The sequence below is a fragment of the Phodopus roborovskii genome, unplaced genomic scaffold (assembly GCF_943737965.1).
Source record: "Phodopus roborovskii unplaced genomic scaffold, PHOROB, whole genome shotgun sequence".
Taxonomy (NCBI): domain Eukaryota; kingdom Metazoa; phylum Chordata; class Mammalia; order Rodentia; family Cricetidae; genus Phodopus; species Phodopus roborovskii.
Window position 1 is genome coordinate 56,118,417 of NW_026126480.1, and position 142,680 is coordinate 56,261,096.

Sequence of the window (142,680 nt, forward strand, 5' to 3'; positions counted from 1 at the left end):
TCCCAGCACTTGAGAGGCAGAGACTGAGGCAGGGAGATCTCAGTGAGTTTGAGGCCAGCATGGGCTACAGAGTGAGTGACAGGATAGCCAGGGCTATCCAGAGAAACCCTGTCTCGAAAAACCAAAACAAACCAAACAAGCAAACAGAACTTCTTAGGTAGCCACAGCCTGGATCCTTTCTATGGAGACTGGTTTGCATTTTCACAAGATGGTCAGTGAGTTAGTGAGTTCTCAATGTGGAGACTGGGGGAACAGAGTCACTTTCCAGAGCTCAAGGGTCAGATCACTGTAATTTTGGCTTTGGTGAATTTGTCCCTGGCGGCAGCATAGCCCCTGGCTAATCTGTAGCAGTCACTGATGTCAGCCAGCAGCAGAAGCTTCTTGGGCACCAGAGCTGAGACAATGCCAGTGCTTCTAAGGGTAGCGATGAGGGACACCAGCAGAGCCACGATGGCCTGTCACCTTGCATGGGTTCCCCCAGTAACCTTTCTTCACAGAGACAATGGAAAGTTTAGGTAAGATGATCTCTCAGATGGCAATGACTACTTTCTTTCAGTTAACACCCTGACTAACATGACTGATATAGTCTCAAATGGTGACAAAAAGCTTCAACCTGGAGCTGCAGAGATGGATTAGTGGTTAAGAGCTCATATTGTTCTTCCCGAGGACCCAAGTTCAATTCCAAGCACAACTACCTGTAACTGTAGTTCCAGGGAATCTGACACCTGTAGCCTCCAAGGGCTCCAGCACTCACTCACTCACACACACACACACACACACACACACACACACTTAAAAATACAATCTTCTGGGTAATGGTGGCACATGCCCTTAATCCCAGCACTTTGGAGACAGAGGCAGGTGGGTCCCTTTGAGCTCCAGGCCAGCCTGGTCTACAAAGTGAATTCCAGTACAGCCAGGGATACACAGAGAAACCCTGTGTTTGTGTGTGGGTGGATGGGGGTTCAAGTTCAGCCTGGGCAGCCTAGTGAGACCCTGTGTCAATATAAAAAAGTAGGGATACAGAGATGGCTCATCGATTAAGAGCAATGACAGCTCAAAGCTGGGAGTTTGGTGGTGCACACCTTTAATCCCAGCACTAAGGAGGCAGAAGCAGGCAGATCTCTGTGAGTTAGAGGCCAGCCTGGTCTACAGAGCTAGTTCTAGGACAGGCTCCAAAGCAATTCAGAGAAGCCCTGTCAGCATTTCCAAAGGACTGGGATTGGATTCCCAGCACCCACATAAGTCCCATAGAATCTTAAGCCTGCTTCTGACCTTTGTGGTCATTGTATGTATTAGGTGCAAACTCTCAAACTCACAAAATAAATAAATGAATAAGTAAAAATAGGGCTGGGAATGAAATCCAGTGATAGATAGATCTAACCCATCTATCCTGTGCAAGGCCTTGGCTTCCATCCTCAGGGAGTTAATTCCCTGCTGTTCTCAACCCTAAATTCCTTAGGCCCTGCCCCTGGTACTAGAATGCTAAAGGAGGCAATAAGGAGCAGCTGGATTACAGGACCACAGTCTCTGTTGCCTGGGGAAGATGCTACACTGTCAGGAGTCATGTGGGAGTCAATGTTTTTTGTCAATGTGTCCTCCACTGTGACACTGTGGAGGAAACAAGTTAACCAAGGAGGACTTGTTTTGGATCATGGTGTTACAGTCTCCTTATGGTTGGCTGGTTCCATGGCTTGTAGACTTTCGTGAGAGCATCATGGTGGCAGCAGAGGTGGTGGGGAATGAACATGCTCATCTCTTGGTGTCTAGGAAGAAGGAAAGGGAGAAGGGAAAAGAAGGAGGGCAATGAATGAAAGCCAGGGACAGGGACAAAGTATTCCTGTCATAGGCCCATGCCAGTGACCTCCTTCCTTAATATCCTGCTCAGCTGAGAACTCATCAGTGGGGTCACCCATCCATGTCCCAGCAGCCTCTTTGTGCCAGCAGCTGGAACAAAGCCTTCAGCACAGCAATTTTTTGGGGGGGTGTGATACTTTATATGGTAACTATAATAACCATGTGGTATTTGTCTGGTCTATACTTCCTTTTCACGGAATGGAAATTAAGGCTAGAAAGAGGGGCAGAAAGGAGAAGTTTGGGTTTGAGACTCTTTAACTTTTTAAAATTAAGTAATCATTTATTCATTTATTCGATGTATTTGAGACTACTATATAGCTCAGACTGGCCTGGAACTCATAAAGATCCACATGCCTTTGCCAAATGCTAGGGTTAAAGGTGTGCGCCACCACTCTTAGCTTCCTGCACCTTTTGCTAAAGTTGGGTTTATTGTTGTTGCGTGCTTCTCCCCTTCCCATGGTGTGTATATACATGTGGAGATAATGGAGTAATTGGGTCTCCTTTCCCTGGGATCCCAAAGGTCGGATCCAGACTGTAAGGCATATGGCAAGACACCTGTTTAGGAGACATGGGTCTCCTGTATCTTGGGCGGGCTTCAAAGTTACTATGTAACAAAGGATGACCTTGAACTCCCGGATGCCCCGCCTCCCCCTCCTGAGTCAGCACACACCAGGGGCTTTAACCCCAGAAGTTCATTGTCTCATTCTCGGATTGTGAAGTCAGGGCCTGTCAGGTCTGTGAAAAGCGGCACTGCACTGCCCCGCCCCTCTCCTTGGGTTCTAGAAGGCTGTAATCATGGCGCATAGTGTGCTGAGTCCCACTGCCACCTCCCTTAGAAGTGCCTGTTTGTTTATTTGTGTGTTAGGGTTAGGAGGGCATGAGCCAGTCTAAGTGGGAGGTTTGGGCCCTGGGAATTGAATTCAGGTTGTTAGTTTTGTGACAAGTGCCTTTCCTGGATGAGTCATGTTACTATGACCTTACCAATGATCCTGATTTCATTGGTTTTGCCTCTAAAAAGGCGGGGTCTGGTAGCTGTGCTGGTTAATCTTTGTCAACTTAATGTGTGCTAACATCACCTAGGAAGAAAGAATGTCAATTGGGGAATTGCCTATATTAGATTGTCCTGCAGACATTAATTTTCTTGATTAATGATTGATGTGGGGGAGCCCAGCCTAATATGATAGGACCACCCCAGTGCTGGTGGTCCTGGATTGTATAAGAAAGCAGGTTGAGGGACTGAAGAGCTGATGGCTTGTGGTTAAAAGCACTGACTGCTTTTCCAGAGGACCACGGTTCAATTCCCAGCACCCACATGTTGGATCACAACTGTCTGTAACTCCAAGATCTGACACTGTCACACAGACATGCATGCAGGCAAAACACCAATGCACATAAAATAAGGATAAGTGAATTATTTAAAAGAAAAAGAAAGCAGGGTGAGAGGTTGAGTAAGCCATGAAGGGCAGATCAATAGCCAGCCTGCATCTGTGGCCTCTGCTTTAGTTCCTGTCCTGACTCTCCAAAGTGAAGAATCATGACCTGAGAGTGGCGAAATGGAATAAGGCCTTTCCTCCCCAACTTGCTTTTGGTCATATTTTTATCACAACAGAGACCTAACTAGGACAGTAACATATGTCTATAATTCCAACTCTTACAAGGTTAAAGGCTAGAGAACTAGGAATGCAAGGCTACCTTCCTTGTCTTAAAAGAACAGCTTGTTAATATTCCCCACTCCTCTCAGCCTTCCAAGGCTATGCAATAGCTCTGGCTGACCTGGAACTCATGCTCCAGGATGGCCTCCAACTAGGAAATCCACTGCCTCTGCCTCCCGATTGCTGAGATAAAAGACGTTCTTTACCACACCCAGCTGGAGCAACACTTTTTGTTTATTTGTTTCTGGTTTTCAAGACAGGGTTTCTCTATGTAATAGCTCTGGTTGTCCTGGAACTCACTTTGTAGATGGGTCTGGCCTCAAACTCAGAGATCTGCCTGCTTCTGCCTCCCGAGTGCTGGCATTAAGGCGTACACCACCGTGACCAGCTTTAATTCTTAATTCTCCTGCCTCCAAATCCTGGAATTACAGCAGTGTGCCACCATGCATAGTTTTACGAGGTGCTATAGATCAAGCTTGGGACTTTATGAATATCAGACAGACAATCCACAGAGCTAAAATAACTAGCCCCAACACCAGAATTCTGGAGGGAACCCGTTTAAATCATAGGAGGAAGTGTAGTTACTGGGGGTCAATAACACTGTCCATGTCCATACCTGACACAGCACCTTCACCACCCATCTGTTGGCTGGAGTATGGTCAGGAAAAAGTTGGAGACCGACCATCCTCTCCAGTGGCAGGCCTGAGCTTAGGACTCAAAGCCACGCCCAGAGGTGAATAAAGATTTCCCTGAGAGATCCAGTAGTGAACCTGCAGCAACCTGTAACCCAGCACAGAGGCAAGCTGAGGGATGGTGGGATATCTAAGGATGTGGTCCAGTCACTCACTTACCAAATGCTTCTTGTCCACCACCTCCCCAGGCCTACCTCCTCTCCGCCATGGTCTTAGCCGGAGGACATTGGCTGGCACAGCGCCTGGAGACTGCTGATGGGGACTGTGCTCTGCAGCTTGCTTCAGCAAGAAAGGCTGCCAGGAGGGATTAGTAATGTCTGCCACCGGCATGAAATGGGATGGCAGGGAGGCAGATGGAAGGAAGGAGGCCAGACACAGAACAAACGAGGCACAGAAAGACAGGGACTTTGAAGGGGACATCCCAGGGGCTTCATGAGCTGAATTGTGTTTTCTCCAAGATTCCTGTATTAATGTCCTAAATCCCAGCACCTCAGAAAGTGACCACATTAGAGACAGGCTGTTTTGTTTGATGTGTGTTTTTGTTTTTATCTATTTATTGTGCTTTTTCGAGATAGGGTTTCTATGTAACAGTTCTGGCTGTCTTAGAACTCGATTTGTAGACCAGGCTGGCCTTGAACTCACTGAGATCTGCCATTCTCTGCCTCCCAAGTGCTGGGATTAAAGGTGTGCACCACTATCCCTAGTTTGTGTATGTTTCAAAAGCATGCCCTGTTTTAAATGTTTTTTATTATGTTATTAGTGTATGTGTTGTAAAACTTAGTGGTCAGAGGACAACCCTTGGGAGTTGCTTCTCTCCTTTTAATGATGTGGGTCCTGGGAATGGGATTCAGGTTTGTCAGTTTTAGCAGTAAGTGGCTTTGCCCACTGAGTCATCTCAATCCTCTTTATGTTTTTGTTTCTAAAACTGAGTCTAAAGCTGGGTGGTAGTGATGTACATCTTTAATCCCTGTATTTGGGAGGCAGAGACAGGCAGATCTCTATGAGTTTGAGGCCAGCCTTGTCTACAATAGAAGTTTCAGGATAGGCAGGGCTACACAGAGAAACCTTGTCTTGAAAAACTAATCCCCTTACCCGCAAAAAACCCAAACAACAAACCACAACAGAGTTTCAGATACTCATGGTGGTGTATGCCTTTAATCCCAGCACTCAGGAGGCAAAGGCAGGCAAATCTCTGAGTTCAAGGTCAGTCTGGTCTATAGAGGAGTTCCAGGACATCCAGTGATACATAGAGAAACTGGATCTTGAAAAAAACAAACAAAAAAACAAGAAGAATTCAAAGCTAGTCTTTGCTATATAGTGAGTTCAAGCTGTCCTGGGCTACCTGAGACCCTGTTTCAAAAACAAACAAAAACAGAGAAGGAATGAGAGTCAAATCAAGACAGACAGACAGAATGATGACCAGGGCTCTGGCTGTGCTTGGTATCAGCTCCCAACCCCTCTCCTCTGCTAATGTCAAGCCAATGATCTGTAGGTGACCTGAGACCTGGGCTTCTCACCTGTGACAAGGTTTCTGGGAGAGTGGCAGAAAGAGATAACTCAGGAAGGGCCCACGGCACACAGGGGTTGGTATTTGTAAGCATTCAATTCACTTGCTTATTCATCCACTAATTCATTCAATAATAGTTATTGAGCACCCGCTGTGTACTTCTGCTAATTAGGGTCTGGGAATGGAGTGTGAAAAACTAACTAATAGGCACTTCAAGTTCATTCTTATTTCTATGATTATTGCAACTCTTTGGTTTCAAGCAGCTCCTGGTATCTTGATGGAATAAGGTCAAGCTTGGCCCTGAGGTGACCAAGGACCAAGCTGTGTAGTCTGAGGAATAACACGGGTCCAGGCAGTTGGAAGCTGAGGAGGGATTTCCTGGAGAGGCAAAGCCCTCAGCACACCTGTGTTGAGAATCTTCTTTGTGTCTGCATCACCATTGTCTGATTTTGGAAGCTAAGCAGGGTTGGGCCTGGTTAGTAGACTTGGGTGGGAGAATCTACCTTGTGGAACTTGCTGCGGAAACCTCTGAGGAGCTGGAGGTACTCAGTTAGATAAGACAGGGGTCTATCTGTCTGAGCTCAAGGTAAATAGGTCTGTGTTGACTGTTGAAATGGAGAGGGTGCAGATATACTAGACCAGGTGACACCTGAGATATATTTGAAGTGTTTGGTAGTCAGTTGCATTTCAGGTACCAGAGCTCTCTCTCTCTCTCTCTCTCTCTCTCTCTCTCTCTCTCTCTCTCTCTCACACACACACACACACACACACACACAGCCTGTAGTGAGCATTAGAGGCTCCATGCTGGGAATGACAGGACTGCTGTGCTCAAACCTATGTGTTGGCCAATGAGACAAAGGTTCACAGGTTCATTGGTTTGTTGGGTTGGCCCAAGGGCTCAATGTCACTAAGAAACCAATGTATTTCCATCTAATCAGGGTGCTCTTAAATATATTTATTGCCTTTATTCTCCCCTCCCTCTTCCTCTTTCCTTTTTTATGTACACATATATGTGTTCATGTGTGCGAATATATGGGTCTAAAGGTCAACAGTGTGTCTAATCCTCAATTGCTCTCCAATTAATTTTTAAAATTTTTATTTATCTTTATTGTATGTATCTGTTTTGTCTGCTTGTATGTCTACCCATCACATGCTTGCAGTGCCCTTAGAAGCTAGAAGAGGGCATAGAATACCTTAGAGATGCCACATGGATGTGGAAATCAAACCCAGGTCTTCTGGAAGAGCAGCCTGTGTTCTTAACTTCTGGGCCATCGCAAGCCCCTCCAATTTATTTTGAGACCTGGAGTTGGACAGCAAGCCCCAGAGATCCTCCTGTCTCTCCTTCCCCAGTGCCAGGATTACAGAAGCCTGCCACCTTACCTGGATTCTTCTTTTTGTTTTTTCTTTTAATGTAGGTGCTGGAGATTGAAGTAGGGCTGTTATGCTTATATAGCCTGCAGTGCTTCACCAAATAAGCCATCTCTCCAGACCCATCCCCTCCCTTTAAAAATGTTGTTTTTTATTCTGTAGTCCAGGCTGGCCTTAAATCCTGGACCCTGCTGTCTCAGCCTCCAAAATGCTGAGGTCACAGTTGTATGCAAGCATGCTGTCAGTTGTTTGTTGGTTGTAATGTAATGGGGATGGGACCCACTTGTGCACACTGGCAAACACTACGGATTCTCATCCCTCCTTCTACTTGTCTATTCAAACAGGGTCTCAATATGTATCCCAGCCTGGCCTTGAACTTTGTAACCCAGGCAGGCCTTGGGCTTTGCCTCAGCCTCCTGAGTAGCTGAGAGGACAGCCTGTACCAACAAGTAGTTGACTTTTCCTAAAACAAACAAACACAACTATGATAGAGGTGGGAAGGTAAGGGTGGTGCACACCTTTATTTTTATTTATTATTTTTATTTATTTATTTATTTATTTATTTTTGGTTTTTTGAGACAGGGTTTCTCTGTGACTTTGGAGGCTGTCCTGGAACTAGCTCTTTTAGAACAGACTAGTCTCAAACTCACAGAGATCCACCTGCCTCTGCCTCCTGAGTGCTAGTATTAAAGGCTAGTGCCACCACTGCCTGGCTGGTGCACACCTTTAATCCCAGTACTTTAGTGGCAGAGGCAGGTGGCTCTCTACAAGTTCAAGGCCAGTCTGGTTTACAGAGTGAGGTTCAGGACAGCCAGGACTTCACAGAGAAACCCTGTCTGGAAACCCCACCCCCCAAAAATTCATTTGCATGCAGTTTATTTGCGTGTGTGTGTGTGTGTGTGTGTGTGTGTGTGTGTGTGTGTATGTGTGTGTTGGCATGGATGTATCACAGCATGCATATGTAGTCAAACAATAACTTGCAGAAACTGATTATTTTTCTCTATCTTGTAGGCTCTAGGGATCAAACTCAGGCATGACAGCAAGTGCATTTATCCATTGTGCCATCTTGTCCGCCTGTTAGTTGGATCTTCTTGAGGATCAAAGATAGCCACCAAAGGTGGGGATATTGTTTAGTTGGGACAGTACTTACATAGCATGTACAAAACCCTGGCCAGCATGGAATAAATAGGCACAATGGTACATGACTGTAATCCCAGCACTTCAGAGGTGAAGAAAGGCAGCAGGACCAGGAATCCAAGATCATCTTTTTCTATACATGGTGTTTGAGGTCAGTCTGGAATATACTGTCCAAGTTTTCTTTCTATTGTTGTGATAAAGACACCATGGCCAAAAGCAACTTGTGGAGGAAAGGGTTTGTTTATTTCACCTGATAGGTCATAAACCATCAGTGAAGGAAATCAGGCAGGAATTGATCCAGAAACCATGGATGAATATTGCTTACTAGATTGCTCCTCTGTGGAATTCACTCTGTAGACCAGGCTGGCCTTAAACGCACAAAGATTGGCCTGCCTCTGCCTCCCGAGTGCTGGGATTAAAGGCTTGCACCACCACCACCCAGCTGCTCAGCCTGCTTTTTACGACACACCAGACACCCAGGGTGGCACCATCCACAGTGGTTGAGCTCTATATTGACCTATAGGCATGTCGGTGGATAGGCCCCCACCAACATGCCTATAGGTCAATATATTGGCAGCATCTTCTCTGTTGAGGTTCCCTCTTCCTAGATGAAAACAGCTTGTGCTAAATTGACAAACAAACAAATAAAAACCCACAGGAAGCCTGGTGTTTGTGGCGCATGCCTTTAGTCCAGGTAAGGGGGAATCTCTGTGAGTTGGAGACCAGCCTGGTCTACAGAGCTAGTTCCCGGACAGGCTCCAAAGCAATATAAAGAAACCTTGTCTTGAAAAACAAAAACAAACAAAAACCCCACATAATATACTTTTTGGGGTGTGTGTGTAGGTTTGTGCCATATTGAGAACGTGGAGATTGGAGGACAACTTGCTACACTCAGGTGTTTTTGTTTCCTTTTGTTGCTTTTTTTTTGTTTTGTTTTGTTTTTCATTCAACTGTGAAATAATAGGTTGCAAGAGTCTAGAAAGATGGCTTAGTGGTTTGGAGAACTGGTGGTTCTTCTAGATGACCTGAGTTTGATTCCCAGTATACACATGTGGGTCACAACTGTTTGTAACTCCAGTCCCAGGGGAGCTAATGCCCTCTTCTGACCTCTGAGAGTACTGCATCAGGTGGTGCATAGACAAACAGGCAGACAAAGACCCTACACATTAAAAAGAAACTAAAGGGGATGTGGGGCAGATTAGAAGAGGGATGTGAGAAGGCAGGAGGTGGGTGAGAGGCTGGAAAGTGGGGGAGGGGCATCACAGCAGTTTTGGAGAGTGAAAACCTGAATGCTAAGGGGAGGAAGGGACAGCAGCTGCGCAGGCAGCTGGTGGCAAAGACTTCATGGTCATCTTTTCCTTCTTGAGGGAGTCTGGTGAAGAGGTCTGGGCTAGGGATAATGCCCAGCTGCTTACAATCTAGATGGTAGCATTGAAGCATGGAGTGTTGAGGGACTCAGATCCCCAAGGACTAACCACTAAGTCTCTGGAGACTGGTGTTCAGTGCTCCCCAGAAAGAATGACCCCCGTGCCCAATGTCTTTGGCATTTAGAGATAACCACACTGTGGTGACCTTGGCAGAAAGCTGTGGGGTAGCACTGCTTAGATTGGGGAGTGAGTGGGAGGTGAGGACATGGATAGAAGGGTGTGAACACCCTTTCAAGAAGCCCAACCTGGGGGGGGGAGGGGGAAGCAGTAGCTTTAGCTGGAAAGAGAAGCCATAGTAAAAAAAAAAAAAAAAAAAAAAAAAAAAAAGGCTGGAGAGAGAGGTAAGGGGGATTTGGCTGGGGTCCAGAGGCAAGGGTGAGGCAGATTTCAGGGTTGAGGGGAAAAGACTCATGAAGAGGTAGATGAGAACTGAGCACTGTAAGGCTAGGCAGAGGGTACTTGGGAGTGAGGAGGCAGTAGAATACATCCTTTGGCAGTCAATGGGAGGGCACATGGATGGGTGGGCCAGGCTGGTATTTGCAGGGTTGGTGAAGTAACTGGGGCTCTGGGTATGGTAAACAGACCTGTTTGGCTGAACAAGGTACAGGCTAGAAAGCTCTCTGGTATCATGGTGGGCAAGATTTTCAGGAAGACAATAGGGAATCATGGAAGGTTATTGAATGGGAGTGGGCCACAATGGAAAAATTATTGAAGACATTGTATACGGCTATGTGTTCACTGTGGATGGACAAGATCAGACTAAGGCAGGGCTCTGGGTTGTGGGTAAGTCTAAAGGGAAGCCACAGATTGTCTGATGTCACCGAGAAGCTTCTTGGACAGAGGTCAGACCCAGGAGTCCCTCTGTGGGTCCAGTAGATCAGTGGTGATGGCCTTCATCTGTTTCAGAGTGTGGGCCACTTCAAGCAGCAGTAAGGGAAAGCCTGCTGGGTAGGCTGGCCCCACAAGGAAACCGGTATTGAGGGATGTGCTTACTGCATTACACCTGAGATGTTATTGGATAGTCTTAATAATTGATGAGGTGAAAATTATTCCCTCTTAGGAGTGGAGGAGCAGAGGGTCAGAGAGGCCAAGTCACTAACATACAGCCACACAGTGAGCAAGAAACAGAGCTTGGGAGTCACCCTGGATTGGCACTCCCTGGTTTGTGGTGGTCTAGTGTGTTCCACCCTGAGAGGTTCTGGGTAGCTCTGAGGTGGGGCTTACTGCAGATGGATCTAAGGTTCAGTGACTTCCATGACCCAGGGTAGATGGATGGGCACCAAAAGTCAGGAACCTGTCCAGGAGCTAGGATCCCCTAGGTGCCAGGCTCAACCTCCTTGGGAGGACAGTCATTCTCTGGCCAAGGTGGGTCTCTTCTGTTCTGGACTGTTACCGCCAGAGGGCGCAGCTGTTGCCCAGGTGAGGGTGAGGGGCCATTCACCCAAGCAGCCTCCAGAAGCTGGAAGCTGCCTCTTATGCAGTCTGGGGAGGCCCCTGTCGCTTTCCTGTCTGTCAGCCAAGGCCTTTTGAACCCTTCCTAGCTTCCCAGACGCTTGGCTCTGGGTGTTAAATTTCCCTGGCCCTGAGGGTCAGGAAGCCTGGGGTCCAACTCTCAGACTTCATAGCTACTTCTGCTTGGTCCAGAGCCTCCTTCAGCCTCTGAGCTGAGGTGGTGCCAAACACTGGATGGGCACCATTCAGCATTTTTTTTTCTCACAGAGGGGGTGGGGTGGGTGTTACTAGAGGGAGTGGTGATCACCAAATCACCAATAGGGCTCTGAGATGCAGAGGAGTCACCCTGGGTCCCCAGCAGGCCAGAAGGCCCCTAGGGGCTCTGAAGGAGGAATTCTGTCTAAAGAGTACTGAAGCGGGTAGGGAGAACTCCCCATGCTCCTTCCTGGGGCACCTCCCATGCCCACCTCCTCCAAACAGGGGAGCATTTCCCCTTCCAGGTTGCTTAACCAGGTCTCTGCCTGGGTCCTGCCACTCTCCTTCCTCCACTCCAGGCCTACCAGGCTGCTTCCCTCCCTAAGTTTAGCCCCTTGGCTGTGGCCACTGAGCGCCTGGCGAGGGTCCCAGGCACCACACCACAGCAGCCAGCCTCCAGCCTCTTCTCCGGACAGTCCCAGTCTGTCTAGCAGGGCTGGCAGATTAGGGATTGGCTGGAGCTGCCCCCGCCTTTGAGAGGAGGGGAGGCCCGGTGGCTCACCCAAGGTCACCCTTTTCCTTCCCAGCATCCCTGTTCAGCCCTTGTCCCTCTGCCTCACCTTGAAGAGGAGGAGGCAAGATGCCCAGCAGGTCTAGCACACAGGAGCCCAGCTAAGGGGAAAGGCTGTGGGCTCCAGATGTCTGTTGTTTCCTTCAGCAAATGCTGAGTGCCTGCTGTATGCTAGGCTCTAAGAACACAGCAGTGAACACAATGATACAAGCTATCAAGCACGTTTATGTCTGTGAACTGAGGAGTAAATTAATGAGTTGTTCTGGGAGGCTGGGCTAGAGCAGGCTTTCCTGGGGATCTGAGAGCCCAGGAGCCTTTCAGGGCCTAGGCAAGGGAGGCAAGCTTCAGGCAGAAGCCTGTTTGGGACCTAGCAGAGCCCCAGTTCCTTCATCTGGAAGAGCACAGGGGACAAATGTGCCTGATTGTGGGCTTGGGCTTTCTGTGAGGCAGCCTGTGCCCTGGCTTGCATCCCCTAGAAGAAGGTAGGGCGCTGTTGTGTTCACCTTCCCTCCCTGTGGGCCAAGAGTGGAAGCTCATCCGTCAAAATGGCGGGAGAGCATTCCCGGGAGACCTGAGCTCTCGACAAGCTTGCAGGTGGCCTCAGGGAGGTGAGGGACCCAGTTCTTGCAGCCCGCCTGCTGCATGAGAGGAGGGGCTGGTCCCTGGCTGCCTCACTTCCTTATCACACCCCATATTCCTGCCCACGTGGCATTCTGCACCCCACATCTGAGGGAAGAATATTCCTGACCTTAGGACGTGGGGACTAGAGAAAGGTGGGTGGGACCTGGGGTACTGTGGCGACTGGGTCCTGTGGCATAGCCACACCCCACAGTCCTAGGGCTGCAGGGAGGGGGAGCTGTCTCTTTAAGAGCCTCCAGGCTGCCGGGAGCAGATGGCCAGACCGGCCAGGGCCCCTTGTCCTTTGTGTGCCTTAGCACAAAAGAGGGGGCCAGCTGGGGAGGGGGCGGCTGCAGCAGGTGGGAGGGGTGGGGCCTTGCCGCTCCCCTGTGCCCTTGAAGCCTGGGGATGAAATTGATCACTAGGAACCAGCCACCTCTCTGAACCCTGTGGTCCCCACAGTTGTCCCCAAACTCTTCTGATGCCCCTCTTGTGTTGTGTCTCAACTCCTTGGCATTAGATTCACTACATCAGATAGCCTCACAAATAAATAATAAAACCTCCTTGCCCTGCCCCCACCCCAGGGGAGGATCTTCCTTTGGTGTGCGTTTGGGGAGGGGGGGAGGCGATCAGGGCTGGCTCCAGGGATAAGTGAGAACAGAATTGGGTCCTAGCTGTGGGAGGAGTGGCTGTAGGACAGAAAGGAAGCCAGTGGCTTGGGACCCTTGCTAGGCCTTGTGCCAGGGCACTTGGGGCAGCCCTGGAGGAAGGAGACAAGAACTAAGCTTGATGCTTGAGGCCTGCGGTGGGGTGGGATCTTGGCCTAGGATCCTAGGTTCTAGTGTGGAAGGAGGCAAGTAAAACATGAGGGAGCCAATGGAAGCCTTGACTAATGGCTGCCTGAAGCAAGAAAGACGCCATCATAGGAGAGTGTGGTGTGCACAATGGCTACCAGCTAGGCAAAGGCATAGAAATAGGAACACCTCCCTAAAGGGCAGATAGAGGTGTTGGAGACAGGTCTAGCTCCCTGTCACTCATTTCTAGGGGTCACCAGAAGTCACTTTGCCTGTTGGAATAGATCCCCTTCAGGTCAGATCGCCTCTGGCTCATTCTTTCTTTGTCTCAGATCTCTCCATCCTGGGGCTTGGTGCCCAGCTCATGATTTAAAGGGAGGAAAAAGGCCCCATCACTCTGGACCGAGGTGTGGCGGGCAACGTGGCCGCTGACTGGGTGGCCCTATGTGGCCCGATAGTTAGTGCCGAAGTCGGGTGGGGTCGTGTCTGCCTCGGCCGGCTCAGCAAGGAACCCCAAAGAACAGGACGCCCCAGCCAGGTCATGGCCTGACCGCAGGACCCCGGCCGGTCCGCCACAGCCAGTGGGTGGGGGCGGGGTTCCCCGGTTGGGGCCAGGGCTGCTTCTAAATTTAGGAATCTGATTACAGAGTGGCCAAGGAAGGGAAGGAGAGTGCAGGCTAAGCTCGATCTGGGCATAGCGGAGTGTGCCTGGATAGAGGCGTGTCCAGGAGTCCGAGGCTCCCCGTGGGAGGGGCGGCGGGCGGGGGCTTCGGCCTGTGTGCGCTGCAGCACGTGCCCCAGGCGGCGGGGATGGGCACGGGCGCAGCTCGGAGGCTTCGAGCTGCTGCCGGTGAGTGCGCTGGCTCTTTGTGTGCCTGGCAGGGTGGCTGGGTCTGGCTTTGAAAGTCTCTGCCCACCCCCTCCCCCAACTCCGTCTGTGCCTCCCAACCGGCTTCCCTGTCTGTCACTCTGCCCGTGCCTGTCCGGGGGGAGGGGGATGTTGCTTCCAGCTGGGGTGACAGTGAATCAAGCGGGGACTCGTCCCCGTGAGCCCAGACTTTGCCCTATTGCTTCCATACCCATTCCTCTTCGGTACCACTGTTTTGGGGGCGCAGACTACAGCAGTTAAGAGACACTAGGGTGACCCCTGGGAACCTACAGATCCAGCAGAAGTCAGGTTCTGGCCCAGTAGCTCTTGGAGAAATTCATCTCGTGCCTGTCCGGCCTCCCATCCGCTTTGGCCCCCAAGGGCGCATGAAAGGGGGGGTTCCCCTGTGGAAGGGGGGCAGGGAGTTCCTTGGCAGGAAGAGAAATGGAAGGAAAAGCTGGGCTCCACCCGGGCGGGCGGACAGGCGGCCTCTGGGCCCCTGGGGCAGACCACAGTAATCGGAGCCCACTAGTGTGTGGAGCCGGTGTGCTTGTGGGTGGGGCTGACCCCGGGGCTTCTCCTGGGGGGCACTGAGGTCTACCTACGGAGGCCAAGTCAGAGAGCTCAGAGACACTAGGGGCTGTCCCGGGGGGGGGTACGCACGCCCCATCATGGTCCTGACCCCACCTCCTGGAGGTCTAGCCCCGGCCCTAGGCCCCGCCCCCAGGGCCCTCCCTCCCACCCCAGGGCCAGATGTTCAGCTGGCGGAGGCATCGACTGGGGGAGGGGTGCTGAGGCCGCAGCCGGCACTACTTCCCTGCCAGCAGCTTCATTGTGTGCGCGAGGAGCGAGCGGCGGCGGAGAGCGGGCGAGCGAGCGGCGGTAGCGCGAGCGCGGCGGGGCGAGCGAGCGCGCCGGGGAGGGTGCGAGGCGGCGCCCGCGGCTGCGCTCCGCCCGCCTCCCGGCAACTCTGCTCCAGCGCCGCACGCCGTGCGCGCCGTCCCGCCGCCGGGGCCCCCGCGGGCTGGCGTGGCTGCCGTGGGGTCCGGCTGGGCAGGATTCCCCCACTGGGGACTGGGCATCCTCAGCACAGCCGAGGGGTGCGGAGCCCGCAGCGGCATCCACTGTGCGGCAGCCTTCGCCGGCCGAACGGCGTGGGTAGGCGCGCGGCGCGGCTCCGGGGCTCCCCGAGGGCAGCGCGCCCCGACTCCTCCCTGGGGAGCCCCAACCCCGAGGGGCGCACGGAGCGAGTGTGCCCCCAGCCGCGCCGTCCCCCACATACCCTCACTTCTTCACAAACTTTTCAGCCGTCCTCGTCGTGGGGGTCTCAGTGAGCGCTAGGGCAGCAAGCCCTCCGGGGCCCCGACCTCTCGGACCCTAGCCACGCTGACCTCCCGCCTCTCGTAGCCTCAGTGGCGACCTCTCCAGGCCGGGCCGGGCGCGGCACTCGAGGCAAGCGCGGCAAGCTCCGACGCTCTCCAAGGGCTCCTGCGCCCCCCGGGGCAGCCGGGCGGGGTAATGCCCTCGGTGATGGAGAAGCCCAATGCGGGCTCCGGGATCCTGTCCCGAAGTCGGGCCAAGACGGCACCCAACGGCGGACAGCCGCACTCGGAGGATGACAGCAGCGAGGAGGAGCACTCGCACGGTGAGCCCGGTGGCCTAGGGTTAAAGGCGCGCTAGCCTGGGGAGGGGACGCGAAAGGTGGGGAAGGGGAGAGTTGCAAACCACAGATGGTTTCTGGCGCTCCTGATTTGCAGCCTTTGCTTTCTCATGCTTGGGGCTGCCGGCACGGGGAATCAACAGCCTGGGCCGCTGGCCACCTACCTCCCCTTTGCCCTCAGTCGCTGAGGGAGCTTAGGGTGCTTCACTTGGATGTAGTGGGTCCGTCATACCTTGTCACCTTGCAGGGGACTGAGGCCTGATTGGGCCAGGGGCTGGAAAGACACCTCCATGTGGAGCTGTGAAGCTCATGTGGCGCGGAGGAGCCCCGGGTTCCCTGCAAGGATGTGGTCCAGGTCTAGGGGCAGCTCTCCAAGCCTCCACCCCCCAACCAGAACAAAGCACTTTGCTCTGGCCTGGGCTTTAAAACTGTCCTCTTAACCCCCTCCCCCCAATGGCCATGACTAGGCAGGGTCTCTCTTCCAGTCCCCTCTGTCTCAGGGAAAAGTGAGTCTCCTGGGTGGTGGGGGCCTTGAGTGGTCAGGAAGGAGAACTCCAGATCAGCTACCTCCCCCGCCATATCCTTCCCCCCACTTCCCTGGAGTCTTGACTGCCTCCCCTGGCTCCACAGACAGCATGATCCGTGTTGGAACCAATTACCAAGCAGTAATTCCGGAGTGCAAGCCTGGTGAGTGGCAGGACAGACATAGAGGGAGGGGTGGAGGCTGATGGCTTGGCCTGCAGCCCCACCTGGGAACTCTTACTCTTGGCTGGCTCATGCTTGAGGGACAGGCAGTGGGCGGGGTGGGTGGCCCCGTGGCACTGTTACTTTTCCTGCTCTGCCTTCCTGTCTGGGTCTCTGCTCCTCCTTCCCTCCTGGGCCTCACCTCTCAGATTATCTGACTGTGTTGCTTAGTGGTCTCCTGTCCTGAGTGCCACAGGGCTAATTCTCCTCTTTTGCCTTTCAGAGAGCCCAGCGCGCTATAGTAACAAGGAGTTGAAGGGGATGTTGGTGTGGTCACCCAACCACTGTGTATCGGATGCCAAACGTGAGTGGGGTGGGCCCTGGTCAGGCTCAGTCTTGGGAGCAGGGCTCCAGCTCTTCCTTAGGAGTGGGCTGCTAGTCCCACCTACCCTACATGAAGTAGGAGCATTGCCACAGCCTAGGAGCTTGAGACCAGCCTGGGCAGTATAAAGAAGGGGGCTGTAGCCTGACAAGTGGTCCTTGCTTTGGAGGGGCTTACCCTCTGTGACCCCACTCCTTCCCCCTGCAGTTGACAAGTACATTGCCATGGCCAAGGAGAAGCATGGCTACAACATTGAGCAGGTGGGCTGGAGGTCCCTGAGGGATGGGAGTGGGACAGGGCAGAACAGTATGGGCGCAGAACCTGAGCTGCTTGTGTGTCCTGGCCCAGGCACTCGGCATGCTTCTGTGGCATAAACATGATGTGGAGAAATCTCTGGCTGATCTAGCCAACTTCACTCCTTTCCCCGATGAGTGGACAGTAGAGGACAAGGTGCTGTTTGAGCAGGCCTTTGGTTTCCATGGCAAGTGTTTCCAGAGGATCCAGCAGATGGTAGGACTGTGTCCATGGCCCATTCAGAGCTCTCAGCCCTTTAGTCCCAGAAAGTATGCTTGGGGCCAGAGTCTCAGGTGGACTCCTGTTTCTGGCCTTGCCTCCCCAGCTACCTGACAAGCTGATTCCCAGCCTGGTGAAGTATTACTACTCTTGGAAGAAGACCCGAAGTCGAACTAGTGTGATGGACAGACAGGCCAGGCGGCTGGGTGGCCGAAAGGACAAAGAAGACAGGTGGGGTTGTTGTTGTTGGTGGGGGGCTGGCAGTATTTTGGGTTGGGCCTCCCCTCATTTTCTTCCTGGATCTGTGTCAGCAGTGATGAGCTTGAAGAGGGACGAGGAGCTGTGAGTGAGGGAGAGCCAGACCCTGGAGACCCCAAGCGAGAGGTGAGGTCCCCAGCTGTTCTGTCCTGTCTCCCCCCCAACTTGTCCTCAGAAATACACAGTGTTCTTTATGTCCCTTCAGCCTCTGCCATCTCGACCTCTGAATGCCCGGCCTGGTCCTGGGAAGAAGGAGATTCAGGTGTCTCAGTACCGCCATCACCCACTACGAACTCGGAGACGCCCACCCAAGGGCATGTACCTGAGCCCTGAAGGCCTCACTGCAGTATCAGGGAGCCCAGACCTTGCTAGCCTCACGCTCCGAGGTCTCGACTCACAGCTCATCTCTCTTAAGCGCCAGGTAGGGGCCCAGGGAAAGGGCCATGCAGAGGGGACTGTCAGGTCCTGAGACCTGTGAGGTGTTAAGAGAAATGATGCAGTGCCAAGCTTAGCTCTGTCACACTATCAAGGACTCAGGATAGCTTGACATTCTTTTGTTTTTTGTGTGTGTTCAGGTGTGCACATGTATGATAGGTGCATGGATACGTATGCTTTGGTGTTCATGTGGTTCTCTATTTCTACCTTTACATGAGTTCTGGGGAACAAACTCAAATTGTAGGGCTTCGTGGCAAGTACTTTTACCTGCTTGTCTGGCCACCTGGCCTTTTTCTGGGGGAGTAGGGAACAGGGTCTCATGTATACCAGGCTAGTCTCAAACTTGCTCTGTATTAGAGGGTAACCTTGGATTTCTGACTCCTGCCTGCACCCCCTACCCCCAGTGCTAGGATTACAGGCGTGTACTATCTTGCTGTTTGTGAAGTGCTGGGGAGCATGCATACTGGGCAAGCACTATCTATCAACTGAGCTACTCTCTAGCTCGGCAGCTGTCCTTGGCTGCATAGTGAATTTGAGGCTGTCTGGGGACACGTGAGACCACCTTGTCTTATTTTTTTGTCATTATTTTGTATGTGGGGCAGGGGCTCACACATGCCATAGTGCGGAGGTCAGACAGCTTGTGGAGTTGGTTCTCTCTACTCATAGGTCCTGGGAATCAAACTTAGGTCAGGATTGGTGGCAAGTTCCTTTTAGGGTATGTAGAGTATTTTGTGTATGATGCATATGTGGGCATGGGTGCCATGTGCTCACAGTGGCCCTCTCCTACCCTTACACGAGTTCTGAGGATCAAACTCGGGTTATCAGGCTTTGTGGCACAAGCACTTTCACACTTTCACAAGCACTGTTTCACCCCTTGTCCTCGTGGCAAGCAGCAGTAAACCCAACACTTGGGAGGCAGAGGCAGGAGAATTGGGAGTTCAAGGCCAGTCTTGACTCTATAGCAACTTTGAGGATAGCATGGGCTGTGGTTCTCTCAACAAACAAACAAACAAACAAACAAACATGAAAGTCCCAACATGGGCAAATCATCTTGAGGGAGGAATGGGCTGGATGGTGGTAGTAGCACATTGCTCTACTGAGGAAGGGCCTGGGAGAGGAGGTGGTGTTGGCCTCCTGGGATGCAGAGGTCCATGCTCTTTCTCCTTCTTGGCTTCTGTAGGTTCAGAGCATGAAGCAGACCAATAGCAGCCTCCGCCAAGCACTAGAGGGTGGCATTGACCCTCTTCGCCCCCCTGAGGTAAGGCTGTTATATTTGAGTGCAAAAGGGGGTTTTCCTTAGAGGCAGGACCGAAATGGTGTTTTGAGACAAGGTTTCTCTGGCTTTGGAGACTGTCCTGGAACTAGCTCTTGTAGACCAGGCTGGCCTCGAACTCACAGAGATCGACTGCCTGTTATCTCCTGAGTGCTGGGATTAAAGGTGGGTGCCACCACTGCCCTGCTTCTAGGAAGACATTTTTACAGAACACTTTTTCACATTTATTAACTTGGGTTGGGGTGGAGTTAGGTGGGGTGGCAGATGACATGTGCCATGGTGTAAATGTGGAAGTTGGAGGATAATTTGTAGGAGTTGGTTTTCTCTTTCCATGTTGTGGATCTTGGGGATAAACTCAGGTCATCAGGCTTGAAGGCAGAAGCCTTTTACTGCTGAGACATCTAACCAGCTCCAAATACCTATTTTTATTTATCTTTGTTTTTTAAAGATTATTTCTTTTCATGTGCATAAATTTTTGTCTACGACTTTGTTAGTGCAACACATGTATACATGCTGTCTATGCAACCCACAAGAGGGCACCAGATACCCTAGAGCTGGAGTTTCAAATGGCTGTGAGCCTTGAGTGGGTGCTTGTGTGGGAGCTGGGAACTGAGCACAGGCTCTCTGCTCAAGCAGCCAGTGTTCCTAACCACTAAACCATCTCTGTTCCCTCCTTCCCTTTACATATTTTTAATATAAGTTATTTATATTTCTTGCTTTTCAGGCCAATACTAAGTTCAACTCCCGCTGGACCACAGATGAGCAACTTCTGGCTGTACAAGGTGGGTCAGGCCGTGGCAAGAACTGAGAACCCTAGAGACTTCTTACCTTTCCGGGAGTTGAAGTGGAGGGGAAATAAATAGTTCTGGGGGGGCATTTACAGTCTGCTGCCCTTTTTGACCCTTACAGCTATTCGTAGATATGGCAAAGACTTTGGCGCTATTGCAGAGGTGATTGGGAACAAGACTCTGACCCAGGTGAAGACCTTCTTTGTGAGTTACCGCCGACGCTTCAACCTAGAGGAGGTGTTGCAGGAATGGGAGGCTGAGCAGGACGGGGCCCCTGCAGCTCCAGTCCCCATGGAAGAGGCCAAGCGAGGGGCTCCTGTGCCAGCCCCAGCCCTAGAAGATGATGATGAGGTGAGATGGGGGCAGGGGGGGTGGGGGTGGGGGGCATCTTCAGAGGAGAGGTGAGTTAGGGCTGCCAAGCACATGCAGGAGCAGCCTCCTCACCCTTTTCTCTCCCCTCAGGTCCAGATTACATCTGTCTCCACATCAGTACCCCGATCAGTACCCCCTGCACCACCCCCGCCTCCACCCCCCACCTCGCTTTCCCAGCCACCTCCACTGCTGAGGCCCCCTCTGCCCACAGCTCCCACACTGCTCCGCCAGCCACCTCCCCTGCAACAGGGCCGCTTCCTGCAGCCTCGGCTGGCCCCCAACCAGCCCCCACCACCTCTCATCCGCCCTGCCCTGGCTGCCTCTCGCCACAGTGCCCGCCCTGGTCCACAGCCTCCACCTACCCTGGTTGGAGCCCCCTTGGAGCCCCCTGCACCCTCAATTTGAGCCCTGGATCCTTCACTGCCCAGAGGCTCCTGATCTTTAGCATCACTAAGGACAGACGGGACTAGGGCCTTTGCCAGGTCTTTCAAAGACCCAGAGCTGCCATTTGGCACAGCTTGGACCTGTGGGTTCTGCATGTGTTCTTGGCAGCTGAGCTTGTCAACCCCCAGCCAGGGGCTAGAGCTCTCAAGGCCTGTAGGGACTGATTCCTGGCTGTGACTGGAATGGCTGCCTCCTTGCCTGCCTGCCTGCCTGCCTGCCTGTCTGCCTGCCAAGGGCTTGGCCTCTGGGCCTACCTTTGGGTGGGGGTAGTGACTTTAGTGTGGGGGGTTGGGGGAAGAGGACAGTTGGGGTGTTAGCTGGCCTCATAACCCTTTCCCTCCTTTTAGCAATAAGTCAGGTGCAGTGGAGAGGGGATTGGGGTGGGAAGGCCAGAGACCTGGCAGGAAGAATGGCCAGCAACTATTAGGGGGCCCACTTTGTCCACCCCCAAGAAACTTGGAGAAAGGAGGGTTGGGGACTTACACAGACATGGGTTTATTTTTCAATGTTTTTTGTTTTTTGTTTTTTTTTTTAAAAAAAGAAATAAATGCAACCTCTTAATGTATGAGTCTCCATGTCTTTGCCAGGGTGGAAGGGAACTGGCCATCCAGTGCTGGCCTCTCCCTGGACCTAGACAGCAACCAATTCTCTCCTGCGAGGCAGGCAGGCTAGGCCACATTTTGCCCAGGGGGTACTGGGTCCCTGCCCAGCAGGGAGAAGGAACAGGAGGCAGCAGCTCAGATTCCAAACATTCTCTTTATTACGTGTTTGATCCAGAGGAGAAACTAAGTGCAGGGTAGGGGAAGAGGGGGCTAGGCAGGGAGGGGCCACCTTGCCTGGGTGCCCCAGCCCCCACCCCATTCGCTGGGAGCCAAGCCATGCCCTCCTGGCCCCCTTGGAGCACCCGGGCTGTTCCATAGGGCAAGGGGAGGGGTGGTGGGGAGGAGCCCTTGGTCTGAGCCATAGCCAGTGGAGCATGGGGCTGGAGGGTTGAGGTTGGCAAGGTCCCTTCCTGGAACCCAAAAACTCAACCTGTAGGTGAGTCTGGCCTGGTCTGGGAGCCAGGGCGATGAATGGGTGAGGGTGGGGGGTGGTGGTGACACAAGACACTGGGGCTAAGGGTGGAGTCATTGTAAATCAAAAAGAAAAAAAAATAAAAAAAAAAAAACCCATCACAAAAAAAAAAAATGTACAACTCAGGTGAGGGTAGGGCAGCCTCTGTAAGACTCCCCCAATTTCTCAAGAACTGAAACAGCAGAGAAATAAATTAAGGGATGCAGTGGCCGCCACCAGCCAAGCGCCTAGAGCCACCCATTCATACACTGGCCTTAGAGGTTATTAGCAAGCGGGAGTCACTCTGTCCCACCCTATGGAGGACAGAGGCTCCTGGACCTGCCGCCCGATCCAGCCTTCCGCCAGGCAGCCATGGAGGCCCTGGACAGTCTCCTGAGAGGGGGGGCGGCAGCGCCAGGAAGAAAAGGCAAGGCTGAGAGATGACGACGGTGCCCAGACTAATGCCAAGGAAGGGGAAGGGGGGATGGGGGGGTGAGGGGCTGTGCTTTCAGACAAAGACGCCCAGAACGGAGAAGCCTGTGTCCCTGTTCCCAAGGGGGTTGAGAGCCCAGGCCCCTCTCCCTCCCCTCTCCCAGTACTGGGGTAGCTCCACTTTCCGCTGGGAAGGTGGGAGAAGATGGCACAGACTTCTGAGGAGGGGAACAAACATTCCCCACAGCAGCTCATTGAAGGAAATGCCCAGCTCTAGGGAAGGAGAGCAGAGGATACGGTATGGAGGGAGCCAGGGTCCCACCGCTCACCCTCACCAAAGCTGTGCCGTACCCCCACCGGGCCCCGGTAAAGGCCTGTAGCCCAAAGGCCTGGGTGGGGCAAGGGAAGGCCACCTCTGGTGGGTCGCTTGGAGGGGAAAGGAGTTGGGAGAGAGGAGAAGCCCAAAGTGGGCCTGGCGGAGGGCCTGCCAGGGAACTCCACCACTCTTGCCTGAGAGTGTTCCAGCCCTGAGCCACCCTCCCAGGAACCCCACAGATCCAGTCTTGACTGTCCCAATGGGGCAGGGAGGAAAGGTGGCCGCTGGGAGAAATTTTTTTTTCTTTTTTTCTTTTTGGTAATAAAAATTTTCTTGGTTTAGGCGAAATACTCTGTGCAACCGCAGTACCGAGGGGGAGCCCTGCCCCCCCCATCCCTTCCCTTGCCTCCTGTAGGGGAAGAGAGGAAGGAGGGACTTCTGGGCAGGGGTGAATGTGAGGGAGGAAGAACCATTTCCCATCCCCCACAAACATGGAAGAAAAAAACCGAGAAGGGCCTGGAAGGGGACAAGTGCCAGCAGGGGAGACACACCAGTTCGTCCTGCAGTTTCTCCCAGGGGGATGCAGGGTTGGCCCAGGAAGCCAAGTCCACAGGTGGGTCTCTGCTGCCCCCCTCCTGACAGCCTGTTAAAGCTTCAGCTCGTTGGCTATTTTGGAGGCAATGTTTTTGAAGGCCATGGAGGTGCCTGATATCCGCTTAAACCGAACGCCGTTGAGAGATAACCGAGGCAGTTTGCACACCTCCATCTCCCACTGCACAAAGTTCTCGTGGCCTGGGGTGCCGTGCATGCACAGCAGCATGTACCGCTCGTGCAGCTCGCTTTGGCAGCTGTTGGCGTCCAGCACCTTTCGGATCTCCCGCATCATCTCATTGGGCTCCATAGAGCTCGTGGTCTTCATGCTCCAGGTGAAGCGCAGGGAACGAGGCTTGGCCTCCCGAAACTCTTCCTTTTCCTTGTCATTGCCTCCACCGCCTACCACGTGGGGTCTGTGGAGAGGGTAGAGGGAGGGGTAAGATGGGGGCTGACACATCCCACCCGTGAGAGAGCCACCCTGGCAGGCAGACCCTGAGGCCACAGAGAAGCAGAGAGGAATACAGCGGCAGTTGGAAGAGGGAGCAGCTAGTCCCTTCCCTGGATGGCACACGGGAGGCCTCTGGCTCATCCCTCAGGATGGCGGGTGACAAGAGGCCAGTTGGGGCAGAGTAACAGTTCCATGCTGTTAACTGGTTCTGTTCTTGGGGATCAGGCAGGAAACAAGAGAACTGAGCAGCACCAAGCAGACTGTCCTCCTTGAGGGTGATGAGGCCGAGCAGCAAGGCCAGCAGTGTGGGAACCTGGAGTGCCCCTGCCCTGCCAGGGCTCTGGCTCCATAAAGCACCAGGACCTGAGGCAGGCCCAGAACCACTGCAGGTGGGCGTGGGAAAGGGAAATTCTCTGAGGAAAGGGAGCTCCCAAGAGGGAGGCAGGGCAGAATTGCCAGAGAAAGAGCCAGTGGCAGGAGGAAGAGAGGAGCAGGCGGCCGTGGCAAGCCCGGTGGCCTGGGCAGGGCCAGGAGTGCTGGCTCCAGCCCTCTCACCTGAGCGTCTCCACTCGGTCTTTGTTTTCAGGTTCATTCAGGTTCCTCAAAAAACAGAGCGAGGCAGAGTTTAGTCTGGGGCCTCTTGCTCCTTCCACCCTGCAGACCCAGGTGAGGTTGGGTCTAGGGACATGCCACCAGTGGGTGGGCAGGACCCAAACCCAAAAGCTACTTGCCAGTCGTCTACAGGCCAACTTGGCTTGGCAGTACCTCACTCTAGCAGCTAGATTGCCCCTTTCTGACAGGGAGCCCCAGCAGGGGGCTGTCCCTCCCCACACTCCCAGAGCTCAGCTCTGGGGGAGGAGGGTGCTGCTGTATAGGCTCTCGTACCCAGCACACAGCCCAGCACCAGGAGCTCCCCTTCCAGCCCACAGCCAGGCTCAAGTCACTACTGGAATGCGGGCTGGGAACAAATTTTTGTGCCAACAACCAGGGTGGCAGAATGAAGATGGAGGTAAAGGCCATTCTGTCTGTCTTGGAAGAGAGACTGTGAAAGCCTCTTACAGGGCGCACTGTGTCAAGACCTCTGGAGTTGTTAGGTAAACACCTGGGGTAGGTGCCTGTGGCCCAGTGGGCAAGGTCACTGTGATGCTGGACTGGCTGCTCATACAAGGCAACGGCTAGGCAGGGCCCTAGGGAGGTGAGAAAGAGGTCTGGCCCCGCTGAGCGGCTTCTCCAGCTCCTGCCAGGAAGATGAGTGCCTGGAGCTGGGATTCTGGGGGCTGTAGGGAAGAGGAGGGACAAGAAGGAGGAGAGAGCAGCAGCAGCACATGTAAAAGGAGCAAGAAGACACAAGACACAGATGCCAAGGAGCAGGCTGTGAGCAGGGCCCGCGTGTGCAAAGGACGGGCTCCAGCTGCTCTCTCCAGGCCCCTATGGGGCAGGCCCTGCCAGCCATGCAGTGAGCTGGGGTAGGGTGGGTGCGTAGGGATGTCTCAAGATCCCATCTGGCCCATCTATCCCTCATGTGGGAGCCAAGGCACCTGCCAAGCAAACCCAGAGCTCCCAATCTGGCCCTCCGTCTGCAGCTCAGTAGCTGGCGTACCTAGGCCTGCAGAGGACATGGCCAGGCTCAACAAGCCAGGCTCTGTCCCAGGAAGGGAGATGCAGGAGCAGGGTGTGGACCCCTGCCTGAGAATATCCAGCTCCTGGCTCTTTGGCAGGCTCAGGCGACATCTGGAGGAAACAGCCCAGAGGAGAGGAGCGTAAGCGCCCAGATGCTGTGCCAGGGTGGGCTAGGTCAGTTCTGTAGCACCCACCAGAAGGGGGCGCTGTATTGCATCTATGAGGCAAAGTCTTCTGGGGCCTGGAGGAGTCAGGCTAGCCAAGGGACCCTAATGTCCCTATAGTACCTCCAAAGTCCTTTCATGGCATAGTACAGGGGAAATAGGTCACAGCCCTGAGGTCCAGCAAGCCCAGGACACCCCCAAATGAGACATCATTCCAGATGCACCTCAAACCCGTGGAGGTTACTTGTAGCACATGCAAACAACAGGGGAAAGGGCCAGAAAGGGAGCCCAACGTGACCCAAACCTGGTTGGGTATGAGGAGACAATCTTAAAGGGAGAAACCTGAGGTCTCTTCTCTTCTGAGGCCATGCACCTGCAGACCCAAGGAGGCCCCTCACTTTGAAAGCCATTTGCTCTGAATGAACCAAAATGTCCTCTCAGGAGAACATGCATTCCAAGTCCTGCCAGTGTGAAGGGGCAGGGAGGTCAGCTTGGGGCTGAGACCCCACCAGAGAAGTCTTCATCCCTTTAAGATAGCAGACAGGAGGCCCACATATACAGGGTCAGCAGAAAGACAGGAAGCATCAGCCAACAGGGGAGTTAGTGACAGAGGCACGACAAAGACACAGAAAGACAGACACACACACACACACACACAGAGGGCTCAACGCCTACCTTCTGGCAAACCTGAAAGACAGATTTCTAAAAAAAACAAACAAAAAAGACAAAATAAAAAAAGAAATAAAAAAACCCAATCAAACAAACAAACAAACAAAAAACAAAAAACCAACAAGACAGTATGTGGGTGAGCAGGTGGGGAGTGGGCTTTTCAGGTTCGGAAGAGCCGCTCAGCGAGACTGGAGTCCTGGACTTCAGGTCTGTTCGCCCCTGCAGCCTCACCCGTGTCGGCGGCTTGGATGGGTGAAGGGCAAACAGCAGGGATGGGCAGGCTGGCTCTCAAAAAGCCCCACCTGGTTCTAACAGTTTAGACTCCAGGGTTGAACAGGGACAGGGTATCTCAGAGGAACCCATGGCTGAGCCATCTCAGGCCACTCATCTCTGTGATGGGGGCTCAGCCTCATGAAGAGATTTCCCCACTGGGTCTAGGCCAGGAAGGCACTGGAACCCGGGCACTGCAGGAAAGGCCCCTGTAGCCCTCAACAGCTATTTAATTTATGGGCTTTGCCCTGAGAAGGCCTGGGGCAGAAAAACAGTGAGAGCCAGCCACAGTCTATCTAGGGGTGGGTAACAGGGGAAGGAGGTCAAAGGGGGCAAGAACAGACTAGAAAAATCTTTCAACCCAGCCTGGCTCACGCCTCATGACTTTGCAGCTGCGTCACCAAATATAAGTTTCCATGGGAACCCAGGAGAGAAGAGGGGGCTTTTATTTTAGCATCTGAGTTCACACTCCCCTAGAGAGGAGGCGGCATCGCCCATCTGCTTGGGGCCATCAAATGAGGGGTGCCTGAGAAGTGCTGGGGAAAGGCCTAAGAGGATGAGTCTAGATGCCTAAGATGTTGAGAACAACCCTATGTCTTAGCCCTGCTGAGGCACCAACCCCAGCTCTGTTGTCTCCACCCCAACCCCCATGTAAGTGGGAAGGCCTGGCTCCAGCCCCTCTCACCTGCGAACAAACTTGGAGGTGAACTTGCTGAAGATGCTTCCAGAGGCCCCCCGCCTGCCCTGGCTATGGCCAGAGGGAGAGGCTGGGGTTACCCCATAGGGTAGATTCTGCTGGTCCCGCACCTGTCGGAGCTGGCCAGCATGGAAGGTGCTCCGACTGGACACACCCCGGGGGAAATTGGTTCTGTCTGCGGCTCCACCACTGGTGCTGATGTTGTGGGCGGAGGGGGAGGCGACAGGGACACGTTGGGGGGCTGTGCTATGGGAAAAGAGGTAGGGGCAAAGGCACATGTCAGGTACAGGGAGCCACCAGTACTGAGCACATGCAGGCCCTGTGATGGGGATTGGGAATGCTAGGGTGGAAGCAGCCATCACAGAGGACACAGAAGGAAGGGACTGACCATTGAGGACAATGGTGAGATGGTCTTGGGGGGGGGGAGGGACAAGGAGGGTGCATGTATGTAAGCAGTATAGGCTGGAGAGAGAGGCCCTGGACCTGAAGGGGACAAGGAGAGCCCTCAAGAGCTGACTGTCCCTAAGGAACGCTAATAAGGTTCAGAGTAGAACAAAACGTCTTCCCTCTGGAGCTTCAGGGCAGCTTCCTGCACTCCTATTCTGAGGGGGCTAGAGGAAAAAGGGCATTATTATCATTTGTGTCCTCTATTTTCTGTAGGGAACAGAGCTATTTTTTATAGTTAAGACGACAAAAATAAATCAGGTCCCCTAGGTGGGAAGATGCTGTAGGGCAGGGCAGGGCAGGGCAGGCCAGGGGACAAGTGCATTAGCTACCCCAGCACACTTGCCTGGGCCGAGGCACCTCACAGTTACTCTCCGTGGGGGGCAACCCAGAGGCCTTGTTGGGGTGTACGGAGGCAGACATGGATTTCTGGTGCTGGCGGGCCCGGGCCGCAGAGACTGCGGCAGAAGCAGAAGCCGTGGAGGCCCGGGACCCTGGCATGGTTAGGCTAGGAGACAAAAGCAGCGGAGAGGCCCGGATTAAGGGTGAGATAAGAGTCTGGGTTAGGAAGCAAGGGCAGGGCCAGGGTCAGAGCTGTAGCCTCAGCGGATGCAGGTCAGACCCAGGGAGCGGCTCCAGGACAGTGAGAGCTAAGGACAAGCCATTGGAAGTGGAGGGCAAGGTCAGTAAGCAGCCAGGGAGGCCAGAGCCTGGGAAGAGAAAACCAAAAATGAGGGGAAGCTGACAGGAAGCCACACTAGTCTCCCAGGAAATGTGAGAACAAGGATTTTCCCTCTATACAAAGGATAGGATGTTGCTGAGGAGAAATTCTCATTAAACTCAAAAGAGGTGGGACCAGTTAATGTTAACACACCAAACAGGGTGGCAGGCAAGGTGGGGAACTCTGCTTCTGAGGCCACAATAAAGCCCTCACTGGGGAGTCCCCCATGGGTACTCTGGGCTCTGTCCTCAGGCGGGGGGCCCAAACACACGAAGCTGTACAGTACCTAGACAGATGGACAATTCTAGACTTGGTGTGGTCAAGAAGCAGGATGACTGATGAGCTGCTTACTGGTACCCTGTGCTTGGCAAATGTCAAGAGCAGAGGACAGGAGGAAGGATGGCATGGTGCAGGGAGGGTGGATGGCTAGACTGGACAGGGCCAGGACAGGACTCCAGGGACATTGCTCTGGAGAGGCAGAAGATGATGCCACTGACAGGTATCACTGCCCACTGTGAGGAGTGGCCCCCAAGAGCAAGGCAGGCAAGTCCAGATACTCACCTGTCTTTACCATTCTGGATAGAGGACTGGCCAAGGCCGGCCCTGTCCAAAAGTGGGGAGTTCCTGCTTCGGTTTGTGCTGGTGGAGAGGACGCTGTTCTGTGAGGAAGGGAGGGCAAGAGCTGTCTCACAGGAGCCATGATGTTCTCCAGGGCCATGGAGGCCCTGTCCCAAGCTGCTCTGTAGTCTACTTTCTATAGTAAGCTCAGGTAGAGCCACGGGCCAGCCCTCACCAAGGAACACCAGGACTGAGGGGTGGTAGCTCATGGCTTACTGTGGAGGGGGTAGGAGTGGTCTTCTTCCTCTCTACGCCAGGCAGAGGGCTGGCAGGCACTTTGGCGGTGCTGCTGGCTTTCCGCCCTGTCTCTTCCTCAGGCCGCTTATTTTCTGCATTGTTACTCTGGGTCTTCTTAGAGTAGGAATTTGAGGTGGGAATGGCAGGGACGGCTATGGGGCAAAAGGTGAAATGTGTAAGAGTAGGAGTCTGCCTGAAGACTCGCTGCGTGCTTGGTACTTCCTTACCATCATAGTCCCATTTCCCGGAAGTGGAGGCAAGTTATTAACCAGCCCATAGCCATGCTATTATGAAGGAGCTGAACCAGGACTGAAATGTAGCTGAACCTATGAGGGTTCAGGAGAAAGCTGTCCCTGACATTCAATTCCCAAGAGCACATACCCTGGTCACTGGAGCGCCGCTGCTTAGGGTTGGCAGAGACACTGCGCTGAACCTTGTGGGATGGAGATGGGGCACTACTGTTGGTCAGATCAGCTGAAGGCCGGGGCTTCAAAGTGATGGTGTCACCTTCCAGCTGCAAGAATAGAAAGCATGGCTTCAAAGGAGAGTGAAAATCCCAAGCAGATTCTTCCAGATGCACATGTTTGCATGTTCCACCCTGCCCTAACACAGAGACTTCATCCCACATGACTAATATAGACAGATGCCCTTAATCACATATGCTCTGACATACACTCCTCAGAAAGTCACCATTTCCTCAGGGAGGGCTACTCATGCCTGCATACCTAGAGATAAACACACGCACAAGAACATACACACTCAGACTAAGAGACCCATCCCTTCCTACAGAGAAACTGGGGCTCATGCCAAGTGCCATGGTGATCTCTAAAACAGGTTAATGTGATAACCAAGTGAGAGCCCCACCACCACCAAGGTGGGAGATTATGAGTACAGGTGGGCACTTAGAACCCAAACTGGCAAAAGAACAATCACAACACTTCCGAAACCACAGCCAAGACAGACTTGTGGCACAAAGAAACATATCCAGCCATGGCTAAAGACTGGGTGCTACCACAGCACAGTTGGCAGGTCAGGGCATAAGAACCGAAAGCACGCACCTCAGAGCTCTTGTAGCCTAGAAGCAGATAGGTGGCCATCACTTCGTTGTACCTCTGGCCCACCAGCGAGTCCTGGATCTCTTCTCGTGTGTAACCCATTGACACCATCAACTCTGGTGGTTGGGGGAGGGAAGGACAGTTAAGGCTGATCTCCATCTGTGGGCAGGCTCCAGCTCCCAGCCAGCACAGCCTCACCTGTCCGCCGGGGATCCTTGTAGTCAGGGAGTGGCTCCACATAAGGCTTTAGCTCATCGTCTTCATGCCCCACATTCATCCACCGATCTTTCATAATTTGCTAGGAAGAAAGAGAAGGGCAAAGCACAGAGATGGAGGAAACTCAGCATGGGGTTCTCCGTGGGAACCCCAGGATTTCTGGCCAGCTGGGTTCTAGGCTGCTCACCTCTAAAGTGCCTCTCTTACTAGGATTAAGTATGAGAAATTTCTTAAGCAGGTTTTCACAGTCCGTGGACATGTAGAATGGAATACGGTATTTTCCCCTCAGTACCCGCTCCCGTAGCTCCTGCGGTTGGAAAACTGAAGTTACCCTCAGGCCGAGGAAACAAGTCTTACATCCAGGATCCAGACAATGGAAAACAGAGTGCAGAAAGCCCAGGTCACGGCAACTCACAAGTGAGGCAATCAAGCCCTGCACACCAGCTACCTCTCAGTGCACCTTAGAGAGGTGGACATACAGTGTCTCTTTGAAGACAGGATCTACACTCTAATTCTGATGTGTCAAGACTCTCTCTTTTTTTTTTTAATAAAGAAAAATAACACTTATTTTGTGGATGGGGTGTGTGCACTACAATGTGAGTGGAGGTCAAAGGACAACTTGCACGAGGTCAGGTTCTCTACCTCTACTACGTGCGTCCTGGGGTTCAAGCTTTATCCACCAACCCACCCTGCTAGCCCCTTTTGTTTGTTTAGAGATTTCTCATTCTCTAGCCTAGGCTGGCATGACATTCTGAGTCTTTTTGTCCTGGCCTCTCCACTGCAGAAATTACAGGCATGAACTATGTATTGACCACTTAACTGCCTTTCTCTGAAGCTCTAACTTGAGAAAAATGCGGACAAGTAGAAAGTTTTTGAGTGGGCAGAGAGAAGACCAGAGGCCAAGAAGAGACGAAAAAGAAAAACAATTATCTAAGGCTGCACTTCACTCCACCTTGAGGTTCTGTCCATCAAAAGGCAGGGACCCGCTGACCAGTGTATAGAGGATGACTCCCAGGCTCCACACATCCACCTCAGGACCGTCATATTTTTTGCCTTGGAAGAGTTCTGGAGCAGCATAAGGAGGGCTGCCACAGAAAGTATCCAGCTTGTTCCCAAAGGTAAATTCGTTGCTAAAGCCGAAGTCTGCAATCTTGATGTTCATATCAGCATCCAAGAGGAGGTTTTCTGCCTGAGAGGTAAGACGGTAAGCATCAGAGCCCCATATAGAGAACCTTAAGGTACAGAGGCAGGCAGGATCGGGGCAATGGGAGAGCCACTAAAAGTCATCTCTAGTTTCACAACTTTCTCCATCTGCCAGACAGGCTGGACAGGAGTTGTGATATCAGTCACATATACACTTTTCCCTAGGTCAGCCACCAGGATGCCTCAAGGACCAGGAAAGCCTGGAGTATTCCTGCCATACCTGACAGGTATGGGCAAGGGCAAAGACTCTATGCTTGCTAGTGCTATGGTGGGAGCCTAAGTCTGGGTACAAGGCCATTCCTAAAAACTTCCAGATCATCTTTAAAAAGAAAAAAAAAAAAAAATCAATGGCCGGAGCTCTGGAATACTCAGAGCTTAACTGGAGGAGAACAAGCAGGCCTTCAGGAAGGCACAGGAGATACCAACACACCTCACCTTTAGGTCTCTATGAACAATAAACTTCTGGTGACAGTACTGCACAGCAGACACTATCTGAAAGGAAGGAAGAAGGGTTAGCTTGGGTGTCTGAGAGTAAGCCACAGGGATTGGCAGAGCTGTCACTGATGACCTGTTTTGAAGTTACCAAGCAGACCAGCAAAGCTCAAAGTAGCCCCTTCTAAGGCCACCTACTCAGGCAGCTCCTCTTCCGTGCCAAATCCCACAGGGGAGGGCTGGGCATAGAGCTAAAGGTGGAGATACACCCACCTGGCGGAATTTGGCTCGAGCTTCTTTTTCCTTCATCCTGCCATGGGCCACCAGGTAATCAAATACCTCCCCTGCAAGAGATGAGATGGTGGAGTACAGTGAGAGGGGAGGAAGTGGAGGGTGTGGGAAGAACAGGGAGGGGAGAGAGATGGGGGTGGGAGGTAATGCAAGAGGCAACATCAGACCTACCTCCACTGGCATACTCCATGACAAGGTAGAGCGTCTTCTCAGTCTCAATCACTTCAAATAACTTAACTGCAAGAGAAAGGCTGTGCTGGGACCTGCTGTGTCCAGACATGCCCAGGAGGCAGCTGAACTGTGAGCTGAGCCTTCAGAAGCTGAGTGTGACAACCCTCCAGGACAGAATCATCCACAAGGCAATGTGATAGGGAAAGGATGTGTGTGTAGATGCGGGCATGTGGAGCCTTGCTGAGGGGGAGGAAGAAAGAGATGACAACACTTCTCACCTATGTTGGGATGACTCAAAACCTTCATTATTCTTACTTCTCGGAATAGCTGGAAGAGAAAGCACAGGGCTCATTTCATGCCTGCCTGATGAACTTACTTCAGGCCCCCACAAGAACCCTAGTGGGGTTTCTCTCTTTTCTTAATCCCCCCCCCCCCCAGGAACCAAATGCAATCCCACAAAGAGAGGAGAGACGAGCAGACAGGGGAGCTAGAGCAGGGGTAGTTCACTAGCTTACTGCTCAGACCATGCCCTCTTACACACCCAGCTAAATCTAGAGGTCCTCCAAGCAGTAGTTAAGTGCCTCTGCAGGAGAAGGGACACACACAGAGTCCTTGAGTATTCAGCACTAAGCGTCTCGGCCAGCTCACAGTCAAAACCTGTCAGGTGGCCCTGGTGACCAGAGAGGAGCTTCAAAGGGCACCATACCATCTTGTGACATCTACGGGTCAGAGGGCCAGCACTGGGGGAGAGGCCTTTTCTCCTGAGCCTCGGAGGTAACAAGAGAAGAAACCACTCCTATATATAGCTGATGCCAATTTTAATCAAATCCACCTCCACACACTCACGCTGTCTTTGTGAAACAAAATCAGGGGCTCTAAACCATACATTTCCATACAGGAAGATGACAGAAATGAACTTTTTCCCCTGCGGGGGCCAGAGAACTAGAAGAAGGGTTTTGCAACTTCCCAAGCCTCACTACTTATACAAGAACTGAGTTTTCTTGTTGTTGGTGTGTGTGTGTGTTTTTTTTTTTTTTTTTTTTTTTTTTTTTTTTTGAGTAGTGGTGGTTTACCTAGATCCCTAATCCAGAATGTAGTTTATAGAATATAGTAAAAATGGCATTCCCCCTTTAATGAGCCCCAGAGCTTTCATGGACTGGGATAAAAGGGATCTGATCCAACTTCCCCCCTCTTCATAAGCTCTTCCTCCACCCAATAGCTATGCTGGTGAAAAAGCAAGAGTCCTGGTCGCCATCTCAGAGGTGACCACTGGGGGCAGATCTGTGATGGTAGCCAGAGCCAGTACCACCAGTTCATTCTCAAGCATATCCATTTGGTCTGGAGGGGCACTCTTCTGGGACAGCGGGAAGTTTTCTGGGCTGCCTAGAACCCTGAAGGGCCAATGTCTTCAAACCTCAAACCTTGGGGTGGGGGGCACTGCTAAGAAGAAATGTAAACAGAACAAATGGCCAGAATGAGACTGGCCTTGCTAAGAAAGCATATAAAAAAGCTTCTTAAGTGGCTATATTTCTGCATCTTGGGGGGGGGGGGCAGGAGTAACAGGAGTTCAAGGCTATCCTCAGCTAGATGATGAGTTCAAGTCCAGCCTGGGTATATAAGATCCAGTTTCAAAAAAAAAAAAAAAAAACAAACAAAAAAACCTTTCTATTTATCTGATACTGGAACCTTCTAATTAATCACAAAGAAGCAGGGAGAAAGAGTGCGGAATGAACTGTCTTGGTTCTTAATGGTAATGAACTGAGTGCTAGCTAAGTCACAATGCTGCAGGGCTGGAGACAATGTAGCAGGGACAGGCCTCTTTCTCTTTCTCCATAAGCTCTGAGCAGGAGGTCCTGATGATGACAGCATTTCTTCTGTTTTGTAATAAAAACCTTTTAGGGCTAACAAAATTTGTGAACACCTTGATTCTAACTGTTAGCGTGCCAGGGAAGTCACTCTAGCTACTCTAATTCTGGGAGCAAATCCCTCTGTAGCAATCCGTGGCTCCTCATTCTCTGTCTCCCATCATTGTGGCTTTATTACAAGGTCATGTCCTAAATCAGCCACTGTAATGTGTTCATAAACCAAACCAAACCAAAGATCCCAAAAAGCTCCCTTGGCCATAACATATGAAGTACCAGATCTTGGAAAAAGTGAGCAGGGGTCAGCTACAGTGGGAAGGCCAGGGAAATTAGACTAACTTGGGTCGGGCCTGATTTATTTTGCTAGTCTGGAGTCCCCTTCTTCTAAATACCTTAGCTCAGGAAAAAGAGGGGGACAGTGTGCTTCCAACTCTGTCAGTCACTTGCAAGCTACTCCCACAAAGTCACACATTATTTTCTCACACACAAACCACACTTTAGTTTCTTTGGTACAGGGCTTATGTCCCTACTTGGGGGTTCTGCTAAAACCTAAGGAAGACCCCAGTTAACAAGGGAAGAAGAGTTCAACTTCATCTAGCACAAGCTGATACTCCCAAAATGAGTATCCAGTAAGAGATTCTAGGGATCAGGTTAACTAGGGGTGCCTTTAATCTGTGCACCTTGTCACAGACTTAGAACTTGAGTCTTCCATATTTCTTCTCTGAATTGGAGCTGACAAAGAATCCAGGGGCAGCTTCTGCTTCCTCATTCCTGACTTCTAGGAGCCCTCCACTGCCGTCTTGGTGTAACTTCTAGCAATGCTATAGACGTGTTTTTACAGAGAGCTGGGCACAGGCCAGGAGATAACATGATCAAGGAGCAGACTTCAGAAGAGCCTGAGCCTGTGGACAGGAGGCCTACTGGGTGGAGTTGCTACAGGAAACCCAACCAGAGCCAGTAGGGGAGGGGCAGAAGTTTGTTTGTTTGTTTGTTCATTCTGAGACAGAGTTTCTGTGGGTAGCCCTGGCTGTCCTTGAATTTAGAGATACACCTGCCTCTGCTTCCTGAGTGCTGGGACTAAGGACATGTGCCTGGCTCAAAAGGAGAAAGTTTTGAAGAAGTGAGTGGTCTTCTGGGGTCAGTAGATTACTCATCAAAGGGAGACTTAGAAAGGGATGGGAGGCACTGGGCACTTACTTTCTGAAGGCTGGAGGAGTTCAGCTGAGTCTTGTCAATGATCTTCACAGCTACCTGAACATGAGACAAAAGCTTAAGATCACTTCCTTGACCAGGCTAACCAGGATGTGATACTACTTTCTCCATTGATTTCCTACTCCTTCTCATGCTTGGCTGATAGCATACCTATCAGATCTCACTTCTGCAGATAAACAAAGGCTGGCTGTGGGAAGTCTCAGTACTGCCTGTTGGGAGTGTAAACAGGATGGGAGGGAGCTGCTGCCATGACCCCAGTCCCGGTGCTCACCTCTTTCCCCGGTGCTCACCTCTTTCCCCGGTGCTCACCTCTTTCCCCGTCAGGATGTGCCGGGCCAGCTTCACCTTGGCAAAGTTACCCTTGCCAATGGTCTTAAGGAGCCGGTAGTTGCCAATATGGGGCTGCTCATCAGCAGAGGTGGCTGAGTTGCGGCCCCGCAGCATGTTGGACTTACTGCTGGGCTTGGAATCAAGGTGTCCCAAGGTGGGCTGCAGGGTGGAAACAGACATGCCTTTACAGGATACCCCTCTAATTCTGTCTACTGCTACCCTCAGCTCTGAACAAACTCCCAAGCGGCTGGTGTGCAGGGGCAGACTCCACATGACTGATAGGCATGCAAAGAATTACAAAACAGGAGGAAGAGGGCAGAGGAAAGCATTACAACTAGTCTTCATTGCAAAGGTGCACAACATGAGGTTCAGGGCTAAGATCCAGTACACATCAGAGTTCAGGACCAGAGCTGTGCCCCATCAGCACCACCAATCCCCATTAACTCCCATTACTAATCTAGTGGAGCCCCTGTCCCCATCACAGTTGGGAGACCTCGGCCCTGTTCACACTGTGAGAATGCTGCCTCTCAGCTGCAGGAGCACATGATCTGACCATTTCAGTCTTCCTCATCACCCAGTTCTTAGCATCAATCTCTACTTACTATTCATTCTTTACATTTGTTTATTGCTGTGCCCAGTGAGATTGGAAGCCCACGAAGACTAGCCTATAATATCATTTATTAAGTGACACATCATATTGCAACACCTGACAGACTGAACTGTGGTCAATGCTCAGTAAATCACTGTTCAACGGATAAATTGAATGACTGGGTCTGTGTAGTGCAGCAGTCTGCCCTGCTCTGCTCTGCTCTGCCGTACTCAATGGTTCAAACAAGATAGGAAGCAGCAGCAGTCACACTATACAGGTGTATGGGATGAACACAAAGTGCAAAGTTCTAATGAAAACAGGTATGAAGATCTATACATTTTCTGGAAGACCAGGAGTCCCAGTAATTCCTAAGTATATGCCCAAGAGGAAAGAGGACACATGTCCACAGAAATCCCTATGCATTAATGGTCACAGAAGCATAATCCTTAATGCTAAAGGGGAAACAACTCTGTCAAATGTGGCCTAACAACGCAATGAGTTGACCATAATAAGAAAGGAAACACTGATACATGTTGCTCTATCAAAGAATCCTGAAGAGTCAGAGAAGTTGGCCATGAAGAACCATCTTATCTGACTTCATCTTTATGACTGTCTAGAACACACAACTTTACAGAGGCAGATGCAGATTCGTGGTAATCTAGGGAGTGATGGGACGTTTGAGGGTGACAAGGGTGTGTAATTTCTTTTGGGGGCAATGAAAATGATTTGAAATCAAACACCACAAAACAGAATTTAATAAAAGCCATTCATCTATACTTCGAATGGGTAGATGGTATGGTGTGTGACTTATACTCCAACCTAACTGTCAAAGGGAGTTTGGCTTCACCCCTCCTTGGGCCCTGATTCACCTCTCCTAGGACATCTTAGCACACTGGGAAGCTGGTACCGCAGCATGAGCCAGATCCAAGCAGAGCTGCCTTGGAGTCTTCAAGGAGGGGCAGCAGGGTGACTAGAGACGGTCTCCTCTCAGAGCCCCTCCTGATTCTAAGGGAAGACTTCAATAGCTAGAGGAAAAGCATGACTTACTTCAACCTAGGGAGCTGTCTCGGAGTCCCTTGGCAAGAAGCATGGGCCTTACAGAATGTCCTCTTTTTTAACATGTCAATTCAGGGTCTTTGTGTAGCAGCTGTGTGCTTGTTTTTTCTCAGCTGCTAACTCAGACCCCAGAAGTACTTGCACATGGACAACTGTGAAGGCCCCTTGACCCTGGAGGGGTGTCATCCCTGTTACAATTCTTCACCATTTCTCCTGTTCCACTTTTGCTACTTAGTAGCTCTCCACAACAGAGGCTGGACAAGTAGATTTTTCTGCTTCATGTCTTCTCAAAGGAACTCTGTTGCTCACACTGGGGAAGAAGGCAGTTCTATTCCCAGCTATGTCTGCTGGGCCAGTCTCTTGATTGATATCCTGAGTCTCTCCACAGGTCTCAAAGGCCCAGCTTCTAGTCTCCTCTCCTTAGCCCCATCCTCCCTGACAACCTGCCCTCAGGGTTCTCCCAACACTCAGGGCACCAACAACTGGGAAATCTTCGTCTACTTCACTAATAAGTGGGAAAATTACTTGGCAATTTTCTTTTTTGTGGTACTAGGGATTGAGCCTAGATCTCACACATGCTAGGCAACTGTTCTACCCATCTACCCCCAGACCCTTTCCTTGACAACCTAAAAGACAATTATGTGTATGTACATGCTTCTGAGTATATGTATTTGTACCATATGTGGGGATAAGCCTACTGATATCAGAAGAGGGCACTGGATCTTTTGGAACTAGAGTTACAGGTAGTTGAAAACCACTATGTGGGTACTGGGAATTGAACCTGGGTCCACTGTAATAGCAGCATGTGTTCTTAACCACTGAGCCATTTCTCTAACTCCCTTGATAGGGTAGAAGTCCAAAGACCTGTTAATTCTCATTCTAAACAGATGTGGGGAGCTGGGCCCTTTGCAGTTTTAAAGCCCAAGCTAGGAAGCTCCAGACAGCCTGCTGCCTCTACTCTGCTGGCCTCTCGGTGTTTCTGGTCTGGATCTGGTCTATGTGAGACAGGCAGCATTTCCCCTGGGTTCAGCTGTGTGCTAGCTAGACTTCAAGCAGCAACACATAAGCCTGATGTATGCCTGCTTCCTTATGGGTTAGGATTAGCAGTGTAGATACTAGACACAAACTGCTGGAGTTCAGATCCTAACTGCCAGTTCAGGTTAACCTTGCTATTAACATCTTCTGAAAAGCGAGAAGAAAAGCACCCCAACATGACCTGTGCTAGCATTCATACTGAGGGACTGTTTGGAGTACAGAATAAGGTTCAAGTCCTAGCTCCTCACCTACTAATTTTAGTTTCCTTATCTGCAAAGTGGCAATAAAACATTTCCTACTTTTCATGGGCAGATGAAAGAACATATGTTAACTGTTTCAGTCAAAGTTAAATAAAGAACAACCATCAGACAGCCTAGGCTACATGGCAAGTTCAAGGTCAGCTTAGGCTATGTAATGAGACCATAGTTTTTCTGTTTTTGAGCAACTATTATGTCTCCAAATGCTACTGTCAAGTCCTCCTGTAATTAATGTTTTACACCTAAGCTGAGACTGCTAAGCCAATCATGATCTCACAGATGTATGGGAGTGACAGGGGTCTAAGCAAAACATAGTGCTAACCTCCAGATCTAGTGAAACCCAATCTGAGGTGTTTGTTGGCTATCACAGGAGATAGCTTAGGAGAAAAGAAGAGGTGCTGGGCACCGAGGTGGGATAGCTGTGAATGGCTGGTCCCCAGTACAGTGAGAAAGGGTTCCTTGTATAGGACCCACAGAAGTAAGCCAGCTCTGGTGTCTGCTCCTAGGTTCCCTGTTTTACTCACCAAACTCCTCTTTTGATCTGAACCATCCAACTCTTAGGACTTAAATAGTTCTTTGACCCCACTATGTCTTTATGCCACAAGATATGTGTGTGTGTGTGTGTGTGTGTGTGTGTGTGTGTGTATATATATATATATATATATATATATATATATATATATATATATTTTTTTTTTTTTTTTTTTGAGACAGGGTAGCTTTGGAGCCTGTCCTGGAACTAGCTCGGCAGACCAGGCTGGTCTTGAACTCACAGAGATCTACCTGCCTCTGCCTCCCAAGTGCTGGGATTAAAGGTGTGCGCCACAACCGCACAGCCACAAGGTATTTTCTACAGCATAGAAACGGACAGGTTGAGGAGAACCCATTGGGGAGAGCTCAGAAAGAGGTTAGAAAGTAAAACTTTCAGCCCAGTGATGGCAATGCATGCCTTTAATCCCAGACTGGTCCATAGAGAAGATAGCAAGACTACACAGAGAAACCTTGTCTCAAACAAAACAAACAACAGCCAACAACAACAAATGGAAAAAAAAAAATGAAAGAAAGAAAAAAAGCAAAACTTTCCACAGACAATGCTACTCAAGTCACTGGCCCAGGGGAGGTAACTCCTGCCTTCTCCTGCTGCTGCTCTGAGGTAAGATAGCAGGGTGGACAGTATGGTCTGAACCCTCCTGTGGGTCAGACCAGGCCCATTCTTCCTGGTCCGAATAGGTGATGGATGAGACCTAGCTGTCCTTCTGGATCACAAAGCGAGATCTGGCTAAACCCTTCTCTCCTCCCGACACCCAGCCTCCCTGGGTCACAGCATGTCCAACAGTAGAGCTCTGACCCATACCTTACCCTAGGCAGGCCCCTAGCCGTTCTCAGTGAAAGAAGCCCAGAGGCTCTCAAGTGGCCTCAGGGTTTCTAATCAGCCAGGATCCAGAAGTAGAGTCAAAAGAGCCCTGGGATTAGTGATGGACAGATGGCAGTCTTCTATCCACTGGACCAGTAGAGACCTTCCAGAGTGGGAGCTCAGAAACTGCTTGGCATGCTGCCAGGCTTACCCAACGACAGCCAGCCTCCACCCCAGAGGCTGCGTACTGGCTCGGGCAAGGCTCCTGCTCTATTATTGGAGGCTGCCACCAACTATTCTCTTGAAAAGCCGTGCTCTGGGGCTCAGCACCACAGGGGTGGCCCTCATGTATACTGTGGCTCCTGTAGACTGGGAAGGGACCAGACTGGAGCAGTGCCAGGTAGGAACTTTCTGGCCAAATGCAGACTAAAAGCTCAAGTGAGGTAGAATTAAGAAAGATATCCTTGGAACTCACCCCAGGTTCCAGCTGGGCTCCTGCTGTGATAACCCTTCTTCCACAGCCTGTTTCCTTGGCCTCTGGCTGCTCAGGTAAAAGACCTCTTGGTATTTGCCCATTTTCCTTTCCTCCTCCCTAACCAATCCCTCTTTGACATCTGGATGTCCTTCCTGAGATTCTGACTATCTGGTGCCAGTGCCCAACTCCACTGAGCAACTCTGCAAGATTTTGTTTGAAGTAGAAAGGAGAAAAAGAGAGATGATAATCCCAGGGGCAAAATGGGGAAAACATACCCAGCCGGAGAAAGGGACAAGGGATACCAGCAACTTCCATTCAGCAGAACCTGTCAGGCAGCGAGGGCAAAGTACAGAGGCCGGGAAGAGCCAGGCCCAGGGCGGGGGCTGCGGCTCAGCCAGCCACCCTTACTCAGCCGGCACAGGACAGACGACACCTTCCACCACCTCCTCAGTGAGAAACGAAGCAGCCAGGCCAAGTGTTCCTGCCTGGGAACCTAGACTGTGTCGCAACCGAAACCACCACTGGCGGAGAGTGAGGAGAGAGAGAGACGGAGAGAGAGACAGAGAGAGGGGTGGGTGGGTGGGATTTGGCAAAGAGCTTTGGGGACAGGGTCTACAGCTTGGCCAGCTTGGGTGGTCACAAAGTGTCCAGTCCAGGATGGTACATCAGAAGTTAGGTGGGAGGAGAGGAGAGGGGCAGGAAGAGGGAAGAGAGAGGCGGGTTTAAAACAACTTCCTTCTCCCTTCCCCCGCCCTCCGTCCCGGAAGTGGGCTGCCCCACCCTCCCCAAGGTGCTGTGCTGGTAACAGCTGGAGAGACTGAAGAGCAGACTTCAGACTGGGCTGTCCTACAAAGCAAGCCCTTATCTCACCTGTTGCAGCAGGTGAGACCTGGGTAGGGGCAGATCAGCAAGGCCTCTAATATGGCGCACTATGTGAGTCACATGTGCTAACTCAAGAGCACTAGCCTACTGGAGATCTACAAACCTTCCCAGTACCAAGGCTGGGTGGGTGCAAGCAGACACCAGTAAGCTTGCAGTGACAATCAGACTTGTTACTTCCTAAAACCCAGAGTTACAACTTAGAAGTGCACGCTGCACTTCCTGGGGTCTAGTGAACATGTGAAACAAACCCCTTGAGGGTACATATACTCAAAGAGCCCTTCATATGAAGGAGAATGAAAGTCTTTCCCCTAACTTCTGCCCAAAGGCTGGGAACAATCTAAAGGTCCCTTTCCTTCTGCGGATCTGTCTTTAGGGATCCCCATTCACCTCAAGCGACAAATAACAAAGGCTGGACCTGTGGTGAGTGTGGGGCAGCCTCTCACCCTGCCGCTGACAGAGAGCCTATGTCTCTCTCTAGCACTCTCGGCTAGGGTAGACCATTGAGCGTGCCCCCACCCCCACCCTGCCCCAACAGTTCTGTAAAGACCTCATGCTGGTTATTCATCAACCTTTCTGGGAACAACCAAGGCTTCCTTCTGTATCCTCCCAGCACCACTGGGAGACCACGCTACTCAGGAGAGCAGAAATGCCTGCCATACATTGGGCCTCCCCGGGTTCCCCAACCTCTCACTGCAGAGCTTGGGCAGAATCCAAGGGCAACTATCCCTCTTAGCATGACAGCATCTACTGTGCAAGTTAGTCCCTTTTCCTAGTCTTACCTCAACCTTTCTTAATGGGAGATTTGCTCTCATTTCCTTCCCCAAAAAAAGGGAAGCCTGAGCCCCTCCTTCACAGGTAGCAGTGGGGAGGGGGCACAGGGACAATGGAAAGGACAGGCGTCATTGAAGTCACTGAGTGCTTGGGGGGTTTTGTCATGTGGTATCCCCCCTCCTCTCACCCTCTTCAGGAGACTCTGGTTTCAGGAAACAGTTACCATGAATCCTCGACTTAGCTTGTCCTTGTCTAGGACTACTTGCCTTTCCATTCACTGGCAGACTCATAAGCTAGAATGATACCAAACAGCTTCGTTGTTTCAGTCCCCAGGTTTTGCAATGTGACAGAATTATGTCCTCAATCAGTGTGGAAGTGAAGTACCAAGCACTGGCCTTATACCAGGGCAGTTAGGGAGACATTGGATAAGAGGTAGATGAAGGTATGGGGCTGTAACAAGCCCTCCAGCCTTTCAGCCCTCCCTTGTGGCATTCAGGAGCCTTCCTGACATCCTCTGATCCCAAGCAACTGTCACTCTCAACTGTCAATAGTCCATATACCAGGAGCATTCTGGGTAGGAGAGAACATAAAAACTGTGCTTGGCACTTTGGCACTTACCAGGCCCCCTGAGATAGCTCAACTTGAGAAACACCTTCATTCCCCTAACATTCTGTTGCAACAAAGCTTCAAAGACCTGTGTACTTTCTCCAACCAGGGTAGATGCCTCCTAGATTACGAATACCAGCAGATCATGCAACTGAAGCTACCAGTGTGGCTTACTATCCAACAGTTTCTGTGCTACAACCCTCATTCCACACCAACAGTCAGAGCCTGCCTGGGAAGAACAGGCAGCAGTGAGTGAGCTGAGAGCCGCTCACACCTTTCACATCTGGAGGTGATAACCAATAATCTTCAGAGCTATAGAGATGCTCTCAGAGCACTAAGGGTCTATGTGTATGCAGAGCACCTACAAGTTTCTGGTCTCGCCTTATCCTTGAATCTGCTCTTTGTTGATTTGTCTCTCTTAGGCTAGTGATGCTCAGCAAGCCATTGTCAAACCAGGGCCACTTGCAAAGTGAGCTTGGGCCTCTGTGTTCTTGAATCAAAGTGCACTATGGAGAACATACCTGGTCTCTGCCTACTGTATAAAAGGGGAAGCATGAGACCAGGCAGGGCTTAGGTGCAAGTCACATCTCTGCTACTTACTGACTATGCGAGAGCAGGACTATGTGACTCCTCTAAATTGGAACCCAAGGAAGCACTTCACAGGCTCAGAGAACATCCATGCTTACCACACTACCTGGTGTTCAGTAATGTCTTATTAAATATTTTTGGTTATCTTTTTACTTCTGTTTCCCACTCATAGGCCCTGAGGAGACCTATAACCTCTAAGAACTGGACTGGAATTCCTTCTAGAACAAGAAAAAGCCAAGTCCCTGTGACAGTGACACTATCAGGCAGAACACTCTTTCCTTACATGAAGGTACTTTCCAATAGGCATTTTAAAAAAAGGGTACTCATGAGGCTACCCACTTTATAGCTCAAAGGAAGATGGCGGTGGTCCTGCCAGGGCTTTCCCCTTCCTCTCTAGTACCTTAACTCCTTCCTTCCAGAAACAGTCAAAGAAAGCCAACATACCAGTACCACATGGTGCCAAGGACTGGGGGAAGCTCACATTGCCAGCCTTGCACTTCATTTGGCTCCTCCAGTACCAGTGGGTTACTGTAACCATGGAGACAAGTGAGTTCCTCCATATCACAGGAGAGCCAGGCTGCCAGCAGCCCAGGCTTTGGAGGATGGGGGTGGCGGTGAGGCAGAAGGCAGCCAGCAACATCAAAGCTTGATTCACTTTGCAGGGAACTGTGGAAGAAGATGGGCACTACCAGTATAGTACTGGACCTCTTAGACTCACCTCCTCTTCTCTAAGTAGTTTGTTTCTGGTATATTCTCTGGACTCTGGGGTTCCATTCTCAGTCCTACTGTTGTGTACTTGGAAGCTGCCACTGTGTTAGACCTACAGTGGGTTCTGATTCTACTACTTTGGCTATCACACAGAAAATGGGACAGAACTACACAGACACAAACACACTACAGACAAGTGCTTTATCTAATACACAGTGCCATCTTTGAAGCAAGCCAGGAATGGAACTCTGCTCTTCTGTTCAGCTCAAATTTGGATATCTTCATAACTAGGAGCCATTCCTTTCTCTGGACTTTGAAGCAATGACTTGCATTATTCATTTCTTCTTGTGTCCCCAACGTCCTAACTCCTTCAAACTCTGTAAAGTCAGATAGTGTCTTGCTCACCTTCACATCCTCTTAGTGTCTAATCGGGCTCATACCTAATATTAAAGTACTTGTAGCATAAAGATTTATTTACTTTTTATGTACACTGGGGTTGTGCCTGCATGAATGTCTGTGTGAGGATGCCAGATCCCTGGAACTGGAGTTACAGATAGTTTGTGAGCTGCTGTATGTAGGATTCCCTGGAATATCAACCAGTGCTCTTACTGCTGAACCATTTCTCCAGCCCCCTGAAGGTATAATTTTTTTGATCCTTACAAGTTGCCCCTACCCCCACCCATAGAGAATAAGATAAGGGAAGAGGGAGAAGTTAAACCAAAACTTCTAACCAGAAGAGCCATTTCCTCCCTTTCAAACATTTACTGCCCTTGAAGTTGCCTGTCAAAAAGAGGGACTTTGGTTTGTCTTATTCATGGCCCAGCATGTGTAGCACAGTATTCAATAAAGCTCTAAGTAATTGTGCAGAATGAGGAAGAAAATGAGTTGGGGGCTGGAGAAATAGTTTGGTAGTTAGGGGCACTTGCTTGTAGAGGACCTAGGCATGGCTCTCAGCAACCACATTTACACTTCAGTTTTGGGCATTCCATGCCCTCTTCTGACCTTCTTGGGCACCTTCACACGTATGTGACACATACAGAACGCAGGACACTGATATAGATAAATAATATATAACTCTTAAAAAAAGAAAAGAAAAAAAGCTAGCCAGCTGTGGGAGAGGTGTCTTTAGTCCTAACTGTTAGTTAGGCAGCTTAACAACTGGTAGATCTTTGGGATTTGAGGGCAACCAACCAGGGCTACACAATAAAACCCTGTTTCAAAAAGGAGGAGGAGGGGAGAAAGAAAAAGCAAAGAAAGAAAATGTGTTGGGAGGAGGCAGGGAATGTAGCTCTGTGGCTGGAATACTTGCCCAGAATACATAAAGCCCTGGGTTCCACCCAAAGCACAATATAAAACCAGGCATAGTGTCATACACCTGTAATCCTAGCACTTTGGAGGCAGAAGCATCATAAATTCAAGGTCATCTCCACTACAAAGGAAGTTTAAGACCAGCCAGGACTCGATGAGACCAGTCTCAAAGAAAAAGAAAGAAAGAAAATATATTGGGGAGCTGAGTGTAATCCTAGCATCCAGAGGCTGAGGTAGAACTTGGACGACAGTGAATTCTGGGCTAGCCTGGGTCCAGCAAGACCTAGTCCTAAGAACATAAAATGAGGGTGGTGTACTGACTGGCTCAGAGGGTCAGACACTTATTATCTAAGCCCTGACTATCTGGCTCCATCCTCCAGAACCCATGTAGAAGCCAAGCATGGTGGTGTACATCTATATTTCCAATTCCTACAGAGAGATGTGAGGCAGAGACAGGAAAATTGTCAGGGAAGTTTATGGGCTAGCTAGCCTGATGTCTGCTATACAGAAGAAACAATAAGTGCTTGCCTACCATACACAGCCTCTAGGTTCAATACCAGCAGTGTAAAAATTGGGTATAATGGTAGGCACCTACAATCCTCATAAAGTGGAAGCAGACAGATTCTGAATTCAAGGTAATCCCTGGCAACAGAGCAAGTTCAAGATCAACCTTGACTCAAAAAGGGGCAGAGTTGGGGTGTCTTCAGATGTCCCATGCTTTCAACTTATAACAACCAAGTGGGCTCTTGCCCACCAATAGATGGAAAGTAGTCAATCACTAATGGAAACTGGAGATCACACAGAAAGCCATATCAGCAAGGCAGAGTATCCCATCTGCTCCTTGGCTCCCTGCTTCCTGAAAGGGGAAATCCTCGACTCTCATGACAACCAAGGCCTCCCACTTAAGACAGCTCTTCTCTTTGCTTCTCTACCTTGGATCCCTCCTGTTTTGCTAGGAAAACAGCATGTGTTGCAGAGAGAATGCAATTCAATTTGAACCATTTCAAAAGCTACTGAACAGAGAAGTGACAACTACTTGTATAAGGATTCCAGGGGACATTAGTATATGCTACACTGAGAGTGCTGCTGTAGTATTTCCTGCTTGAATCAGTGCTCTGCTCTTGTCGGTTACGAGGTCCTGTCAACCTTAGGGTGCTCACAAAAGGTACTGTCCCACTACACAAAGCAGCATTTCCACCCTGCCCCTCCCCAAAATGCCTCCTGCTACAGTGAGGCACGCAGGAACTAAACACAGCAACAGCGGGGAGCTCAGTGACTCACTCACCCAGCACAACCAACTCCTCCCAGAATCTCCCGACTTCTCCCTGGGGCTTTGCCAAAGCAAAGCAACAAAGAAGCTTGAGATTAAAAAAAAATAAAAAATAAAACCAAAAAACCACCTCAGCATTTATGCAACAGTTGTTTTTTTTTTTTTTCCTTGATGCAGAATTAACCCTTGACTCCTGCCCTGCCTGACAAGGCATCCTATGGTGGTTTCATGCCTAGGAGTACAGCCAGCCCCAGGCTAAGAAGCAGGCTTCCATGTCTTATCCAGTTCCAGCAGCTGCTGGAAAATACTTAACAAGAATCCTGTCTCTTTGCACTTCACCTTTTCCTGCAAGAATAAAAACGACTACCTCCTACCCCTGCAAGTTCAAAGAGGGAGCTGAAGGAGGAAGAAACAGGAAAAATACCAGGGCTGTTCACCACCTCAGAAGTCACTGTGGCCAGAGGTCAACCTGAAAAGGAGAAAGGTTTCAGCAACCACCCAAGGCTGTCACTGCTAATCTGGGCCTCACAACTGCCCCCATCAGACCAGACTCCACTGTGTGGCTACTCTTTTGAAGTGACTGTTAAACATTCAACTGGCTACTCTTTCCAGAAATCAGGCTCCCTTGCCCTGATGGGCAGAGGTGCTGCATGTCCATTTTCTTCTGCAACTAGAATGGAAGGGGCTGAGGCCATAGAAGGGGGTCTGTCAGACCACAGAGTAAATTTGGTGCACTGGAGATCCTGGGCACACCTGTGAAGAAAGGGGCAGTTTCTTTTCATCTTTGTTGTTTGGGATCTGGAACAACTTTATGTGTATATCAGCTGCTGGGACTCTGACTAAGGAGAATGCTCAGGTAAGCACAATCAGATGCAATGTGTTCCTCCAGAAATCCCCTACTTGCTACAAGTTCCCTTCTAAGGAGCTGGGGTGGGGCTCAGGGGGAGCTCACTGGTGTTCTGCAGGCTCCACCATAAGCCTGATGCTAGGTCCCTGTCCAGCATTGCTTTAAAAAAAAAATCCCTTCTGAGAAAACTTACTAATGGTAGCAATGCTCTCAGGCTAGCCCACGAACCTCCCTATTGCATTGGTCCAGCTTGGGAATATATCTCTGCTCTCTGGGCACCATACACATGGAGCACTCTAATCTCCCAAACCTTGGTGACACTGAGACACAGAGGGCTTGAACAAGAATGCCTCAAAAACTCTTGGCATGGCTGGAGCCTGCAGTGGAACATGGGAAAGGGTCTGAGGAGACAGGAACCCAGATGAAAATTAGCTCTTTGAACACCTACTGCCTTACAGGAGAGAAGAGCTATTGCAAGAGGAACGTGGAAGGAAATTTCTAGCTAGAGTGAGAGAAGTGAGCCTATATGACAGTGTCCTGATGCACATGGGGCCAATACTCTTTGGCATTGCCTTCCCTATAGCACAACCAAAGCATCAGGGCTGAAGGAAGAAGACATTGCTGTATCCTGTTACTAAGCAGATGCAGTTGGAGCAGGAATCTTAGATAGGCTGGTTGTCAGCAGTTTGGTGAAGACTGCAAAGTCCAAGCTTCCCAGCTGGACCCAGGCTCTCAGCTTGCTATTCTAGGCCTGTGGACAGAGGTGGCAGAGGGGTAGGCAAATGTTCAATTACTGACAGTAATGGCTGCTTTGCTTCTGGAGAGGCCCTAGCTATGTGTAGTTTTAGTCTATAGAAGCAAGGTATGCAAAGCAAATCACAGCCATCCTTTATTATATGTATCTTTTTTTTTGTTGTTGTTTGATTGTTTTGTTTTTCAAGACAAGTTTTCTCTGGTTAGCTCTGGCTGTCCCAGAACTCTGAGAGATCTGTCTGCCTCTACCTTCCAAGTGCTGGGATTAAAGGTGTGTACCACAACTCCTGGCTCTTAAGAGTACTCTTATTTACAATCTATATTTTCAGAGCCCTAAGAAGAGATCCTAGGAAACTATCCTAGCTTCCAAGAGATGTGAATGATGCAGAGACAAGCCAGTTCAGCTCTGTTTGAGGGTGACAGACAGCAAGTAGGTCTGGGCTTCCCAGCCTCTGACAGGAATCTGTAGGACCTTCTGCATGTGTGCACATGCCCGCCCATGTATGAGTGTGCACGTACGCGCGCGCGCACACACACACACACACACACACACACACACACACACACACACACACACACACACGGAAGCCGTCAAGAACTACGACTGCAATTAACAGGTGTGCTGGAGAGACAGGGGACACTTTGGGGTCTGGTTAGATGGACTGTTACATAGACCGATTGAAGGAGGCAGACAGTCAAGTCTGTAGCTACCCACCTCTGAATTTACTGAGAGGGCAGGGAAGAAAAGAGTGACAAAAGAGGAATATAAACATCAGCCCCTAACATATTGTATCTATCCTATCCCTCTACCCAGTCCATGCTACCCACTAAAGACCAAAGACAAGAGCCTGACAGGAATAAAGAAGCTTCTGAACATAAGTCTTAAAAACAGGGAAATCAGAAATTATCAAATATCTAATTCCACCCCAAACTCTCTGAATAATCTTGGCCTGAATTAAATAGTCAAGACATACCAGCTATCATTCATAGTTCCATGCTTTCTCACTATTCTGTAAGTTACAGAAGACAGCCTGAATTTCTTTACCCAGTAACTGTTATAGATGCTATGCACCTTCAGGAGGAGATGGCTTGTCTCAAACAGGCCCAGGAGAGCTCTATAGTCAAAGGCCAAGTTCTGGTCATCTCACACAACTCAGACAGGGGTTTGGGTTTCTTGCAGAGCCAGAGAAGGCTCCAGCAGCTGAACTGTTTTATTCTTTCCATAAAAGGCCACGCTAGGCTCCCCTGATTTAAAAAAAAAAAAAAAAAAAAAAACACTTTAAACAAAAACATCCCACCCCACAAAAACTCAGAGTACATCATAGCTCCTGAGGCACTAAGTACTACCATCTTGCCAGGACTTTCTAGATAAATGGGTCTGGAAGCTTTTGCAAGTTAGCAGTCAGAGCAAGAGATTCGACTCATGTTTCAGACACATGTGCACAATCATGTAGCATGTGCACACAAGCACTGCTTCGTGGGTACACTCAGATACTTACTACAGCTCAAGCTGCCTCTCAGCCTTGAGGAGAACTGTTATGTGTGTATGTGTAACAGTGAGTGCTCAGCTCAACTGCACTTTCAATTACTGACGGTCCCAAGAGGTACTCTGTGGCAACCAGGCTCCCATCACCACCTGTTCACTAACAGGGTAACTATTTGGGAATATAAGATTCAGAGATATTATAGGGTTGTTAACAGTAAACTAGCTGGCATCTATCTCAGGGACAGTTTCCTGAAAAGTTGTGGACCCTTAGAGACAAGATCTGAGAACAGGGGAAGTAAAAGAAATATTAAAAATAGGGATGCTGGGATAATAAAAGCAGGGAAGAAACATCTCAGAGCTGAAGCCCTGCTCTATGGACCTGGACTTCACTAAGGAATCACAGGCTCCCATGTACATTCCTTGGCAGACCCAAGCTTCCTCTTGCATCTTCCCTCTTTTTACCCAGTCAGCTCCACAAGGTCAAATAACCGTGGCACCTAATGCCCATGCTGGTTATCCCATGAAGAGATAACCAAGGTCATGTGAGCTGGATCGACACGTTCTGCTGCACTTGTTTATAAGCAAGAGGATTAAAACAACCTGTCAGGGGAGGAGAGCAGAGGGGCAAACCTTGGTCACTGGGCAAGCATTGGGAACACAGGATAGAGGCCTCCTGCCAAGAAATCTTTTGCTCAAATACAAAGACGAAATCTCTTACCAACACCAAACCAGCTACCTATGCCAAATACCACATACACTTCAGTGACCTTGAGGCGCTGCTTCATTTTCCCTGAGCTCTTTATATGAAACGTTAGTTTGGGTTTATCTGGGGTGAGGTGGAAGGCTAAGCAGATGATCGACATAAAGCTTCTGAAGTGTCCCAAATTGATCAGGCCATGTAGTGCACACCTGTAATCTTAAAGCACTCAGGAGGCAGAGGCAAGTGGATCTAAGTTCCAGGCTAGCCTTGTCTACATAGTGAGTTCCAGGTAAGCCAGGAGCTACATAGTGAGACCCTGTCTCCAAAAACAAAAAACAACACAACAAAACCAAAAACAGTCCCAAACGGAATAAATACCAAGGCAAAGCCTTTCTAACTCTCTAAGAAGAATGTGTGCATCCAGAGGGAGGGTTGCTTTAACTTTAACTCTTCCTCGGGTGCTGGGGCTTAAATTCAGCCAAGGGCTTTACATTGGGCTGTATGTACAGCCAGCCCAAAGAGAAGATATGTCAGGTGTGCACTTAAAGGGAGCCCCATTTTCAGAGACCCAAACTCTCAGCTAGAAGCAAAACACCAAAACAAATTTTCCAGTGAGCATATCTTTCCCCAACCAATGTCAGAACTGCTCAAACAAAACAAAAAATTGCCTTGAGATCCAGCTCCAGGACACATAGGATTGAAACAGCAGAGTGAGGATCATCCAACATGGCCTGGAGGTCAACCTGACAATGATGATCACTAGCCAGACTCAGGAAGAGAAGGCGCTGGGCATTCGGCCTTTGCTCCAGGCAGCCTGGCTGCAGAAACTGACCTCTGGCTCTGTAACCACACTCCTCCCCAGCTCCAGTCCCATTGACCCTAAGTAACCACTCCTCCCACTCAGAAAGCTGGGGCTCTGCTTTAGGTACTCACAGCTGCCAGCAGGAAGTTGTTGCTAGTGGTGCTTCCTGGCTGACCACAGAGGTCAGCAAAAGACTAAGGTGTCGCCACCTCTGGCCAGTCAAAGGGAGAACAGATACCGCCACTGGCAGCTCATGCCCCTCTACAACATTCCTTTTCCAGGACGGGAGCAGCACTTTCCCAACCCCACCCACAGTCCTGAGAAGCAGGAACAGTGCCTCCTCTACCCACTGTGGCTAAAGAAATGGAATAGGGTGGCTGAGGGGATAAAGGTGATTGCTGACAGGCCTGACAACCTAAGTTTGATACCTAGGACCTACATGGGTGGAAGGAAAGAACCTACCACAGCAGGCTGTCCTCTGACCTTCATGCACACTTCAAGGCATACAAACATCCCCCACTTGTACCAAATACATAAATCTTAATAACAAATTTTATTAAGTTACTATTTTAAAAAAAGAAAGCCTAAATGAGTGTAACTAAGCTAGGAATAACAACAGCTAGCTTAACTGGGTATGGTGGTGTATGCCTTTAACTCTCACCACTTGGGAGGCAGGGTTCAAGGCCTGCCTGGTCTACATAGTTAAGACCCTATCTGAAAAAACAAAACAAAACAAAAAAAGCACCCAGCTTAGGGATTTAGAGGCCTGGTTAAGGGGCACTGTCCTGCAAAGGGTTCCAGGACAAATGACCCAGCTCCTAGCTTCCCAAGATCAGGGCATGTGGGAGTATTCATTTCTCAGGATGTTAGAGAATGGCCAGGCAGACTTGCCTGATACCTGGGGAGGGTCACCACTGCCTCTAAGGAGCCCTGGTCTCCACTCTCCACTCACAGAAGAAGCAGTCTGCTGGCCCAAGAAGGCACAGAGCTCATATGCTCACTGTCCACTAATCTCTTTCAGATTCATGGTTGTCATGCACTCAGCTGGTCACTCTAGTTTACCCGGCAGCATGGGAGTGGGGAGGAGGAGCAGGAGCAAGAGCAGGAGCAGGGGATTATGATTCTCTATTTCAAGCTCCGCCCCAGAGGCTAGGGAAGGAAGCAGCTGTGTTCCCACTGCAGGATCTCCAACCTCTAGCCACTACAGAGCCAATCAGCTGCCTAAGAACTCTGGGCAACAAGCACATCAAACAAGTTGGAAAGGGGAGGGGAACCAACCTGGGTAGAAGTGGCTGGGCTCCTGCCAAGAACTCTGAATGGTTTTTCTATCCACACTAGAACAGTGCAGGTGTATGCTCCCTGGGAAAAGGCAGGCTTGCATGGCACACAGCATACCCTGGAGGGAGACAGTTGAAAGCTGCCTCGTGCAGCCTCCAAGGCAGAGTTGCATTCTAACCTTAGGTCTAACTTTGCTCCTAGGTGTGGAGCATGGTCATCTTGGTCATCTCAAAACAACTCATCTTGGTTATCTCAGGTCACGTCTGAACACTTGTGACACTGACTGGATGATAAGAGGAGAGGGGAAACTGTTAGCTGTTATGTGGACTCCTGCTTGTAGCCAATGAGTAGAGCAGAAGCTATATACAAGGGCTTCTGTAGAGAGGAGGGTGCCTCCCTCCACAGCACAGAACCCAAGACTGCCACAGAGACAAGCTATTTGGTGACAAATAGGAATGTCTGTGGGGGGTAGGAGCAAGACAGATAGCCATTAGATACTTCCTCTTTTTCACCAACCCTCCTAGGTCTTTTAATGGCAGCCAAGGTATGTGAGTCCCTCCCTACAGAAAAGGAAAGCAATCCTGGTCTCTGGCTTAACCCTGGCCCAGTGTCACCAGATAATTCTGCTGCAAAAGCCAAGTCTCCCATGGATAAATGCCTCAGACAGGCTGCCATCTACACACATTGCACACATACAAATATGCCCTCCTTCCTGGACAACATGGCTTGTGGTAGGAGAGGGAGCACCAAGCAGGCATTCTGCCCAGCACCAAGAATAGGAAATCACACCTCAAACACACATTTCATAGAATTCTATCTCGGGCTGATGAGATGGCTCAGAAGATACAGGTATTTGCTGCTATGTTCAATGACCTGTGATAGATCCCCAGGACTTAAATGGGGGAAGGAGATAATCAACTCCTCTAGGTTTCCCTCTGACCAACATTGCATTCACATACACTAAATAAAAAGATAACTGTATAAAAAACATTCTGTCTCTGGCTTACCCCTCCCTACCCATAATTGGTTCATACTTATATGTTTATGTCTATACACATGTACACGTAAAGCTCATTTTCAACTAGACTCACAGGTTTCCAAACTGTTTCTTTCACTGCATGAAGGGCTAGCTGGTATCCTTTCCCTGACAGTAGCTGGGCCCCAGCCACCTGTCTTCAGGTTTGCAAAGAAAGACCTCCAGCTTTTTGCTATAGCTTCCCTCAGCCTGGGTCACTTCCCCTCCATTCAGATCCCATCCTTCTGTTGAGCTAAAGCCAGACATCACTCCCACCAGGAAGCATTGCAGGGTTCTACCTTGCTTCACTGAGTCTCCACTGTGTCCTCCCAGGCATTCTCAACTCAGCCTCAGCAGAATGCTGCTGCTCACTGGCTCGTCTCCTTTGCAACTCTTAGTGCTTACTTTGCTTACTAATATACAAAACTAAGAGCAGGACTCAGTTACTTGGTGTTCTTGGTGTCCTGGCACAATGGTGGCCACTAACAGGCCCTCCAGAAATGCCTTTCTAAGTCAAACTGGAATGTCATGAAGTCAGATCTTCCTGATTCCTCTTTATCCAACAGCCCTTAACCCAACTCTGATCCATGTAACTCTTTGACCTAAGTCAAGGCTTGAATGCGGCTGCCTACTGTTCTCAATCTACTGCCTAGGAACTTCTGGCACCAGTATGGAAACGGTCCCCAGAGAGACCCAGCGTCTTTGCTGTGTAGAGCTGGGGTCTGCTGCCCTTTTACCTGTCCCTTCCCAGAAGTCTGTAGGCCTTCTAAGGAGAGCTGCCATTAAGGTGGGGGGCTATGGGGACAAGTACCAAGGGCCCCAAGGGAGATCTATTCTAGACCCAAATCTGCCCAAACAAGTTATGTAACTTTGAACAAATCACCCTCCTTGGGGACCTGTTTCCACACTTGTAAAGGCTCTAAGAATCTGTCCTGAGTGAATGGAGTTCTTCATCTGTGCTCAAGCTTTCTAGGCCCATCCCTCGGACCAAAGCAGGAAGTGAGTAGGGGCTGTCTGTCATGAAGCCCACTTCCTGATCTTGGTTAACATCAAGTGAACCTGCCAAGGAGCCTGGCTCTCTAAGGAACCTTGTCTAGCATACTGTGGACACTAGGCCCACACACTGAAAAACTTTTGGCTAGACTTCAAAAAAAAGAAAGAAAGAAAGAAAAAAGAAACATTCAATTCTAGACTCAAGGTGTTAAGACAGGTAATTCTTTTTTCCCCAAAGATTTCATCTGTTCCAGCTCCATATACAAGTTCCCAGTCAGGAAAGTGGACACAAGGCCCAGGGCAAGGCACTGTGGCACAGTCTCTTTCCCTCAGGCCTGCAGTTCAGCCTTCAGTAAGCAGGGAGCCTTTGTGCATGTTCAGGACCTGGCAGACAAGCAGTACACACACAGCAAGTTAAGCAGAGCCTGCCCCCACCCGCATGAAGCAGTACACACAGCAAGTTAAGCAGAGCCTGCCCCCACCCGCATGATTCCCACAGTGGCTGACTCCTGGGTGGGGAGCTGCCTGCCTGCCTGCCTGCCTGCAGTGAGCAGGTAATCCTTGAGGAGAAACTGATCTGGCAAAGCCCTACAAGCAGCAGTTTCAGTCTCCCTGCCCAGGGTGGGGGAGGGGAGCCAGGCCCAGCAGACCTGTCTAACAGGTCCTTAGTTCTACCACCCAGCCAGAGCTTCCTGGATTCAAACCAGGAGATGCAAAAGTCAGTGAGAAAGGAGAAAAGGTCCCATGTTCTCACTCTCATCTATCTAGGATGGTCCTGGACAACTCTGACCTCTTCACAACTATTGGTCCATCTAGAAAAGCAACTCAGGGCTGGGGACATAGCTTAGCAGCTAAGAGAACTTGCTGCTATTTTAAAGGACCTAGGTTCAATTCCCAGCACCCACAACTGCCTCAAACTCCAGTGCCACAGAATCCAGTGCCCTCTTCTGACCTCCCACACACAAGGCACAAAGTGGTGCACATATATGCAGGCAAAACACTAATTCATAAGAAACAAATGTTTTTCTTTTCTTCCTTCCTTCCTTTCTTCCTTCCTTTTTTTTTTTTCAAGTCAGGGTAGCCCTTAGCTGGAAGTGGCACTGTAGACTGGCTGGCCTTAAACTCACAGAAATCTACCCGTCTTTGCCTCCTGAGTGTTGTGATTAAAGGCTTGTGCCACCACACCCCAGGTAAAACAAAATACTTTTTAAAAAAAATTAGAAAGGAATCTATTACCACCACACCCTGAAGGTTCTCATTTCCTCAGATCTCAGAACCTAAACAAGCAGACCCAGGCCTGGTTAGTACTTAGATGGAAGAAAAGCAACTATCTCTAATATGCTTAAAGAAAAATCTGGGTCCTTGCCATCACCAGTGGGTACCGAGTTGGTGTGAAATCAGAGCTTTTCTGACCTAGAGCACACGATGTTGCCTCTGGACAGAACTACCAACACCTCTTTAACCTGCTTTCCTAGCACAGAGGAAAGGATGAAGCCAGTTAACCAGTCACTCAAGCATCAACAGAGAACTGAGCGCAAATGCCAAGAAAGAAGGCTAGGCTTTCTGGCTCTTGTCCCTACTTTAGGAAGCCAGACAGGGATTCTCTCCTGTGGCTTCCTGAGTTCTTATCCAGCAACAGTGTAATTCTTCCCCCTCATCCTTTCACTTTCAAAAAGCAGTTCTTTTTGGGCCAGTGAGATTGCCAAAACCCATGACTCCTGGAAGTTGTGCCCTTACATTCATAGTCCCTCACCTAGTACGAATGTGCTTCCAACACACACACACCAAAATAATTGTAATTACAAAGCGTTCTTACTAATTATTACATTTAATTAACATACTGATTAAAACTTGTGACTTAAATGAGGCAGTAGTGGCACGTGCCTTCAATCACAGAAACGTAGGATGGCATTCAAGGCCAGCCTGGTGTACAGAGTAAGTTCTAGGACAACCAGAGAAATTCTGTCTCAAAAAAAAAAAAAAAAAAAAAAAAAAATTTTAATTCAGGGGCTAGAGATGGCTTAGCAGTTAAGAGCACTGACTGCTCTTCCAGAGGACCACGTTTCAATTCCCAGCACCCACATGTCAGCTCACAAGTGCCTGTAACTCTAGTTCCAGGAGACCTGACACCCATGGCAAAACACCAAAGCACACAAACAAAACAAAACAAACACTGGTAACTTAAAAAACCGAAGACCCCAACAGAAACAGGTGTCTGGTTTGTAAAGCAAGACAGGTACATTTCTCTAAGGGTACTACAATGAAAAATATTCATATTGCAATTTTTATTTTTTTTTGCAGTGATGAGACTCAAATCCAGAGCCTCCACCAAGGCTTACCCTCAGACTATTATTTCTCATCTCACAGCTAATTCATTAAGAGGTGATTGTGTGAAACACACACACACACACACACACACACACACACACACACACACACACACAAACACCAGCCTTCTAAGTATCAGCACTCTAACATGAGAGATGCACAGATTACAACCCAAATACAGACACTGAAGTTAGCTCATTCACCCAATTTATTAGTGGTCTGTAGCCTTTAGTTATTTTTCAGATAACTGTGGGCAAAGATAATCACAGACTCCACTTTGAATGACAACCATCAGTGCTGCCAGGATTTGCTTTAACCCTGGGGCTTGATGAATTTGGATACATAGGCACTGAGTGGGCTCTGCTAAGAGTCACTCTGTACTAGGAAAAAGGAAAATGACCCAGAAATACTGACAACAATCATGTAGCCTTCCTCGTCTTTCATCATTATCTGAACTTCAAAGTCAGGCCCGATAATAAGATTACGAAAAAAAACTTTTAAAAGCCAAAAAATTTGCTTTAGGGCTGGTGACATGCCTGGCAGGTAAAGGTGCTTGGCGCCAAGCCTGAGGACTTTAGTTCAATTCTTGTAACCCACAGAGAACTGACTCCTGTGAGTCACAAACACAGCCACACACCCTCAATAAATAAATAAAAATAAATAAGTGCATGTAAATAAAAATGCTCAGGATTCAGTCAGGGCAATAAAAACAAAAACAGGAACTGAGTGAGTTGTCTTGGTAAAGACTGGGAACTCCAGGTTGTGTACCAGAATCCCCACTGCAGACCGCACTGGCTGTGACTAAGCATGTTTATTATAGATTTTGCTTTTGTCTCCCAGTGGTCAGTTATCAAGTCTAATTTCCTTCCTTAACTCCTGTTCAACTGGCTTAGGTCACACTGCACAGGTTTCCCTCAGTTGCAGAGCGCTTTAGGAAGGAAGCAGGGAGAAATGAGACAAACAGAAAATTTAATGCCATCAAAGCATGAGTGTTAGCTGCTCAGTGTGGTGGTGTACAACTTTAATCCCATTACTCAGAAGTTGAGGCAGGCTGATCTCCAAGTTTGAGGACAGCCTGGTATACACAGAGTTCCAGGACCGCCAAGGCTATACAATGAGACTCTGTTTAAAAAGATCCCCATCCCAAAAAAATAAGCCACAAATAATGCAACATGCCTTTAATCTCAGCACTTGGGAGGTTGTCTTAGGGTTACTATTGCTGTGATAAAACACCACACACAATGAAAGCAAATTGTAGGGAAAGGGTTTATTTCATCTTATACTTCCAGGTGACACTCCCTCACTGAGAGAAGTCAGGGCAGGAACTGAAGCAGAGGCCATCAAAGGATGCAGCTTACTGGCTTGTTCCCCAGGGCTTGCTCAGCCTGCTTTCTCACAGACCCCAGGACCACCTTGCCTGGGGATGGCATCACCAGCAGTGGACTGGGCCCTCTCCTATCAATCACTAATAAAGAAAGTGCCTCAGAAGCTTGCCTACATGTCAATCTTATGGAGGCATTTTCTCAATTGTGGCTCCCCCTTCTCAGAGAATTCTAGCTTGTGTCAAGTTGACAAAAACAAACAAAAGACCAAGGAGGACAACAGTAGAAGCAGCAAACACTGAGAGTTCAAAGTCAGTCTGGATTACACCTCAAGTTCAAGGCTAGCCTAGGATACACAAGGTTCTGTCACAAAATAAAACAGAAAGATGAAAAGTCAGGGCTACAGCTCATCGAAGGAGCACGCAGCTTGGTATGCACTTGTGTTTGATCCCAACTCCAACAAAGGGGAGAAAGAGAAGGAGAGATGGAGGGGAAAAGTCAAATACATTGGCAAATGCCTGTGATCTCAGCATTCAGGAGGCTAAGGAAAGAGTGTCACATGCTTAGGGCCTGCCTAAGTTACATAATGAGACCCTGTCAGGAAAACAGGCTGAAGAGATGGTTCAGCAGGTAAAGGCACTTAACTTGAAAGCCCGAACACCTGCACTTGATCCCCAGATCCCACGATGGAAGGGGAGAATCAGCTCATATTTGGACTCACAGGAACACACAAATAATCATAGTACATTCTTTAATAGTCCATGTGTGTGTACATGGAAGCCAAAGGTCACTCTCAGGCATAAATCTTCAGACACTGTTTCTCAGACCATCACTTTGTTACTGTTTATTGAGACAGGGTCTCATACGATTTTGGGGATCACAAATTAAGTTGGGCTGGCTGGTCAGAAGGCCCCAGGGATCTTCCTGTCTCTGTGTCCCCAACATTGGGATTACAAGGACACCAAACCCTATTCAGTAGATTTTTTGTGACTTAAAATCAGGTCCTCTGATAAAACCATCTTCCCAGCCAGGTGGTGGTGGTACATGCCTTTAGTCCCAGCACTAGGGAGACAGTGGCAGGCTGATCTACAGAGTGAGTTCCAGGTCAGCCAGGACTACTGCACAGAGGAACTTTGTCTCAAACACAAACAAACAAAAAACCCATCTTCCTGGTCCAGACCCTTTTCTCTGATGTTAGAACCAGGATAAGCCAAGGGCATACACCTATTGCTGAGACTAGTACTTGGGAGTCAAAAGCAGGAGGACCACTTGAGCCAGCCTAAGTGGAAACAAACAAAATTTTGTAAAAGCTGGTAAGAGGATTGTCTAAATCACTTCAAAATGAGGTCCTTTCCAGGAATTAGAAGCAGGGATGTGGCAGGAGTAGAAGGGGTGAATGGGAATAGCCTGCCTAAAGCTTGTCCTTCAGCAGATGATCTGCTTCTCTGAAATGGCTTAAGGAGACCACGAAGAGGCAAGACTCCAAATGCAGAGGGATAAGTCAACAGCTAAGTGCTACTGCGAGACCCTCACACCATGATCCGATGAAAGGCCAACATCATCAGGGTATGACACTCTGTCACTAAGGGACTGGCTTTAACAGTCTGGATTTGGCAACTTGCCCTATCAGCTGCTTCACAAGCAGTGTCTGTAGTTTCAGAAGGCAGAGTGTTTGCTTCTGAAACACTGTCTTAAAAATGTATTTCGGAATAAGCATCACCCATTCCAAGACAGAAGGAGGGAATGAAAACCAAACCAAATAAAGGAATCTAATGCTGCCAAACAGAAAGGGGCACACTGGAGGGAGAGCAGGGTATGAAGAGACATTACTTACAACATGCACCAAAAGGGAAGCCAAAGCTACTCAAGACTTCTTACTACCAAGCTAGAAAACAATGGGGCTGGGCATGAAGCATGGACTTGCCTTCAACAGGGCCCTCAGTCTGAGCCATATCATCACATTAAAGGCACACGCCAACACTGCCTAGCACTTATTCTTTTCTTCGATTTGGCTGAGACTGAGGGCCCAGCAGCACAAGCCTTTAATTCCAGCACTCCAGAGGTAAAGGCAGGTGAATCTTTGAGTTCAAGGCCAGTCTGGTCTACAGAGTGAGTTTCAGGACAGCCTGATCTATATAGAGAAACCCTACCTTGGAAACAAACAAACAGTCATAGCTATGGTGGCCCAAATCTTTAATCCCAGCACTGGGGAGGCAGAGGTAGGCAGATTTCTTTGAGTTCAAGGCCCACCTGGTCTACATAGCAAGTTCCAGAGCAGCCAGAGATAAATAGTGAGACGGTCTCAAAAACCAAACAAAATAAAACCACACCCCCCCACTCCCCCACACCCATCCCCCCACACACACACATGAGAAAGAGAGAGCTGAGAACAACCATTGGATGGTTCCATATATATGCAAAGGACTGTCACCTAATCAATTAGCAGCCACACCTCTCTGTCATCATGCTATCAGTAATTAAGGCCCCGTGCTTATTTTCTCTGGGAATACAAGCACAGAAGGGCAGAACCCCTATGGACCTAACCCATTATGACAGCCTTTTCATTAGACAGGAAAATACTGCATTGTTCTCCAAGGAAGGGTGGCAGCATCACTGAGGAGCACCTGAAGACACCTGTGCATGAGCGGCAGCGACTTCTCTAAGACAGACTCTGCAGGAGATGGGTAGAGAGAGGGGAATCTACTCAAAACAAAGTCAGCTGAATCAGAAAGTCAGGCTCCTCAAAACAGCTCAATGTGAATTTGGGCTTTTTCATTCAAACAAAAACAAGTGGGTTCTAAAGAATTTATTTTGGATCATTATCTTTCTAGGCTAACAGGACCAAATTGGCTGGTTAAGCTATACTTCATCAAGGGTAATAGTTTGCCTCTTTACCCCATCTTCAAAGGAAAGGTGCCCCTGCCAAGGTTAGATTTACAGGTAGATAAACTGTACACTCCTGTATACAGCAAGTACTTTCAATCACAAGCTGTAGTTGCCTAGGAGGGCCACATGTACTCTGACAGAAACCAGCTTTCAGTAGACAAACAGACAGAAAATGCAAACAGGGCAATGCTGGCACAAGCCTTTAATCCTAACAATCGGGAGTCAGAGGTAGGTGGATCTCTGTGAGTTCGAGGCCAGCCTGGTCTATACAGTGAGTTCCAGGACAGCTAGGGCTATACAGAAAGACAGTCTTGAAAAACAAAACAAAACAAGACAAAAAACTAAAACAAAACCCAAAAACAAACAAAAACAACAAGAAGGCACCAGGCTAAAGTTTTTCTAGCAGGATGGCCAGAATTTGGTTCCCAGGACTGCACTACCAAATCCTAAATGTACAGCAGCCTGGCACTACCAGCCCTGATGCTCAAAGGTCTTGGCAGTGAAGGCCAAGACCAAGTAGCACACAGAGGGCTGTAAAGAGAGAAGTTGAGTCTGCATCGTATGAATAAAATTACACACAGCTAAACTCTATACACAAAAGTTTCTTTTTCTTTTTTAGGGTAGGGAGGCTGTGCTTCAATAAATAAGAGAGAGAGAGAGAGAGAGAGAGAGAGAGAGAGAGAGAGAGAGAGAGAGAGAAAGAGAGCGCCACCAAGACAGCTCAGTGGGCAAAGAGGACCTGGGTTTGATTGGAGACTCACTTGGCAGCTTCAACCACCTGTTACTCTAGTTCCAGAGTGTCTGACGCCACTGTCTGGGCTCTGTGGGCATCAGGTACACAAACACACATTTAGGCACAACACTGACAAACATGGGGTGGGGGTGGGTGAGCCATTTAAAAATAAAAATTAAAAAAATAAATATAATTTTAAAATATGCAGTGATGATGACACATGCCTTTAATGCCAGCACTCAGAAGGCAGAGGCAGGTGAATCTCTGTGAGTTTGAGGCCAGCCTGGTCTACAAAGCAGATGTCAGAACAGCCAGGAATGTTACACAGAGAATCCCTACTTTGAAAAACCAGAAAAACAAAACAAACAAAAACACCCCAGGAGGGCTAGAATCCCATTATTTAATTGTGCTACAGAGCCAGGCATTCAAATTTAGAAATCACAATTATCCTTGCTGTGGGGTGGGGTCCTTGAGATGGGGAGAGACAGCAGCAGGGGAGGAGGCAGGGTAGAATGAAGATTATGAAGTGCCCATTTCTCCAATGCATCCAAGAACTGCCCATCTGTGCTGTTTCACTCCTGCTACATTTCCTGACAGGCAAAAGACAGAGAGAAACAGCTGTGAGACTTCAACACACAGCTGGCTCATAAAGGTGCTAATCCTAAGGGAAGTACAGGTTAGTAGCCCTCATCTGAAATGAAGAAGACACAGCGCTTGGTACGTTTTTTAGATTTTGGAATTGCACAAACAAGAGTTAGCTTGGGGTGGGACTGAAGTCTACACATGACATTTCCTGTTTCTTTTTCTTTTCTTTTCTTTTCTTTTAAGGCAGGGTTTCTCTGTGTAATAGCTCTGGCTGTCCTGGAACTCACTTTGTAGAACAGGTTGTCCTGGAACTCACCGAGATCCACTTGCCTCTGCCTATCGAGTGCTGGAATTACATGTGTGCACCATCACTCAGCTCATTTCATGTTTCTTAAAACAAACAAACAAAACATTTATTTAGGCAGGATCTCATGTAGCCCAGGCTAGCCATAAGTTACTATAAAGACTGGGATGACTTTGACTTTTGAGCCTTCTGCATCTACTTTCTGAGTGCTGAAATTACAGGTGTGTGCCATGACACTGATTTGTGCTTAGGATAACACATATTCAGAATTGAACCCAGGGATCTGTATAAGCTAAGCAAACACTCTTTTTAAACTGCCTCTTTTGAGGCAGTGTCTTGTTATGTAACCCCCAGCCTGCCCCTAACTCATAATGCTTCAGTCTCAACCATCATAGCTGAGGTCCTAGGCAAGTACCACCATGCTTGACTCACTTATCTTCTATATAAACCTGGAGTTAAATTTTATTTTGTTTTGTCTTAGGGAAGAGAGTTTCCTGAGACAGGGTCTTGCCATGTAGCTCTGGCTGGCCTGGATCTCACTATGTAGACCAGGTAGCCTCAAATTCTTAAAAGATCTATCTGCCTCTGGTTCCCAGGTACTGAAAATAAAGGCATGCACTATCACCATCACACTTGTTTGGTTTTTGAGACGGTTTCTTTGTCCTGGCACTCACTCTGGAAACCAGGCCTCCAAGACAGGGTTTCACATAGTCCAGTTTGGCCTTCAATCACAAAGTAGTTGAAGATGACCCTGAACTTCTGATCCTCCTGTCTCCACCTCCCAAGTGCTGGAATAGCAGAGGTGCCTAGCTTAAAGATCATTTTATAAAAAAAATTTTGATATGCCTGGGTTTTGGGTTTTTGTTTTTTCTTCCCAAGACAGGCTTTTTCTGTAGCTTTGGAGCCTGTCCTGGAACTCACTCTGTGGGCCAGACTGGCCTCAAATTTACAGAGGTCCACCTGCCTCTGCCTCCCGAATGCTGGGATTAAAGGTGTGTCACCACTGCCTGGCTGATGTGCCTGAGGTTTAAGTGCAACTTTTCATATGGGCTCAAGTTTCCCATTTGTGGAGTCATCTTAGTGATAAAAGAGGCAAGAGTCCTCAGTGTTCTTGCAAAGGACACAAGTTCAGATCCAGAACCCATGCCAGGCAGCTCACAACTCTTTAACTCCAACTCCACGTGATCTGATGGCATCTTCTGGCCTCCGTAGACATTAGCACATACATGGCTGGCAGGCGCACACGCGGGCGCGCGCGCACACATACACACACACATAAATAAAAAGTAAAATTTTTTTTTAAAAGTTTCAAATTTGCATCTTTCCTAGTTTTTGAGGCAAGGTTCTCTGATTAGTCAAGGCTGGTTCCAAACTCATGATCCTCCTTCCTCTGCCTCCCAGATACTGGTATTGCAGACATATATTTATTGTGCCTTTCACTTTGAATTATAAAATTAAAAGATGGTAAGGCTGTATTTTCTTCTGTATGGACAAAACTGAAATCAGGAATGAAAAGCTCTTCACATCCTACAACGGCTAGTTCAGGAAACAGTATTCACTCTAGACCACTAGTTTATGGTGTTAGACCATAAACCTCATTTGAGGAGTGGAGAAAATAACAAGATCTACTACCCCACAGAGCAAGTGGGTTAATGGATGTAAAACATCTAAATAAGTAATAAGGACAAAGAGTGGGAATGAGCATGTCTTCTTCAAGTGCTCATTCATTCCTTTCAAACCAAGTTGAAACAGAGAATTCTACAATTGGAGGGCCACACAGAAGGCGCCTAATAATTTGACTCAATAATTTGGGTCACCACTGCCTTTGCTAATAAACAAATCTTTGAAAGTCTCTATCATCTTCTGAAACTGAAGCGAAAGCCATGGAATGGGAATGTAGCCCAATGGTAGAATACTCAGAACCTGCAAAGCCCTGGTTCAGTTCAACACACACACACACACACACACACACACACTGGGGTGGGGTGGTGAGAGAGTGTGCCGCGGTGGCAGTGGCGACACACAAACTATATGTAATTTTGAAAAGGAAAAACAAAACAACCACAAAGATTTGAGGTTATGGGACCTGCTGAATGATGGGACTGGAACTTCAGTCCTGCAAATCTGAATCTAGGCAATTTGCCTATCTTATTTGTAGATACAAATCAATACTAAACCCTTGATTAAAATTTTGTTTTTCAAAATAATTTCAGGGCTAGTGAGATGGCTCAGCAGTCAAGGGCCAAGCCTGACGACCTACTTTGATCTCAGGTCCCTTTCATACGGTGGCAGGGAAGAACTGCCTCCTGCAAACTGTCCTCTGATGTCCACATGTATACACCATAAATAAATATAATCATTCCCCAACAAGATATGACTCAATGCAAATGGTATTAGTTTAAAAAGATTTGCCTTGCTGGCTAGTAGTGGCTCAGGCCTTTAATTCCATCATTCAGGAGACAGGCAGGTGGATCAGATCTCTGCAAATTCTTGGCCAATCTGGTTTACATAGCAAGTTCCAGGATAACCAGGGCTATGGAGAGAGACCCAGTCTCAAAAAAAGAAACAAGCAAGCAAAATACCCAAACAAACAAAATAAGAACAACAAAAAGAAACAGTTGTTAGTTAAACTGCAGTTAATCCCAGCATTTGGGAGCTGGGTCTCAAAGAGAGTTTCAGACTAGCTAGAGCTACAAAGAAACAAACAAAGGTTAGCTGGGGGTATAGCTCAGGTGGATTCAATCCCCAGTACTACCAAGAAAAGAAGGGAGGAAGTGAGGGAGGCTGAAGAGAGTAAAGAATGAAAGAAAAAGGCACCACATATGCAGACTCTGCAGCCAGGAATGGAACAAACCCTTGGTATGGGGCCTAGGCCTGGCACTGCCAAACTCCAGATATCTTGGGCAACATGGCTCTTCAAGGATAAAAGGGCGCAATGCAAGCTTTGCAGTTTTCAAACTGGGAACTGACCAATAGCCAACATACAAACTTTAAAAAAAAAACCAAAAAACCCGGTATAATGAAATTCAAGTAAGCCAAATGATCTTTTTAATGGAATTTTTAAAAGGCCAATGTTATGCACTCAAAGGAGAAAATGAGCCAACTTTGAAAAAAAGTCCCCTAGGTCACTGAGAACTGATTTCCTCGGCTAGAATGACTGCAAACCCAGGCAGCAAGTGCCTTCCTGAGGGCAGGGCAGAACTCAGGAATCACAAAACAAAGGCTCACAATGAGGTCACATCAAATCACCAACCAATCAAGGACAGGGCTGATTAAGCTAGTATTGGGTTATTTACCTACAAAATGGTTCTCATACTTCTGTCTGGAACTCTTTGCACTCCCTCTACCCCTAACTCTTTCCCATGACATCAAACAGCTTTTGATCATGTTATGCAGTCTTCCTAGTAATAGCATTAAAATTAAAGATGGCCTTGGATACAGCTCAACAAAAGAGCACTACTTGCTTCTCATGCATAAGGCCCCAGGTTCGATGACCAGCACAAGAAAACAAAAGTAAAACAGAGAAAACGTTAAGCTGTGATTCATTTAAAGTAAGTTCACTAACATTAATACAATCATTTCTTATGAAGTTACCACATTTTCCTTTTTTCTTTTACTTTTTGTTGTTTTGTCTGTCTGTTTGTTTGTTTTTGAGACAGGGTCTCTCTCTATGGCCCTGGCTGACCTAGAACTCACTATGTAGGCCAGGCTAGCCTCCAACTCAATAGATTTGCCAGCTTCTACTTTCCAAAGTGCTGTGATTAAAGGTGGGCACACTACACTTAGCCAGTAACAGAATTTTCTATATACCAAATCCCTGGTGAACTAACTGACCTTTCTTATTTTCTAAGATTTATTTATTTTACATGTATGTATATAGAGCACATGCATGTCTGGTGCCAGAGGCAGCCAAAAAGGGGAGATGGATCATCGGGAACTGGAGTTATGGATGGCTGTAAGCACCACTTAGGTGCTGAGAATGAAACCCAGGTCCTCTGCAAGAGCAACAAATGTTCTAGGCCATCTCCCCAGCACCACAAACTGAATCTAAAGTAAAGCTCTGACATGCAAGAACCTTGAAATTATTACATTTTGAAATCAGGGAGACACAGGACAAATGGATGATCCCACTTACGTAAGGAAGTTAGAATTAACAGGGATAAAAGAGAAACAGGGGTTGCCAGGGTTGAAAGAGCTAGAATGGGAAGTTACTATTAGTTCAATAGAGCAGACTCAATTTCAGATGATAAAAAAGTTCTAGAAATTACTTATATAATACTGTTAATCTACTAAAATGACACAAGACTGGAAAAAAAAAAAAAATCAAGCCAGGTGATGGTGGGCACACTGCTTTAATCCCAACACTCAGGAGTCAGAGGCAGGAAGATCTTCAAGTTCAAGGCCAACCTGGTCTACAAATTGAGTTCCAGGTCAAAAAAAAAAAAAAAAAAAAAAAAAAAAATCAAAATAGGAGCTAGAGAGATGGCTCAGCAACTGAAAATACTGCCTTCTCTTCCAGAGGACCAAGGGTAAATTGCCAGCACCTACATAACTCAAAACTATCTTTAACTACAGTTCCACAGGATCAGGCACCCCCTTCTGGCCTCTACAGGGACAAGACAGGGTGTATTAAGATTTATGCAGACAAGACACCCACACACATAATTTCCCCTCCAAAACAGAAATGTTTCTCTGTGTAATCCTGGCTGCCATGGAACTAACTCTGTAGTCCAGGCTGGCCTTGAACTCACAAAGATCCGCCTGCCTCTGCCTCTCCTATGCTGGGATTAAAGATGTGTACCACTATGCCCAGCTGAAATGACTTATTTTTAATAAAAATATATTTTCTAAATGCCAACTGAATTTATACCACAGGAAGTGCACTTGAATGCAACCAAAACACACAGGCAAGGCTGGTGTGGCTCAGTGGTAAAGTGCTTCTCTGGCATGTGCAAAGTTCTAGGTCCAATCCCCAGCACCAAAAAGGCCCAAAACCAAAACCTTTGCAACAGCATAGGGGAGGGTGGGGTGTTATATGATTATAACATATAAAAGATAGACAGGAAGGTTCAGTTCTGATAATTTGTTACACAGAAAGGTGATTAATATTGAATCCTATAAATCAAATGGCTAGGAGGGGTTGAATGTTCCTATCACAGAGAAATGACAAATGTTTTGAGTTGAACAACCAAAAATGTCCCTAGCAGATCATTACATAATATGTATGTGCTCAAATACACTCACAATTGTTTTGGAGTCAGGGTCTTGCTGTGTAGCCAGAATGGCCTTCACTGCGATCCTCTTGCCTTAACCTCCCACGTGCTGGGATTGCAGGCATGCACTACCACACCCAGCTAATACACACATGTTTATTCAATGTCTTATTTTTATCCATTAAAATACACATTTTTAAAGGTTTTTAGCAGGATGGTAGTATCCCACACTTTTAATCCCAGCACTCAGAAGGCAGAGGCAGCTAAATCTCTGAGTATGAGGTCAGCCTGACCTACAACGTTAGTTCTAAGACAGCCAAGGTTACACAAAGAAGCCCTATGGGGGGATGGGGGAGGGGAGACAACATAAGACAGGACCGGACATTTTCAAAGTTATTTTAAATTAGCTCTGACTCTGAGCTCACATCCCCAGCACAATAACAAAACCCCCAAACTCTAGGTCAAGTAATCCCCCACCTCAGCCTCTTCCTGTGTTGGACCACAAGCCCATACTGCCTCTGCAGGTAAAACAGATCATTTTATAAAGTATATGCTCACCTAGTACATGTTTATACAACCTACTCTTTTTAGGAAAACATGTTTTCAAAAACAATTGAAATTTTATTTAAAAAACAAAAAACAAAACAAAACAAAACAAACAAACAAACAAAAAACCTGCCCTTAATATACCTGGCTTAATGACAGACAGGTGACTTCTTATATCCATTTCTGCATTCAGTGTTTCAGTGTTTCAAAATGATTATGAAATGTGCAAATAAATCCTATTCCATATAGACAAGCAGATGGGAAACAAGAATTTAGCAGCCTTCCAAATACTGATATTTTCTTCTTTGACTAGACTAAAACTCACCAAGTGAGAGTTATAAAGGCTAGTCATGGGCCAGCGAGATGGCTCACCAGCTACAATAGTTGTAACTGGGCTTGACATCCTCTGTTCATGTCTGGAGCCTCTTTAAAGCGGTCAGAGTGAACCAGTTTCTACAGGTCATCCCCAATCCTGCCCCACCCCACCCTTGCTCAAGAACAAGCATGTGAACACACACGCACTTATGCGCAACCCTCACAAACACAATATAGAATTCAAAACTGTATCAATGAAACTTTTGTACACATCTAAGTTAAAAGTCATATTATCAGCTGGATGTGGTGATGCATGCTTTTAGTCCCAGCAGTTGGGAGGCAGAGGCAGGCGGATTTCTGAGTTCTAGGCCAGCCTGGTCTACAAACTGAGTTCCAGGACAGCCAGTGCTACACAGAAAAACCCTGTCTTGAAAAACCAGAGAAGTCATTTTATCTTGCACTTTGTTTACACAATGGTAATTTGGAACATATTATTACACTGAATTGTGTAGAATTTCCAAAGCTAATGGTTTTAACAATAAATAATGTTAACTTTATCATTGATATCATCAAAAAACCCTGTCTTGAAAACTGAAAAAAGAAATTTGGAAAAAATTACCTTTATTTTTGTTTATGTGTGTGTGTATGCCACAAGTGTATAGGTATCCTTGGAGGACAAGGATCCCCAGGGGTGGGGTTACAGGTGGCTGTGAGCTGGCCAGTATGAGTACTGTGAACCTAACTTAAAGTCCTCAGGAAGTACAAGGGTTCACAGCTGCTGAGTCATCTCTGTGGCACCCCTACCTCCATTTTTTTTTTTAAAGAAGTCTTTATTTCCATGTTTCTCAAATTGAGCTAGCTGAGTTGGCTGCTTTGACGGGATTTGTCAAAAAGACCAAACCCTAGGCCATCATCTGACTCCTCTCACTCTTCCTTGGCTTTTAGCCTTTCCAGGGGCTGCAGCAGTAGCAGATCAGTGCAGCCCAGCCCAGCCCAGCCCAGGGAAGCAGGAAGGGGAAGGTGTACCCAGTCTCCACAAGCCAGGACCTGCTTGTATCCACTCATTATCTAGAGTGTGATACTCAGGCAACAGTCAGATAACCAATGCTGCACCCCAAATTTTACTTTCTGTTTGAAAACTTGACAAGCTCATTTTGTTCATTTCTAAGAAACTGCAGATTGAATTTTCAAGTGTGAATAACCAGTCTGTACATAAACTGTCACTTCAAGTTCAAATGTAGCTGTCTTAGTCCATCACACATGTGCCTTTTCATACAACATGGCATATAACAGTAATGTTTTATGAAGACTTTGCATTCCATCACCAAAAATATGAGAGACTTATTATTGGTTTTTTAAAGACAAGGTCTCTCTCTGTTTGGTTGAGTTAGACAACCAAAAATAACCCTAGCAGATCATTACATAATATGTATGTGCTCAAATACACTCTAGCCTATAAATACACAATTGTTTTGGAGTCAGGGTCTTGCTATGTAGCCAGAATGGCCTTCACTACGATCCTCTTGCCTTAACCTCCCACGTGCTGGGATTGCAGGCATGCACTACCACACCAGCTAATACACACACGTTTATTCAATGTCTTATTTTTATCCATTAAAATACACATTTTCAAAAACTTTTAAATTATTTTTAATAATATGTATTTGTGTATGTCTATATAGGGGTATGTGTATATGAATGTAGGTGCCAGAGGAGGGCAGAGATGTAGGACCCCCTGGAGCTGGAGCTACAGCAACTGTAAGCTGGCTGTTCTGGAACTTGCTATGTAGACCAGGCCACCTGGAACTCAGAGATCCACCTGCTCCTGCTTCTTGAGTGCTGGGGTTAAAGGCATGGGATTAACGCATCAATGAGTTAATGAATATCACTTTTCAACTCTTCATCCAGGTCACTCTCATATGCAAATGGCCTTTCCTCCTGCTGAAAATATGCAGTTGAAATGAGGACCCTGACCGTGGACTATCTGGTATTGCCACCTGGAGGCCTATCTTGGCCCCAGTGGTTTTAACTGCCATGGCGTCTACACCACCAGTCTGAATGGAGACAAGGTCGTTCATGTGCTAGTTGTGGCCTGCACGCCTTTAATCCCAGCACCAAGGAAGCAGAGGCAGGTGGATCTCTGAGCTCAAGGCCAGCCTGGTCTACACAGTGAACCTCAGGTCAGCCAGGTCAACATAGTGAGCTCCAGGCTAGCCAGGGCTAACCTGGTAAGACCCTGTCTAATAAAAGAAAACAATGACAAAGTTATTCAGCCTTCGTAGCACTGCTGTGTACTGCTGAGTAGCCGCACAAGAGAAACTACTGTGTGACAATTGGTGATGCTGAAGAAACACCCTGAGCACTCTGTACATCTGCTTGTACCTTAGGTGAAAGAAATATTCTGCAAAAAAGAAGCTACAGAGAGCTCAGTCACAGGATGTTAAGTTCTGTTCCCAGAATCCAGGTAGAGTGGCTCACAACCACATGTGACTCCAGCTCTAAGAGATCAGATGCTTCTAGCCTCCAAAGTTACTCATGTGCACAAACTCACACATATACATAATTCTGTAAGTAAGACATTAACCTGTTTTTTTTGTATGCAGATAACTCTTGCCAAATTCCAGTAACATCAGAAGCAACACTGCCCTGAAATCTACTGACCTTTCACCTATTCTAGGCAGGCCAGCTGTGTAAGACTGATTAATGGAGGGGGCTTCTCCACTCAAAGCAAGGTGGCCACTTATTCTACACCATACCAGGTTTCAGGAACCTCTTTCTTTTTTCCCCCAAGACAGTTTCTCTGTGTAGCCCTCGCTGTCCAGTAACTCTCTCTGCAGGAGGTTGGTCTTGAGCTCAGAGACCTACCTGCCTCTACTTCCTAAGTGCTGTATTCAGAGGAGTGTACCACCACACCCAGGGCTTTTCATTTCTTCTTTGAAAAGCTGGAGAATTTGGTTTTTAAAACTCACAGAATATAGAGCTACTATGCTACTATTCAATCTCTCTCTCTCTCTCTCTCTCTCTCTCTCTCTCTCTCTCTCTCTCTCTTGAGACAGGGTTTCTCTGTGGCTTTAGAGGCTATCCTGGAACTAGCTCTTTTAGAACAGACTAGTCTCAAACTCACAGAGATCCACCTGCCTCTGCCTCCAGAGTGCTGGGATGAAAGGCGCGCGCGCCGCCGCCGCCGCCGCCACCGCCCACCTATTCAATCTCTTTTATTTTAAACTGATCTTGCTTCAACACTGCAGCTTAACTAGCACCATAATATTACTATTCTGTCACATAAAATACACTATTAAAGTTTACAAGCTAATAATACAGTTTTCATTATCATTTCTTCTAATAGCAATTCTTTATGTTGAGAAAGAGCCCCACGTATCTCAGGCTGGCCTCAAACAGACTCTAAAGCCAAGGATGACTGAACTTTTGAACCTCCTGCCTCCATTTGCCAAGAGCTGAGATTACAAGTATAACTCAGCACTGTCTGTTTACAGAGTGCTGGGAATCAAACCCAGGGCTTTATGTATGCTAGGCAGACATTCTACCAACTCAGCTATTTTGCCTGCTCCTCGATTGTTTTTTTCTTTCTCAGTATCTTTAAATAGAAGTTACATGGATGGCTTGAATCGGCAAGCATTCTAATTTCATTTTTACTTATTCAGGGGAGGAAGGGGGAAGCATGCCATAAACTAGTAGTCAGAGAGCAACTTTCTAGACTTGGTTCTCTCCTTCCATCATGTGGGTCCTGCAAGGAATGGATTTCAGGTTGTAAGGCATATTAATGACAAGTGTTTTTGTTCATTAAGCCATCTCACTGGCCCTAATTTAATTTTTTTAGCCAACAACTGATCCTTAAGTATAGGAGAAACATAAATTTTCTTCTACTTTAGGATAAAGTTGAATGAAATGCTAAAATAAATTTGAAATTAAAATTTCTAAATTAGAAGCTTTTCCAAATGTCTTTACAAGTAAGTTTCACAAATTGTATTTATTTCTTGTTGTTTCCTCAGGTATCAAGAAAATACAGATTCCAAAACAATGACTTATGAGGCAATAGTGAGGTTCATAACCTAACAAGACTGACTGGTAAGGAAACAACTGAAGTTCCAAGAACAAATTAAGTTCATTACTGAAAACTCCAAATTTATATCTGAAACTACTACTCTAAAAGTTCTTGAAAACACAAAAATACAGAACTTTACCTCTCATGAACCATCAGTGTCGAGTCATCATGCATCATTCAGCCCTTGGAATACATCACTGCACACTAGTGAGGAGATGAGAATGAAGAATTCAGGGGCTGGGGAGACAGCTCAGTGGGTAAGACCACTTGCTATGTAAGCCTTGGGACCTGAGTTCAGATCCCCAGCACCCATGTAAAAATCAGTCATGGCTACCTATGTTTGTTTATAACCGGACTATTACAGGGTATAGAGACATGCAGTTCCCAAGAGTTTGCTAGCCAAATATCGGGCTTCAGGGGTACTGAGACATGTAGATCCCAAGAGTCTGCTGGCCAAATATCAGGCTTCAGGGGTACTGAGACATGCAGAGATCCCAAGAGTCTGCTGGCCAGCCAACCTAGCCAAAACATCCGGCTTTGGAGCTTCAATTAAGAGACACTGTCTGAAGGGAATAAGGTATCTAGTGTTCTCTGGTCTCAGCCCTTTTTCATCACACACACACACACACACACACACACACACACACACACACACACTCTCTCTCTCTCTCTCTCTCTCTCTCTCTCTCTCTCTCTCTCTCTCTCCACACATTAAAAGAAAAAAAAATGCCAATGGGGGTGGAGGTGTGTTTGGGAAGGGGGGATAGCTCACACTTTTAATACTAGCACTCTGGAGACGGAGGCACACAGATTTCTGTGAGTTCAAAGCCAGCCTAGTCTACATACAGAGTATGTTCCAGGACAGCCAGAGCTACACAGAAAAAAAAAAAAACAAAAAAAACAAAAAGCAAACACTGTGCTACAATAAAAGTAATTTTGACCTGAAGGGATCTAGGCAGCACCCAGGACTTCTAAACCATAGTGAAAACCAAATTCAACATTGCATTATCCAAGATTAACTAAATTAAAAACAAGCACGGGGTGTATATAAACACAGCATTCCTGATAGGTCAGAGGGAAAAGCTCAGAACTGGCTTAGGACTCTGTCACCAAGGAAACCAAGATGCAGTCCCTAAAGTTGTCAAGTCCACAGGCCTGACTTTGCTAAGGAAGGGAGCTCCAAAGGCATACAAAAGAACTTGTTTTCCTTTTTCATTTTATGTATTTGTCATTATTTTCTTTGGTGAAATAGGTCTCTTTATATAGTCCCAAACTGGTCTTGAAATCCCAGTCCTCTGCATGAACCTCCCAAGTGCTGGGATTATAGATATACACTACCAATTGTTATGATAAATTGTGGGGAACCTTGGCAGATTCCATGGCAGGTGAAGTTGACTGAGGCAGAGGAAAAACATGCCAGGCAGACAAAGCTTAAGTGAGAAGTTTTATTAGAAACAGTAGGGAGGGGGAAGGAAGAGGTAAAGAGACACAGAGAGAGGACAGTCCTATCTGCCCCCAGGGAATAGCGGGAAAGAGAGCAGGAAAGGAGTGGGGAGAGACAAGAGTGGGCAAAGAGAGCCTAAGTGGACAGGGGTCTTTCTTTTAAAGGGGCCCTTTAGGGTACTGCCTGAGTGCATTCTTCCAGGTGACAGGGCAAGCCAGCATAATGCCTGAATCCTTACACCAATGCCTGGCTTTCTTCCTCCCCCTACCTACCTCTCCTTTTTTTTTTTTTTTTTTTTTGAGAGACAGGTTCTTGCTATATAACCCACAATCCCTCTGAAGTGTTGGTATGTTGGTATTATAGGTGTGTGCTATACTGTCCAGCAAGGACTTGTTTCTTACAACAGCAAATCCAGGGCTAGGCATGTGGCTTACTGTTAAGTATGTGTTCCACATGCTCAGGGCCTTGGGTGCAATTCCCAATACTGAAAACAGTAATCAGCAATCCTATAACAATACAGAAATCAAAGCAATAGACAGAAGACAGGAGTGGGTGGGTCTGGGATTCTATGACTATCAAAATCTCTCACCTGGGCGGGCTAGTGAGACGGCTCAATGGGTAAAGAGGTATCTGCCACCAAAACTAACAACCTGAGTTTGAACCCCAAAACCATGGTGAAAGGAGAGAACTGACTCCTTAAAGTTATCCTCTGACCTCCATAAACATGACATGTATGCACACACACCCACACACACACATTAACTCTAGGGTTGGAGAGCGGGATCCATCAGTAGTTAGGAACACTGATTGTTCTTCCAGAGGACTCAGGTTTGATGTGAGATGTCCTTCGGTATGATGCAAATATGTGCTGCTTTTATTGGCTGGTGAATAAAAGCTGTTTTGGCCAATGGTCAGGCAGAATATAGCTAGACAGGAAATCGAAACAGGTTCAGGAGTGAAAGAAGGCAGAGATAGGGAGACGAAGGGGTAAGATGCCAGAGTATTACTGGTAAGCCACAGCCACATGGTGATACACAGATTAGTAAAAATGGGTTAATTTAATTGTGAAAGCTAGTCAGTAATATGCCTGAACCATTGGCCAAACAATTATAAATGATATTAAGCCTCAGAGAAACCTCCAACTACACAGGTTCAATTCCCAGCAGCTCAGAATCATCTATAACTAGTCCCAGGGGATCCAAAGCCTCTTCTGGCCTCTGAGGCACACATGTAGTTCGGTGGTCATACATGCAGGCAAACACCCACACACATAAAATAAAACTACATACACTTATATACTCACACAGACACACACACACACCAACAGCACTCTCTCCTCCAAGAGAGATGGTGCACATCTATAATCCTATTCTAAGTGGCTTAGGACGGAGGATCTTGAGTTCAAAGACAACTTAAGGTCTATAACAAGACCTGTAGCACAGAAGGGGGGAAAAAGCTTCTCAGAAGAGAGGTAAATAGGTAAAGAGTGGGGTAAGGAGACAAAGACCTAAGATGACAGGAACAAGGATGAGCAGAATAAAGGGGAGAGTTCAAATACAGTTAAGTAAGTAAGCCTAGCCATGGCTGCAGTAAAAAAAAAAATCCCAGCAACTCCCCTGTCAGGTCCAGAGACACCAACAAACTAAGATGCACAAGAAACCAATGTAGACCACAATCTTAGCCTAAGATTCAGAGTCCACAAACTCACAGGGAAGGCTGGGAGAGGCTCTGCCCCTTCATGCATTTGAAAGAAGAGGTAATAAGAATCTCCCCTTGAAGGCTGCTGTGCTAAGGAAATAAGAACCCTCAATTGCCTGCCAAGTCTCATATGTAAGAGAAAAAGAGCTTTCCCAAGAAGTGCAGGGATTAAAGGTGTATGTCACACCACCTGATTTGATCCCAATTCTTATAAAACCTATGATCTGGTAACTTTGGGTTGGCCTTCCAGTTATTAATTAGCCTCCACATTCACCACCACCACCACCACCACCACTCATGACCCAGAAATATGGACAGGCATTTGGTAGTGTCTTCTTCCTTTAATCAAAATTGTCTACTATTGAAGATACACCTTCAGTCCCAGCGCTTGGGAAGCAGAGGCAGGTGGATCTCTATGAGTTCGAGGCCAGCCTGGTCTACACAAAGAGTTCCAGGACAGTCAAGGCTCTGTCCACAAAACCCTGACTCTAAACAAACAAACAACAACAACAAAAGAGGGGTGGGGGAGAGGAAGAAAGGACTTACAGGGCATGGGGAAAATCAATATCAATAACCCAGCAGTTGGAATGTTGACTCTGGGGGATCATATGTTCAAGGCCAGTTTGAACTTATCTACAGAGAGAGATCTCATCCACACTTTTTAAATATAAGTGCCCACTACTCTTGGCTAACCTCAAACTCAGCAATCCCTTATCCTCTCCAGGTATAGGGATTATCTGGACATGTCACTATGTCTAGGCCTCTTCCTTCTTTTAAAATGGGTTCAAAAGCACATGGAGTGGGGCAGGCATAGTAGCACGAAACTTTGATCCCAGCACTAGGGAGGCGGAAGCACACAGATCTCTCTCTGAATTAAGGCCAGGCTGGTCTATCTACATACAGTAAGTCTCCAGCCAGCCAGGGGCAACACAGTGAGACACTGACTAAATAATTAACCAATCTAAATAAGTACTATCTGCTCTTTCAGAGGACCTGAATTCAGTTCCTAGCATCCACATTAGGTAACTCACAATCACCTGTAATTCCAGTTCCAGATTAGATAACATCTTTTGGCCTATCTGTGAGACAGACAGACAGACAGACAGACAGACACACACACACACACACACACACACACACACACACACACACACACGCCCCTCTCTCTCTTAAAAGTACATGAAGCTATCTAACAGCACTCTATTTCTTTCAGACAGCTAATTTTGGTCTTTTTGGTTTTCTGAGACAGGGTTTCTTTGTGTAGTCCTGACTGCCTTGGAACTTACTCTACAGATCAGGCTGGCCTTGAACTCTCAAGAGATCCACCTGTCTCTGCTTCCCAAGTGCTGGGATCAAAGGTGTGGGCCACAATGCCAAGCCAAACAGCTAATTAAAGGGAAAAAAAGTAGAATTGGTAGAAAACACACTGATGGGACATCAATGACTAGAAAGGCTGGGAAGAACAAGATTTCTTCAACCAATGGCAGAAAAATTCTAGAATACATCCCTTCTGCCACCCAGATCTGTGAGGTCTCAGCTGTTCAACTGCAACAGCAGTGACAACTGCTGTACTTGTACTGTCCCACATACCCTTCTACTGATCTTATGTGTGTTCATCACTTACAAACATTCCTACAAGATAGCTGCTGTTCAGTTTTTTGAGATGAAATTTTGCTATATAGCCCAGGCTGGCCTTTAACTTGCAATCTTATTGCACCATCACGCCTGGCTGAGATAGGTACCTCCACTTTACAGATGAGTGGCTAGGGCAGAAGGACTAAATAAGCTAAGAGCACAGTAGAGGCTAACCAGGATTCCAGGGAATTTAGCTACAAAACCTGCTCATAATTCTAGCAGAATCACTTATGGAATCTGAAAACATACTAGGATCTCGCCTTGATTCTGTTAGATTCTCACTCCAATGCTATGCTACACCAAGCAGGCCAAAGAAGCATATTTCCTATGACTAGAGAATCAGTCATTTTGAACTCCTGTGGAGGGCTGGGGAGGTTTGGAATGTAGGTCATAGTGCTTGCCTAATATACAGGAGATCCTGGGTTCAATCTCCAGCAAGGAAAAGGGAGGGAGATGAGGGAAGAGAGTAAGTGAGAGAGCTCAATACTACCAAGCAACAACCCACAACTGACCCCTAACACTACATGCAATGACAGCAAATGCTGCTGTCAGTAGAGAAGAGGTGGGAAGATATGGCACAGAGGAAAGGTATGAAAGGTGGGAGGAGGGGGAGCTCATCCTGCATCTGGGGTATCAATTCTGGGCAAACAGTTCTCAAGAGAAGCAGGTCACCACAGCAGTGATGGAAGCAACCAGCCTACAGGCTGGAGCTGTCTGCAAGCAGATTCAGTCAGATTACCAAAGTTCCATACCTCAGATTTTCTGCTTTTGAGGAGACTGGTAGAACAGTCCTGATCTATCTCCCTGTAGCACTGGCTACTGAGTCTTAGACCCAGGATTAGTCTACTCCCTACAACATCCAAATAACCTGTACTTGGAAGAGGGGAGGACAATGGCTAACTGCTTTTATGCAGCCAAAGACCAAAAACTGTGTCCCCTCTAATCCTCCCAGCAGCCTGGGGCAGTTCCGCAGATTGAGCTTAAAAGGTCTGAGGTCACTGAGTTTAGTGTCCACATCACAGGAGCCAGGATTCCCAGTTCCCTTCCACACTCCAAAAGAGGATCCAACCACAGACCCAACCCCTTCCTTCTCGCCAGTTTGACTTTTTGACAAATGAGTGGGAAGTGGGCCCAAGAAAAGAAGTTGTACCTTAGAGCTTCCAGAAGGTACACACCGAACAGACCAGTTGCTCTGAGGATCAGCACAGGTTGCAGAAAAAGTCCCCTTTCAAAGGAGGAGATCCAATTCCCAGGCTCATCTGGGTACTTGGGGAGGGTGGGAGGTTGTTTACAGAGGTCTTCCAAACTCATGCCTCAGCAGCTCCATCAGTCTACAGGAGGCAGACCACTGTGTTGCCAACTTCCCAGAGAGGACAAGGGAAAATAGGCTGGCTCTTTGTAAAACCAGCTTGACTGGTTCCACAGAGCAGCCCAGTGACTGCTCCACCTACCTCACATGGAAAAGAAAAGGCCAAAAGGGTGGCTAGGAGCAATCACTAAACACACCTCTCTTCTCTCCTCTCTTTCCCCTTGTCCACCTCAACTACCTACCCCCAAGAACCCCCAAGGCAGTATGAACATCCATCTCTACCTCTCCCCTACCAAAACCTGTCCCTTACATTTGGTTTCACAAGCCTCAACGTAATGATTTCATACACTAGAGGAAACCTTTTCCGCTGGTTTTATCCAGCAGATGAGAAACTTAAGTAATATCTAAAAGTAGATGTGAGTACAAACCCAAAGACACCTGTGCAAGAACTTATAGACACCAATTAACTACCAGCATGTCAGACAGACAGACATGCAGATTGAGGGATCCAATCCATGAGCACCACAACAGGGAAGCCCCCCTCCTTCTAAGAGATAACTGGAAACCCAGCCCAGATTCTCTTGGTATTTCAAAATTGGTGGTTCCATCACATTCTAAAAGCAATGACTGGGAGCTGGGTAGATGGCTCAGAGGCTAAAATAAAAACACATATTACCCTTCTGCAGGGCCTGAGTTGACTCTCATCACAACTGCCTGTAGTCACCCAATGGTGGCACAGCATTCTGGAAGCAGCAGCCATCTCTGAGTTCAAAGCCAGCCAATGCTGTCTTTAATCAAAACCAAAGCCGGGCACTGGTGGTGCACATCTTTAATCCCAGTACTCGGGAGGCAGAGGCAGGTGGATCTCTGTGAGTTTCAGGCCAGCCTGGTCTACAGAGCAAGTTCCAGACTCCAAAGCAATACAGAGAAACTCTGTCTTGAAAAACCAAAAGAAAAAGAAAAAACAAACAAAACCAAAAGACCCTTCCTGCAACTCTACGTACAAGTATCTGATGCCTCAAGCCTCCAAGGGCACCTGTACATAATCCCACACAAGAGACTAGATAGATAGATAGATAGATAGATAGATAGATAGATAGATAGATAGATAGATAGATATAGATAGATATATATAGAGTCTGGGACTCCTTTAATCCCAGCGCTCAAGAGGCAGAGGCAGTTGGAGCTCTCTTGAGTTCCAGGTCACCAATCAGAGATGTATATAATGAATAGTGAGACCGTTTCAAAAAACAAAAGCAAAAATGGGCGGGGGGGTGCAATGAAGAGATGGTTCAGAGGTTAAGAGCATTTGCTGCTCTTCCAGAGGACTAAGGATCCATTCCCAGCACCATATGGTGGCTTATCACTACCTCTAATGTCAGTCCCACAGAGGATCCTTCTGACCTCTTCAGACATCAGGCATTGCAGGTGGTGCACAGACAAATATACAGACAAACACATATACACATAAAATTTAAAAAAATTTAAATACCCATCAGAAAAAAGACCCCACTAAAATACTAATAATTTTTGTTTTTGTTTATTTGAGAGAGTCTCTCTGTGTAGTCCTAGAACTTGCTATATAGATCAGGTTGGCTTAAACTCACAAAGATTCACCAGCCTCCGTTGGGATTGAAGGTGTGTGCCACCATGTCTGGCTATAATAATATTTTTTTTAATAAAAAAAATAAAAGAAGTGTATTCAGTGGCTTATCCCAATAGGCTGTGGTGGGGGCAGTGACACTCTGCTGGGTTAAACAGGGATAGCCTGCATCCTCCAGTACCAGCATGGGGAAAGAGTGAGTTCCTCCCCCAGGAGGTTTGTAAAGGCTTATTCTTCCTTGTGCTGAAACAGAAGGGGAACGCACACAGCTAACATTTCAGTGACTCACAATCATGTTTGATGAAGGCTGGGAGAAAGCCTAGAGAACCCAAGCTTCAAGTGCAAAGCGTACAAATACTGGAATCTCCCATCAAGAAAAGGAAACTCGGTCACCTATCCTGTTTGTCATCTTGCTGAGATTCCAAGGAAGGGCCAGGTTGAAACACCACCCTTTCCATATTACTCTTGAGTTTCTGCTTTGATAGGAAAGTATCAAACCTGGCAGCAGCAACATAGTTAGAAGGGAACAAATCAAACTCTCTACACACACCCCTCAGAACAGAGGCCAGGCAGGTGGGCCCACCACAACCTAAACAAGCAGAGGGAAGCAACTGAATCTGGGCCTGGGTATAGCAGGGACCCTCATGAGGCAGCCTAAGAGAAGGAAGATGACCAGCCTCCTGGCCCTTTCCATCTTCTGAAGTTACTACATCCCAATCCATTAATGGGCTTCAAAGTGCTGCTGGGGGAGTCCATTTAGCACAGACACTATCTTGGGGCCAAAGGTGAGCGCCCATCCCCCATCCCACTTGTCAGTAATGTGCCACAAAGTCTGAGGTCTGACTGCACTATAAGCATAAAATATTCATTCAAGTCAACATAATACATATAGGAGCATCACAGAAGTTCCTGGGGGAAGAGAATGCCAGTTAGTTGGCTAAGTGCTCCATGGGAACCAGTTCACAAAAGCCTAGGTTAGCACTAGTGAAATGCCCACTGAGAGTCATGCTGTTCTGTCCAAAGGGAAACAGTCTAGCCACAGAAATGATGACTCCTGAGAGATCTTACCAGGCAAACCTCTCAGGCAAACAAGATTACCCACCTCTTTCTACCTCACAGATAGCAACTTTGCCTAAGATGTATATGCTTGAGATTACCAGCCCCAAGCTATGGTCACAGTCTAAAAGATGCAGATATCCCTATGCAAACTTGATTTCAATCTGAAGCAGACCAACTCTGAACCACTTACTTGTACCATCTGTTAAGCTAGTTCCCCAAATTCACAGAATGGAGAGGCATTATTGCAATTCACTAGAGAGTTATTTTAAGTCAAAGGGTATAATGTCACTGTTTCAGAGAGACACTACTCCAACAACTCTCATATGGCATCCCTAAGGCTCAGCAGCATCCCAACCCAAAGTCAGAAACCTCATCAAGGAGCCCCACCATCAAAAGTCAAATCACAGAACCCCACATCCTCAAAAATTTGATCCAGTGTCAGCCAAAAATGAAACTGGAATCTCACACTATGTATATGGATGGCTTCATTCTTAACCCAAGGCCATCCTCAAATCCACCTCAATAAAGACTGAACCTTCAGCCTTGTAATGTTGGGCAAACACTACACCACTAAACTACATTTCCAGTCTTTTTCACTTTGGATTCTGAGAGACAAGGTCTCGCTAAGTTGCTAGCCTTGAATCTATTCTGTAGCTCAGACAGACCTTGAACTTGTGACTCTCCTGCCTCAGTCTCCAGAGTACCTGGTGTTCCATGCCTCCACAACTGGCTGGGCAACAGGCTCTTTTGTTGTCATTTTAAAAATTATTACAATCATTTAGTGTGTGTGAGAAAGATTGAATTTTAGACAGACAGACAGACAGATAGATGCATACAGGTGTATATGGAAATCAGATGGCATCTTGCCAGAGTGGGCTCACTTCTTCAACCAAGTATATAAATCTCAGGAATCCAACTTGGTGGCAAATGCCCTTATTCACTAAGCCATTTTACCAGCCTTCAAATACATTTTTATAGGGTTCTGTAACTTAGATTTGCCTTCCTCATCAGTCTTCCTTGAGAATGTATTCTGCCACCCACTCTCTAGAAGGGTTAGGGCAGCACTGTCACCTGACTGATGGGTACCAAAGGGTTCCCTCTATCAGGTGCCCTTTGTTTCCAGGTCTGAAGCCAGGTCTGAATTCCCCCAAGGATTATGGAAAGCTCTAGCCAGGGGCAGGTGAACCCTGGAAGTTGTACCCTTCTCCATACTTGACTATTAAGGCTGCTGCTGGCTGGGAGACAAACAGTCATCTTGCTGATTGCTTTCAAGGCTGCCAAGCCTCCAGGCTGGCAGAGCCATTTAAAAAAGCAGCTCTCAGAAAGCTCACCTCAGACTTAAGAAACCCCAAAACTTCTAGCCCCAGGTCAGAATCCTGCAAAAGGAAGCCATCTATGGTGAAAATGCACATCCAAAATCAGGTGTCACCAAAATTATCTTCAAGACAGAGCTTGGCTTTCTTTTATCTCCTACTTCCAGTGTTAGAAGCAGAGTTGACAGCAAACAGGCAATCTCCTACAACATAAGGTTTATTTTTATGCTTCAACATGTTCTGTGTGTGTATTTCAGATGTGATCAAAGAGCTACTGGAAACAGCTTATCAACCACAATTTTAAAGAAAGAAGGAGAAAAGGCACAAGAGATTGGAGTTTACCTTTTCTCTGGTAAAACCAGTTTAAATAATTTAAATCTAAGTAAGGTGACAGTGGAGAGGGATCTGCCCAACCAATTTCTTGCTTTTTATTTCCTAAGTGGAGCTACTGCAATGGTTGAGCTTCCACAATGGTTTTACTATTTGCAATGGGACTAAGGGCTGGCTCTCCAATAATGAAGTTAGATGCTTGAGGAGCTGTCTCTTGTCCTTTTTATTTTCCTAAAGATTACAGGGTTGGGCTTGGGGGGGGGGGCATCACTCAGTATAGAGCACTTGTCTATCAATACCACAGCCCTGATTCAATCCCCAGCAACACTAGAAAAAAAAAGCAACAGCCAGGCACCTGTAATCGGTGTGCAGTTAGCTTCTCCTTGGAGAAGGAAAAATATAAAGTTGACAGTTTGAATGGAGAACCAGGAACTGGCTCAATACAGCTAAGTTCATGAAGAATTAAGCCAAAGGGGAGCAGGATGACAATGCAGCCTCTGCTCTGAACTAAGATATCACAGAGTGGCTCACATGTCAACTGGTCACTGATTATCATTCTTCTGAAATCAGTGGACATGCACCAAATCCCAACTACATGATCCAAAAGTATGTGAAACACATCTGAACACACATAACAAGAAAAAGAGCAAGTAGAGCAATAATGCATTAGTAAACAGCACAAAGAAACCACACTGAGGCCACTCTCTCTGCCCAGCACACTGCCCCATAGCCTCTGGCTCTCTGGGGAACAGGCAGGCCAACACATTCCCAAATGCATGAAGGTGGCAGTCAGTCACTTGGCCTCCTTGATCACAGTCAACCATCTGGGAAAGGTCTCCAGTTAGGAAAGGTCTGCCTATTAAAATAAGGTAAGAGGGAAGGGGATGTACACAGAAACTTCAAAAGAGCCTAGACAAAGTGTTTCCCAGAAGGACAGATGCATCTGGCAAACAGGGACTGTGTAACACACACCAAGCGCCTCAATTTCCAAAGACATGTGTCTGGAGCAGGAAAAGCTGCAAAGCCCAGTGATGAAATAAATAATCAACCATCCCTTCCTCTCAACCCCTGCTTTGCCCCAAAAGCAAACAGCCCATAGGTAGTATGGATCCACCATGACAGTAGAAAACTCAGTTCTGATGCCTCTTTACTTCCTAAGTGCCCAGGTAACAGTCAGCAAGAAAATAACAAGGCAGAAAAGTACAGTAAAGAGAAGCAAATACAGAAGCAGCAATAACCCACCTAAAAGATAAATAAATAAATAAAAATAAGGGGGGCAAGAGGGAAACACAAAGGGGGCTGGAGGCAAAGTATGCTCCTTTTTTCACACAAGTTTCAGTTTACTAAAATTCACCCAGAAACGTTATGATAGACGGGACTGCCCAAAAAGCAGGCAGCAAGGGACACAGGTGACAGTGAAACAAAGGAGAGAAGTGGAAAGTGGACACCTTGGCCCAGAGGTGAGAGGATGACACAGAAAAGGAAAAGGCGTTGGGTGACAAACAGCAGTGATTGCCAGGATGAAAGGGAAAGCGTAGGGCCTGGCGGTTGACCTGCAGCATAAGCAACTAGCATACACTCTGGGAATGGTAAGGACTAGCCAAAAGTGAGGGAATGAATAGAGCTTAAGAGGTATAAATAAACAGTGACAGGGTAAGAGATCCATGTGGACATGAAAAGCAGCACCGAATAAGAGGCATATAGTGTGAAAGATGAGGGAGGTTGAGCATCAGGAAGTAGCAAACAAGGAGGAAGATACTATGATACTATGAGAAATGACAGGCATATGTATGGAGACAATCGGTATCCTAATTTGTGTTGCAGTGTAAGTAGGCAGTAATGCAGGGTCTGATGCAGCTGATGCAGTCTGCGAAAGACTGAGCAACAGGTTACGTTAATCCAACCAGGTTAAAACACTGTCTTTCCCATGATGGAGGGACAGGCTAGGGATAATATGGAAGATCATTCGGACAGGAGGCCCAGGAACTTAAATGTCAAACCCCAGAAGGGGAAGAAACAGAACCGATCCAAAGAATCTGAATGGAGCGGTGACTGGAACCCCAAAGGCAACCTGTGGGAAAACTGTGCGCATGACAGCTGTATGGGAAACACGGAAGCGACACATGCCAGTGCCAGGAGCCAGGGAGCTCCTGCCGAAAAGAAGGGAAAGTGATGAGCAAAGAGTAGGCGAACAATTTGGAAAGGTGACGAGGGTGGAGCTGGTGGGTTGCAAGCAACAGGGAGAGCCCAATTTGGAACAGGAAAGGAAGACAGAAAAAAGCTGGGGAAGTGAAAGGAGACAGGGACAGAGAACACACTCCGGGGCAAGGATCCTTAAGGGAGAAAACCGAGGGACTGGGAGAGCAGGTGCGGGCAGAGGGGATATAAGGCTAGAGAGATGCAGGAAGAAGTGGGCAACAATCCGCCACAAATCGCGGGGTGTTATTCGAGGAGCAGGAAGGTGGCTGCTTTAAGCGTGGGTGGAGGAAGACCAGAAAGGCCCCTGAGAGAAAAGGGAAGAGAAGGGGAAGCTAGGGAGATAGCACGAAAGAACGCAGGAGGGTAGTGAGAGACAAGGGGCGTTTGGCAGAGATACAAGTGTGCAGCTCAGTCAGAACAAGGTGGGGTCCCAGGTCAGGACTCGGAAGAGAGATGTGCGGGGCTAGAGCCCGGGGACAGATGACAGGACAGCCGAGGCTTGCAGAAGACAGGAGGAGCACGAGGAGAGCAGAGGGAGGAGGCTCAGCAAGGTGCAGGGGCCCAACCACAGAATTGGGGGAGCCCTAAGGGCTCCTTACCTGCTCCGTGTCTCTTTCGTTCAGCGTGGGTAGGGGGGTCCGAGCGCTGGACATGGCGCCGGTATCTCAGGGGAGGGAACAGAGAAGCTTGGAGGAAGGGAGGAAAGGGAAGGCTTGGAGCCCGGCCGGGCGGGGTTTCTCACAGCAGGAGCACCCGCTGCATGGGCCCCGGCCGGGGGTGCGGGGAGGCCGGGCGATCGCTCACGCCAGCCCGGGGATGCGCCGCTCGGGCTAGGCCTCGCCGGCTCCGAGCAGCTCCGGACCGCACCCCCCCGACCCCCGGCTGGGCTGTGCCGCCTTTCGGCCCGGCCGCGCCGCTCCGCCTACTCTCTGCCGCCGCAGACGGCCGCCTGCCTCGCTCCTCCCCTGCCCTCAGCCGCACTGCTCCGCGCCCGGCACACAGGCAGCCGCCGCCGGACCTGCTGCTCCCAACATGGCCGCCACCACCGCCAGCTCTCGGCTCTTTCCGCCGGCAAGAGCCGGAAACATCCGAAACAGCTAAGAACGGGAGGGGGACGAGCCTTCTCCTTTCGGCCCAGACTATGGGTGAATTCCGGAAACTACCGAAGAAGGTAATCCCCGGAGACGCGCGCACCTCCTCGATTCCGAAGACCAAGCTTCGCCTCTGTTTACGGAAATCCACGAAGAGACTCTCCGCACCTCCAGAGCCAACCAACAGCCACGCCTGCCGGCCTTTCTCCGCCCGCTTAGAGCTAGCTTTCGGTAGTTTCCGGAAACACCCGAAGTGTCTCCGCGTGTGCTAAATCGGCCACGCCCCCGTTCTGTTGCTTAGCCGAGAGCTGTAGTCAGCCATTTCCGGCAACACCCGAAACCTACCTTCGTTTCTTTCCGTCAATTTTCGTTTATTTTCAAACCTTGAACAGGTGTGGGTCACCTGTACCTGTTGTTTGACTTCTTAGAAAATACAACTATTAGCTCTTCCTGTGATTGGTGTTTTTTTATCTTAACGCAACTTCCCATCAGCATGTTTGTCCACTAGAGCTTAAAACCTATCTTATCTATCATTCAACTCTTCTTCAACTGCCAAATGTAGTGTCACCCTGTTACCTAACTCCTGCTTTGCACACCTGCCATTTTCTGACTATCTCTGCTTCTAGATATCCACCAAACATCCTCAAATTCAGTTCCCTTATTGCTCCAAAAGGCCTGGGACAGGCACCTGGTCAGGGTCCTTGAAACTTGACAATGGACAGGCACACAGACATGCACCTTTACGATACAGCTCTGTCCTGAGAAAATGTTTGTGTGTGTGATCTTGGGGATGTGGGATCATATAACAAGGGCGGGCAAAATGGATCAATGGACCTGAGTTTGATCCTCCAGACTAACATAGGGAAAGGAGAGAACCAAGTCTAAAACATTGTCCTCTGGCTTCCATGGATATGCTGCCCTATACACTAAATAAAATGTAGCTAAAATAGATTGGTATGAGTTAGAGAGATGGTTCAGAAGTTGAAGAGCACTGGTTGCTCTCCCAGAAGATTGGCATTCATGTTCCCAGCACCCACATAGTGGCTAACAGCTGTTTATAACTCCAGTCCCAGGTAGTATGATACCCTCTTCTTGCCTCCACTAGACATACAATTGCACAGACCTACATATAAGAAAACACCCATACACACAAAAGTTTTTAAAAATTGAAAAATAAGAAAGAAAACATAACAGGCTGGAGAGACGGTTCATCAATTGAGATACTTACTTTTTTATCAGGTGGCTTACTACCTCATGTAAATTCCAGTTCCAGAAGATCTGATGCCCTCTGGCCTCTACCATCACCTGCATGCAAGTGGTACATATAAACCCATAAAGGCATGCATATATACATATGCATAAATACAATAAATACATTTTTTTGTTGTTTTGTTTTTGAAGACAGGGTTTCTCTGTGTGGCTTTGGAGCCTGTCCTGGAACTATATGTGTAGACCAGGCTGGCTTGAATTCACAGAGATCCACCCAACTCTGCCTCCTGAGAGCTGGGATTAAAGGTATGTGTCATCACTGCCCGGCCAAATAAATACATATTTTTTAAATGATATAACATTTTTTTATTGTTTTGATTTTGTGACATGGTTTCACTATGTAGATCAGGTTGGCCAAGAACTCATAGAGATCTACAAGCATTCTGCTTCCCAAGTGCTGGGATTAAAGGTGTATACTACCATGCTGAGCCATGTTTCTTATTTTTTGAAACAGGTACAGTATAGCCCTTTGTATGCAACCAAAGGTGGCATTGGACTCCTGATCATCCTGTCTTCATCCTCTAAGTACTTTGATTACAGGTATATATATATTATCACCCCTGGCCTTAAATTACCTTTTAAAATATTCTACAAGGCAAGTCAGGAGAGATCATTTAATTTTCATTTTAAAACTCCCTTCTAAGACAAAGAAACAGTAAAAGAATAGTACTCATGAAAGTAAGGATTCCTGGGGTTGTGAGATAGTGGAAGAGCACCCACAGCATCTACAGCATGCAGCAGGCCCTAGGGGCAATCCCTAGCATCAGAAAGAAAAGATAGACAGCCAAAACAAAGGTATTCCTCGAATTGAGTATGGTGGTCTGCCCTGTAATCCTGACACTAAAAAACAAGACAGAAGAATAGGTATTTTGAGGTCAATCTGGTCTACATAAACTTCCAAGACAGGCCGGGCTACACAGTAAACCCCTGTCTCAAAAACAAAATAAGCCAGGCAATGGCGATGGTGGCACATGCCTTTAATCCCAGCACTCCAGAGGCAGAAACATATGGATTTCTGAGTTCAAGGCCACCTGGTTTACAGAGTGAATTCTGAGACAGCCAGGACTACACAGAGAAACCTGTCTCAAAGCAAAACAAAAATGAAAACACAAAAACAAACAAACAAAGCACCAAAACAAGTTGCTGGTTAGGTGGCTCGGCAGTTAAAACACTCGCTGTTCTTTCAGAGGACATGGTTTTGTCCCGTTGAGGCTCACAACCCTCTTTTGGCCTCCATGGGTGCTACATGTGTATAGTGTGTACACAGATAGGCAGGTAGAACTCATACCCAAAAATTAAAAATAAATTTTAAAAAACATTGCTTAGCCGAGCATTAGTGCATGCCTTGAAACCCAGCACTTGGGAGGCAGAGGCAGGAATGTAGGTTCAAGGTCAGCCTGGTCTATATAGGACAACCAGTGTTCCATAATGTCTTGGCAGGGAGTGGGGGACAACAAAGCCTCAGAATAGCACAAGTGGGCCAGAACCCTTGAAGATGTCCATTTCCTCCCCTGGGTCTCAATTTCCCTACTGATAAATGGATTTACTAAATTCAACAGCTCTGGGGTCTTTTTCAGCTTTGGTGCCCTGGCTCTTAACAGGAAGTCCATGAGGTGAGTTGAGTCTACCTTCACATCCCTCCGGAGTCTGCCAGATGTGTTCAATCTGTACCCAACATTGAACTATAGACTTACTTAAAACACTATGAGACTTTTGTATGTGTTATTTTTATCTACAACTTGATTACAGTTTTCAAGCATGGAATTTGTAGATAGCGATGCTCTGTCAGAATCCTACCAAACAGGGGCAATAGCCTAGGCTGACTTTTGCTTCGAGCTGCCCCTGCCCCTGGTTCCAAAGATGTTAGAACTTGCTCACTAACCCTCCCCCTAAACGCAATAGGAGGGATGGAGCCTAGATCCCCGGATATAGGATATAAAGAAGCGTGTGAGAGAGCTCCTGAGGTTATAGAGAAAGTAGTGGCTGAAGGGCTGAGAGCTGACTGAGTGGCATCCACGATCCGCTCAATTAAGATGAGTGCGGACAGATGCAGAGATGGGTAAGAAAGGATTTTGTAAGGCAATAGGTCCGCAGCACTCATCAATCATCAATCCACATTAGTCAAGGAAGCTCCCCTATGCCCCACCCAGCTCCAGACAAGCACCACCCCTGGGGAGGAAGCTGAGAAAAGCAGAGTTGTAGAGTTACAGGGAAAGGGATGGAGTCCATGCCACGCCCCCACCCCAAATTTAAATATGAGAATGATCTGCCCTCTGGTGGCCAAAGGAAGTTGCACTGCCCATCCTCTGCCAGATGTCACTTTTAGGACCAAGGGAGGAGAGAGGAAATTATTCAAGTGTAAAGGCAGACACATTCAGGGGGATCCTACTGACCCTAAATAACTCTGCATTCTTTTTTTTTTTTTATAAAGGTTTATTTATTTAATGTTCTTTGGGGTTTTGCCTACATGTATGTCTGTATGAGGGTATCAGATCTGCTGGACCTGGAATTACAGACAGTTGTAAGCTGCCATATAGGAGCGGGTAATTGAACCCTGGTCCTTTGGAAGAGCAGCCACTGCTCTTAAGCACTGAGCCATCTCTCCAGCCACCAACTCTGCCTTAAGATTGCACTCAGACCCTGACCTTGCCCTTGGTCATTTCCCCTTCTCTCTTCTCACAAGGCTACCAAACCATTTTACCCACCCAGACTCTGACCCAGGGACATCTGCATTAATCTAGAACACTGTTCTCAACTCTCCAGAAGGCTTAAGTCAGGGTCACTTCACAAGCCAATGACCTATGTCACACACACCTCTGTACTCACAAGAGCTTTGGGCTTGATTTAATGTAAAGCTGGCATTTTTTATTTTGGTTTGTTTTTATTTTTGAGACAGGGTTTCTCTTTGTAGCTCTGGCTGTCCTGGAACTCACAGGCTGGCCTTGAACTCACAGAGGTCAGCCTGCCTCTGCCTCCCAAGTGCTTGGAATAAAGGCATATGCCACCACTGCCCAGCTAAGCTATCATTCTTATGAAAAAAAGTTTCAAGTTAAGGCCCCTGGATTTTGTGTGTGTTGTGTGTGTGTATTTGTATGTTCGTATGTGCATGTGTGTGCGTGTGTGCATGTGTATGGCGTGTGTATGTCCAGTATATGCATGCATTTGTATGGTTGTGCTCATGTACACGTGAATGCACTTGAATACATGCCAGAGATCAATCAACCAAAGTTCAATATCTTTTTTCAGTCCCTGTCCATTTTGGTTTTTGCTATTGCTTACATTTATTAGTTTGTGTGTGTCCCTGTATAAGTGCATAGCCTATGGAGTGCATGTGAAGATCAGAGGGCAACTTGTCCTCTCCCTTCCCCTGGAGTGGGAACTCAAGTCTTCGGGCCTGGAGACAAGTGCCTTATCTACTACATCATCTCACCAATTTTCCAACTTCGTTTTGTTGCTGTTATTTTTTTAAATTTATTTTTTACATTCCAACCCTAGTTCCCTCTCCTTCAGATCCCCCCACTCCCCTCCCACCTCCCATCTGTTCCTCAGAGAGAGTAAGGCCTCCCCTAGAAAGTCTACTAAGTCTGTCCCATCAACTCATTGAGGCAGGTCCAAGGAACTTCTCCAGCCCCACACCCATATCTAGGCTGAGCAAGGTATCTCTCCATATAGAATGGGCTCCAGCCAGTTTGTGCATTAGAATTAGATCTTGGATCCACTGTCAGTCCCAACCACACCATTATGATCTATATTCAGGGAGTCTAGTTTGGTCTTATGCAGGTTCCCTAGTTTTCAGACCAGAGTCAGTGATCTCTCAATAGCTTGGGTCAGCTGATTCTGAGGGTTTCCCCTTCATGATCTTTTGTTTATATTATCACTCCTCCCTCACTTCATTTGTACTACAGGAGCTTGGTCCATTGATTAGTTGTAGATTTCTGCATCTGCTTCCATCTGTTTCTGGAAGAGGGTTCTAGTTTCTCTGGGGTTGTGTATTGTAGGTTGGATATCTTTTGCTTTATGTCTGTTATCCACTTATGAGTGAGTAGATACTATATTTGTCTTTATGGGTCTGGATTACCTCACTCAGGATTTCTAGTTCTGTCCATTTGCCTGCAAATTTCAAGATTTCATTGTTTCTTACTGCTGAGTATTACTCCATTGTATAAATGTGCATTTTCCTTATCCATTCTTGGGCTGAGGGGCATCTAGGTTGTTTCCAAGTTCTGGCTATTACAAACAATGTTGCTATGAACATAGTTGAGCAAATGTCCTTGTGGTGTGAATGTGACTCTTTTGGGTATATGCCCAAAAGTGGCATTGCAGGGTCTTGGGGTAGGTTGTTTCCTAATTTTCTGAGAAATCGCCATGCTGATTTCCATAGTGGCTGTACGTTTGCACTCTCACCAGCAATGGAGGAGTGTACCCCTTTCTCCACATCCTCCCCAGCATAAAGCTGCATTGGTGTTTTTGATCTTAGTCACTCCAATTGGTGTAGGATGGAATCTCAGAGTGGTTTTGATCTGCAGTTCCCTGATGATTAAGGATCTTAGCATTTCCTTAAGTATCTTTCTGACATTTGAGATTGTTCTGTTGAGAACTCTCTGTATGTAGATCTGTACTCCATTTTTTAATTGGATTATTTGGTAGTTTGATGTCTATTTTCTTGAGTTCTTTGAATATTTTGGAAATCAGCCCTCTGTCAGATGTGGGGTTGGTGAAGATCTTTTCTCATTCTGTAGGAAGCCATTTTATCTTGTTGACCATCTTCTTTGCTTTACAGAAGCTTCTCAGTTTCAGGAGGTCCATATATTATTTGTTGCTCTCAGAGTCTGTGATACTGGTGTTCTATTTAGGAAGTGGTTTCCTGTGCCTATGCATTCAAGGGTACTTCCAACTTTTCTATGAGGTTCAGTGTAGATGGATTTATACTGAGGTCTTTGATCCATTTTGATTTGACTTTTGTGCATGGTGATAGATATGGATCTATTTGCATTCCTCTATGCCCATAGCCAGTTATACCAGCACCATTTGTTGAATATGCTTTCTTTTTTCCATTTTATATTCTTTGCTTCTTTGTCAAAAGAAGGTGTTCATAGGTGTGTGGGTTGATATCAGGGTCTTCAATTTGATTACAATGGTCCACCTGTCTGTTTTTATGCCAGTACCAAGATGTTTTCATTATTATAGCTCTATAGTAGAGCTTGAACTAAGGGATAGTGATGTCCCTAGATGATCCTTTATTGTACAGGGCTGTTTTGGCTATCCTGGATTTTTTTGTTGTTCCATATGGAGTATTGTTCTTTCCAGATCTGTGAAGAATTGTGCTTGGATTTTGATGGGGATTTCACAGAATCTATAGATTACTTTTGGAAAGATTGCCATTTTTTTTTACTATGTTGATCCTACTTATCCAAGAGCATGGGAGATCTTTCCATTTTCTGACACCTTCTTTAATTTCTTTCTTTAAAGACTTAAAGTTCTTGACATACAAGTCTTCCACTTGTTTGATTAGAGTTATCCCAAGATATTTTATGTTATTTGTGGCTATTGTGAAGGGTGATGTTTCTCTAATTTCTTTCTCAGCCTGTTTATCATCTGTATATAGAAAGGCTACTGATTTTTTATTTTTATTTTTATTTTTTGAGTTAATGTTGTATCCTGCTACATTACTAAAGGTGTTTATCAGTTGTAGGAGTTCCCTGGTAGAATTTTTGGGGTCACTTATATAAACTATCATATCATCAACAAATAGCAAGAGTTTGATTTCTTTTCTCTAGCTTGAACTTAAAGTACTATATTGAATGGATATGGAAAGAGTAGGCAGCCTTGTCTTGTTCCAGATTTCAATGGGATCACTTTGAGTTTCTCTCCATTTAGTTTGATGTTGGCTGTTGGGTTACTGTATATTGACTTTATTATGTTTAGGTATGTTCCTTGTGTACCTACTCTCTCCAAGATCTTTATCATGAAGGGTGTTGAATATTGTAGGCTTTTTCAGTTCATCTAGTGAGATGAACATGTGGTTTTTCTCTTTCAGTTTGTTTATATGATGGATTACATTGACAGATTTTCATATGTTGAACCATCCCTGAATCCCTGGAATGAATCCTACTTGGTCATGGTAGATGATGTTTGTGATGTGTTCTTGGATTCGGTTGACCACCCTGGCCTTGAACTCTCAGAGATGTGCCCGCCTCTGTTTCCTGGGTTCTGGGATTAAAGGCATGTGCCATCAACGCCCGACCTTCAGTTTGCCAGTATTTTATTGAGTATTTTTGCATCTATGTTCATGAAAGAGATTGGTCTGTAATTCTCTTTCTTAGTTGTGTCTCTTTGTGTGGTATCAGGGTAACAGTAACCCCGTAAAAAGAGTTCGGCAATGTTCCTTCTGTTTCTATTTTGTGGAATAATTTGAGGAGTATTGATATTAGTTCTTCTTTGCACATCTAGTAGAATTTGGTGCTGAAACTATCTGAGCCTGGGCTTTTTTTGGTTGGGAGACTATTTGTAACTGTTTCTATTTCCTTAGGGGTTATAGGTGTATTTAAATTGTTTATCTGTTCTTGATTTTTGGTATGTGGTACTTATCTAGAAAATTGTCCATCTCTTAAAGTTTTCCAATTTTGTGGACTATGGGTTTTTGAAGCATAACCTGATGATTTTCTGGATTTCCTCAGTGTCTGTTACTATGTCCCCCTTTTCATTTCTGATTTTGTTAATTTGAATATTTTCTCTGTCTTTTGGTTAGCTTGGATAAAGGTTTGTCTGTTTTGTTGAATTTTTCAAAGAACCAACTCTTTGTTTCATGGATTCTTTGTGTTGTTTTCTTCATTTCTGTCTTATTGATTTCTGCCCTCATTTGACTATTTCTTGCCATCTACTCCTTCTGGGTGAGTTTGCTTCTTTTTGTCCTAGCACTTTCAGTTGTTCTGTTAATACACCAGTGTGGGAATTTTCCAGCTTCTTTATGTGGTGGGCATTTAGTGCCATGAACCTTCCTCTCAGCACTGTCTTCATTGTGTCCTTTAAGTTTAGGTATGTTGAGTTCATTTTCATTAATTTTTAAGACGTCTTTATTTCTTCTTTGACCCAGTAGTGGTTTAGTTGATCACTGTTCAATTTCCATGTGTTTGTGGGCTTTCTGAAAGTAATGTTGCTATTGAATTCTAATTTTAAGCTGTGGTGTTCCAATAGGATGTTTATTCCATTTTTTTTTTTTAATCTGTTGAGGTTTGATTTGTTATGTGGTTGATTTCTGAGAAGGTTCCATGAGGTGTTGAAAATAAAGTATATTCTTTTGAGTCTGGGTGTAATGTTCTATTGATGTCTGTTAAGTTCATCTGAGTAATAACATGTTAGCTCCCTTATTTTACTGTTAAGCTTCTTTCTGGCAGTGTGTGAGGCTTGATTTGTGATTTAAACTTTAGTAATGTTTCTTTTACAAATGTAAGAACCCTTGTTTTTGGGCCATAGGAGTTCAGAATTGAGATTTACTCTTTGTGGGTTTTTCCTGTGATGAATATGAAATAATGCTTTTTTTTTTTTTGGATTGATTTTAGTTTGAAGTCTGTTTTGTTAGATATTAAGATAACTACGCCAGCTAGTTTCTTAGGTCCATTTGATTGGAAATTTTTTTCCCAACCCTTTATTCTGAGGCAATGGCTGTGAGGTTGAGGTGTGTTTCTTATTATGTAGCAGAAGGATGAATTCTGCTTTTGTATCCAATCTATTAGACTGTGTCTTTTATAGGTGAGTTGAGACCATTTATATTAATAGATATTAATGACCAGTGATTGCTAATTCCTGTTATTTTTGTTTTTGTTGTTGGTGATGGCATTGTGTGTTCAACTCCCTTCTTTGGGATTTATTGCTGTAAGTTCATCTGTTGCTTGTGTTCTTGTGGATATAGTTGACTTCCCTGGGTTGGAATTTTCCTTCTAGTATTTTCTGTAAGGCTGTAAGGATAGGTATTGTTTAAATCTGGTTTTATCATCAAATATTTTTTTTTTTCTCCATCTGTGGTTATTAAAAGCTTTGCTGGGTAAAGTAGTCTGAACTGGAACTCATGGTCCCTTAGTGTCTGCATAACATCTGACCAGGACCTTCTGGCTTTCTGGTTTTCATTGTTTCCATTGAGAGTCAGGTGGAATTCTGATAGGTCTGTGTTAGGAGTAAGGTTTTTTTTTTCCTGCTGACCTGGGCCCAGAGCCACCCCAGCCACAAATAACACAGAGAGACTCTGTATTTGATATAATTCTGTTGGCCAGTTACTAGTTTCATATTGGCTACCTCTGTCTTAAGTATTAACCCATTTCTATTAATCTAAGTATTTCCACGTCATCTCATCTTACTGGAGAGAGGGGTCAGCATTCTGCTCTCTCTCCAGTCTCTCCATGCTGACTCCTCCTTACTACTTCCTCGAATCCTCCTTATCTCCTAGTCCTGCCTATCTTGCTTTCCTATTGGCCAACAGTGCTTTCATTAACCAGTATGAGAAACATTTACAGAATGACATCTCCTATCAGGTCTGCCTTTACATGTTACTGGGCCTTTCTCCTTTGCCAGGTCTTAATATTTTTCTTTATTCTGTATGTTTATTGTTTTGATTATTATGTGGTGAGGGGATTTTTTTTTTTTGGTTCAGCTTATTCAGTGTTTTGTAAGCTTCCTGTATTTCATAGGCATATCCTTCTTTAGGTTGGGCAAGTTTTCTTCTATGATTTTGTTGAATATATTTTCTGTGCATTTGAGTTGAACTTCTTTTATACATATTTATTCTTAGGTTTGATCTTTTATGGTGTCTCAGATTTCCTGCATGTTTTGTGTTAAGAATTTGTTGGATTGGGGCTGGAGAGATGGCTCAGAGGTTAAGAGCACTGGCTGCTCCTCTTCCAGATATCCTGAGTTCAATTCCCAGCAACCACATGGTGGCTCACAGCCATCTGTAATGAGATCTGGTGGCTCCTCTGGTAGCCGAGCATGTATGCAGGCAGAACAGTATATATATAATAAGTAAGTAAAGATGTATTTTAAAAAAAGAACTTATTAGAGTTAAATTATTCTGACCAGTGAATCTATTTCCTTTATTGTATCCTCAGTTTCTGAAATTCTGTCTTCCATTTCTTGTATTCTGTTGTTTATGTTTGCATTTGTGACTCCTGATCATTTACCCATTTTCCATTTCCAGAGTTCCCCCAGTTTGTGTTTTCTTTATTGACTCTATTTCAGATTTCAAGTCTTGAATCATTTCCTTCACTTGTTTGATTTTTCTTTGTTTTCTTTATAGGATTTATTGATTTCTTCCAGTTTTTTGTCTTTTCCTCCATTTCTTCTTTTCTATTCTTTTTCAAGACAAGGTTTCTGTGTAACAGCCCTAGCCATCCTGGAACTAGTAGACTGGGCTGGTCTTGAACTCATAGAGATCCTCCTGCCTCTGCCTCCCGACTGCTGGGATTAAAGGTGTGTGCCACCACTGCCTGGCTTCCTCCATGTCTTTAAGGGAATTTTTTATTTCCTCTTTAAGGGCCTCAATTATCTTCATAAAGTTATTTTTTAGGTTAATTTCTTCTATGTCATCTGTGTTGGGATGTTCAGGTCCTGCTGTAACAGCACTAATTTCTAGTGGTGGCATATTGCTCTTTATATTGTTGTGTTCTTACCTTGTTGTCTACACATCCCTTCCTCTAATCAGTATAGGTGGAGCTTATGCTTCAGGGTAGACATCTCTTTCTCCAATTGGTATATTTGGGGGCTGTGGCTCCATTGATTGCTCCCTCAAGAGCAAGCAGAGCAGAGCCTCTGGTGGATGCTCCTCCTGGTGGAAGTGGGCCCAAGGCTTAGGTGGGTGCTCCTTGAGGTGCAGGTGGGGCCACAGCTCTGGTGATTGCTCCTTTAGATGTAGGTGGATCTGAGGGTCCAATGGTCACTGTAGTAGTGGGGTATCTCCAACGGAGAAATGGCAGTGGATGCTAGCTAGGACACTGGTGCTATTGCAACAGTTTCTGGAAGCCACTGCCAGAAGCTGCTACTGTCATCTCATCCAGGCCTGAGGGTCAGGTCTCTTTCTAATACTGCTTCTGTACTGGTGGTTTGATTGAAGCTGCTCCCACGGGCTGTGGTTCAGGTCTCCCACAGGAGACTTCTGACTTTGGAGGGCATGAAGTATATATAGGGTGCACATACATACAAGCAGGCAAAATATTTAAACACATAAAATAAATCTAGCTAGGTGGTAGTGACCTATGCCTTTAATCCCAGTACTTGGGAGGCAGAGGCAGGCAAGATCTCTGTGAGTTCGAAACCAGTCTAATCTACAGAGTTTGAAAATAGCCTCAAAGCTACACAGAGAAACCCTGTCATGAAAACCAATAAATAAATAAATCTACACACACGCGCGCGCGCGCGCGCACACACACACACACCAATTTATTCTCCACTAGGTGCTTCCCACTTTGGTGCAACCCACTCTTGAGAATGTTTGCTTTGTTTAACTTTGCTAAATAAACAACTGTTTAACTATATCTCTTGACTAAATTCTTTTCTTTCTGGAAGACAAGGACAGGATTAGTGATGTAGCTTAGCTGTTAGAATGCTTGCCTGGCATATAGAAAGCTCTGGGTCAGTCCAGGACATAATAAACTAGGTGTGATGGTGCACACCTCCAAGCTTGTTACCCAGGGCTGGAGATAAAAAGACCAGAAACTTAATGACATTATTGGTTTCATTCACTGAGGCCAGCCTGGACTATGTGAGTGAGACTAGGTCTCAAAAGAAAATGAAGAAAACTAAGAGCCAAGAAGCAATGAGCTCCATTTGGGCTATGCTTGGGAGGCAGCACCACTGACTTACTTGGTAAAGCAGCTGATAATGGGAGAGTGGTAAGGACCATTCCCAGCTTTCTCACCTGAACACAAACAACAAAGCAAAATAGGAGGAAACTGACCACCCTGGGCAGTCCTTCACAGCTGGGTCAAGAAAATGAGAGTTAGGATGTCCTCTGGTCCAACTAGGGACAAGGGACCTAAGGACTGGTTTGCACCAGTTCCAGCTGGCCGGAGGCAAGAAGCCAAGGGCGGGCAAGGGTGCTGGAGAAGGTGTCTTCTCTTGCCTCTGCTACACTGCCACCATCCTGGGCACTTGGAGGAGCAGAGGACAGTCCTGAATTGACTTCTTGTCAACAGTCAGCTAGCTGCCAGGCAAGTGGCTCATGCCAGTAATTCTAGCCCTTAGGGAGGCTGAGACAAAAGGGTTGTAGATAGTTTGAGGCCAGCCTGGGTTACAACCAGCCTGGGTTACATAGTAAGACCTTGTCTCAAATGAAGACTAAAAAAGTATTAAAGAACAGGGTAGGGTGGGAGGGAGGGAAGGTGCTGGGGATGTATAGCTCACTTGGTAGAGTATCTGCCTAGCCTGCATAAAGCCTGGAATCCAAGTTCCATCGCCAGACAACTAGGGCACGTGATCCTAGCACTTGGGAAATACAGGCAGAAAGTTCAGAAATTCAAGTTGGAGGCCAGCCTGTGTTACGTGGGACCCTATCTCAAGAGGGAACAGGGACTACTGAGATGGTTCTGCAGATGAAGACATCTGCTGCCATGCCAAAGGGGCACATGCACACATGAATGTATATATAGGCACACATAAATAAACAGACAGACAGATTTCTTTTTTTTGAGACTGGGTTTCTCTGTGTTGGCTTGGCTATCCTGGCTCCCTCTGTAGACCAGGCTGGCCCCTCAAACTCAGAGATCCACGCCTTGGTCTCTTGAGTGCTGGGATTAAAGGCATAGACCACCACCATGCCCAACATACATACATACATACATATTTTTTTTTAAAAAGAATAAAAAGGCAAAAAAAAAAAAAAAAAAAAAAAAAAAAAAAAGAGGGGGAGGGTGGTGGCCACACATGACCTTAATCCCAGTACTCAGGAGGCAGAGGAAGGCAGATCTTGGTGAGTTCAAAGCCAGCCTGGTTTACAAAATGAGTTCTGACAGCCAGGGCACGAAAAATGAATGACCCAGAATCAAATATTGGGTTCAAGCTTCAAGTTGAAAACTCCAAGAAGCAAAGCATCCAGCCACTAGTCTTACCTCTTCCTTAGACTGAAATAGCCAATCTTATCTGCACGAATCCTCAGAGGCAAAAAGCTCCCAGTTCTGGCTTTCCTCTGGTTTCCTCTGGCTTTCCATTCCTATCTCCACCCAGCCATATCTGTCCTGCCTCCACCTCCCTAGTGCTGGGATTAAAGGTGTGTGATTCCAGCTCCATAGCACCCACACAACTTTCCAGCCCAATCTCCTCTTCCCTGGGGGCCTCTTTCTTGAATCCACCAGGAAACTCCATGATCTATTCCAGCCAGCTGAAGGTGAACCCTGACTCTCCAACCACCACCTCACTCCATTGTACATCGGACCATAACATAGACAAAATTTCCATAACATTTCCCCCCTTCTTGTCTAATTAAAAAGGAAAGGTTCTAACTCTTAACATAATAAACTACATACAATAATAATAATTATCAGAGCCTAGTGTTGGTGGTACATGCCTTTAATCCCAGCACTTGGGATGAAGAGGCAGGAGGATCTCTGTGAGTTCGAGGCCAGCCTGGTCTATAGATCAAGTTCTAAGACAGGCTCCAAAGCAATAAAGAGAAACCCTGTCTTTAAAAAACAAAAGAATAATTATCAGGTAGTGTCCAAACAGAAAGGAAATAAGTAATATGTTATCCTTATCAAAATGAACTATATACATCAAGAACAATTATCAAGTAAGAAATATATTTACAAAAAAAAAAAAAAAAGAAATATATTTACAATGTCCAGTCCATTTGTATTTGTCAAATTAGAGAAAATACTACATCAGTTGTCCTCTCCTGAGGAATACAAAGTTTCCTACCTAATTTACTTTCTGCCATGATTAGGGAAAACTGTAATGCAACTGTAACTATCTACTCTCCAACTCCATCAAAGACCTGAGAAAGATATATATTACCTGAGCAAACAGGAAGTACAGAACAAGAAACTCCCAAAACTACAGAAATGACAGAGATAGCTTGCTGCCTGGACAATCACTCAAGATTCCACTTTAGGGTTGGGGCATCCATATTCAGCTTACAGGCCTAGAATATCTGACAGACATTACTGAGAAGCAGGGGAATTTGAAGGACTGTCCTATCCTGTCTTGGCAAGTTTGGCAGTCACTTTCCATTGTGTCTTGTTTGTTCAGTTTGGACAGCATACTGTCAACATCAAGACCAGGGCAGTTTCTTGCCTACAAAGAAAGTAAACTCCATCATTTTCTGAAGCAGATTGGTGCTGCCAGGAGCAAACAGGTCTCACTGTCAAGAAAAGCCTTATGCATTAAAACATCTTAAATGCCATATTCTATAGATCTTTGAAGTGTTTGAAGATCACGGATCTATTTAAAATATATCTCTGTATAACCCCGAAAACATACTTTCTAGGAACACCTTGCCTACAGTCCCTTTTTAGATGACCTTGTTTATCACAATTAAAACATCTGGCATTTTGTCTGAAAATATTTGGAAATCACCTCTCCTTCCCAAGTATCATGAGTATGAGACTCAATATGGGCTGTATTTCAGATCCATTCATCTATGAATGCTGATCTCACTCTTTAAAGGCCTGATTATCATTTTGTATTATTGTGAATTAACATTTTCAAAAAGATTCAATTAATATTTGTCTGACTTCTGCTGCATCATCACCACATGCTCCCTATCATGATGGTAATCGACTGAACCTCTGAAACTGTTAAGTAAACCACTCCAATGTCAAAGTTGGGAGGCTATGTCCTACCCTGTGTGATGTGGTTATACCAGTTAGTCACTATTCTTGTATCTTCCAGAAAGCCAGCCTGAACCAGAGGCAGAGATGGCAAAGGGAGGCCTGAGATAGAGGGGCAAGGCCAACCAGATCCTAGGAGTTACCTTTTGGAGAAAAGCTAGGTATGGGATGCCCTCCCCCAAAGACCTGGGCTTGGCTGCTAGCCACTATCAGCTGGCTAAGATGAGCAGCATCTCTTTACACCTATTGGGAGTCCCTCCAGCTAGCCCTGTTAGGCAGAGTACGATTCAGTGACAAGACCAGTAGGCAACAGCCTACTGGAGATAAGATTGTCTGTGTAGTTCATAACTGGAAGTTTCTCTCCAGCCCGCCAGTTCCCGAATAACCACTAAGTGACTTATACTAATCAGACAACCACCTAGGGAAAGTTGGGTTTGTGGGAGAAAAGGCAGGGCTGCAGTAGGACAAAGGACAGGAAAGCCTCCTGCTGAGTGCTTTTAGCTTCTCCACTCAAGGTGGGTGGGTCCTCTTTTTCTCAGTGCAGACTCCTTTGCTAATGTAAATCTTACTCTCTGGCAAGTTAAACCTTCTGACTTTTACTTGTACATTTTTGTGTCCTTGATGCACAGAATAGATCACTCACTTTCATTAGACTCCAGGCTCTGGAGATTGGGGGCTGGAGGGCCAGCTTATCAGGTGAGAATTTATCATCAGGTAAGAACACTGACTGGGCCTTCCAGAATTCCTGGGTTAGATCTCCAGCAACCACACAGCAGTTCACAATTCCAGCTCAGATTCCCTCAGGCACCAACTTGCACATGGTACAGAAACATACAAGGAAACAAAAAAGATTATTTAGCAGTTAACATTTTCATCATTTAGGTGTGGCTGTTTAGAATTGGAGGGTTGGGTGATGGCTCATACCTGCAGTCTCAGCAGTTGAGGGAGAGCTGATGGTACAAGTTTGAGGCCAGCCAGGTCCACCTATGGAACTCCCTGAGAGCTCAGAACTCAGTAGAAACAAAATAGCTTAGCCAAGGGCTGTTGGGGGCAATAGGTGGCTACAGCTGTCAATCACAGAGCTGGAGGCCCCACAGGCTCTGATTAGGGCCTCAGGCCCACTCTATTTTTTCCTGGAAGCCCACTTCCTAGCATGGCAGCACATCCCAAGTCAGCTAGGACAGACATTCCATGCTATTCATACCCTTGGTAGTATACTCTATAATAAACTCAGCAAGCTAAGTTAAAGTTTCCTTGAGTTATGTGAAACTGAAGGGACCAAACCCTCATCTAGCCCATTGCTTTGGCAGCCATAACAGGCTTCAGAAAAGACCAGCAGGAGGTAGGCCTCTGATTCAGCCACAAGTGCTCAGCTACCAACCTTGCCCCAGTCACTAGGAAGCCAGATACCTCAAGTGGCAAAGAACCAATCAGAAGTTAGCTGGAGGGTTCTGGACATGCAGAACATAGTAACTGCCCTGGGAGGGCCTATAGGCTCTAGCAACTTACCTGTAGCTGCAGCTGGCCAATCAACACAGGATAGGCTCCCAAGGCCAGAAATGTACCAATCCTGAGACTGTTGTGGAACCACCTCCCCATTGCCCCCTACCCCCATCAATCCCAGTGCTTTACCCCAATATATTCCCTGCCCCACAGACCTACCAGGTCCTCCTCCCTCCATCTGATGTGTCGGAGGGACACAGGACCCGAGTTAATACAGTTAACTTGTTAAAGACTCTTTGCTTTTGCATCAGATTGGGTCTCTTGGTGATTTGGGGGTTTGGAATTTGGGCACAACAAAACCTCATAGACAATTTCAAAAATTTATATGTATGTATGCCATACATACAGGTTCCCATGGAACAGGATATCAGGTTCCTTTAGAGCTCGAGTCACAGGCAATTGTGAACCATCTGATGTGGGTACTGAGAACCAAACTCAGGTCCTACAGAAGAGAAGCAAGTGCCTTTAACCACTGAGCCATCTCTCTCTAGCTCTACTTGTTCTTAAGTTTTGTTTTATTTTTCGAGACAGGATTTTTCTGTGAAACAGTTCTGGCTGTTCTGGAACTCACTTTTAGACCAGTCTGGCCTCAAGACTTACTGAGATCTACCTGACTCTGCCTCCCAAGTGCTGGGCACCACTACTCTTGTAGATGTAGAGCTGGAGTTTCAGGCATAGTGTACCCCGGATGTGGGTGCTGACATAGAAGGGCAGCAAGCACTCCTAGCCATGAGCCAAGCTATTAATTCCCTTACCCCAGTGTTTCTGTTTGTTTTGTGGAAGTGTCTTCATTGCACAGACCTGGATGGCGTGGAACTCTCTGTAGACCAGGCTACTCTCTGAACTCAAGTGATCTGTCTCTCTGCCTCCTAAGTACTGAAATTTAAAGGTAGGTACCACAATACCTCTATCTGAGGACAGGTGCACAAGTGCATGGTTCTTGAGTACCAGCTACATAGAGCTCAGAGGACAACTTCCAAGAGTCTCCTTCTACCATATGTGCTCTGGGAAGGGAAGGAACCTGGTCATTAGATTTGCATGGCATGTATCATCTGACTAGCCCCTCTCAGATCAAATTAACTAACCAGGAGGGGGCTCTAGGAAGCTAGATGGTTTTACATATCAGATAACCTCAACACTGAACCCCTCATCCTGAAGGGTCAGCGTTAACTCTTTTTTTCTGTTGTAACTGAACTGGACATTTCTACTGTTGTTAGACTGGGCATAATGGAGACTATCTATAATCCCAGCACTTGGGAGGATGATCAGTTTAAAACAGCCAGAATACCTTACCAAAAAAAAAAAAAAAGCCTAAAACAAAAAGAATTGAGTCACGGCTAGATGAGCAAAAGGTCACACAGAATGCACACCTAGAGACTAAGAAAGCATTTGACAGACATTTATTGAGCACCTATGAGCCAGGCCCTTTGCTGGGCACCAGAAATAAAGTCAATTCAATCTGGAAACCCTGTCCCAGAATTCACAGTCTAGGTTAAATCAGGCTCATACAACATCAAAGGGGCATTTCAGTCATTTTTTTAAAAAACAGGTTAAGTGAACTTTATTCGGGGAGAAGTCACTTACACAAGAAGCAGGTGATGGACACAAGTTCCCTCTTCAAGGATCCACCCCGGCTGTCCTCTGTGACCCAAGTGGAAGCAAGAGAAAGCCACCTGTCCCGACCCCAGACCTAAAACCCACTCCCAGTCATCATTTTACAACACAATCTTTGATAAGTTTCCTCAATACTTTGTTAGCCACTATGCCTTAAAAGGACATCAGCAAAACTGTAAAGTCACACAATTGTAGGGACAGAAACCACCTACAATTCCAACATGCCGCTTTCAGAGTTAGTGAGCGCTATTGTTAGGGAACATATAAATTGTGTCAATCTGCAAAAAACACAAGCAAACCCACGAGTGCCATAGCCCACCTGTCCTCATACATGGCTGAGACAATCTGGACACAAGGAACTGTCATCTCTACTTCACATCTATCTCAGCCTGCCCTGGACAGGGACCCTCTATATTCTTGGGCTCCTTCTAAGAATATCAGATGGTTTAAAAAGGCCAATTCCTATCAGTCCAGCATGAGATCTCATAGCACACCCTGACTCTTCCCAACTGAGGAGAGTCTTCCTTCTCTTTTCCTCCCTATGTCTCTGTAATTTACCAGGAGCAGGCAAGCACCCAGAAGTGTGGGGTGGTCCCACTTCACTATATACCTGCTGCAGATTCTGAACAGGAGAGTAAAACCTATGATTTGAGATGAAGCAACCTGGAAGTTTCATTTGGCCCCAAGTGCTAAAGCCCACAGATTAGGTAGGTCTGCATAGGGCTAGCTCAGAAGTCCAAAGTCTGCAGAGACCTGAGGCAGACTTGGGTTGAGGCTGGGGGATAAGATGAGTTGTGTGGTGGAGGGTATGGACCTACAAGCAGGGATGTACCACCTTCTCCTTACAGAGGTGTCTGTGTAGGCTGACCAGGAAGACCCCAATAACTTTTTTTTTTGGTTTTCAGACAGGGTTTCTCCTTCTGTGTAACAGCCTTGGCTGTCCTGGAACACTCTTTGTAGTTCAGTCTAATCTCAAAGTCAGCTCTGTCTGCTTCTGCCTCCCAAGGGCTGAGATTAAAGGTGTGTGCCACCACACCTGGCTTAGGCCCCAGTAACTCTTACCTCCCTGGGTTGTCTTGCTTGGACAGAGGCCTACAGGGTAGCTCAGACAGTCAAATAAAGAAAATGTAGTAGGGGAAGAAGGTGTCTCTCCAACACCAAATTAGAACATTCCAGAAGCCCATCAGGATCTGCTCTGGGCTCATGGCTCCCTTGCTTAGAACAGGGGTCTCTGGCTCCCACTTAAGACTACCTTTCAGTTTCCCTGCCCCTCAAGCTGCTCCCTTTTCCCAATGATGGCCCAGACCAAACTTTTAATAAAAAAAAAAATAATTTATTGTCAACAAAGGTAATATATACAACAGGATAATAGATGCAACAGGACAACAGGTGAAGTGATGGTAAAGGGAGCCCTAGGCAGAGATGAGGCGGTAAGAGGTAATGGATGCCTCCTGCTGTAGGAGCCAGAAGTGGGGGAGGAGAGGTATCCCCCGAGGTAGTGGGACTCAGGTCAAACCCCATCATGACCACCTCTGCTAAGGCACTGTGCCAGGGGAGAATGGTGGGGAGCTGAGAGGAAGGAGGTGTGGGGCTAGAGGGTGGGTCAGCAAAGGATTGGGGAAGGTGTTCTCCACAGGCCCAATGCCGTATCACCCAATAGCCTAAGTCACTTCTGCCTAATTCAGGCTATGCCATGGGCAGGCATCTTCTACTGCCCCAATATGACAGTGACGTCACTCTTCCTCCTTCCACATTCTCCTGGCACCTGGTTTTAAAACTCTCCATCAGGTGGCCACGCTGGGCAGATCTGAGATTTAAGCCAAAGGGGGATACTGCTGCCTCCCTCCACCTTTCCTTCCTCCCACCCCTCCCCTCCCCAGGAAAGTTTAAACTCATACCCCATTTCCTGCCTCTGGTTGTCCCTTAACAGTGGAACTGGATTCTGATAGGACTGTGGGCCAGTCTGGGTTGTCACCTGTTCCCACCCCCTTGGTGCCCTGGGGATGCTTGGCCCAGTCCTGTAAGAGGCTGACGGCTGGTGGCTCCTCCATCCGAACACGGATAACCTGGAGATCCAGTGTCCCACGAAGCCCCGGAGGGGGAGCTGGGAAGGGATGGGAGCAGAGAGCACGGTCAGGGCCTTCCAATGGTCCCCAAAACTACCAACTACACCAGATTACCAGGGCTTCCCATTTCCATAGCCAAGTCTCGTCCTGGGGGAAGCCCAAGAAAAAGCATAAAGCCGACTCTTGACTGACCAGCAATGACTAGCCTCACAGCCTTAGTCACAGGGCAAGCACTGAATGCAGTTTCCTCCTTGTGTACTCGGAATGTGGGTTCACAATGATGCCACTGCTTCCCAACTTCTACCTTCAAGACTGCACACAGAAGTGATATAGTGGAGAACATCCAAAGAAGTCTACCCATGGCTCTGACCCATGGAGTATGTCATACCCTGGGTATGACAGCAAAGACTCTCTGGGTTAATGCCCCAGCTTTGCTCTGCAGCGTTCATTCAGAAGTTGATAAGTGTCACCCAGTCAGGTACTGAAATTAACAAAGCCAGGTCTCCAAATAAGACAAGGGAGAAAACACAAAAAATGTCCTTGACTTGGGCCCATGCAAGTGATATATGGCAAAGCAATCCCAGTACTTGAGAGATAGAGGCAAACCAATTAAGTCCAACAGCATGAGACTGCATACCCCTACCACCCCTGCCTGCCAAAACCAGGTAATGGTGGCGCACGCCTTTGATCCCAGCATTTGGGAGGCAGAGGCAAGAGGCAAGTAAATCTCTTAGTTCAAGGCTCTCATCTACACAGTTGAATTGCAGGACAGCCAGTGCTATACAGAAAAAAAAAAAAAAAAAAAAAAAAAAAGCCAAACAGAAAATGGTAAGTAACCAAACTGCACTAATTGTGTATGCAAACATATTCAGTAAGGTTTTTTTCTTTCCAGGAATTTTTTCCCATACAATTTAAGACAGGCATGATTTGTTGTTTTGTTTTTTTCTTGCTGGAGTTTAAAGTTATGCATGAGAACACAGCTAGTCATGGTAGTCCACACCTTTAATCCGAGCACTCAGGAGGCAGAGGCAGGTGGATCTCTATGAGTTTGAGGTATAGATTCTGTCTAAAAAACAAAAACAAAAAAGAGCCTTTAATCCCGGCACTCCAAGGCAGAGGCAGGCAGATCTCTTGAGTTCCAGGCCAGCCTGCAAAGCAAGATCCAGGACAGGCTCCAAAAACAATACAGAGAAACCCTATCGCAACCCTCCCCTCAATGCCCCCCCCCTTAGAAAAAGAGCTGAGAATACAGCAAGCTCAGTGGTAGAGCACTTGCCTGGACAACTCTTAAGCCTTGGGTTCAATCCACATATAGAGAGATTCATCAAACCAGGTATGGACCATATATATGCTCATAATCCCAGCCCATGGGAAGGTGGAACAGAAAAACCATAACCCAAAAATCAAGGCTGCCTGGACAACTGAATGAGACTCTGTCTCAGGACAAAAAAGTAAACAGAGCTGGGGCATTAGCTTAGTGGCAGAACACTAAGGTGAGCTGAGTCACCTATCTGGCTGGGGTAAGCAGATATTTCTTCACACCTCCCCAGTTAAGGCAACATTAGGTCAGAGTAGTGGCAGGTGACAGAAGAGTGGACTGAGGTGTGAAGATGGACTCAGATGGACTGCTGTGGGATTGAGAGACAGGACAGTGAACTGAAACTGATGGTTTGGCTACAGCAAGCCAAAGGTAGCATTTTATTAGAGAAGGGGAAGTATATTCCCACCCCTCACACACACAGAGGTTTCTGTGTGCAGCTCTGGCTGTCCTGGAACTCACTTTGTAGACCAGGCTGGTCTTGCACTCAGAGATCCCTTTTCTCTGCCTTTCAAGTACTAGGATTAAAAGTGTGCCCAACTACAGCCTGGCTAAACTAGAAGACTTAGTAGTAAATGGTGTCTGAAAACAAAACCAAAAAAACCTTTTCTGAACTGAGAAAACCTGTCTCAAAAACTAAACAAGAAAACAAAACTTTTCTGTTTTCTTTTTTGGTTGACTTAGTTTCACTATATAGACTTGGCTGCCCTGGAAGTTGCTAATGTAGGTCAGACTGGTCACAAACTCTCAACAATCTGCCTGCCTCTGCCTCTTGAGTGCAAGGGTTATTTGTTTTGTTTGAGACAGGATCTCATTATATAGCACAGGATGGCCTCAAACTCACTATCCTCTTGCCTAAGCCTCACTAGTGCTGAGATTATAGCCAACTGTCAATATCATCTGTTGACAACTTTAATTGACCAAATAAGATAATGCCTGACTACCAGTAAAGAATTTGGAACCAAAGGGAGAGAGGGCCAAGCTGCAAACTCACAGATGTCATTTCCTAGATGCATATAAAGAGTATGCTGAACATGGATGTGTTATGACCACTGGGACCACCACAGAAAGTTTACATTCTGAAATGGGGACAACAGATAATAAATAATATGATGTGTTACCAACTGTAGGCACCAAGAGTGAACAAGCAAGCTATGAACATGAGAAATGTCAAGTGTGATGATACATATCTGTAACCCCGGTACTTAGAAGAGAATGAGGGTCTACAAGGCTATATACTTTGTTTCAGGATAACTTGGAGGATGGGGAAAGAACACACAGGTCTAACTACTGGCTTTAACTTTATGGCAGTCAGATGCCAGCAAAGAAGAAAACAGTTATGATAAAGTCTGAGCCCAGCACACTCCAGAGCTAGAGGCAAGAGGCAGGTTCAGAGTATAGTTTCCACCTTGGGAATAAACAGGACATAGCCATTGGAATGAAGGGGTCAGGAAACAGTGGCTTTGTGTAGGCTGATAGAAGATGCAGAAAAGATGAGTGCCAGAGAGGAGAAAACCCACTGCTCTTGTAATGGGATAAAAACTAATCCCTGCTAGGGGCTTCTCTTGAGAGAAGGTAGATTTGGGCCTCTCAGATTAAAACATTCTATTCCCCATGGAATCTCCTTAAGCAGTAAGTAAAAACTCAAAATACTTTCAGGAAGTCCTGGAAACTGATTAGATTCACTAAGCCCCTCCCTGCAAGAATAAACAAAGCTGGGAGTCATTTCCAGAGAAGTAAAGCTGAATTGCATAAATGACTGACCATAGGCAGAGCTTCACAGACGCTGCCCCAGACCAGACCACTTGCTTGGAAAAAGAAGAAACCAACCAAGCTACCTAAAGAGGTTTATTTAGCTCAACTAGGAAAGAACAGTCTCCAACCTACTGAACTGCCTGGAGGCTGTACAGTGTGCTCTAGGTTCCCAGCTTTATGAGCAACATGTCACCCATGCTGGGGTGGGCTTTGGTGATGCAGCTGTCTTTGAGTCATTTCTACTCCTGTAAGTAACCTCTCATCCATATTCCTGTATGTCAGCCCAATAAAACTCACCAAATTGAACTTTGGTTTGATTCCCTAACTGGCATAAATAGATGTATGTGACTTGGCAACTCCCAAGAAAGTTTTGTCACACAACAGGGCTAAGTATCAAGCTTGCAGCAGGGTGTCCGACTATAGCATTACGGCTATAGCATTACGAGCTATAGCCTACTGAGTGAGAGATCCTAGCCAAGAAACCTTACATGTTCAAGGCATGCCCATCCCTTAACCCTTAATCTTTGTTGGACATAGAAGGCTGAGCCACAGGAGGCTGAGGCAGGAGAATTGAGAGTCAATGCCAGTCTAGTCTACAGAATAACTGTCTGGAAAAAAACAAAAAACAAAACCAATAGAACTAGTACTGGATGATTTGGTACTTAAAAGCACTGGCTGCTATTCCAAAGGACTCAGTTTCAATTCCCAGCATCTACATCGTAGCTCACGACCATCTGTAACTCTGCAGGGATTTAAAAACTTCTGGCCTCAACAAGACCAAGGCATGCAGGATATATATATATATATATATTTGCATGCAGACAAAACAACCATATACATTGGGATTTTATACACTGTAGGGCCCTGCATAGACCCCAAGGCACGTTGTGCAAGCCTGAAGCTGTTGGCTGGAACTCCTTGCCCCAAAGCTGTTTTTGGTACTCTTCCCGTCTTGATAACACACACTTCGTAGGGAGGAGCTAAGCCTAAAAATCCTGTTATTTTCCAATGTGCTGTAAGTCAGTATTTAAGCCCGTTTCTTCTCAATAAATGGCATTTTGCATTTGGCGTTCCAACATTGCCATTGAACCAGCATCCACTATCTCGTCTCTTTATTTCAATCTCTAGGCCTTCGTCCGATTTGTGGAACAGATCATAGCGCAGGTGCTACAATACACAAGCTAAACAAGTGTTCTTCTAGTGTGCAACCTAATCTTCCTTATTTCCCAGTTTTCCATCATCATCTTATTTTGTAACAGCTGAAATTTGCTCTGCAGACTAGGCTGACCTCGAACTCAGAGATCCCAAGTACCAGGATTAAAGGTGTGTACTACCCTTTACTACTACTAATTATTATTACTAGTATTATTATTATTGGGAGGAGAGCTATGGATGATGCAAGGCTGAATGCCATGGTGTGTGAGTATAGGTCAGAGGACAACTTTTGGAGTTGGTGTTTTCCTATAGTGGAATCTGGGCATGAACTCAGATCCTCTGGTTTGTACAGCAAGTGTTTTTGCCTCTGAGTTTTCTCTACAGACCCTAGCTTTTCTTTTGAGGTGTGGTGTAGCTACTTTGCCCAGCTAGTATCAGGTACCTAAGATCAAAAGCAGTGCCTGAGACTATAGGTATGTACCATTACAATGCTTGGCTTAGTTTGTCCTTCAATAAAACAAAATCATAAGGCTTCCTTCCCATGCTCTACTTCCATAAGCAAGACATTAGGAAAAGCTCAGAACTTAGTTAATAAAGGATCCAGGAGCAGAAGACTGCACATGTGTTTTTTTCCGGTGATGAGGTAGAGGATTGAAGGGTAAAAAGGAAAAGGTCAGGAAAGTAAAACCTGATGTGAGAAAAGACCAGAGCCCTAACCCACACAGAAAGGGGCTGACCTGAGTTCACTCTCAGGACCCACATAGCAGGAGAGAACTGACTCCTACAGGCTGTCCCCTGCCTCCCTTGTATACCATGGCATACATGTGCCCTCCCATAAAAAAATAAACAAATACATAAACAAGGAAGAAAGTAGGATTATCAGTGGTGAATAGCTTCTTGGGTCAACACTGGAAAATGAAGGCAGAAGGATCAGGAGTTCAATTCCAATCTTGGCTAAGTAGTTTGAGGCCAGCCTAGGCTATACAAGGCCCTGTTTTGAAAAAACAAAAAACAGGCATTGTACTTTTTTGGGCTTTGGCTCCCCCACTCCCCCTTTTTCCTTGTTTGTTTTTCCAGACAGGGTTTCTCTGTATTGCTTTGAACTGTCCTGGAACTAGCTTTGTAGACCAGAATGACCCTGAACTCAGAGATCTGCCTGCCTCTGCCTCTGCCTTCAGAGGCATGACCACCAATGCCTGGCTGGGCTTTGGCTTTTAAAGATAAATTTTTCACTTTTTCACTCTGTAACCTAGGCAGAACTCCAACCTGTGGCAATCCTCCTGGTTAAGTCTCAAAGTCCAATGGTTAAGGTGCCTATTTATCAAAATGACCTGGCCACCAGGTTGTCCCAGTACCCCCAGTCCCTAGCTACTGGTGGCATACCCTGTCCTTTACCTCCAGCCCAGGGGCTGTGCTGTTCTTACCCAGATGCCCTTCCCTATATAATCCAACCACTTATGCTACATCCTCTCCCTTTTACTTTCTACTCTAGCTGCTGCACCTGGTTTCCCTCTCTCCCCTCCTGAAATGGCTGTTCGTCCACTCTGGCCTCTCCCAGATGCCTCTGCCTCTGCTTTCCATTTTATCTAAAATAAACTTTCTCCTCCACCATACCTAGGAGTAGCCATGTCCTCCTTCCTTTTTATTCTCATTTTTCCATTCACTCCTGCCTTAGACTTCCAAGTGTTGGATTATGCTTGGCTTGACCAAATGAATTACATACAAAAGTTTCTCAGTCAGTGGGACAGGTTACAAACACAAGCTGTCAACAGAAGCTCACTAAGCTTGTGTTGGTCTATGGAGTATCTGTCTGATGTTCAACACCTGTCTGTGGTCCCCCACACCTGCTGAAAAGGCTGAACACCTTACTTGGACCCCACATAACCAGTGTTAGTAAGTTCTTCCAGGGCTCCAGCTGGAACAAGCATCATGGATGGAGTTGGGTGCCAAGCTTTGAGAGGCCTAGTACAACCTAATGACCACCTCTAGAGATGCTCAGCTCAGGGGCTAGCTTCCTCAGCATTCAAAATCTGTCCTTGGCCTTCTCTTGGGGACCTAAACACTGGGCACCTCCACCCAAGGCTCTGGCTGTGACCCAGGGACTCAGCTTCCTTGACAGCCCCTCCCAGGAGGGCTCACCTGAAGAGGGACTTTCGGGCTGAGGCAGGCCCTCAGCTGCTCCTTTGCTGTCTTTAGAAGAGTCCTTACTGTTTGTGGTCCTGAGCTGCGTGTGGGAGAATAGCTGGAGGACAAAGCCAGGAGGGAAGCTGCCATCAGTGAAGTGCCGGACTTCGGCTGGTGCTGCAAACGTCTCTGTGGGTGACTCAGGAGATGGGGGCTCTGGAAAAAGGCCATGAAGAACTGTGAGAAGAGGAGGAAAGAGCCCAAAGGCTAAAGAAGCCTTAGGCCTCAGCTGAGCTCCATGCAGGCCCACTCTACATGTCCATTCCTTCAGGGGCTCATGCTATCATGCCACAGCCAGGCCCAGCACCCGCACACCCTCACCTGGATCAGGGTCCAGGGTTTTGGTCATATGCCTGCTTCTCTTCTTTCTAGCAGGTTCCTCCTCAGGAGACTCCTTCCATCTCTGACCACGGGGCTTCTTATTTCCTGGCTCTGTGACAGGGGCAACTGTAAAATGAAAAAAACCTTAGCACCACTTTAAGGCCTCCATGCCTGAACTCTTTAGCCTCAGACAGAGAACACCTGCCCACCCCAGCACACAGCACAGGGTCTCCCACTGAGCCTTAGCTCCTCGTTAACTGACCAGGCAGATCAAGGGGGCGGAGTCCTCTGGGCCGGAGCCTCTTAGGGAGAGATGGGTTGTCCTCTGAGTCCAAGAGAACCACGATTTCTGCTGGCATCCTGACAGGGTCCGGGTTGGAGTTGGGGTCTGGTTGGCCATCCTGGCCTGATTCTGAAGGGGGCAAAAGCCCACTGAGCTCCAGGGCCCCCACAGGCCCCACTTTTCCCTCAGCCCTCACCCTCACTACCTAGGCTGGGCAGGGATGGCTGGTCAGCTTGGATATCTTGCAGAAGGGCCACCCCTTCACTCCAGGCTTCCAAGATGTTGTTCTTCTCAGAGGGGCTCAGGTCCAGGGTATGGGGATGCTGCTCCAGGATATGTGTGCGAGCAGTATCTGCTGATGGGAACCGGATCTCAGCCCCACACACCATGCACAGCGCCCGTCCACTGCCGCCTGGGCTGTTCCCCACCAGGAACTCCTGTTCCCAGGACACTTGCTGCTTGAGCTCCTCACAGCCTTCAACTCCTGCTTCCAGCAGGTTAGGCCTAGGTGGTGGCGTCTTTTCCTGTTGAGTTACTGCAGAAAGGGGAAAATACTGTGAAGAGGCCAGGGCTGGTGATGCTCAGAACACATCTGTATGGGGTGGGTGAGGGGTTTCCTGTGCAATGTTGTACCTCTCCACCAGATCCTAACAGACCAGCATGAGGCACAGGGTGCCTGATACTCTATCTTCACCCTTATACTACCTCTCATTTAGTCACGACTCCCATCCCATATGTTTCTGGGCCTACTGGACACCCTGTGTCTGCCTTGACCTCTCTGATCATCTGACAGGTATCATTCATTCCAGGGAGGTTTCCTCACCCAATAGTCAACTGCACCCATATCTGATTTGTAGGCCACAATACACATTTCAGTCTCAAATAGTCAAGCTGACTTCAAATACACTATGCAGATGAAGATAATCTTTAACTCTGACCTTCCTGCTTCACCTCCTGAGTGCAACATGTGCCATCATGCCTGGTATCTGAGTATTAGGGATCAAACCCAGAGCTTCATGTATGCTAGGCAAGTACTCTACCCACTGAGATATTGCTCTAGCCTTCTTCCTTTCAAGTATTACTTAGTGTATGTATAATAGGGCAACACGTGTGCCAAGGAGTGCATGTGGAGGCCAGAGGACAACCCTGTGGGATGAAATCCTATTCTTCCACCTTTACAGATTCTGGCAATAGAAGTCAGGGTCCTGCTTAGTTACCCAGGCTGGGCTTGAACATGCAATTCTACTATCTCGGCTTCTTGAATAGGTAGGTTTATAGGGTTTCACTACCAGATTCAGCTTTTCAATTGTTCTATAGTTTCCTTTTTGTTTTCTGTTATAATAAAACACCAAGACCAAAGCAACTTGGGGAGTAAAGGGTTACAGGTTACAGTTTATCATCAACAAAGCCAAAGTAGAAAGGGTTCAGGGTAGGAGTTTGAAAGAAGAATGTTGCTTGAAAACTTGCTCCCTCAGCACACGCTTTTAATCCCAGCATTTAGGAGTCAGAGCAGGTAGGATGGCCACGGCTACCCTGTTTTGAGAAACCAAATCAAGCAAGCAAGCAAGCAAGCAAGCCAGCCAGCCCTCCCTCTCTAGCTTGTTCAGCTTTTCTTTCTTACATAGCTCAGGCTCACTAGCCTAGGGATGGTGCCACCCACAGTGGGCTGGGACCTCCCTCCCATATCAATCAAGACAATTTCCAAAAGACATTGCCCACAAGCCAATCTGAAGGAAGCAATTCTTCAACTGAGGTTCCCTCTTCCAAGGTGACTCTAAAAACTGGGTCAAGCTAATGATGAAAACTAGGTAGTTTATTTCACTTCTTTATGCCTTCAAAATCAGTACCATATGGATTAGTTTTACATACTGACATGTTCAATTTCCAGCCTTTGCTCCCCTCTGGACCACCAGATTTTGTGTGCTGACCCTGAGGAAACACTTGACGCCATGCTAGACTTTTGTAATTACTACTCGTTTTTTTTTCAGCACCAGGTAACCAACATCCATTATTCCAGCAAAACCTAGGTTTCACTTGCAGATTCTTAATATTGAAATAAATCATACAAACTGCCCCATAAGAGTCTACTTCCTGCGAGGCAGTGGTGGCACACATTTAATCCCAGCACTCAGGAGGCAGTGGGAGGTGGATCTCTGAGTTCAAGGCCAGTCTGATTTACAGAGTTCAGAACAGTCAGGACTACACAGAGAAACCTTGTCTCAGAGAAACCAAAAGTTTCACTTCCCCCTGAAACTTCACAAGCCAACCCTTGATCAGCTGCATTTCTCTCAACAATTTCCCACACCAACACAAGGTTTCCCTGAGTAATCTTGGTTGTCCTAGAATTCTATGAAATAATCCTTCTGTATACTTTATGTATTACTCTCACTGGCTAACAAAGAACTGACTGGCCAGTAGCCAGGTAGGAAGTATAGGCAGGATAACCAAACTAAGGATGCTGGGATGAAGAAAGGTGGAGTCAGGAGTTGTGAGCAGATGCAGAGAGAAGCAAGATGGACACGACATACTGGGGAGGGAGAAAAAAAAAAAAAAGGTATCAAGCCACAGAGGTAAGGTAAGAAATATGGGTTAATTGAAGATATAAGAGTTAGGTAGTTATAAGCCTGAGCTATTTGCCAAACATTTATAATATTAAGCCTCAGTGTGCTTATTTGGAAGTTGCTGGTGAGACAGAAACTTCTGCCTAACCCTACAACTCAAGAGATCAGCATGTCTCTTCCACCAAAATATCCTACACCACCACGCCTGGCTTCTCTCAAATTCTTATCCTCCTACTACAGCTCATTAAACTCTCAGTATTTCCTGGCCAAGTTCTAAATGGTTCCACAAACCCCAAAACTACTTTCCTGGTATCAATTTCTGTCCTAATTTGGTTTCTGTTGCTGTGATAAACACTAAGCAAGTAGGGGAGTATGCTAGGTAGTTTTATGTCAACTTGACACAAGCTAGAGTTACTAGAGAATGCCTCAATTGAGAAAAATGCTCCCATAAGCTGTAGGCAAGCCTGTAGAACATTTTCTTAGTGACTGATGTGGAAGGGTCCAGCGCATATAGGTAGGGCCATCTCTGGGTTGGTGGTTCTAGGTTCTATAAAAAAGCAGGCTGAAGCTGGGGAAGTAGTGGTACATGCCTTCAATTCCAGCACTGGGAAAGCAGAGGCAGGCGTATCTCTCTGAGTTCCAGGTTAGGCTGGTCTATAGAGTGAGTTCCAGGACAGCCAGGACTATTACACAGAAAAACCCTGTCTCAAAAAACAAAACAAAGAAACAAACAAAAAGCAGGCTGAATAAACTGCAAGAGCAAGCTAGTAAGCAGCATCCCCCCTCCAGGTTCCTGCCCTGCATGACCTCCTGCCCTCACTGCTTTTGATAATGAACTGTTGAATAGAACGTGAATGAAATAAACCCTTTATACCTCAAGTTGCTTTTGATCATGATCATCACAGCAGCAGTAACCCTAACTAAGAAAGGGAGGAAAGGGTTTACTTAAAAGTATAGCCCATCATCCAGGGACACCAAGGTGGTAGCTGGAAATAGAAATCAGAGAAAAGGGGCTTACTGGCTTATTCCCAGGCTTCTTACACAGCTCAGGCTTACCTATATCAATCAGCAATCAAGTAACTGTTCCCCAGATAAATCAATAGGGTAACCTGAGGGCAGCAACTCCTCAACTGAGGTTCTCTCTTTGCAGGTGGCACCAGGTTTAACCACAATAATATATATTCTTTTGAGGGCAAGGATGCTAAATTTGATCATCTTATTGTTACCAAAAGAACTGGCACACCAGGGAATAGCTGCCCCGCCTGTTCCTCTACAGGTTGAGGCTTCTCCTGAAAGTCAACCTGTCTCTCACAACCAGCCTTCCTTTTCCAGGGCGCTCCAGAATTATTTGCAATGATGGTCTTACCCTCTTTGGCTTGTGTTATTGGCTCTCTGTAGATGAGAACCAAAAGTTCCCACAGACCAGAACCCTCAGTCAAGAGGGTATGATCCTTGGGGTCCGTAACCCTATCAACTGGGACTCCTTCATACCTTGGGCTTTAGAAAGAGGTAGCATCTAAAACAGTCTAGAACCTAGAACCTTACTCCCAGGTGACAGAATGCCCACGTTTCAACTGGCCTTCTTCCCCTCTATTCTAAACCAGGTCTTGCGAAGGTCACCAACCCAGACAGCAGTTCTTTCACTCAGTCACCTTTCCCATCTTGACTTCTACTACTCAAAAGCATTCAGGGAACCACTTGTCTCACTTACTTGCCTATTCCTCCTCTAGTCACTCTGAAAAATATTTTCTTAACTTCCTGCAGGAGCGGTAACCTCCCAGCTGACCACATCACTCCCTTCTGCTTTGTTTCCTCCACAGCACAGCACTGGCCCTTGATAGATTTCTGTTTTGTCTCTAAACCTCAAGCACAACAGTACTAGGGGAAAATGACAAGGGACTGGTCTCAGCCCTTTTGACTCTTTTTGACCACCTCCTCCTCGAGGTAATCTTTATCTATTGCCTACTGACAACTCCCATATTTTATTTATCTCGGTGTTGTTATTTAGCAAGTGTATTATCAATGAGCTCTATCTCCAGCTATTTTTTTATTTTTTGAGAAAAGACCTACTGTCCAGGATGGCTGAGAATTTGTGATCCTTCTGCATCAGCCTCCTGAGTATCTCAGATTACAAGCCTGATCATCAGGCCTGACAAAGTACTCATGAGAATTCTAGGTATAGATATCCAAACGCTTAGCTAATCACCTGCTAGAGCCTGAAAGAGACACTGTGAATTTAACCGTATTGAAAAACCTATCCCAATCTTCCAACAAGTCTAAATAAATCTCAGCCCTGTCTGACTCAGTAAACTGGTAGATAATTGTTCCACTTGCAAAGAACAAAACTGTGGTGGTTTGAATGAGAATGGCCCAAAAGAATCCTGTATATGAATGCCTGATCCAGTTAGTGTAACTGGAAAGAATCAGGTGTGGTGGTGTTAGGTGTTGGGGCTTTGAGGTTTCAAATGTACTATGCCATCCCCAGTTAGGACTTCTGCTCTCTTTCCCTCTGCATCTCCCAGTTAGCTCCTGTACTCTGCCTTGTGCTCTTGGATCATGGGTGCTGCTCCAGCACCATGCTTGCTCGCCTGCAGCTGTGCTCCTGGCCATGATGGTCATGGACTCTAAGCTCCCAATTGTTTTCCCTTGAGAAAGCTTTCCTGTGTAACTCTGGCTATCTTCTATAGACCAGGCTAGCCTTGAATTTTGAGATCTGCCAGCTTGTCTAATGGGAGATGTCCTACTGTATACGATTCTCTTACGTTCATGAATGAAACACTATTTGCCCAGTGGCCAGGCAGGAAGGATAAATGGGGCTACCAGACTAGGAGACGAGGAGAATTCTAAGAGAGGTAGGCAAAGAGGAAAAAAAAAAAATAAGACCACATGGAAATACTTAAGATTTATAGAAATAGGTCAATAATTAAGACAGAGCTGGCCAATAGAAGCCCTAGCCATCAGTCTCTGGATGTTCATTTGGGGTTGAACTGCAGTGGGACCTGGTGGGAAAAGAAAAACCAGCAACACTGTCCTCTGCTTTCCAAGCTCTGGGATTAAAGGTTATATGCCAAGTCCCACAAAAAGTTGCCATGGTCATGGTGTTTGTCACAAAAGAAAATTAAGACCAAAAACAAAAAACAAACAAACAAACAAACAAAAAAAAACCCTTTCTTTCTTCTTTAAAACACTGTCTAACTATAGCTCTGGTTGGCCTGCAACTCACTAGATTAGACTAGGATGACCTGAAACTCAAGAGATCTGCCTACCTCTGCTTCCTTAGTGACAGAATTAAAGGTGTATACCATGCTGAGTCCAAAGAACAAAGCTTTGAATTCATCCACTTTCTCATACCTCAGATCTTTCTAGAACCTTGTGTCAGCCTCTAGAATCTTTGTACTTGCTCTTCTAAGACCTCTTCCATCCATTCTTTTGTTATTATTTTGTTTTCAAAACAGGGTTTATCTGTGCAGTGCTGGGATTAAAGGTGTTTTCTACCATCACCCCATTCTTCCCTTCTTACTAGAGATACTTTTCCTAACCACTGGATATAAACAAAATTCTTGCCACATCCCCACTTCTCTATTCCACTTTTATGTTCCCTAAAAAACTGACTGCTGGGCCAGGGAGATGGCTGAGTTGGTAAAAGCTCATGTTGCCAAACCTGATGAGCCAAATTTCATTCCCACATGGTGGTACACACCTTTGATCTCAACACTTGGGAGACAGAGGCAGGAAGATCTGTGAGTCCAAGGCCAGCTTGATCTACAGAGCTGGTCCCAGTATCATCTACAAAGCAACAGAGAAACCCTGTCTCAAAATACCAAACAAACAAACAAAAAAGGGAGTTCTGATCTCTTTATGCATGCTGTGACACACAAAGTAAGAAAGAACTCATTGTCATCTAACACACTACAGTTCAATTTTGTGGTGATACTTTATGATCTATGATCTAACAAAGCTTGTCTGAAGATCAGAGTGCAAAGCTAGCCACACTAGACAGCCATATAGGCCAGGCAATGGTAGTATACATCTTTAATCCCAGAAGCCACACTAGTCAGCCATAGAAGCTGGGTGATGGTGGTGTATGCCTTTATTCCAGCACAATAGAGAGGAATATAAGGCAGGTGGACAGGAATGCAGTGTATTCAGTCTGCAGGCACCTGAGGACAGATCGACCCTTTTGGTCTTAGCCTTGGTGGAGGTTTAGAACTTCCTAGTGGCTTGGGTGCTTTGCTTCCCTCATCTTTGTTTTCCCAGATAATATCTGTCTCTGGGTTTTTATTATCTGTGCTACACAATTTACCTGTTGGCTGTCACTGTGATGTATGTTCAAAGCAGGGTTTCATTTACCCTGCTCACCACTGTTACCACCCTCCCACCCCCAGTGCCTGAAACAATGCTTGGCATATAATTGCCCAATAAATAAATATAGTTGAATGAATGAACCTCTGTAGATGTCTATTTCCTTTTAACAGTGATGAGGCCACCCTGGCAGGGCTGTTGAGTGGATTAACTTCCAGCATTTGACAACAGCGGAGCCAGCACTCCATAAACCAGCACAAGCAGAAAAGAACCTGTGTGATGCAAACATTCAGAGGAACATGGCCTTTATTTCTCGAATTTTCTAACCCTCCCATCTCTAAAAGGGAGGAGGAGTGCAGAAATCCTTAAGCACAGCGAAGGACTTTTGGGTACTGTCTTGCTTAAAGGAAACAGGCTAGTCCACCATAAGGAAATATTTGCATTTTCACGACTAATAGTCTTCCACAAAGGTAGCTCTTTGTTTTCTCCTTTGGACCAAAGAAAGGGAGAAGGGAAGGGAGGGAGCCAGTTATTTCAAGATCGTCTCTCAAATACCTCCTTTGGTGACTAATCTCCATGTAGATGGCTTAGCACCACCCCCAAACAAGCCCCGCTTTTCTTAAACTGGGTGCTGCTTGCAGTTCCATTCAACGGCCAGGTTCTAGAACTGACACCTGTGGCTCCTTCGAGAGAAGGCCTGGGGATGGGAGTAGGACTGGTTCTATTTGGCGGGGCTCTTAAAATCCTCTTCCCGGGAAATTACCAGCCATGATAGCTTTCACCCCTGTTACCGCTACGGCGACCAGCCTGGGGCCTAGAGGCCTGGTCGCCCCTCGGCCTAGAACACAGGCGGTTGGGAGACGGCGGCAACGCACAAACCATGGTCCTGGGAATCCGGCCCCTACGCTGGGCCCAAGGGGGCGCAGGGAACCGGAAGACCAGAAGCGCTCGTTCGGTGTAGATGGAAGTCTCCAGACCCTGAGCGGGGGAGGGGAGGCGGAGGGAGGGGGCTCCGAGAGGCCTGGGATTCCAAACCCCGGTGGGGGAGGAGCGCGGGAGCGCGCCCGCCGTAGACCCGACAGGGAAGGACCCTCCCGGGCTACAGGCGCTGCCCCGGGCCGCGCCTGGACACCAGAGATCGGGAATAGGGGGCTGAGCCCCTGGCCGCCATGCGGAAGTGAGGTTACCCCCTCCCCCTTACCTCGGAGCATCGGCTCAGGGCGCGGGATCACGGCAACCACCACGGCCTCCTCGTCGTCTTCCCCTTCCTCACACTTGAGAGTCACCTCAAAGCAATCGAGCGCCGCGGCGCCCTCCGCTCTCAGGGCCATGGCGAGGCGGAGAAGGGCGACCCGATAGGGGAGGACGGGCGCGCAGGCCTCGGCGCGCCGCCACTGGCGGCCGCCTCCTGCCCCGGACCACGCAGGGCCCGCCGACCGCCTAGCTCACCCGCGGCCGCCCGGCCGCCCGCCCGGCCAGCCAGCCAGCCACGGGATTCAGCGCGTCACGACCCCAGGCGGGGAGGGCTCGATCCGGGGCCCCCGACCCCTCCGCTCCCTTTTATGGAGGCTCATTGTCAGCGTCCGTCCGGCAGCCCCGCCTCCTGGCTCAGACGACCAATCACGCGAGGGCCTGCTTCTAGCCCCGCCCCAGGCACGCGTCTGTTCCAGAACCCCGGGCAGCGCGGACTCTCAGGCTGCTTTATGTCGCTGAGAACCCTGGAGTTGACCGTGGGAGGGGCGTCCGCAGCCTTGGAGACCCAGCGGGACAGCCCCACCTGCCGCTGGCGGAGAGGGCGCTGCGGGGAGGCTCCGCATTTTGCTTTTTGGCTTTCTCTCGACTAGCCGCCTGAAAAGCATCCCGACGAAAAAAGAGCGGCTGAGGTGTGGGAAGGACCTAGGCTCAGAATCGTGACGAAGACATCTCTTCTAATTTGCTTTATGCCTTGTTTGTTTTTACTAGTTTATACACTCTCGCAAAAATAAATAAATAAATAAATAAATAAATAAATAAATAAATAAATAAATAAATCCTTTTGGATCCACCTAAACAAAGAGTCTAGATGATGAAGAGGACTGGTGTGACGTGTGGGCGTGTGTAAACCTCTTCCCGGTGGATATAATTTCCGTTTTTTAAAAACGTGAGTCCAGTGTGTGTGGCCTTTTCCCAGGACACAGCAAATCCCTTGAGAACCTCCAAGATCGGGATGTGGTTGCCATGGCGCTGCTGCCTGGCATTCATACCCTGGGTGGAGGCTATTACAATGGGCTCTCACTCATCTATGGAACACCTCATCACATCCCACCCCACCCCACCCCCACACACACACTAGATTTCACTAGATTTTGCTGAAAAACAGCAAAAATGTCTGGTACTAAAAATTCTGATTTAAAGTGCCACTAAATTAGCTCAGAAACAGTAATAATTCGGGGTGGTCTAGAAGGCTAAGGAACAGAAGAAGAGAAATAAACTGTTTTCTTACAGTATTTTGTGTGTGTATGCACCCTGGGTATGCCCAGCACAACACCACTGCATCACTAGCTTTCATTTTGTTGAGAAAATAATTTGTTTTGTAGTTAGCCTGGCCTGGAACTTGTGTAACCCTAGTTGCCCTGGAACTCTTCCCCTTCCCTAGGTTTTCCAAATGCTAGGATTAAAAGCATCCTAGCTAGGCAGTAATGTGAACGCCTTTAATCTTAGCACTTGGGAGGCAGATGCAGGCCGATCTCTGAGTTGGAGGCCAGCCTAGTCTACAGAGTGAGTTAGGACAGCCAGGGCTCTTACACAGAAAAACCCTGTATCAAAAAACCGATAATAAAATAGTAATAAATGTGTGTGCTGCTACCACATACTGGTGGCTTCAATAAGGAATTAAAGAAAGTTTCATTACTTTGAAGTGTATCCAGTACTTTATAGATATTCCAATTGAAGCTATTTCCTAAGCCTGGCTAATTCCTATCTAAAGGCTGTTCTTTTTGTTTTGCCCAAGAGCCAGGTCCCTTGGGTGTTCTGAGGTCTGTTTTGCAACGGGCTAGCTAAAGGCAGGAGACTTCAGGCCTGGACTGAGATGTCATTCTGTAAATATGTTTCTCATACTGGTTAATGAATAAAGCACTGTTGGCCAATAGGAAGAAAGCAAGATAGGCAGGACTAGGAGACAAGGAGGAAAGAGGAAGTAGGAAGGTGGAGTCAAGATGGAGAGTCTGGAGAGAGCAGGACGCCAGCCGGCTCTCCGGTAAGATGAGACCACGTGGAAATACATAGATTAACAGAAATGGGTTAATAATTAAGACAGAGCTAGCTGATAAGAAACTAGTACCTGGCCAACAGCATTGTATCTAATACAGAGTCTCTGTGCGTTAATTGGGGCTGGCACGGGACAAGACTAGCGGCAGGAGGAAAAACCTTGCTCCTTACACTGGGTATTAGTAGGTAGCATTGGAGTCTGGAAAGTAAAAAAAAAAAAAGAAAAGCTTAGTTATTTCCGCCTCCCTCTCTCTCTCCTGGAGCAGCAGACGAGGCTGTGGTTCCAGCCCTTCTGTGAATTCTTGGTTTGCTTCACTGTTCCCTGCCCTGTGTCACCCCTGTCACTTGGGTCACCACAAAATTTTCCTTGTGGTCCTTATTTCTTTCTTGAAAGCTAAGCTATATGATAGCTCTGGTATTGTACTAGATTTTTAAAAAAATTACATGTATTTGTTTGTTTATGAGAATGTGTGCTAAGGTTCCTTTATGAAGGTCAGAACAACAACTTTGGGGAGATGATTCTCCCCTTTCTTTGTGTGAGTCCCGGGAATTGAACTCAGGTTTGACAGCAAATACCTTACACTAGCCCTCTAGTAGACACTTACTAGACATTATTTGTTCATTGTTCTGGTGGAAGCTTCACCCCAGCCCCTAGCGTTCACACACCCAGAGTCTGGGATATTATGGTAGAGGTTCTACCCAAGCCTCCTCCCCCATAGCCCTCTAAACCCTGCTGCATCTCAGCCTGCCAAATGATGGCCCCTCCCCCAGAGATACTCAAGACCACTCCCACAGGGTATTTAAACTTTCTCCCCGGAGAACAGACTCAAGGTTTTTCCAGCCTTCCTTTCCTGTCTCTTCTCTTAGGGATTGGAAGGCCATCTAGGAGCGCTATATCCATTAAACATGGGACTTTTCTAATTTGGTTTCATTTGGTCTGATTTGGATTGTTGCATTGGCAGAGATGTTTATTGGGGTGTAGAAACTTTTCATCTGGAGGTTCCATGGAGGGGCCTGTCCCCCGTACCCCCGTCCCTCTGTGTCCCTCCCCCACCCCCCACCCTTCTACCCCCTGTTGGTCCAGGACCATGTGGTGGGAAAACACCCTTCTCCCTGACACCTGCTCTCCACCAGGCTAAGATCAGCTTTCAAGTGTAAGGTATCCTTTCTAAGTCATTGCCTTAGAGGCCCAGGGCCTCCTTCAATTTTTCGGGGTGTCTTGTCAAAGACTAGGCCGTGTCAGCCCCCCCCCCATTACTGGAACAATAACCTACCTTGTCCTGTGGGAACCCTTCTTCAGAAGATGTTTTTTTCAAGGGAATCTCTCACACCCCCTCTGCTTTTGACCCAAGACTTCCTGCAGTGGACGCATTGCATTAAGCTTTGGGATCAGGCATAGACTTGTGAAATGGGCACCTGCCATTCAAAGCCAGATCCCTAAATGCCCTTGGGCTGCCTTTTACAAAAATCTTTTTAAATCGGGGCTATCTGACACCATATGTCCTAAACACCTGATTTCGCTATACACTAAGGCCTGGCCTCAATATGCCCTTGACAATGGGATATTATGGCCACCGGAGGGGACAAGTGAACAGAACCCCCATATGTCCACAGTTTCTGGACACTGCTCTCCTGCCCTTCCCTCGGTAGCCAGTGTCTGTTGTTGGCTAGGATCAAGGTGCCTCCAGATTCCTGCCTATCCCAGAACTGGGACCCTGAAAATTCACCTCGACCTTGCTGCACAAGACACTGGGCCCTCCCTCACCCTCTAATCCTGCCTGCCCAACGCCCTCCTATGGGGCCACATGTTTCATTCAGTGGCCCACATTCCTCCCCCTATCCACCTCTTCCTCCATTTTTCCCCTCCAGGACAGAGGAGTAACAACTTCCTCCTTTTTACCCACTTTCCTCTCTTTTTCACTTCCCCCTGCCGCCCCTCCCTGTCCTTCTGCGGCACCTCCTTGTCCCCCTCTACACACTGGCCTATGCTTGACCTGGCCTCCCCTTTGGGAGCCACCATCCTAGCCACCCATTTCATTTCTCAGTCAACACCAGATATTACAAGGCAATTAAAAAAGGCAGAAGAAGGGAACCCAAACTCCCATACAGGTACTGGTTTAAAAAAAAAAAAAAGGCTTTTAAAGTTTTCAGTGCCCCAGAAGAGGCAGCAGCCAAGTCCTCCTGACGGACAAAGCCATGCTCCAAGCCCAAGCCTTAGTAACTGCCCTGAGGCCACAAGGGGTACAAGGGAAGTCAACCACCACATGGCTCCATCCCACTGGAGCTCAACCCAAGTCAATTCCTCCAGGAACCTGCTACAAATGCAGACAGGGTGGTCATTTGGCAAGATATTGTTCAGATTATCTGCTGCTGCTGAGGCCATACTCCATCTGCGGTCAGCCTGGACACTGGAAATCAGTGGGGGTTGAGACAGGGTTTCTCTGTAGCTCTGGAGCCTGTTCTAGAACACACTCTGTAGACCAGGCTGGACTTTGAAGTCGCAAAGATCCTGCCTGAGTGCTGGGATTAATGGTAAGTGCCACCACTGCCTGACATTTTACAAGTTTTAAGCTAACTTTTTAATCTGCTTTTGATTTTGTTGATTTTTATGATTTTTATTTTAGACCGTACCCCCAATGGTCTTACATATCCTCAGAAAAAGAAATTTACATTTTCAACAGAAACTTGAAAGATATTCATTCCATTTCTTTCTCCCCTCCCTTTGCTTCCTCTAACCCATCCCAGCCATCTATCTGCCTATGAGTCCCTCCTATGGCTCTCAATTCTATAGCCTCTTTTTCTTTATTATTGTTACATACTTATAGATGTATGTGTATGTACAAACATATGTAAATATAATAATAGATACATAAACACCCAGCTGAGTCTGTTTTGTTGCTGAAGTCTTGATGATTTCAAGGCTGACAACTGACTCTACTAGCTACATGAGATCCTACCTCAAGAAATGTCTCAGAAATAAGATGGGTGTAGGGGTGTTAGTGGCGCAGGTTTTTAATCCCAGCACTCAGGAGGCAGAGACAGGTGAATCTCTGTACGTTTGAGATTTGATTAGCCTGGTCTACATAGTGAGTTCCAGGATAGCAAGGCCTACATAGAGAAACCCTGTCTCAAAAAAAGGAAAGAAAACAAAATATGAAAAGGGCTATAGAGATGGCTCAGCAGTAAAGACGCTAGTCACTCTTGCAGAGGATTGGAGTTCAGTTCCCAACACCCCCATGCTGGCTCACAACCATCCATAACTCTAGTTCCAGGATATCTGTTGCCCTCTTCTGGCCTCCCCAGGCAAAACATTCATAAAAGAAATCTAAAAATAATTTAAAGATGAAAAAAAGGGAATTGGGGGAGAGAAAAGAAATCATTGTGTTACATATTAACAGCATTTTCCACCTTGGGAATAAATATTTAGTAGTTCTTGTTTGCTTGTTTTGTTTTATTGTGCTTTTGGGTTTTTCGAGACAGAGTTTCTTTGTGTAACCCCAGCTGTCCTGGAACTTGTAAGGAGTACGGTTTTTCCGCCTGCCGCCGCTGGTCTTGTCCTGCTGCCGCACCAGCCCCAAATAATACACAGAGACTCTGTATTTGATATTATACTGTTGGCCAGGTACTAGTTTCTTATTGGCTAGCTTTGTCTTAAGTATTAACCCATTTCTGCTGATCTATGTATTTTCACATGGCCTTCTCTTACCGGGGAGGCGGCTGGCGTCCAGATCTCTCCAGATTCTCCATCTTGACTCCTCCTTACTACTTCCTATTTCCTCCTTGTCTCCTAGTCCCTCCTATCTTCCTTTCCTATTGGCCAACAGTGCTTTATTATTAACCAGTATGAGAAACATATACAGAATGACATCTCCCATCAGGAATTCACCTTAGTTGCTCTAGACTTAATAGAACATGGTTATTGCCAGGGTCTGTCTGACCTCTTCCTTGCCCTTAACAAGATAATATTAAATTGTCTCTTGGGAATTTGGGGGATTTATTTATTTTATAGGACTGGTACTAGTGTCATAAAAGGGCATTGGTTCCCCTGGAACTGGAGTTCCAGATGATTGTGAGCCACCATGTGGCTGTTGGGAATTGAACCCTGATCCTCTGCATAATCAACAAGTGTTTTAAATTACTGAGGCACCCATCAACTCTCAGCTCCTCTTGGGAACTTTAAGTAGCTGTATTAGAGTATATGTCATTAATTCCAACACATTTTTTTTTTTTTTTCATTTTGCTGTGTAGTCCTGCTGACCTGGAACTCATTTGGAGACAAGGCTGTCTTTGAACTCACAGAGATCTTCTTGTCTTTGCTTCAGGTCTTTAGCCCAAGCTACTTCAGTGAAAATTACTTCTGCTGGAGCATGTCAAAAACCTTTGGACCAGGGGCTGGAGGGATGGCTCAGCTATTAAGAGACCTTGCTGCTTTTCCAAAGGAACCTGGTTCAGTTTCCAGCACCCATATAGTGTCTCATAACTATCAGTAGTAACTTCAGTTCCAGGAGATATGACACCCTCTTCTGGCCACTTCAGGCATCAGGCACTCAGACATCAGGCATCATGGTACACAGACATACACACAGACAACATAGTCATACACATTTTTTTTTTTTAAGTGATCTGGAGAGACGGCTCAGCAGGTAAGAGCTAGTGGCTGCTTGCTTTGCTTATCTGACCATAAGGTTGTTGTTATTCATGTTACAGGATGGTGCTGTCCACAGTGGACTGGCCCCTCCCACATTAATCACCAATCAAGGCAACCTTTCCCAAACACAGCCACAAGCCAGTCTGATCTGGACAATTCATTCCTTAATCGAGGTCCCTCTTCCCAGGCTACTCTAAACTGCATCAAATTCATAATACAAACTAACCAGCACAGGTCCTCACATAAAATGGTTATGGGTATAAATCTATAATCCTAGCATCCAGAAAGTAGAGGCAGGAAGACCTTCTTTGGCTACATAGATTTGGGATCAGCATGGGTATATGAGACCCTATTTCTTTTTTCTTTGTTTTGTCGAGCGCTATCACCTTGCCTGCAAGAACAACGCTCAACAACAGGATTCTTCTGCAGCTGTTTATTGCGTGGCTCATTACAGCAAGTTGAGGGAAAACCCCGAGGAGGAAAACGGGCTCTGCTTATATATGCTCAGAGGAGTCGTGTCCGTTATTGACAGTTGCAGCCTGCAATGCTCGTAACGGTCACCCCATGACGTGGATTGCGCATCCGCGCCTTGCTGGCTTATGGACAGGAAACTGGTGCCATCTTCGGGAATGGCACCGGTGGCTCTCTACATCTCCCCCTTTTTTGTTTTATAAACGCAACAGGCAAGGTTAGTGGTCTGATCTCCAGTAATGAGATGGACATTGTAATGACCCTGAATCCTGGTCGTCAGCCAAGTCAGTGCCATACCCGTCCGGCATCTTTTCCCTGGAGGTGGGGCCTTGGACACCAACCCACATGCAACCAGACTTGCCCTTCTTGGAGCTGCTCATGGCCAGAGTCAACCCGGAGTGCAGTGCTAAGCCAAACAACCTGAGCGTGAAGAATTTATTACAGTAGGCTAAACTAAAGAAGCACCTGTCTGCGTGCAATGGGAAAAAACCCCGCAGAGCATTAGGGCTGTTTCTGGTAAAAAATGGACACCCTAACCTGGTGCAATGTCATAGAAGACTCAGGGTGCAAGGGCTGTCCTATTGGACAATTAATGTCCATTTTTTAACATGCTTAGCCACACAGTGGGAGAGGAGCCTATCTCCATAGCAGCTAGGGCTTGAGCGATAACCACTTTGTCATGTGTCTGTTGAGCACGTAGCTTACATACCAACCAGAGCAGGAGCACCACCCCACCACATAACAGCAGGCCAGACCCCATTACACCCGCCCACTCCTTAAAGTGCGAAAAAGCGGTGGAGATCCAGGAGAATGATCCTTCTGATAGAGAGGCGTCCACTCGGGTGGAATTCACATGGACGATGGCCATTCGAAGTTGGTCCATCAGGCTATCAAATTCTGCTGTCCATTCACCTAAAAGATACTGAAAAAGTTGTTTAGAAAGGTTTGCAGCTCTTGTATAATTTTCATATTGTACATTGGTGACACATAAACTGGAATATTTCCATTGACAGCCCAGTTGGGCTAGCTGCCAGAGTGTGTCAATTTGTTCCTGCACCAAATCAATTCTCTGATTGACTACCATCAATCCTCCTTTTAATCGTGAATCAATGGAGGCCTGTGATTGGCTAAGATCATGCCATATGGCTTTCCATTCCAAATATTGCCCCATAGTGAGGCATGCTTTTGTGACAAACATCCAGTCTGCAGGGGTCATAGCCATAGCAGACAGTCTCTCTACTTGTGAGGAGGTGTAGTTAGCATTAGTGCCATAAGCACGGACAGATTCAGCCAATTCCTTAACCTGCTTATGTTCCAAAGGTTGATGAGTACAATTTCCATCCTCCTCAAAAACAGGAAACATCTGAGTTAACTGCCCTGTTGAAACAAAAATAGAAATTCTTTTCCCCAGTAACTTGTCCTTGAACTTAAATTTTGGAGTCAAAGCATTTTTAAAATATATAAATTGAATTAATCCAGCAACATTTCCTTTAACAGTTGTTTCCTCAGCAGTTAAACAATACAAAGACAATATAATACTTTACAGTATCCAGATTCTCTCCATCTGTGGCTTTTTTATTATTCTGTTTCTTTTCTATTTTATTTTTTTTTATTTTTTTTATTTTTATTTTTTTGATCAGTCTCTCAGGGCTCTTTCACTTTCTCTTTGCTAGCCTTTTTCTTTTTGCGTGCACCCAACTTTTCGTCATGTTCTGCTTCTGACATGCTTTCCTGATAGCATGTCTATCAGAACTTACCTTATTTTCACATTCTGCTTCTGACATGCTTTCCTGATAGCATGTCTATCAGAACTTACCTTATTTTGTTACCTGTCTGCCACAGTTCTGAATCCTCTCCAGCTGACTGAAGTGTCCCCCTTGTGCCGCTGATGTCAGGTTCCCGGGTTTCGGCACCACTTGTCAAGTGCTATCGCCTTGTCTGCAAGAGCCATGTTCAACAACAGGATTCTTCTGCAGCTATGTTTATTGCGTGGCTCATTACAGCAAGTTGAGGGAAGACCCTGAGGAAGAAAACGGACTCTGCTTATATATGCTCAGAGGAGTCGTGTCCGTTACTGACAGTTGCAGCCCACAACGCTCGTAATGGTCACCCCATGACGTGGATCGCGCATCGGCGCATTGCTGGCTTATGGACAGGAAACTGGCGCCATCTTCGGGAATGGCACCGGTGGCTCTCTACATTGTTCGTTTGTTTTGGGGCAGGGAGACAGGGTTTCTTTGCATATCCCTAGCTGCCCTGGAACTCTCTCTCTGTAGACCAGACTGACCTCTGCCTCCTGAGTACTGGGATTAAAGGTATGCCAGATAAGACCCTATGTCAAAACTAAAAAGGGAGAGCTTGGTAGATGGCTTAGTTCATAAAGTTCTTGATACACAAGCATGAAAATCCACACTCTATCCTAAGCAGCCATATGAAAAAGCCACGTGTAGTTCATGAACCTATCATGCCAGCACTGTGGAGGCAGAGACAGAACAATCCTTCCACTATGTGGGTTCCAGGGATCAAACTCCTATGGTCAGATTTGGTGGCAAATGCCTTTTACCCACTGAGTCATTTTGTCAACCCATTCGATGTTTGTTTTTGAGTTTTTGAGATGGGATCTCACTGTGTAGACTTGGCTGGTCTGAAACTAATTATGTACACTAGGGTGGCTTCAAGTTCCAAGAGATCTGCCTGGTTTTGCCTCAGGAGTACTAAGACTAAATGTGTATATGGCATACCCAAAATCATTGGATGTATCTGTGTGTTTTATAGATTTTTTTTTAATGTGCAGGAGTTTTTTTGCTTGTATATATGTATAACATGAATAATAAAACCCTGAGACAGATATTGGGGTTCAAGCTGAAGATCAGAAAAGCAAAGCAGCTAAGCTACCAGAGAGTTCCTAACTCTCCCAAGGCTGGGGCGATCCTGTCTTCAACATGGTTGGAGACTAATTGCCCAAATACTTATAACATATGGCACCCACGTGGCTAATAAGAACTTCCACTTAAAATTTAACAAAAGCTTAAAAAAGGGTTTACAAACAAAAGAACAGAGACAAGCAAGGTTTCTTAGTAGCAGCATTTTTCTCGGTTGGACTCTGCTTTGTGAGAGACAAGCAGATATTTGCTCGGCTCCCTTAAGGGAAGTTTCCTGACTCAGCATAGCGGCAAAAACTGCAAGGCTTTTAAAAAGCACTACTAACAACTTATTGGTGTGTAGGAGAGCTGACAATGGCACTGACCACATCTCCAAGCTGGCAGCATGCTGCTGGATGGCAGCACAGACCAAGGCAGTGAGCACAGCTCTCAGTGCTGGTGGTAAAATAGCCGCCACCATCTTGGATAAGACCACGGCTAACACAGCTATGACTTTTATTTTAGCAATGTTGTTGTTTACCAGATAAAAGACTCGTGGCCAGAAAAAGATAAAGATTTACAGTAAAGACATATTCACATAAAAAAAAAAAAAGGTTAAGGGTTACAGTGTGTTCTAAAATATATGTAGGCTTGGGAGAGAAAAGAAATAAAATGGTTTTAAAAATACAATGAGGAGCTGGGTGTGGTGGCACACGCCTTTAATCCCAGCACTCAGGAGACAGAGGCAAGCAGATCTCTGTGATTTCCAAATAAACCGTATGCAAAGTGAATTCCAGGACAGATAAAAGTTACACAGTGAAACCCTGTCTCAAAAAATAGGAAGGAAACAGATTAATAAAAAAGCCACAGATGGAGAGAATCTGGATACGGTACGGTATTATTTTTGTATTATTTGACTGCTGAGGAAACAACAACTGTTAAAGAAAATGTTCCTGGATTAATTCAATTTATATAATTTAAAAATACTTTGACTCCAAAATTTAAGTCTAAGGACAAGTTACTTGGGAAAAGGATTTCTATTTTTGTTTCCACAGAAAATGAAAAGCTGTGGATTCCTTCCACACTAATGTGGTTTGATCAAGCCAGACCCCCTGGAACAGAGTTCCTGGTGATCCAACAAGCAAAACAGTTGGGACATAGTAGCCTTGCAGACTACAGCCAGGATTTCTGTGTCTTCTTAGGATCCCCATGACAGTGCCCCCTACCAGCAGGAAGCAGTTTGGAAAGAACGACACCCAAATATTGTTTATAAATGTTTGTTTTCATTTAAATAGGCTTGGTTACAAATGATTAATGATCACAACCAATATATTTAAAGGTAAAAAGGGAATTATGGTATAGATATGAATACTTAGTTTTGGAATGGATTTTCCTTTATTGATACAAATTTAATGTCAATTTTGTGATATGTATATTTCTCCTCTTGTTTAGATATTGTGTTTGCATAGCTCATTTAGAAATGTAATGTGTAATTTAGTACAGATTATAGATAGTTACCTATAATTGTCAAAACTTAAGTTAGATTTTACCTATAATAGTCAAAACTTATAGTTAGATGAGTTAGGTTTCCTAGATATACAGAGATGTATTTGAGATGAATAGGCATTCTTCAAACCTTTCATTCATGGCATTTAAAATGGTTTAGGGTTTTTCTTGACAACGAGGAACAACTCCTGGCAACACCACTGGGTCAGAAAGAAGATGAACATCAAAGAAACTTATTATGGAGTTTGCTTTCAATATGACAAGACTAGCCATTTGGACAAGATACTACTCTCTGGACTTTTTGACTTTATGCTATATAAACTGGACATGCAGGACCCACAGAAAAGTGACTGCTGATTCAAGATGGACATTGCTACAGAGTTCCTGCTTCATGGAAGAGTCTGCCAGACAGTATGCAGGACACAGAGAAAAGTGACTACAAACTGACAGTACAAGAAGACAGTTTAAAGTTTCCTGCTTTGCTGAAGAGTCTGCCAGACAAGACACACTATGGCCTATGGGCTAAAGATGGAAAATTACAGAAGAACTTCGGGTTACTGACCAGGCAGTGAGTTGTCTCTGTCATTTCTAGGGTTTATATATTATCCTTCTGTGATCTTTGAAGGAGTTGAAGACAGACAGTTATGCTTATAGTTTTCCTTAGTTAGGATTAAAGATAAGTTACATAGACTTTAGACACACAAAGATAGGATAGATGATGGAATATTTTCTTTAAATCTTACTAAATGTTAATGGACTAAATATTGTTAACTGTGATAATTGTTGTGTGATATATTTTGCTATGTTAAGGTTAAAACCCTTCTTTTTTATTTTAGATAGAAAAGAGGAGATGATGGGAGATGTCATTCTGTAAATATGTTTCTCATACTGGCTAATGAATAAAGCATTGTTGGCCAATAGGAAAGCTAGATAGGCGGGACTAGGAGCCAAGGAGGAAGGAGGAGTCAAGATGGAGAGACTGGGGAGAGCACAACGCCAGCCCATTCCCCAGTAAGATGAGACCACGTGGAAATACATAGATTAATAGAAATGGGTTAATACTTAAGACAGAGCTAGCCGATAAGAAACAAGTAACTGGCCAACAGCATTACATCAAATAGAGTCTCGGTGTGTTTTTTTGGGGTTGGCTCGGTGGGGGGACAAGACCAGCGGCAGGCGGAAAAACTAATTCTTTACACTGAAGATCAGAAAAGCAAAGCAGCCAAGCTACCAGAGAGTTCCTAACTCTCCCAAGGCTGGGGTGATCTTGTCTTCAACATGGCTGGAGACTAATTGCCCAAATACTAGACCCTACTCCCATTTTATATAACTCTCTAGTGTTGGGATAGAAGGCATGAGCTGTTTCTATTTTAGACTGATTCACTCATGTAGTCCTGGATGACCTTGAACTCACAGAGATCCATCTGCTTCTGTCTTCTGAATCCTGAGAATAAAGGTGTGTGCCACCACTGCCCAGCTTTATGGCTGTGGCTGGCTTTGCATCCTGATCCTTCATGCAAGCTTTATTAAATCATAAATGACCTATCATCACAATTCCCCTTTTTTATCTAATACAAAAAGGAGGCTATAGCTAATATAAGAAAAACCATGTACAATAAGTACAATAACTATATACAATATATACAGGCAATAAGTACACCCACAATGTCTAGTCATTTGCATTTGACTAATTCAGAGAAAATACTCCATTATCTATCCTATCTTGGTGAGTTCAAAGTCTTGTACCTAATTTACTTCCTATTCTAATTTGAATTATCAAATTACCTTTTAATGTCTTTCAACGTTTTACACTTTATACCTCCTTAATGAGTTCTTTTCTGAGTCTCATTAACAATGAAAACTATAAGTATCTAGTCTTCAACTCCTTCAGAGACCTGAGAAGGAAATATTAACTGAGTAAGCAGGAAGTGTGAGCATACAACTTCCAAAAAAAGTGAGAAATGACAAACAGTTGGCTCTCTGGACAATTACCCAAGATACTCTACAATGGTGGGGCATTTGTCTTCGGGCTACAGGCCTAGGCTATAGACTAGACCTTTCTGTAAGGCAGGATTTTGAAAGACTATCCCACTTTGTCTTGTAAAGGTTTGCAGCCACTCTTCTTGTGTCTTGTTTATCCAATTTGGACAGCATACTATCAGCAGTTGAGGCAAGGACACTTTCTTGCTCAATGGCTACTTTTGCCACAAAGAAAGTAAACTCCATGTGGAATAAAATGTAGTCCATGTAATAGTAAACTATGGATTGAGGAAATTGCTTATGTATCATTTCTAATGACAGCAGTACAAAATATTGGCACAGGGTGGGGCTATTTAACATTCCCTGTGGGGAAACCTCCCATTGATATCTCTTAGCAGGCTTAGAATTATTATAATTGGTACTGTGATTGCAAATTTTTCTCTTGTAGTTTTCTTGTAAAGGTTTAGTGAAGAAACAACCTTTTAAATCAATAACTATAAGAAGCCATCCTTTAGGCAATAGAGAAGGCAAAAAGAATTCCAGACTGTAGAGTGTTCATTGGATAAATCACCTTATTAACAGCTCTTAGATCTGTTATCATTCTCCATTTTTCAGACTTCATTTAAACAATAAATACAGAAGAATTTCAAGGGCTGGTTGATTCTCCAATATGCAGAACATTCAGTTGCTCCTGTACCAGCTGTTGTATCATGATAAATAAAAGACCCAGCAACAAATATTGGGGTTCAAGCTTCAAGCTGAAGATCAGAAAAGCAAAGCATCTGGCCACTAGCTCTTTCTCTACCTCAGACTGAAAGGTGATACTTGTTCCACCAAACCTCAGTCTGAAATCCTAGACTCTCCTGGACATGCCTGGAGAATCCTGAGACTGAAGCCTTTCTATCCTCGATGTGGCTGGAGAATGAATGCCCATTCTGAGACCCTGTTTCTGTCTTATAAATCCTGGGATTAAAGGCATGTATTCCCAAGTACTGGGATCATCTTTGTGTGAGCTATTTCTCTTTAGGACTAGGTCAATTTTGTGTAGCTTTGTGTGGCCTTGAACAAACAGAGATCAGGATACCTCTTAATCCTGAGTCCTGGGATTAAAGGTGTGTGCCTGTCTCACTTTGCTTTCTGAATCCTCAGGCAAGCTTTAATAAATCATAGATAGTATATCAACACAAGCTGTTCTAAAGCCTGCACAACTCATACAAGTTTGTCGTCAACCCTTTTAAAGGTAGGTCTGTTGGTAGCTTAGAAAGATTAGCAGCTGTTGGGTCCTGTTCTTGTACAACCTGAATAGTCAGTGACTGTTCTTTAGGATACCTTATAATAGCTGGGCAGTGGTGGCACATGCTTTTAATCCCTGCAGAGGCAGGTGGATCTCTGTGAGTTCAAGGCTAGCCTGGTCTACAGAATGAGTTCCAGGACAGGCTCCAAAGCTACACAGAGAAATCCTGTCTCACCCCCTCCCCCAGTCAAAAAAAACAATACCTGATAATATGTTTCTCAGAAATACACATTAATTTATGGTTTCTTTCTAAGATTGGGAGAAGGTTAATCTGATATTTCATTGGTGTAACAAATCATGTAATCATGTCCCCGCAAATTCAAATTCATTGCTATATTAGCCACACATGGCTTTAATTTTCCTCTCTGTCCTTCTGGCCCTATATATTTGAGCCATTTCATGCTCTGTTTTATCTGAGATAAAGTTCCAATCCTTAAAAGCTGAACATTTACCTCCTGAAGAGGCCAATTTGGATGCCAAGATTCTGGTGACATTTTTTTTTTTTTGTTACATCTGCACCTGTGTCTACCACAATGCCATTTATTCTTTTTTTTTTTTTTTTTTTTTGCCAAAATACTTTATTATTTTTCCTGAATTTTTTTGTTCTTTCCTATAGCTGTTTTATCATCCAGAGCAGTATGGTTTCTTACAATAGGCGTTATGTTCTTTAATTGCCCTGGGAAGGAGTTTCCATGGTGACAGGAAATGACTGAGCTGCATTTGACATAGGGGCCTGTAAGAGGCCCCTCAAGGAATTTCCCAATGGCAAATGGTTACCTTGAGTGTCCCTTGTTGATCCACATTTATTAGTTCAAGTCCTACCTTTGCCACACCTTCTGCATAATCCAGACGGTAGGGAGTTCTGTTTGGATTATGCTTAGAGTAACCATTATTTCTAGGAATACCTTGTTTACAATCCCTTTTAAGGTGACCTTGTTTGCCACAATTGAAATGTTTGACATTTTAATTTTTCTTCAAACCTCTGGAAATCACCTCTCCTATTCAAGCATCATCATGGTCATGAGATTCAATATTGATTGTATCTCAGATCCAATCCTTCAAGGGTGCTGATATTGCCCTTAAAGGCCTAACTATCCTTTTGCATTGAGAATTAGCATTTTTAAAAGCCAGAAATTCAATTATTACTTGTGTAGCTTCTGAATTTTATTTTATTTACCACTAATGTCAATCTTTGTAAGAAATCAGTGAAGGCTACCTTTGGGCCCTATATAACTTTGGTAAATGATTTAATTTTCTTTCCTACTTCTCCAATTCTGTCCCAAGAATTCAAAGCTGCTTCAAAGCATATAGCTAGGGCATTGTCATGATTACCTTTCTCAAATCAAAACTGTCTGTACCTCCAGTTCCAGGAGACCTGACACCCTTACACATCCACACAAGCAAGATACCAAAGCATATAAAGTAAAATAAATATTTGAAAAAAAAGAGATTGCTTTTCTATAGTAGTATACTCTCCTCCTCCAAGAAGTTGATCTTGGGAGATTTCCATGCCTCTAGCTTTACTCCATTGTTCAATAGTCTTAGCCTCTTCTCTGAACTAGGTACGCCATTGTAATTGTGTACCAGGATCTAAAACAGCATTTAAAAAGTCTTTAGGGATAATTCTATTACAAAATGACCACAAGTCTAACATCTGCTTCACCAATGATGAATGCATGCCAAATGAGACTACTGCTTTCTTGAATCTCCTTAACTCTAACATTAGCATAGGAGTCAAATCAGTTTTTACAGTCTCTATCATTCAGTAATTCCTGTAAGGTTAGTGAGTATATTAAGGTTGTTTTTCTTAAGACCTTAGACCATTCCTCTTTAACCTTATAATGTAATGCTGAACTTGGTTTTCCATTAAATTTCTCTGCCTGGGTTTCAATTATCTCTATGATCTGCTTTAATGAGTTTTTCTATGGCCTGCACCTTGGCACTCATATCAACCAACTTTTTTTTAGATAAACCAGGAATTATCAATCTGATAACAAAGATTATCAAAATGATAATTAACAGTATGTCAATCCCAGTCAAGTTTATTATCCCTTCATTTAATTGTTCCATTTTTAAATCATGTATTGTATAATCATACAGAGACCTAACTCTCTCCATTGGAATTATGTTTCCCATTCTTAATGTGGGAGAAAACTCTCTTTTTAACAATTCCTTCCTTTAAGAATTCCCAATTGTTTTTACCAAATTTGCCAACAGTGTCAGTGAACTGTGAGGTGTAGCATGTGTGATCCCTGAACCAAGAGTGGCAGCCAGAGGTGAGGGGCTATAGGAAAAACCTGCAACTCACATGGGTGGAGAGAGAGAGAGGGGGTGGGGTGGGGTGGGAGAGACAGCTGTCTAAAAAACTGCCCGTGGAGTTGTTAGGAAAAAACATGAGTGGCAGGAATGGCCTGAAGGCAAAGCCAACTGGTCTTCAGAGGCTTAGGGGAAAAGCAAAAGAAAACCTGTCCAGGCAGGAACTCTGGTAGGAGGCCTATATATAGCTCTAGTCTGGGCTTGTGGCTTCAAAAGCACAGGCCAATACCTTTTTCATGAATTCATACCTTTACATTGGGTGCCTATATGTAACACAAATAATAAAAACTCAGAGACAGATATTGGGGTTCAAGCTGAAGATCAGAAAAGCAAAGCAGCCAAGTTACCAGAGGGCTCTTACCTCTCCCGAGGCTGGGGCGATTTTTCTTCAATGTGGGAGACTAATTGTCTGAATACTAGACCCTGCTTCTATTTTATATATCTCCCTAGTGCTGGGATTAAAGGCATGAACTGTTTATATTTTAGACTGATTCACTCTCATGTAGTGCTGGGTAGCCACGAACTCACAGAGATCCATCTGCCACTGTCTCCTAAATCCTGGGATCATGGGTGTGTGCCACCACTGCCAAGCCTCTATGGCTGTGGCTAGCTTTGCATTCTGGTCATTCTATCGAGCTTTATTAAATCTTAAATAATATATCACCACATGTATGTATGTATGCATGCATATGTATGTATGTATGTGTGTATGTATGTATATGTGCATGCTTAATACCTGGAGGTCAGAACAGGGTATTAATTCCCTGCAGTGTGGATGCTGGGAGTTGAATACATCTCCTCTGAAAGAGCAGCCAGTGATCTTAACTGCTAAGTCTTTGCTCCAGACCCTCATTTGCTGTTTTTTAAATGTATTCACAGGATTGTGTAGGCATCAAAGTATAGCTTTATTTTATTTCCAAGATGTAAAAATATTATATATAATGTCAATTCCTTTGTGTAACTCTAATGTAATGCCTGGCATAAACAACTGAGAAAAGAGCAAAGATGATTTTACTCATGAATTCACAGGGGCGGTTCAGGGTTGCTTGGCCCCATGCCAGTGGGACTGTGGTGGAAGTAGTGCTCACTTTCTGACTGACAGAAAGGATAAAGTGAGTTTGAATGTTGAGGAATATTTGTTTAACTATGTAAAGATGTGTTACTGTTTTACCTTTCTTGCTGATCGGTCTAATGAAAAGCTTAATGGCCAATAGCAAGGGAAGAGGTATAGGCATGGCGTCCAGGTAGGGAGAATAAGTAGGAAGAGGAATTTAAGCTCAGGAGAAGAACAAAAAAGAAACTCCAGGAGCCAGCCAGTCAGACATGGAGGAAGCAGGAAAGTAGGGCATACAGAATGCTAAAAAGCACTAAGGCAAAACATAAATGAATAGGTTAAATTAAGTTAAAAGAGCTAATGGGACAAGCCTAAGCCATGGCTGAACATTTATAAAAAGTCTCGGTGTCTTTATTTGAGAGTCAATTGGTGGCCTGAAGACAATTCCAACTATGTGTGAGTCTGATTTCAGAACATTTTCTCCTTTCCTACAGGAACCCCAAGCCATTGGTGGTCACTCATAGAACTCCATCCCATGGCCATTACCATCTTGAAATCTCAAAGGTTGTGATAACCCACAGAGACCTTCACAAGATCAGACCTGTTGGCATTCCCACATGGAAAGAGAAGCTAACCAGGCCATTAGACCCTTACCTGAGATCACTGCCTTCACTTGCTCCTGAACCCTTCTCAACTGTTTGTATTCCCAAGCCACAGGCACAATCTGTTGCAGTGATAGAATGTGGACAGGAGGTATGTAAGGTTTTTCCTCCTGCCCCTGGTCTTGTCCCGCCACCGCGTCAGCCCCAATTAACACATTGAGACTCTGTATTTGATATAATGCTGTTGGCCAGGTACTAGTTTCTTATTGGCTACCTCTGTCTTAAGTATTAACCCATTTCTGTTCATCTAAGTATTTCCACGTGGTTTCATCTTACCGGGGAATGGGGCCGGCATCTGGTCTCCCCGGTCTCTATCTACATGCTGACTCCTCCTTCCTACTTCCTCGAATCATCCTTGTCTCCTATTCCCTCCTATCTTGCTTTCCTATTGGCCAATAGTGCTTTATTCATTAACCAGTATAAGAAACATATTTATAGAATGACGTCTCCCATCAGAGGTAAAAGGGTAACCGATGGTTTGGATAGGTGTGGCCCCCACAGGGTCATGTTTGAGTGTTTGGTCCATAGGAAGTGGTACTGTTAAGGGGTATGGTCTGTTGAAGTAGGTGTGGCTTTGATGGAGGAAGTGGTTCACTAGGGTGTAGGCTTTGAGGTCTCAGAAGCTCAAGCCAGTTCACTTCCAGAAGCCTCGGGATCCAGATGTAGAACTCTCAGCTCCTCTCCAGCACCATGCCAGCCTACGTGCCACCATGCTTTCTGCCATGATGATACCAGATAGACTAAATCTCTGAACTGTAAACCAGGCCCAATTAAATGTTTTCCTTTATAAGAGTTTCCATGGTCATGTCTCTTCACAGCAATCGGACTTTAATGAAGACAGTAACTGAAGGGGGCTCCAACTATGCGGTTTTCTGGAGGTCATCACTAGTGCTTGGGTGGGATATATTTCTGTGATGAAAGCTATTTTGGGGTCACCTACATTACTATAAGTACCTCTTCACCATACTCCTTTTTAAAGCCCACGTAAGCTCACTTATTTACCAAAATGAACTTGAATGGAGCTGCTCTTTTGATGGTTGTCAGTACCCTCTCTGGGTTTGTGGCTGTTTGAATGAGAACGGCCCCCAGAGACTCATATATCTGATACTCGGTTCCCAGTGGGTGGAACTGTTTGAGAAGGATTAGGAGGTGTGGCCTTGTTAGAGGAGGTGTGGCCCTGGTGGTGAGATTTGGGGTTTCAGAAGAGTCTTACCATTCCCTGAGTACTCTCTGTGAAAGTAAAGATGTGAGCTCTAAGCTATCCCTCACCCTGCCATCATGGACTCTAGCCCCCTGAAATCACATGCCAAAAGAAATAGTTTCTCTTATAATAGTGTTGGTTGTGGTGTTTTATCACAGTAATAGAAAAGTACATAAGAGGTGAATAGATGTTTGTTCAAATTTTTAAAATAAATAAATAAATAACCTTTTGGGATGGGAGGTGTTGTGTTACTTGTCTAAATCTAAAATCTCGAGATTTTATTTAGTTTTAAAATTATGTTGTGCATATGTTTCTTTTTTTCTTTTCTCTTCTTCTTTTTTTTTTTTTTTTTTTTTTTTTTTTTTTTTCTTTTTTGGTTTTGATTTTGTTTTGCTTTGTTTTTTGAGACAAGGTTTCTCTGTGTCCTGGAACTTGCACTGTAGACCAGGCTGACCTCAAACTCAGAGAATGTTCTGGAATTAAAGGTGTGTGCCACCACCACCCAGCTTTGTGTATTTGTTGGTATGTGGATATGTGTATGTGAATGCAGG

General features: G+C 46.5%; 3 protein-coding genes across 17 annotated transcripts; 1 reads left to right on the plus strand and 2 right to left on the minus strand.

Annotated features, from left to right (window-relative positions):
• The first annotated feature begins 13,974 nt into the window (after positions 1-13,974).
• On the plus strand, positions 13,975-21,227 carry Rcor2 (REST corepressor 2). Its single transcript, XM_051193844.1, has 13 exons — positions 13,975-14,120; positions 15,546-15,783; positions 16,429-16,485; positions 16,766-16,846; positions 17,072-17,124; positions 17,213-17,374; positions 17,484-17,608; positions 17,692-17,761; positions 17,841-18,056; positions 19,251-19,328; positions 20,068-20,125; positions 20,253-20,482; positions 20,594-21,227. Exons 2-13 carry the CDS (start codon positions 15,657-15,659, stop codon positions 20,906-20,908), a joined length of 1,572 nt encoding a protein of 523 aa, XP_051049801.1. The 5' UTR covers positions 13,975-14,120; positions 15,546-15,656; the 3' UTR covers positions 20,909-21,227.
• An 823-nt stretch (positions 21,228-22,050) lies between these two features.
• Mark2 (microtubule affinity regulating kinase 2) lies at positions 22,051-86,929 on the minus strand. 12 transcript variants are annotated; one of them, XM_051193832.1, is made up of 21 exons: positions 86,260-86,394; positions 40,769-40,837; positions 35,982-36,161; positions 35,658-35,711; positions 32,877-32,925; positions 32,599-32,664; positions 32,410-32,480; positions 32,140-32,196; positions 31,454-31,690; positions 30,689-30,808; positions 30,484-30,583; positions 30,289-30,401; positions 29,612-29,744; positions 29,210-29,382; positions 28,937-29,034; positions 28,001-28,162; positions 27,199-27,456; positions 26,250-26,276; positions 25,391-25,521; positions 24,346-24,390; positions 23,651-23,755 (listed from the first exon to the last, which is right to left on the minus strand). In XM_051193832.1, exons 1-20 carry the CDS (start codon positions 86,311-86,313, stop codon positions 24,383-24,385), a joined length of 2,160 nt encoding a protein of 719 aa, XP_051049789.1. In that variant the 5' UTR covers positions 86,314-86,394; the 3' UTR covers positions 23,651-23,755; positions 24,346-24,382. The 12 variants fall into 12 exon arrangements, with proteins under 12 accessions (XP_051049793.1, XP_051049786.1, XP_051049791.1 ...); XM_051193824.1 differs by lacking the exon at positions 25,391-25,521 and having other exon boundaries at positions 22,880-23,755; XM_051193836.1 differs by lacking the exons at positions 25,391-25,521; positions 40,769-40,837; positions 86,260-86,394 and adding an exon at positions 86,855-86,929 and having other exon boundaries at positions 22,051-23,755.
• Positions 86,930-106,256: 19,327 nt separating this feature from the next.
• Spindoc (spindlin interactor and repressor of chromatin binding) lies at positions 106,257-122,382 on the minus strand. Of its 4 annotated transcripts, none has more exons than XM_051193847.1 (7): positions 122,092-122,382; positions 114,233-114,562; positions 114,007-114,156; positions 113,745-113,870; positions 113,448-113,579; positions 106,844-107,049; positions 106,257-106,752 (listed from the first exon to the last, which is right to left on the minus strand). In XM_051193847.1, exons 1-7 carry the CDS (start codon positions 122,219-122,221, stop codon positions 106,717-106,719), a joined length of 1,110 nt encoding a protein of 369 aa, XP_051049804.1. In that variant the 5' UTR covers positions 122,222-122,382; the 3' UTR covers positions 106,257-106,716. The 4 variants fall into 4 exon arrangements, with proteins under 4 accessions (XP_051049804.1, XP_051049805.1, XP_051049802.1 ...); XM_051193848.1 differs by having other exon boundaries at positions 106,921-107,049; positions 113,379-113,579; XM_051193845.1 differs by having other exon boundaries at positions 113,379-113,579.
• Positions 122,383-142,680: the final 20,298 nt, after the last annotated feature.

Bases quoted from the DNA above. Each gene is read 5' to 3' on its own strand.
- Rcor2 (XM_051193844.1), top strand. From the start codon at position 15,657: ATGCCCTCGGTGATGGAGAAGCCCAATGCGGGCTCCGGGATCCTGTCC. The intron at 16,486-16,765 runs GTGAGTGGCAGG...TTTGCCTTTCAG, and splicing joins AATTCCGGAGTGCAAGCCTG to AGAGCCCAGCGCGCTATAGT. The intron at 16,847-17,071 runs GTGAGTGGGGTG...TTCCCCCTGCAG, and splicing joins CTGTGTATCGGATGCCAAAC to TTGACAAGTACATTGCCATG.
- Mark2 (XM_051193824.1), bottom strand. From the start codon at position 86,313: ATGTCCAGCGCTCGGACCCCCCTACCCACGCTGAACGAAAGAGACACG. The intron at 35,712-35,981 runs GTGAGCACCGGG...TCTCATGTTCAG, and splicing joins ACATCCTGACGGGGAAAGAG to GTAGCTGTGAAGATCATTGA. The intron at 30,584-30,688 runs GTGAGCAGCCTA...CTTTCTTCCTAG, and splicing joins GTAAGAGAGGCACTTTAGAG to CAAATTATGAAAGATCGGTG.
- Spindoc (XM_051193845.1), bottom strand. From the start codon at position 122,221: ATGGCCCTGAGAGCGGAGGGCGCCGCGGCGCTCGATTGCTTTGAGGTG. The intron at 114,563-122,091 runs GTAAGGGGGAGG...CCCTTTCTGCAG, and splicing joins CCCTGAGCCGATGCTCCGAG to TAACTCAACAGGAAAAGACG. The intron at 106,753-106,843 runs GTATGAGTTTAA...CTTAAATCTCAG, and splicing joins AACCAGAGGCAGGAAATGGG to ATCTGCCCAGCGTGGCCACC.